Source organism: Ischnura elegans, chromosome 7 (genome assembly GCF_921293095.1).
Source record: "Ischnura elegans chromosome 7, ioIscEleg1.1, whole genome shotgun sequence".
Taxonomy (NCBI): domain Eukaryota; kingdom Metazoa; phylum Arthropoda; class Insecta; order Odonata; family Coenagrionidae; genus Ischnura; species Ischnura elegans.
Window position 1 is genome coordinate 56,262,757 of NC_060252.1, and position 144,179 is coordinate 56,406,935.

A 144,179-nucleotide genomic window follows, 5' to 3' on the forward strand; every position below is an offset into this window, starting at 1 on the left:
GCCTGTCTGTTGTTTACATGGTGTTTGCATAGGGCATGTGAATTAATTTAAAAAAATTTTGTGCCGTAGTGTTCCGCATTACTCCAATTCCACGAAAAACGGAGTAAGAATATTTCGTTATCCTTCTGATCGTAAAAGAAGGGCTCTGTGGTCGATAGATTGCAGAAGAAACAAATGGAAATATACAATAACATCGCACATTGTGAGGTAAGCAAGTGACAATATTGTAAGTATTTTTTTGCCTGTAATTGTACTTTGTAAATATTTATATATTCAACGTAAGTGTTAATAATTGTAGTAATAGTGTATGTCAATGAGGGAACGTCACATAGTATAAATATAGGCTTCTCAAAAGTTGTTAACAGCGCTGTTGTCACCAGCATATTTTGATACGGATTCATCACGTTTTGCCTTGAAATAATGTTAAGTAATGCAATAGTGCCAAACTTTTCAATGTTATTTATTACTTCGGGTCATGTTTCATATGGAATAATACGGAAATTGTGCAGTTTCATTGTAAATTAGTAGAGTAATCGGATCGTATGTAAGTTCGCTTGCGCCAGTATTCATTTCTTCAATTTAGGTCTATACGTGCAATGGGTAATACCTTCGCTGTTCAGAAATATCCCCATTTTTACGAATATTATTATTTAGGTTTGTTTCACTGCGGAGACGTTTGAGTGTCGTCAACCGTCGGCTTTTACCGACCTTGCGAGATTCCGTTGCCTAGTGGCGCCGCCAATTAAAATGCACGCGAAACGGCAACATATATAACGCTAAACCGCTTTGGTCCTCATTGTCAGTGGCGAATACATATAGAGGGCGCGCGCTCCACCCCCCTTGCGGGGCCGCCCGCATTGCCTAATGTTGCAGAACCAAAACTTGTAACTCTTTTACATCATTAGATGGAATTGTCTTGTATATGCCGGTAATAATAATCATTTTAAATTAAACTTTGTTAAACTTTGCATGCGACTTATTTTTCATTACGATAAAAGTACAGGTAGCTCAAGATATATTTTTCGCCCTCCCATTGAGTTTTTTCCGTATCCACTGCTGGTGGGCCTCCTATAATGGAGTCCCCTTGGGAGGAACCTACGATGTGGGACGGGGAGAGGTGGATAGATTAGAGAGAGCCACCATCGCTCCACTCATTTCCCTTGGCGTGAGGGAGGCAAAAGATAGGACATGAAGAGAACAGATGGCGTAAGTGTAGGGGCGTCGCCATAACGAGATGCTTTCGAAGAGAATGCTTTCGGTAGGAACAAAGAGGATCCAGTGGTATAATGGGAAGTACATCAAATTTGGATTTTACGTGAACCGTATTTTTTGTTTATGTTTGGATTTTATGCACAGTTTTTTTTTGGCTGATCCAATCGTTTAAAATATTTGTTACTGGGTTGGAGTGGAACGGTTAGGTCATGGCAAAAATTTGGGATGCCGGAACGAAGTTTCCTTAATTTTTTCTTTCAATCGAAATATTACTCTGTGTTTTTTATAACAAGTTATTATTTAAACTTTATCATAAAATGTTTTGGTTACGAATCTTTATATTAGAAATCTAGAGGCAACAATATTGATAACAGTGTTATTTGACTATCATGCCTAATGTTAACCACTGCCGGAACGGTGTTCCGGCACCATGACACCACAGGTTTCTACCATCTTCAACCTAAACACCACCGCGTACTTTTTCTGTTATGTGGTACAATTCCTTTCTTCCCCCTTAGTGAAATATTGTTTTTTTATTGTAAGTTATAATTAACATTTTACTGCAAACAATTTTGTTTACAAATGCATATTTGCATGTATTAGAGATTTAGAGGAACCAAAATTGATAGAAGTGTTATTTGACTATTATGTCTTTTGATAACCAGTGCCGGAACGGCGTTGTGGCGCGTTACGGCGCCATGACACCACCAGTGTGGAACTAACATCGTCAACAGGGGCGGATTTAGGTGGGGGGACAAAGGGGTCATGAACCCCTCCAAATTTTATCAAAAATATAAAGTTTTTATTGGTTTAATAGTTTCTGTATTCTTGCATAGGAGTAAAGGGAATGTATACGCAGCATGTAAAGGGAATGTATATGTATGGCTAAAAGTCCCAGACGTGAGAGAAGTCTCTTGTTATATTCATCGTCAAGCTTAGCACTCCATACTGTAAAAACGACCCTCCCTCCCGGGGGTGTATTTCATTATCCTGGGATCCAGGTCGTGACCCCGCTCCAAAGTTGATGCTGAAACCACCCCATGCCGTACCACGGTAATCAGACTGGAACTTCCTACCTTTTGAACGCCTACTTTTCAGAAAATTTTCGCCAAATTTGATACTGAATACGCCTGTGATCGTTAAGCGTATTATGGGAAGATTTCCGGACGAGAAAGTAAAATAAAGGTGCTGTTTCGCTCTCGTCCGACCACACCTTGAATATGCCGTGAGCATATGGGATCCCGTGCAGATAGACTTAATCCGTGAACTGAATAAAATACAAAGGAAAGGATTCGTTACAGGAAGGAACAGTTACGGGCGTTGAATAAGCATTACCAAGACGTTAACTCTTTGTGTGCCATAGACGTAATGTTACGTCCTGGAAATCTTTCTGGAGATTGCCAAGGACTTAATATTACACGTAGAAAACATTTTTTTAATGAATTCCTTTAATCAAGCAGTTCAAATTGAACATAAAAAAAGATAATGCATTTGATGGTTGTAGATGAATTGTTTAAACTGTTTATTATTCAAAAATAGTAGGTATTCATTGTTAGATGAAACACATAAAAGTCCGCAAATTTTTTTAGTCGACTCATTTATAAAATGAAGTCCATTTTAATTAAAATGCTCTTCGTAATAAATATAGTTTTGCTGCTAATGTCTTAAAAAATGCACGAATTAGGTAAAAATGGTCGGATGTTACAGAAGGGATTTTAAGTTAATGACCGGCACTCAAAGTATAAGGTATGTTTGTGTGCTTCGTGGTGTTTGGCGCGCTGAAATTGACTGTGCCACACCAAACAGTTGGGGGAGGAAGTAGCAGAAGGAAGAGAGAAACCGCTCTCATGAGAGGAGAGATGAAGGGAAACCAGCAATGTGGGACGGAGAAGAAGAAGAAGAAGAGAGGGGTAGATAGATAAGAGAGACAACCACCGCTCCACGTATTTCCCTTGGCGGGAGAAAGGTAGAAAGGTGGGAGGTGAAGGGAACAGGTGGCTCGAGGGATGGGGACCCCCAGATGAATGCTTCAACGCACAAAACCGAGCCGACGGATGTGAATGAAGCGGAGACGCCGCGGCGCGGCAGGAGCAGTTTTTATACAAGTCTGTACGTGAAAAAGAGGAATGGGAAGGAATTTAAGGAAAAGAAGAAAACTTTACATTTTTTAAAATGAATTTTTTGAGGCGTTGTTAGATGGGTCGGCATTTAACTCATCAGCACTGGTCTGTGAATGTTGTGGTGAGCATCCAACTATTTTTACGTGACGAATGACTGAAAACCTATGTTGAAAATGATCGTAAAACCGTAGCAGAGTTTACGTAATGCTGCAGGATGTTTTTTAACGTAATTTCATGTCAATTACCTATTCACAAAAATAGTAAGAACAAAGGATTGTATTAGCTTAGTTATCAACAATAAACAAATTGAAAATTAAATCCATTGCAAAATAGGGATTTCGATATCGTAGCCTCTTATTTTTAATTAATTATTAACTAATTATTTTTTATTTTATTATTGTAGAGAAAATTGCATCTTTTTGCATCAAAAATATGTATTCATAATCATTCATAGCCGTATTGAAGGCATGTAAATATACCAAATTTGGCAAAAATTTGCATTTTAAATTCTTCATGTCCGACCCTCGAAGACACTAAATCAACATGAAACAAAGAGGTCAAGAGAAAGAAAAACCTCAATTAATAGTAAGTTTTTGTGAGGATATGGATGAATGGTGGGTGGCACATCACATGCCAGTGTCTATGCATGGGAGGAAAGAAACAGGACATTAAAACCTCACTCTTATACATTTTTCGTATTTTTTCCAGCAAATCTGTTTTGAGGAACGTAATTGTATCACACATTGAGCCACAAGTTGGTTTGCGTAGCAAAGAAAAATTGTGACCACCCTTATAAATGTAATATGTGGCTATATAATTGCTGGAAAATAAGTAGCTATGCGAAGGAATTCGATATTTTTAATTTTCACTGGATGATTGTAACAGAATTTTGTGAAAAACGAGTGCACATATTTAAGTGTGCACTCGTTTTGCAAAAAAAAATAATTCTGGTAACACCGTCCAAAAATTCGTATGCACTCATTTTCGTTGTTTAAGGCCCTAAAATTGTTGCCACTAATGCATTTGTATTTATTCAAAGTCTTAAAATTCTTTTATGTCAGAAGTGGCAATATGCCGAGTGTATCTGATATATGTTAACGTAATTTAAGTTGTGAGTAATTCGTTGTTACAAACAGACCAACGTATACATAATACAATAGTTTTTTTCTCGTTATAGGGCAAAATATATTTGATTTTCTGCCCGCTTAAATTCAAAAAATAAATTCTTAAATAAAATGTTTAGATTTCCCAAAGACTGGCTTTTTCCTCACGAAGTGATTGAACATTTATTTTGGCGTTATTTCTTTAGAACACTTTTGTGATATTTAATGCAATTTTTTTGGCATACATTTTTGTTGTTCGATGGTGGCTCAATTCTGGTCTTATGACTTTGGAAACCAGCTATAGCTCCTTCTCTTTGTTATGATCAGTTGTAAAATCGAAATGTAGGAGTAAATAAATCATTATTATTAAATGGCTCGAGGCTAATTTTAGAAATGGCTTATTCAGGTTACAACCTCCGGGTTTGGTTGACGGGCTTGTCCCACGATGCCATTTTGGTATGTGCTCCGGTATTTTCCATGACCCGTGCATATATGTTAAGCGTGGTATTTTTATTTCTCATGAGCACTACCACTGGCATGGGGAATGTCCGAAGTCCGCGTCTCAGATTACAATCAAACTTTGCCGTGTTATCGGGGGCTGTCCTCGAATGACCCGTATCCTCAAGTTGTATTTTTTAAGGATCGGGCGATGCATTGTCCAGAAAAAAATTCAGATAAATACTAGAATGTCTCTACAAGGTCACATTTCCAGTTTTTTGAATTAAAGTAACATTTTTTCCAGCATCCTACAATGCAATCCGCTTTGCCTTTTCTCTCCCTACTACACATAAGGCGACAGTCCAAGGTGGGTTACGTCTCGCAAATAATACATGGCTGGTGTGACGTTTGATATTTAAATACTGTTGATGTTTAATGAGTACTGATATTTAATGTTGTTAGGTACTTTTTGATGGAAGGAAAGTGGGATTGATGGGGAGAGGAAAGTAGGGGAGAGTTGGTCTAAGTATGGGGAAAATAAAAAGAACTGAATCGTTAAGAAAATAAAGAGGAATTGAAAATACATTTTGACGTTAAACTGAATACGTATTCATGGATTTTGTACTGAAACTCGAGTGAATACCTTGTATTTTCTTAAGTAATCACAGAGTATGTATATAATGTGACTATTGTTTGGTACTGGTTGTTCCAGATGAGATTCGGTGGAACCGTTCCAGTTCATACACGAAAAAGATTTTGCAGGTTTCACGAATGAAAAACGTGAACATTATGTGAAAGCATCGAATCGCGGCGCTCAGTGCAGTGAATAAAGTTTTAAAATGGAACCTGTAACACCTCTTTCATTTCTATTTTGAAGGTTTGAACATTTTTGACAATAACAAATGAATTGAGTATTATTATTGCTACTTTCAAACAATTTTTATTCAAACACTAATGCATAACATTAAACACTTACATAAATAATCTTGAATTCATTCACATTGTTTTTTTTACCACATTTATAAGGGCGGTGAATTTGAATCAAACATTCAATATACCCTGAAATTAGTTTGTTGAGTTGTTGGCAGGGAACTTCCCTTTTAGCCAAAATGAGATCATGAGTTATTAGTGGAATGTCTTTCGAAGGTATGGCGCTTGCTTCACGCGTGAGTCTTGAGTGATTTGCCGAAGCGTTGTAGGATTTGGTCTCTCTCTAAGTTATTGCTCATTACCGAATAACATCTACCAAAGGTTGAAATTATTACAGAAGGATTATTGAGGCATTTATATATAAACTCAGCGCCATAAATTTTTGCAGTGCTAGCATCACTCTTTCCAGCTTGAAAGGGATCTACTCCACACATTTTAGCGGTACCTACCAGTGTCATTATTTCCATCTTGAAGAGGAATCGTATGAAATTTCACCTTTCTCAATGCACAGATCGAGTCTCAGCAGGAACTCAAAAAGTCATTATTCATTACTAAGTTGTACATTGGAGCGGGCTATGCAATTCATTACTTTGTAGGTGTATGTAGATTGCTGATCGTTTCCTGGAATTTCAATAAGTGCTGTCATTCCCTGTTCCTTGGTTATATCTTTCTCGATTGTTGATAGCGGGCCTCCGGTTTATTTTATATTTAACCATATCTGTTGTCTACGGAATGCCTGAATTATCAGTAAAGGTGGGAAAATGTCATAAAAAGGTGTCGAAATTATCTTTTAGCCATCACAACAGTGTAGACTTACCAAATACTGCATTATGAATGTAAAAATTCATGTTCACCGTTCGCGTGTTTACTTGCTCAGAAAAAATATCATATAACTAGAAAATACTTCCATTCGTTATTATTTTAAAGCACACGTTTATTACCCTATAACAGTTATTACTGGAAGTGATTGCGCCAGCCATAATGGTTCAGATGTGTCAAATTGTGGCTTTGCTATTCTTCTGATCGACTCAAAGGCCCGGTATGAAAGCATTTATTTTTTAGAGCAGTTTAAGGAAAATCCACAGTTATTCGATGATTTTATTATTTTACGAGTTTTTGGAATTTCGTAATTTTATTAAGAGACGCTATGTTTTTGAGCGATAAATTTTTGAGACCCTGGTGTTATGCTATTAGGTACCGAATTGTTTAAACATTTTTTATTGATAAGTTTTTTTTACTAATCTCATAGCTCTAAATTTAAGACCATTTGAGTTTTTTTGGCAATATTATTCGTCTTTATGATTTAAACAGTTAGATATCTGCTTTGAATGATTGTTGTACATTTTAAGTGATTTTATAATTATGTTCGGTAATTTTTGGCCTGTTCGTACCATTCCATTGCGATGTGTTCAAATTTATCTGACTCATGTTTTAGTTTGTCTGTAGTTACATTTCTTCTTGTTTTCAGAAGTTCTTTTCATTCAACTCCCTCTTCCGTGATCTTCGCTCCTCTTATGGGGACGGCTATCTCCGCCGGGTACTGTTTACTGTTCTTTTCTCGTGAGGAACCACATCTCCATTGGTTCTGCTTTCCCTTTCATTACGACGCTACCTCGTTTTTCCAGTTGGAATTGTGGGTCCGAGTTGTCCTCTTCCACCAGCAACCTGTTGAATATGTAAAAAAATACTATGTAATTACGTTCGTTAAAATGAATCATCGTAGAAATAAAATCTGAATATGCAAGCGCGATGCTGTGGAATTTTTCCCCATTGAAATAAACACTTATATGTGTGGTATACGTCTTCTTTACTTGTACATGAGAAGAAGAAGATGTTCACTTTGAACAGATATATAATAAGAAGAATAAGTTCACCTTGAAAATGATGTAGCTTAATAGGTTAGTTTCCTTCATCAAAGAAAACGAAAGGCAAAAAAACCAAGGTCGTTATACCTTTTATCCCTTTTACTTGCTGCTCATTTCGGGTGGGATGTGCGTAGACTGCAAAGGCTATTTTCCGGGATTTTCAAGATTTAAGATTTTAAATCATTTCGGCTACTTAATTTTATTTAATACATCTAGATTTTTTCCCAATACTAAAGATAGATTTATAGCTTAGAACAATTGATAGATAATGGGGCATTATGGCAGCAGTTAAAAAGGCCATAATCACGGAATAAAATAAAGTCAAATAAGTCGGGCCTGTGGCAGTTTTCGCACAACCGGCGAGGACCGATATATCGGCCCGGCGCGGCGGCTCTAAAAGGGTTATGACCGTGGAAAATTGCAAGTGTTTATTTCAATATAGAATTGAATTACGCACAATTCTCTAATTCCGAAGTTTTATTTTGTGAAAATGATATTTTTGTGAATTCCCTTTCAAAAAATGAGTTCAAACAGTCATACTTTAAGGTATTCCCACTATTCCATCTCATCATTGTACTTTATTTTAAAATATTATTACATTGAACTCTCGATTATCCGATAGATATCGGACCGTAGCATTGCCAGATTACGGAAAACCCCGGATTGCTGGAAATAAATAATAATGACGCGATTAAACGGGAAAAGCTATGTTTCATGGTATACTTACATGTATATAGTCTGTTTTATTATAAATTACATTAGCACATACACACAATATTCATTTGAATTTAACGTAAGTTAGCTAAGAAAAATTAAACGTACATTACAGTACTGTATTGTTTTGTAAGGGAGGTACAATTCTTCGTGTATATCTCCCCTCTCAGTAAGGACCACTTCCCCTTTTCCTAATTTGAAATATGTTCACCTACGAAGTAGACTACTCGATATTACCGAGCCACACGCTTGGTATTGCCTGTATGAAACGCTGGATTACTGACACGGCCGAAGAATGAAGTACTGAATTAAAGAGGGTGTATTGTACTATAAAATTTAAAATAAATTTTGAAAGATATCATTTGCGTGGAGAAAAAAGTAAATGACAGGTTTTTGCCAGGTATTGAGACATCGTAGTCATATTAGACATTTTATAATCTCTTTTTTCGTAGTTATCCCTACTTGTTTCCAATATCCATATCCGTCGTGGATATGATGGGATTGATGAAGGCTTAGCTGAACGTAGTCTGCTTCATTAAACGGTTATAATGTTGTTGATTTTTCTCGAGCCAAGCCGTTTTACTGCTTATTTAATCTTCGCGAAAAATTAATGGCTCTCAGGAGAAGGAAATTGACTAAAACGTAAGGTTAAAATTAGAAATTAATATTATATAAAGTTAATTCTTCATCGTCCTAATCGTTTAAATTTTTTATTTTTATTTTGTCCGATTTTTAATAAAAATAAACATTCCGACGTTGCGTCGGTGATTATTTCCCGACTGGATTTTATGATTTTTTTTGTTTAAAAAAATATTATTTTTAAGTGCCTAAAATACCTATGAGATGCCATGTTTGTGAAAAAATACCGAATTCACCATATTGAAGCACGAAAATTTCTTCACTCAATTTATGGATGGGTGTTTACCTGAGAATTGAATAAATAGTTTTCCTCTCGGGGAAGACCTTAAATTCCAAAATAAAGCATTGACATTATTAATTATTTTCTTTAAATTTTGCGAAAATAATATTTTTGACATTAATTATGAAGAAATAGTTTTTATTGGTTGGTCTTGGGAGGAAGAATGTTCAATGCGATTGTGATGGCAGCCAGGTTTTATATTTATACAAGCAATGTTGAGAAAGGCTACTTCGTTTTGCAATTTTTTCGGTAAAGTTCAATGGCAACACAGTGATATTGCTATACCTTTCTGCCTTGTAAGAGTTAATGGGATTATGAATATCTGAGTGCTCGATAAAGCCTCTCAGTTTCAATTAAAACCGTGACGGTGGCGCGACTGATAGCCGATCTTCTTGAAGGGTTCTCTGGAGATATGACCTCCAATTAAGACGATGCAGTTTTCACACCAAAGTGTCACGAGCTGCTTCATTAAGCGGTTGTAAAGTTGATGAGTTTCCTCGATCCTAACCATTTTACTGCTTATTTAATCTTCGCATAAAAAGTTATATCTTTCACGAAGATTTTAATCTAAGCGAGTCTTGATGTTCTGGTGGCACCCTAAGGATCTAGTGTAGCTAACAAAGAGGAGTGCTATTGCAAAGGGTGGGCGAAATTTATACTTTTCACGGATCAGAAAATAGCAGCGTGGTGTGTTTATGGCAATAGATGGAATTTTTATGTGCGTTGGTGCATTTACAATGCATATTTTTATGTACTTGGGGACATTTTATGAATTTGGTAATTGTCAGAAACACTTTTCTTTGGAAAGGGAGTGTTCATTTGAAGGTGATATACAAGAGTTTTTATATATTCAAAACATTTTGATTGAGATTTAATCCTCTTTACACTTCTTCTACTTTCAACGGCCTTTTTTTCACTGCTACGAAATGGAAGTCAGTCATCTGATCGTTTAAAATTATTTTGTGTACCAACAGAACTCATGGTTGGTAGCATACACCATGATGGCTTGGTGGCATAATTGACCAGGACACCTTAACGGAAGTTTGGAGATCCGGGCTCGAATCCCGGCTTGGCCAAATATTTTTTCTTGGCGAAGTTCAACATTGGTGTAAATAAATTTGCACCCGCACGCTTGACTACGTGCAAAGAGTGCTTACGCATATAATTTAAAAACGTAATTTTCATATCAGCTGACCCTTCTCCAGATATAGCATATAGCTTTAATCATCCTTCCACATCCATATTTTTATCATCATGCTTGGTGATAGAAGTTATTTTTATCCGGCACGTTTTCTCGCATGCCACCTCTGATCCTCACCTCACGCCCATTTTTTTATGTCTTCTTCTTCTCTTGCGACTCTTGGCGCGTTACATTTGTGCGGCTTCCCGTCCCCGCCATGATTTATCCTCTCATACATTCTCCCTTGCTCCCCCACTCTTTTGAGCTCCCACCCTTCTCCTTCGGGCAAGGGTAATCCTCATATCCGCCCCCCCCAGTCCCTCCCACTCTCACCTTGCATGGCACGCGATAGAATATTTTGGGGAGTTGCAGGGAAGAAGAAATACTTTGTTCACCAACTTTTGCATTAGCCGAATTTTTGCTAAGTATCCGTAAAAAAACACAAATATTTTTTGAGAGTGAAAATACTAATGAGTTTATCTTTACCGCGCAAGTTATCTCGTTCTCAAATTGAAAGTTTTAATTTTAATCTCGATTTAACATAAGTGTCATGAGTACTTTTCTAAATCGACTGTAAGTACTAGGGAAAAATTATCGGACAATGACTGTGATTAATTTTTCAAAGGTCAAACTAAATCACCAACAGAATTTTATTATTTTTTTGCATGCTCTATTTATTTTACAGCTAATTAAGAGATATTATGAAAGAAAAAAGCCGAAATTTTTTAAAAATGCGTTTTCAAGCATATTACCAAATGGGAACACGCCACAAGATTTTATTATTAATTGAAAAATAAATGTACACTTGACCATTAAGCTTAATTTAACAATGTAATGTATATTAATATTTTGAATAAATGTGCATTTGTAACTGGAGAGCGAGTGTAGAGAAAAATATCGAATAAACCGCATACTCACTACAGAGGCGATGAAAATAACCAATTCTGAAAATGTAAACCTAATTCACGACCAATGTACACACAATTCATGCGATTCACTTAAAAAAATACTTCCATACTTTATTTATGTATAAATGTTATAAAAGTAATCACAGATACGAATATGATTTTCTTTAATTTTTATAAATCTGTTCCCAAACGTGAACAGTGGACTATAAACGGTTAATATAAGTATTGTGAGAAATTCTTGTCCTAATCGTCGTGTAAATAAAGGTGGTAAGAACCATGAAATTTGAGAAATTCGGTAAACCTTATTTGGGATTTTGAGAAATTTGGTAAATTTTGTAGTGTGTCGGAAAAATATTGTGGATCTAGACTTTATCATTGCCAAACAGTATTTTAAACTTAGAAGAAGAACTTGTAAAAATATTTTTGAAGCATTTTATTTCTCAAGTGAACACACGGACGGTTATTTGCATTATTGTTTTACTCTCCGGTATTGGTATCTAACTGTATTGTATCACTTTGAATGAGCGTGCCCCATTTCAAAAAGTTTTATGAAATAAATATAGCAGAGAGTAAATTATACAAAAATATCGTTGGTAAAAATGTGGTAAAATTAAAAAAAATGATAGGAATAAAAATAATGCAAGTAAATAAAATAATCATGCCAAAAATTAAAAGAAGCAATTATTTTCTTTGTTTTTCTCTTACTGGCTCAAATAATATATATTTCTGTTTGGAATAAAATGTTCGTGAACACTACCCACGGTGCTGCATCAATTGTCGGTGTACCTCCCCTCCAAGGCTTCGGGCTCATTGTTTGGTTAATTGTCTTGTTGCCATGTCAACGTTCGGTTCGTCGTCATTCTTGACATTATCACCCAGGAGCCGACTGTAGGCAACGCCGGAATGGGATCAATGTAGGACATTGCAGTGCGCTGGGGGAAAAACTTAGCTCCCCTCAGGTGTAGGCTGGTGGTGCAAGCTTAGTAAAGTCGGTGGTAGCGATGATATTACGTTTCCACTCGTCTTACTGTCTCTCTAGTCTCTCCCCCCATCCACCGTTGAAGCCCCCCGCGTCCTTCTGAACTTGTGGGCTTCCCACACATTGCCGCTCGAACACCGGCCCTCCAGTTCACCCTCGTCTCTCGTTCAATATTATTCCTCCGCCGAACCTCCGCGATGGAGGTCGTTCTCGATTGTTTTTTCGACGATGTACTCTCCGCGATGGACAGGAGCTGTCTCTCCGTCAGGCACAAGCGCCGCGAGATGGTCGACTATCTCGGAACCCTGATAATGAGCTGTGAAGACGAGAAGGAGGGCTGTAGACTCGCCGTGTTGGCGGCTTTGCGCTACCACGACGTCCACCGTAAGGACAACGGCTCCGTTTGCCGTATGGGCAAATTCCACGACGTCCTCTACGTGGCCGCCAAGATATGCTTCGACCGCTGCCTGGAAGACTGCACCATCGTGGCGGGCCTACTCGATAGCATATTCAGCTGCGAGAAGACCTTCGAGAGGTTGTTCATCGGATCGATATTTGGCACCAAGGTCACGCACTTGATCTGCGGGTGGAAGACGGACTTTGCGGACGGAGACGAGAGCCTGCGGGCCCTGGCGTACTTCTTGTCCCACGCCGCCAAGATGAAGCTCTCGTACGAAGTCCCCGGACCCTCTGGCAGGGTCGAGAACAGGCGATGCGCCGGCGCCTCTGAAAGGAGACGATGGGGGAAGGAAGACGCGGCCGCCCAGTCTTCGAATAAACCTAAATATTTGACGAGGTTGGTGGACGTGCCGATGCAGGCTTACGAGGGTTCCCCGCCGTTGTACGTCGCGTCGCTGATGGAGCGCCCCAAAGTTTTACTGTTGCTACTCCGCTTCGGGGCTGAAAGCGAAGGCGGAAGGGGCTTGATCGTTGACGGTGAAGACAGGAGGGCACACTCGCCCCTCGAGAGCCACGTCCGGAAGCTTAGCGCGGCCGCTTCCGCCGGAGTCCGGACGTTACCGAAGGAATCGGCCAGTTGCCTGCGGGTGCTGATGAGGGCCAGCCCTAGGGTCGCGGTCCCTGCCGAAGAGGTCGAGTGGGAAGGACAAGACCCTTTCCCGCCCAGGTGGAAGAGGGCGTACGGTACCCCGGTGCACCCGAGGCTCTTCCGGGACGGTGTCATCTTGCCAAGCCGATGGAACAGGCCCCCGGAGCTGAGGCACTTGTGTCGTTGTACGATCCGAAATGCTTTGTGGAATAATTGGGAACTTCCTTACGGGATACGAAAGCTACCGTTGCCGAACAGGTTGATGAATTACGTGGACTTGCTGGACGACTGAGATTCGTGCCTTTTGCCCATCTCGATATGCAATACTCCGTTCGTGTATGACAATAGTGACTTGTTTGGGGTTTGTGAACTTTACATATCCGTCCAATTTTTTACTTGTGGATTTTCGGTTCAAGTAGGATATTACGGAACCAAATATTTTTCGAGGATGAAAATTTTAACGTGTTAATCTTTACTGTAAAAAATTATCTCGTGCTCAGATCGTAAGTTTTATTTTGTTTCACTTAAGATGAGTGTATGAATACTTCTCGAAATCGACTCTGCATCGGATAGACCATGACTGTGATGAATGAATACCTGAAATATTGTGAGAAATTCTAGTCCTGAACGTATGAATAAAGGTGTTGTGAAGCATTAAGTATATTTTTTTATGCCTTTCAGAATATTTATCCTATAAAGTGCCTCGTTTTTAGATTGTTTTTTGAATTGCTTTTCGTTCAAGACCATAAAGGAATGGGAAAACGTATGAATAAATGTGTTGTGAAGCATGAAATTCAAGAAATTCGATGGTTTCGTTTATTTTAGGAACTGCGATTTATCGTGTAGTAATAAAAGGTGCAGATCAATTCTTTTGTATTACAGTATTTTTTACGTAGGAAAATAATAATTGTAGTTGAATAGATTCAAGACCAAAAGGAATGATTAAATGGAGTGAAATGATTTATGTACCTACTTTCGTTAGTTTTGTGCATCTAACGAGATACCTATCAAGAAAACAATATATTATTTGAGGACAGCAAATGATTGCTTATTTGAGGAAAGCAAATTAAAACAATGATAATAATATTGTTGGTTTTTCTGCTCAAAAGAGTATTCATTATCACTTAGTTCGTTTGTTAACCGTATACAGTCAAATGTTCCCATATGGGAACAGATTTATAATATTCATGAAAATTATATTTAGTATATGTAATTACTTTCATAGCTTTTGTTATGTAAATAAAGAATGGTAGCATTTTTTAAAGTTACTCGCATGATTTGTGAATACATTGGTCGTTAAGTATGCCTTTTCAAAATTGGTTATTTTCATCACCTCTGTATTCAGTATGCAGTTTATTCGATATTTTTCCCCACACTCGCTCTCCAGCAACAATTGCTCATTTATTGATCAATATAGTACATTGTTGAAGATAGCCTTTTCGTATCAAGTGTGTTTATTATTCAAGCAATAGTAAAATTATTTGTCGTGTTCCCATCTGGGAACATGCTTGAAAAAACATTCAAAATTTTTTCTCCGGGTTTTCTCACATAATATATCTTATTAAGTTGTAAAATAAATTGTATACGTAAAAATAATTAAATTCAGTTAGTAATTTAGTTCGGTATTTAAAGGGTCAAAGACTTAACGGGATAACTTGTATGCCGATGTTCGTACCTGTATGCATCCTGGGTCACGTTTATCCTTCCTGGGACTCCTGTTGTCTCTGCTCTGCTAGTCAGGTTGACAGTGTTTCCGAAAAGGCAATAACGTGGCATTCTGTGTCCAATCACTCCCGTGACGACTTCTCCGCAGTGAATTCCAATCGTTACTTTCTGTGGGAAACAAATACGATTATAAATTTCTTTATGCAATATCTCAGGAAGGTATTTCAGGAGTAGATAGAATTACTCTAGTTACTTTACTATACTTAATGTAGATTTTGCTCCTTAGCATAACACTCAGTTCATGAGAGCTAATTTTTTTGTTACGTGGAATGTTTTTCTTATAATAATCAGGTAAATCAGGTCTACTCTTGAGATGATTAAAATATCCAGTGGAATTTTGTTACATTTGGCATACCGGAGCCAGTGAAATGTTTGGAACATGTTTTAGGATTAGCCTTCGCAATATTTTGTTTGCTGATATATTTTTTTTAACGATTCAAGAGTATATTATTCTTAAAACGGTTAAAAAATATTAAAAATGTTAGACTAAATTATACTCCTCCCTTCAAAAGGGTACTCTTAAATTCAGAATACAGGACATTCTTAAAGGAAAATTATCAACTACGGAATATTTTCTTGGGGTTATAATTCCAAGTGGCTCCTCTCTAAAAGTAAGAAAATATTTTGGGCAGCTATTTAAGAGGACCTCGTTTTTCAAATCAAGTGAGCACCTTTCAATTCAAGTACATTCTTATTTCGGTACGTACATTTTCGCCTTAATATCAGAGGATTATTTGGAAAATTTGTTGGATCAAAAAGAAAACAGAAAATTTTACAAAAGTTACAAGAAAAATGTAAAAAAACAAAGGAATAACCTAGATAAATGAAGAATTTTTGAAGGGAAGATAGAAAATACAACAAAATTTGCGAAAAAATCTAAAAATAAACGAATCAATGTAGAAAATAAATCATTGAACAAAAGAGGGCGAGATCAAGGTAGCTGAGCAGACCAGAAGTAAAAAAAAATAGAAATCTGGAAATGTGAAAAATTACTTAATGAATATAATGTGAGATCAAAGATTATCCCAGTATATCAGCTGCTAAGAGGATCGTCGGGTTTTCCACTGGATTATTGGCTTTGTCTTCCGTCGTTTATGAGAACCGGTGAGGAAGTCGAGAATCTTTTTGGCGCGCGATGAATATGATACTTTTACGTCATCACGCCTTATACAGTTGAATGTATTAGTATGTATTGTTTTTAATACACCTATTTATGAGTTTTTTCATTAAAATGAATCTTACCACCGGTTTTCCATCCACCTTTATATCTTGTCCCAGATCCATCATATCCAGAGCTAGACGTGCTATACACCTTACGTGAGAGCGACAGGGTTCGGGTAAACCGCTAACGGCCATGTATTTGTCTCCGACTGTTTCCACCTATTGAAGAAAGGAATGCTATTTATTGGAATTATATTGAAAACGTATACCCGACTACATTTTAACTCGTGGAATCTCATTCTGAAAGGAATTTTCCGAATCTGAAAAATTCCGTCTTCATACTTGAGTGAAACGTGATTTTGTGGTGAAGTATTGGCTTCATTTGTGGGCCGTGGAAATGACATTGTCACCGCAAATACGTAAATTTAGATTAGTTTTTAGCTTTCAGTGATTTTAATTAATTTTCAAACCCTATACAATGTAAAAATCGCTTATTTAAATAATTTTTTGATTTTTTTGTCGTGCATTTATTGTTTTATCCACTGCTGAGCTCCTTCGAAGCATGAATGTATAAAGATTGTGACCTCTTAATTACTTTTAGATTCTCATATTTTTACAGTGCAGACATTTCCAGTTAATATTATAATTGTTTCTGCGCTCAAGCTAATTAAATGTAATGAAAGTAAGCTGAGAAGTGTTTCCTTTATAGCTTTGAAATTAAGGGTTAATGCTTTACAAGAAGCAATCGTTGATACTTAATATTGCATTAAATCACAAGTTTGAAGTTGACTGATTTGGATGTATAGTAATTGCGATGGGGCAATGGGACACCCAATAGTTCAAGATATTGAAAATAGTTGTTCCTTATTTTAATCAGCACTTTACACTATTGAAACACATTAATGCAGTAAAGTTTTTGATCCATTATTCCTTTTTCTTTCATTCGCTTCTTATGCATCTTGACTATTTCAATTTAATGGGATTGAGTCAAATTCTTTCTACTACCACGATCATTTTCCATGCTCCTGCGAATTTTAATTATTATTGTAATATAGTGGACAGCATACCTTGTACACATTTGGATTCTTCTTCGGGTCCGTGAGTACATCGAATGTAGTGTATAGTTCGTTCAACATCCGCACTATCTTCATGGCACCACTTCCGTGACTCGCATCCGACTCTGCGCAGAGCTTTCCGAAGCCGACAATACCAGAGAACAGGAGTGTTACGCAGTCATAACGTCTCGCAGGAACTGGTCGTCCGTGTCTAAGCTCAGTGGCCACGGAAACAGGCAGGACAGAGTAGAGCAGACTAGGGAATTAAAGATAAAAATACAATTTAGTGTAGTCATATTAGAACATCACTCACCTACTCAATTTTTACTTGAAAATAGAATTGGTAAACTTTTTCTACATCTGATAATTTTATCACATCCTTTAACGTTAAAGTGAATACTCGTTCGGCGTCTTTAACCCATTTCAGCCCAGAAAAGTTAGTACTTGCGACTGTGACGATATTTAGGCACGTCGCGTCGTGACGTGCGTCGCTCATAAGGTCGCGTTTAGTAATAGTTGTGGAATATTTTGGATGTGAGCTATGTACTCTTTGGCAAAAAAATTCTCGTTTCGTTAACTTCGTCCATAATCGTTTATCGAGCGTTTGTTTTCAATACGGTGCAGAAACTAATTTATTTTTTTGTTTCACAGCTTAAAATACCACCATTAAAATATGTTATTGTTTCGTTAAAGCATAGGCTTTCATAAAATTACACATAACATTATATAGTATGAAAGGGAATATGTCTTCGGAAAATCCCACTCTACCTCAACCGAATATGCACGTGAACCAGCGTCTCCCAAGGTCGTAAGTTTAAATGCCTAAGACCTGAAATCAAAGTCTTTAGGACTAGTGTCGCTCTTTCCTCTATCTTACGTAACAAATAAACATGATTGTTTTAAGAACATATATTTCCGACTAAAAGTAAATTTTGTTACGAAAAGGCGAGAGTAAAACACATTATGAAATGGGTAGTGATGGAGATTCTTCATTTTGAAAAGCTTATTTTTCTCTGAAGGCTACTTGTAGAAATTCATCGTGGTTTATTTGTAAAATTTCATCTAAGTCGACATCAATAACCTTACATGAAAGCATCGTCTCCATACGACTATTGTACCATGATAATAATGATGAAATTGTGAAAACTTTCGCGGTCCATATGATGTAAATTGATAAAACTTTTGGGTTAATCCGCGTCTTGTCTCTTAAAGTCGTCAAAACTTCTGAGATAAATGGTTCAAAATGGAGAGTTTTACGGCTGTGTAAATACTTAGATGTTTTGTTAGTGAGTCATCTGTCCCCTTAATATTAGTTGCAAAATTTATCACATTAAATTATTTTAATAAAATAATTTCCCTGCACTCTAGGGGGGGTTGTCCCCCCATAAACCCCCCTCGCTACGCCACTGCGCTGGTTTACCCCAAAGTTTTATCAATTGACATAATCATTATCTGTATTCTGTATGTGCATAAGCCATATTTCAATAAGGCGATCGAATAATATTAACAGATCTTATGACTCACTTGTCCGTCTTCATCTTTTCTCGCTCCAATTCCCTGTAGGTCTGCTGCAGTTTGTCTGTTAGTACTTCGAGATCCGTTGTCAGCTTATATTCCGCTTCAAACTGCTCGGAGAGAAGCACCAGGTCTCTTGTGGCATCGTGGAGTGGAACGTCGCTGATGTAGAGCCCTCTCCTGTAAATTTTAATGGAGTTTGTGGTATTGTTTGTTTCCTCTTTTGTCCTCAAGTTGTGATCGGCAAATTTGAATCAACATATCGCCTATTTACAAGGGTAGCTTACTAGCTTAATTTATAGAGCTCTCTCAGTGGTTATGGTCATTTGAAAATCATTATTAAATGGGAAGATAGACATAGTGGTATCATTTTGTGTTATTTTAATGTTTATCATGTATCAATTACGGAAACTAAATAGTTATCACAGTAGAAAATTCAAGGAGAAGGTCAAGGAAGAATAATAAGTTGATGCTGTAGTTTATACAAAAATTCAGTATTCCTGAATTTTTGGATATTACCGTGATTTATACTTTACATTGGTTCAAATTACGGAAGATCATTAAGGGAAAAAGGAAGTTGAATTGAGATCAACTGAAATTGAAGCATTTTTAATTAATTTTCACATAAAGTTTAATTTTTAATGATGCGTTCATGTTATGTTTGCCATTTCCAACGGCCATGAAGTACCAGTCTAAACATTCATTTTTTTCTCAATACCATGAATTCAAATATGTGGCCCGAGAGTCTTTGATATACCGATAGCAATTAGCGGAGGGAATAACTATTCCTTTACCGTTTGTCTTACCTGACAAGGTCGTCCAGGTTCATTACACTTGGGTAGCAAAGGAATGCAATGAGGTCGCTCTCTGGAATGAACAACATTTGACCCTGGGGAAAGAAAAATAATCATTGCTGTAAAAGTTATTTTTCGCCAACGTTAATTCATGGTAAATACGTAATAATATTTCTGTAGGCCCTTCAAAATTATCACTCCTATTAAATAGCAATTGCCATTGGTTTTTTTGTTACTGTGAAAAAAGTTTAGTCAGAACTATTAAATGCTGTTGAAATCTATCAAACTTTTCACTTCATATGGATCATTTAAATATACGGTAACAATTTCCAAACCAGTTTGAAAAACTCTATCAATCTAGTTTGGTAATTTTTACCGAACTGGACAAGGCAGTTTGGTAAAAACTACTAAAATCAAAAGGATAATAAAACTGACGTAGTGTGCACACATGAAAGATTTTCCGCCCAGAAAAACATTGATTGATTAAAAATTATAAAATTGGGAGTTTAGCGTACGTTTCTGCAAAACAAATACGAAAACATATGCCTGAAGGAAGCATTGAACGTGAGCCACCCGCGTGGTAGCAATGGACTCTAATAACTGGTCTAAATCGGTTGCCTTTCTGAATAGAAGTTAGCCACCTGAGAGTGGAACCATTTGACAAAGCCGTTGAGTTCCTCTTCGGTTTCGAAATGTTGTCCACCAAGCCATATTTCAAGCGCAAAAGGAGGAAGTAGTCTCTAGGTGGAAGTCGAAGAGGAAGTAGTCGCTTGGTGCAAGGTGAGGACTGTACGGTGGGTGGTCAGTTGCCAACGAAAATCTGGAATTGGTTTTGACAGCAGTGTGAGCCTGTGGCCTAGTCCAATTGGATCAACTCTCAGGCGGCGAAATTCTATGCAGAGTGGTTAAAGAAGCTGGTGCAGTTGCACGAAAAATGCTTAGAAGTGAACGTCGGTTATGCAGAGAAGTGCAGTAGGTTTCTAGCTAACTAAAAGTGCCAATAAAATGTGATTTCGAATGAGTATATTTTTTCCTGTAACCAAATGGCCCTTAGTTTATGAATGTTTCGTATTATTAATTATAGCACTTATCGAAATGCGGTTGCATTGTTGTCGCACCACCCTTATTGCCGCGATGAACGTGCGCTTACCTTGAGTCTGATGGAAGGGGGCTGCTGTGCCTCGCATCCCACCACTTCCCCGTTCGGCCCCTGGCCCTCCTCGCTCGCATCCGTCCTCCCCTCGCCTCCCCCATTCGCCGCCCTCCGCCTCCGGCCGATCGCGCCCTCGCGGGTCCTCAGGACGAACACCGTATCGATGTGCGACAGCACGTGCTCAAAGGTCAGGTCGAGGTGTGGCCGCACCTTGATTGGATCGGAACGAGGAAGTGAAAACGAGAGAGTTGGAGAGAGAGGGAGAAAGCGGAAACGAATTCGGTCCGTTTCGTCCCTTCTATAACTAATCAGTAACATAAACATCAGCTGAAACCAATGGTTGTGGCCGATGCTTGTGGAATGCAATTTTAATAACAGAAAATAACTTGTCAAATATCTCCAATGCGCACTTCCCTTAAAACATGGCATTGTTATGGCAAAAATGGCATGACGTTTTTAAGCTAGTGTTTCTAAACGGGGATAAGGTTGGTGTGGTGGGCGAATTAAGGGGGCTCACGTCCACAACCCGTCGGAGTATTTTTTTTCTGGCTCCGTGGCGAGGTTTTTCCTCTCTTTAGATTCATATTTGGACTCTATGTATATCTTACTTATACGTGGCTCCAAAGAAGATTAGGTATAATCTGTGCGCGGTAGATGCGCTGGGGTTCTATGAGTCAGAAATAATCGTAATTTATTCATTTTTTAAAGATGAATTCTGAACATCAACATACTCTCTGTTGATAACTCAAGTAAAATTTAACATCTAATTTTTTTAAACGACTTAATTATCAAAATGATGACTCTATCTATGCTAACGTATTCATTTCTAAACAGATCTATTCACGGAGTGGAAGCAAGCAGAAATAAATTGGTAAGTGAATTCTTATCACAACTTTATCCGACGACTATTAATAATTATACATTTATGACCGAAATAATGGTCACCCATGTCTTAAAACTTTTCATTCAAGCTCATCCTTGATTTTACTGTGATGTATTTTTCGGGGTAGAAAGGTAAAATTTCCACCTGGTCCTTATAGCTAATGGTGTTCGCACACTTACTGTTGGGAAAGCGTTTGTGCTTTCACTCACGTAAATTCCCACATTTTTTCGTAATAAAGTAATAGCAACTTGAAAACTATGATAATCGCTCGCTATTTTCTTACCTTATGGCTATAAAAAATTTTAACTATGAATTTACCAGTTATTTACTAATAATTCTAGTTCATATGAATAGGAATTTTTCTAAACTAAGATTGGACTGCAATTTGTCGAAGGACATGAAGATACCACTTCCAACGCTTATTTTCTTTCGGTACAAAATCTGCTTAGAAATAAATGTGATAACGCATATAGTCACTATTTTAATATATTTAGTCATTTAAAAAAATCGGCATTATTTACTTATTGATTCAACTGTGTCTACTGTGTTGATGTTAAGAATGATTCTTTCACAAAATGAAAGAAAAATATCATTGCATCGGATTCGAACCCACTCAAAACTTTAGCGCGAGAAATGCGCGTGTAACTAGCACACTCAGCTACGGAGCCACATGTAAACGTTTAGTCTAAATATGAATCTAAAGAGAGAAACAACCTCGCCAAGGAGCCCGAATGAAAACACTACCTTATGTGCCAACCTTCCAGGTTTTTACCGGACCGACCACATCAGTTATGCGGGGCTCGTGGGTGGAAACGATAGTGCGTTTCAAATATTACTGTAACCTTTTATGCTAACTGGGAATCACAAAACATTTTTTGTTAAGATATTGCCATATTGGATTAATAATAGCTCCTATTTCTGCAACGTACAGTTTTATTTTAGAGATATTCCTAATGTGGTGTACATACGAATGATGAGGATCAAATGGAGGAAAAAAAGGAGAGAAGAGAGGCGTCATGAAAACTTTGATAAGGACACGGAGCAACCTTAATGGCCATAATTGAGGAATAATTGCCTGATGAAGATAATCGTAAGGGGAAAAGTAGATGCCAAAAACTGAAAGAAAGACCTCGTACGAAATATGTGGAACAGGTAAAGAAGGATGTTAAAGAGAAGAAATACTAAAGGGTAAAAAGATTAGTTGATCGGAGAATTGAGTGGAGAGCTGCGTCAAATCAATTTTAGGACTGTTGACCAGTGATGATGACACTTCTACCATTAACCGATAAGACTATTGCTTCCAAGTGGTCACCACAATATCCAATGGTAATTTTAAGAAGCTGCCCAGCTTTTTATGTCGTGACGCTAAAAAAAGCACAGCTATTTAAAACCATTGCATTCTTTTATTTGTGAGCCACTCCTATCGTTTCTTTTATCCTATTAGAAACTCATCCGAGAACTTTAAGCCCCATGTTAACCCTAGGCTAGAGGGAATAACAATCCAGCTGTGTGAACAAAGTTTTCAAATGACTAAGGATTAGCTATTTGCCGTGGAGAAGAAGGCTATTGGGGTGAACGATATACTTTGTTGTGGCATTCTACACTCCATGTCCACCAGCATTAGTCACGCAGTTAAGATTTTCGTTACCGTATTTGGCTATTTTTAGATATTTAACTATGGATCAGTGTTCTACATGGGACTCAGCGTAATTAATGTTTTTAGCCTCGTATATATTTCTTGGCAGGGAATGATATGCAATGGCGACTCTCTTGAATTTACATGCGATTTTTTGCCTTGGACTAGTGCTATTCATTCCCTAAATTTAATTACTCTCTCTCTCTCTTGAAAACATATTTTTTATGTCCTTTTCTCGTGTTTTTGAGACTGCTACGCTGCTCGCGACAGTTGTGGAAAAATTACGCGAAATAACGATCTTGAAAAAAAAATATTCTGTTTGAAATGTTTTGTCTTACCCTCCAGCATTTACGACATGCAACCCATGCGCAGGTAACGAGGTAGAAACTCTGTTTTAATCGTTCCTCTCTAAAACTTGCTTCCGTTATGCTCTAGTATTTCCCGTAAAATTATATTTTCTTTTCCTGCGACGCTGCCATGTTCGACTCAGCGGGCGAGAGCACACACTGCCATGAAACACCAGCAGAGCTAACTTGTTATTTATTTGATATGGAAACGAACTCTCCATTCGGTTGAGCTAGAAAATAAAACTCAAAAGTAGTCTTACGGTTGAAAAAAAATCTTTTTTATTTTCAATTTGGCATAAGATGGCAATTAAAATAGCTAATTCTCCAAACTCAGGCTCCTTGGTGCAAATTAAAAAATATAATGTTTAAATTTGAGAAAAATATAGATATTTTGCTAACTAGCAATATTTGAGTAAATGGTAAATTTTTGGCAGTTGAAGAATAACGAAAACCTCAGTCTCCAGGCGTCACGGCCAACCCTAAAGGTCACTGTTTTATGTTTTCCATGAATAAATATAAGCCATGACTTTTACGGAAAAAGTCTAAGACTGCGAAAATAAAATGGAATAAATTTTAATAAGCATCGATCTTACTCAAATAGCTTTAAATTTAATATGCATATCTTATATAGTGGCGAGCGACTAAACCGTTGAAACAGCGAAATGTTCCGTATCGCTCGATTTTCTTAAAAAAAGATGCCTTCCGAGCACAAGTACAACTTTTATTCCAATTTTATCTCGTTCGTGAACACAAAACCACTTGTTGCTCCATCACTGGGAGAAAAAATCGGCAATTCAGCTCGTGTCGGAAAATACGTATTGCATAAGTACGTATGTCTAATGTCCTAAGCGGATCGGTTTAATTTTTTCTATTCAATCTTCGAGTCAAATGTTATTATTGCTAGTTACACAACCTCGCCTATCTCCATAACTAAGAACGATTTTCGTGTTCTTCGAGTTTCTCATTCGATAGTACCAAAATTCACGAGAAACTTTACGATCTACTGACTTTAATTCCTAGATCATGCGATCGTTTATCCGAACCGGCTGTGTGAAATATTTACCAGAACTTTTAGGAAGTGTGGACCATCAAATATTTTACTTGCATCATTCCGGGTATTCGCAGATTATTATTTCATCTACTCTGCTGCACTATCGATGAAGAGAATAAGAAGTGGTGTTCAGTCTTAATAATTTGTCAAGGCTTAACAGTTTAAGAGAGGGTCTCCAATGGTCGGAAAATTATCACAAACACATAATACAAAAGAACGAAGGTGATCGTTGGATACGCTTACGTCGACCACAATGTGGCCCTTTTCAGCGAGCTTAACGGAAGAAATTCATATGTAATAGGAGGTTGTAAGTGAATTTAGTGGAGTACAACCTGGAATAAATAGGAAAGGGACAATTGAGGGCGGTAGGAGGGGAACCACAATTGCTCCATCCAGGTAACTTCTTTAGCCGAAGGTTCAGCTATCAGAAGAGGACCACATTTTGGTCGAAATAGGCGTATCCGAAGCTCACCCTCGTTCTTTTGTGTGGTGTATTTGCCAAATTTAACGGCCATTGGAAACCCTTCATTTAACTGTTACTCTATAGAGGTCGTAGAGCTCATGTCCATTTATTTTACTTGCCGTGGTGAATAAATTATTGTTCTCCAAGAAGAGTCGGCTAAACGTCTATTCGTTTTGTGGAAGAAGAGGTTTTAGCAATGTAAAGAAAGGATAGGAACTGTATCAAGTTCAGGTTGAAGCGGTAGTCTGTCCCATTCTACTGCAACTGAAACATTTACCGGAAGCATTAGCTGAGGTCATCCTGGAACAAGGGCCAAGCTCTTCCGATATAAATTCTTCATGAAGGTTCTCGTGTAGCCAGGCAATTAGCCGCCCAATGGATTCTCACGCCGTGTTGCAGGGTTCAACCTGTTCAGCCATGAAAATTAAGGGCACTTGAATAATTCTGCTGATGTCCAATCAGGAATAACAGAGGTGCTTATCGAGGAAGTAATTAAGCCTGCATTGAATTACGTTGACCGGATGGTGGTTGAGTTAGTGTAGCAATGCCCGAATTTCTGATTCACAGTTGCCTAAATGGATCAATAAACCTTAATGAAGTATTGATCCTTGACGGTTTCCGATTGTGAAAAATTGTGAATAGAATCATTATCATATAAAACTTGAAGATCGTTTTTCAAAAAATAATATTTATGAAATTTAGACAAATATTAATTAGCTTATTTTTTCCGAAATATATAAAAAATCAACTTTTTATCGTACATCCGCTCGTAGTAGTCCTGAAGCTATAACATCAACTCTTTTTTTGGTAAAAAAAATGAATAGATGAGTAATGATGTATAAATTTAAGATAGTTTAAAAAATAATGCTTTATGAAATTTAGACGAATTTTAATTTTCTCATATCTTTGCCAAAAATATCAAAAATCATATTTTTATTTCATGTTCGTATCTACTTGTAATAGCCCTGAAGCTATGATATCAACTCTTGTTTTCAATTCGGTGAATATCAAATAAGTATATGTAATACATAGTATTGTATTTGTTTTTATTTTTTATGTTAAAGATATTTGGAATGAGTTTCCTCAAATACGTCGTCATTAAATCAGTTGGAAACGATATTTTAAATAGTCTATGCATATTAGTGCTTAGTATGAAAAACGAGAAATAAGTTCACCGACAGCTGATATGTTGAAAAATTTCCAAGGAAATAATTACCTTAGCATTTAGTGATTGTTACTAGAAGTTCCTCTCTAAAAATCGCTCTAAAAATCACAAATTTTTACTGGAATGATTATAAGCATTGAAAAACTCTACGAGAGTCAGATCTCGATGGAAACATGTGCTACGATGCTATTTTATTGAAATATTATATGTTATCATAATAAATGGTTAGTTATAAATTTAAGCATCGCACAGCGTTATTTGTAAATCTGTTTCATTAATTCGTTGGTGAATAGAAGCATTGTAGACTCTGAGGTAGAATACAATGTAGAGGGCTTGCCAGAGAAGCCCTAAAAAAGAAATTTTGCGGCTAAATTATAACTATTTTGTACCAAAATATGTGTTTCGAAATTGGAAGGATTTTCGAGAACATCAAGTGAATTGTGTTTATGCAAAATATTTAAACCGAGTTCTAGGCAATGCTCTGCCACCGCGGGAAAAAAGAAAATCAACAGAGACTAAGGCTTCCAGTAATACGTGGAAGGGTGTTATCAAGCACTATATAAATCACACCGATCGAGAACGGACCAATCACGGCACACTTAAACGGGTATAAAAACCGGAAAGAACTTGGCTCGACCTGAAGACGATGGCGGACTTAGTCATCGAAACTTTGGGACCTGTGACCCAAATCTACACCCGGTGGGAAACCCGAGAACTATTCCTGCAGAGCATACGCCGGGGAAAAACTCAAATTCTACATATTTAAAGCATGGTGGTTGCTTCGTTGTCAGTCATGCTACATCATGTAAAAAAATCATGGTCATATTTAAAATTACGAATATGGATTGTTAATTATCTTTTATATTATTTCTTCAATGCTATGTGGTGAGTACTCAATTTATCCTATTTTGTACCATCTCATTTTCTTGAAACGATGCGACGACGCGAAAATGAGACTTGTCTTCTGTAATGCCTTATTATATTCCTATTATTTTAGGAGATATTGCTTGATTTTTAAAGGAATAAATTATTATTATATTCTATATATTTATTATAATAAATATTATGTACATTATAATACACGGAGGAGATAATTGTTTTAAATGGGGTGAATACGTAAGCAGTTGGTGTTAAAAACAGTGTTTTAGGGTAGAAGGCAACGAGTTAGTGGAAGGAAGAGAATAGGATTATTAGATAGAATGAAAAGAGGTAGGCCTTATTATGAATTGGTGAGAGAAGTATATGAGGGGAGTGGGTACTGCCGATATGCTTCATGAAGCTCCATGCAAACCTATCTTGATCGGTAGGGTACTCTAATAATTATATTATAATAATGTGCTAGAATTTTTCATGTCATTCATCATGCAGAACGGCCAAGTATAGTATATCATGAAAAAATTTCAGTTTTTTTTAAAGACACTATTTGAACTAGGTTTGATTTATTTTTGCATAGGTATTGGCAGATGGATGGTACACACCATTTCGAGGACGTCGGTGACTTTGCAGTCCGGCTCGGTGACATCTGGAAGGATGCGAGCGACGGTGGCGCCAGCTTGCACCACCCTCAGGTCTCTATCGAAGAGGAGGTGGAAGGGGAAGACCCGACAGAATGTGGCCGGGCTCACCCTTGGCTCTGAAATGCGAGCGGGAGAAGAGAAATCAGTTATGAGGAGTATATGGTGAGAATGAATCAATGAATCTTCTTTGCACCATTTCCGACCAATCGTTGGATGCTCTTTGATGATAGTTTGTGACTGATGAATGTAAAAACTGCGATTATGCGAAAAAAGCGCACAGCTGATGAAGCGCAAATGTAGATATGTGCGAAGAAAGCGCACTAGGGCCAATGTGGCAGTTTGGGGTAAGGGTTACGTTACCAGGAAATGAATACTTGGATGTGTTATAATTTTTGTTTTTTTTCCCCGGCGAACAATTGCAGTGAAGTTTTCTCGGGTTTCGCACCGGGTCAGGTCCTCCATTTCTCCTTCCAACGTTTCGATGGACAACTCGCCCATCTTCTTCAGGGATTCAGGAATCCAATACCAATTCCTCAAAGCCTCGGGGTATACATACAGAATTCTGTAGGTGAGGGCGGTTCAGCGCCTCCTGATTGGCTGCCAGTCCCCTCTTATTTTTTAAGACTTGGATGTGCTTGGAGGTGAGTCATAACACATCATAGCTACATCAATGCGTGCTTAAACGCAGTTCTTTATCTACAAAAGCTTGGCTAGATCTTCTGTCAAGAAGAAAAGTAGAACGAGAAAAGAATGTAAGTATCATATTGATACTTACATTGTACACATACTGATACGTACATACACTCATGCTGATTTAAAAAAAAGCTACAGTGTACTGTAAAACTTTAAATTAATTGTTGAAATATCCAATGGTGTTCCCACAAATTATACGCACCTTATATTATTCGTGTGCGTAGAATTCCTTATTTCTAAGAACACAGGGGCTGAATTTCATTTGTTACTCAAAAAGAATTAACTTTGAACTTTCTTCTCAGTGCTCTTTGTTCTCAGAGCGCTTTTTTCACGGCTCTGAAAACGTTAGGGCTGGGCCTCTCCATGGACATTAAAATTCACTTACACCTTTCGGGTTGTATTGTTGAATTTGTAAGGCCACGTGTGCTGTATATTGATAAGTACTTTTCCCGAATAATTTTTTATATTATTATAGATATTTGATGATCTTCACTTCACTAGTAGTTTCTCTGTACGTTGTCACAATCTCATAATTTTATACTTAATGTTGAGTGTAAGTTGCAGAAGTAAGTGTAAAAAAAATTAAGCGTAAAATACATTGATGAACAAATTCCCTAGGTTAGACTAATTCTAAAACTTAATTGGTAGTCGGCAGTTCATGGCGCCGTCCATGTGGTCCACTGCAGTAAATAATACGTATTGACGTTATTAGCTTACTTCGCAATTATAATTAAACTGTGCAAAATCTATTTTATTTTTTTAATAGGATTTTTTTCCAATCATGACACAGGCTACGCTTTAAGTGCCGCCTGGAACCCAGGCCTACGAAAAATCAAGGAGGGAATGAAAAAAGTAGCGTGAGCCAATCAGGAGTAACCTGACGAATTTTGGCGCGAAACTGACCTTCGTATAGGAAGACTTCATCTTGAATGGTCATGCCGTGAAGACGATGGCAGAGGCATCAATCGAAACGTCGGCCTACAATCATCTCACCCGGTGGATAACCCGAGAATACTTCGCCAGCATGTATAGAGCAACTTTTCGTAACTTAGCGTTGGAATGGAGTTCTATACTCTAAACGGATCGGTTCACACAAATTTTAAATCGCGTTACTCGACTTCTAATAGGCATTAGATAAGCCCAAATTTCTCTCTACGCAGCAAGGCAGATAGATGGTTTCGCCTAATCGTCAATTCTCTAAAATCTGTTTCACGGTCAATACATAGTTCGTGGTTTCGTTGGAGGTGTTTGTTGTTCATAATAAATAAAGTTACGCCAAGTTAAGTAGTAGCGAACGAGACCGAAGCTCTATAACGTTTCTTGGATGGATAACAATTACTTATACTTCAATTACTACTTAGAGTTCAGGATACCGCCCACATTTCTATGGTGTACTGGTATCAGTATGTTGGCGATATAATTGTGCTTTGGAATGGAACTGGTCAGCAACTGGGTATGTTCTTGTTATCTCAACGATATCCATCATACAATTTCATTTACTTATGAAATAGACACCTACCACTGCTTAAATTATCTGGATACTATTGCACTCGATATATTCCGGAATTCTTTCTCCATTTTTCAGAAGCCCCGTTATACCGATCATGTCATCCCAGCAAGTTCAAGAAACCATTACTCAAACAAGCGTATGAGTTTTCGTTCCATGATTCATCGCCTTTTAACCATACCACTGTCGAAAGAAGACTGTATAATTAATGTTTATCCATTCGAGAAACCTAAAAATGGAATACCAGATAGTTAATAATGAATTAGTAAAGCTTTTAAATTTATGCTAACTTGAGTAACCGAGAAGTGATGCCATTCATCGTGACGAAGGGGAACCTTGCAACATTTCCAGGTCCGTCAGACATTTCAAATGAATTACACAGTTAGAGGTACGGGAAAATCGAATGGTAGTTTTTTTCTGGGAGACGATTGTCATAAAATTTCGTTCTGATCAAAACACTCTAGAATCATGAAATTCTAATCATAATCTTTCCTTGGATAGTGCCCATTCCTCACTTTTTCTTCAACCTACCCACAGGAGTTCACGCTGCCCATTTTTCACTCGGGTTGGTCATCAATCAAAAATTGGCCGCTTGCGAATCCTCCTTTGTCGCAACTCCCATTATATATATCCATAAATCTTTTCCGTCATCTCAAGCCCGCTCCACCCAAAAATTGCTTGAAGATTACGTCGTTTTTTGCCGCTGAAAATTGTTCTCTCTTGCAGTTTTTTTGCTGGATGTCTCTATTAGTGTCCCTACATGGACTCGTTTAATTTTTTTTGATGTTTCATGTCATCTTCGAAGTCATTACCTGTCATTCTTGTAAATGAAGGATGGGTTCTTTATTTCATTGTAAAATATTCTGAACCAGATGATATGTCATCTAGTCTGATGGTTTCAGTGCCAAAGTAGCCTTAGTTTACTTGTGCTTTCTGTCTCAAGTGGTCAAATTATAAAAATATATTCTATATCTTCTCGCCTGCCAAATCGGAGGTCGCGGGTTCGAGTCTCGCCTGGGTAAGTTTCCCTCATCCTGGGAATGGGCGTTTGTGAATGTCCTTCTTTGTTAATTGTTGATTAAAACCGTTGTGAAGGCCTCAAATGTGCTGTTTACGGAGTAATAAAAAAAATAGAGCGCCATCATTGGGCGTTTTGGACGTTGACAAAACCTCAACTTTCATTCTCCACCCCTCCATTCATACTATTGAAAACGCATTTATATCATGGTAAATGTGAAATAATATTGGTACTTAATTTTTTGGCACTTATCTATCCATATCTACATACTGTCCATAAAAAGTTTATTTACTATTATGGCAAAATGATATCAATATACATTAGAGTAGCCTTATGGTACTTATGGAAGAACCATCTCTATCATTTGGACCCCTTGCATGGTCATGGCCAAGGTACAAGGGCCTTGCACATAGGAGAAAGTTATTGATTATATGCTATTTGACGGAAATAAGTAGCAATGGTCATGCTTATATCCATCGGCTAACCTCAGTCTGCTGTGATATGAGGATACATAAAGGAAGGATTCAGTAATCACGACTGCTTCACCCAGAAATAGTTACAGAAGGTTATCGATACGGTGTAATTTTTTCTGAATTCCTGAGCAAATGATGTCGCAAATAACTGGATTATATATATACCTTTACACCTATTTGAATGAGTACCATTTGTGAATACCTTAGGGGTTATGAGGTTGGTATGAGGGGTTATGACCTTGGCAGTGACATTTTGGATAAATGAAGGAAGAATTCAGTAATCCGGGATGTTTTTCTCAGAAATAGTTAGAGAAGGTTATCGATGAGGTGTAATTTTTTCATATACTTTAGCAAATGAAATCGCAAATAACTAGGAAAATAAATACCTTTACACCTATTTGAATGAGTAACATGAGTAGGAGTTTGGTCAGACCCTGGCAGTGATATTTTGGTGAACATAGCAATTTTGTAGCACCGTAAATCAGCAAACCATACCATAGGATTTGAGAGTTACTGGAACACCCTCTGGGCACGAAAATCCTTTCCGAACGGGACACCGCATTCCATTCGCTCCCGGTGGGCGCCCCTCATTAAGAGCGCTATGTTTTGTCCTTTCCCATTCCCCCCAGGGCCTTGTGTAATACCGTGCTTTACGCCAGGAGCCTCGGCGTGGGTGAGAGATTCGGCGAAGTTGTACACCCACGAATAAATGCACAGATAGCTACGGTGAAAGTTCATCCTCGGAATGTATGTGGAGGCACTGTTACTGCCACATCTGTGGTTAATTCCAAGAGTGCAAATCGTGAAACGTCGTGCTAATGGAATCGGTCTGTTAAATGAAGCAGAATGAGCTATTTCAAATTTTGTTTAGCTCGATGCCCGTTTACGTGCAGTTCGTCGCATTCAGCGCAGTCCTGAAAAATGTATTCAGTGATACTTTGACCGTTTAATTCCGGTTCGGTGAATCTGTGAATCGTATCAATACTTTTTTCCCTTTCTGTGTCGTAAAAAAAAGATATAAAAATTTCGAAAAGAGTGCTTCGCAGAGGCATTGTTTGGTGGAGGATAGAGGGGCAGCCCTCTTCGCTTTATTTGTTTCCTATCTTGGTGATTCAAATTGAGTTGGTTGTAATTTAATCAAGTGTAAGAAATTTATAACAATTGTGTAATTTTAATTTGTAGAGCTGGTTATATTCCCCTTCGTTCGGTTCGCGTTAGAAGGAGATAATTGAAGATATGAAAGAGGTAATGTTGTTGACAATTATGGAGCACCATTCATCTGCGGTAATGAATTCGGTATCATGATGGAATATGATATGGAAACATCTTGATACGGGAACTACCCACTGTTAGAGTATTCATCAAACACTGAGTCACAGTTAGGGGTCTAATTCATAAAAGTATAAGTAACAAATTATCATAAATAGCAAAAAATAATATCCTTCTAAATGTTAATCAGTTATAGAACGAGTGTGGTACTGGGTTTCCGTTGAAATTTTCACTTATAGTAATCAGTATACTCTAGTGTGAACTGACGCGTAAGAATTATGGGGGGTGTATCATAAAAGTTTTTAAAATTTAATTTATGGTCATTTCATGATAGTTAATATGGTTTGAATTCGTCGTTATTTTATTCGGTTGAAATTGAATCGAATGAGACCATAATCATTCCATTCTTGCGTATCTTGCATTTCCATTCCAGAAAATCGTATTTGTAAAATTTGAGCTCCATGGTCTTAAATGACATTTCGTTCAAGAAATCATATGCGAAATTTAATATCAGTAAACTGATACAATATTAAGATAAACCGGGGAAATGTTTTTTCATAATTTTTTATATTTAAAAAATAAATAAAAATCGAGTTTGCACTACGAAAATTGAATTATTGGCCAAGATACGGCTTTGTGAAATGGCATTGTGATGTACCACTTTATGCAAAAATTTCACACCATTACATGGCTCAGGTTTTACACGTACGATTTTTTGGACTAGGAATTCAAGTTACGACGGTATGGAATGATTTTTGAGATAATACTTCGCGGCTACGAGCGGTCACTTTGTCTCTGGGGTATTCCAGGGGACTGTTTTTACCAAATACACAAAGTTTTTCATTGCTTTAAGTTTGCTGCAATACAAGAATAATGCTTCCGAATGCAAAGAGGAAGGCTAGAAATTTAGTAACTCTAAATCCTAGAGACGATTCGTCAGTGTGTGGGCGATGCCTAGTTCAAACGCACAAAATACACTTGGAAGGTGTCCAACTGTTGCTGTTTTGATACCATTTTATCTTCACTCGTTTCATGACTCGACCTGAATTCATTGAGTGGAAAGATCTTTACGTTTGTACCGTTTGCGAACTTATCAGAGGCTTGTTTATTTCCTTATTTTGTGGGCATTTTTAAGGCTCTCTGGGAGAAAATGCGGAAACCATTTTACCAATTATCTAAAGCTGTTGACACCCTTATTCCGGAGATTAATTAGGAGCTGATCCACATGTTAATCTAAAGAGATCAAAGATATTATTGTTATGCTACACCTTTTTCTTATTTATTGTAAGTGAATTCAACTGAAAATATGTGTAAGCCTAAGTTTAATTGCTATAGTGCAATGGAATGAAAATAACTAAAATATGATGCATGTAGGTAAATTACTTTTTTCATCCACAGTAAAATTTTTATGTGATACTATTAAGATTTTAATCCCAAATATTCTGACTTCGCTTTCATTTATCTTTAAATCACATGATTCATCAGGTTTTCTCACAATTTGGAAAAATATTATTCTGAAAGAATAAGAGAAATTCTCGGAGATTAAATTTTACGGAGCCGAAAATTGTAGAACGTTGAATTGTGAAAACATGTTTATAGTGAAAATTTATGTATTCTTTTTGTAATGAATGATTTCATACTAATTTTTGAACGTATTTTCATTTTTTTAGACCATACAAAAGTAGTTCATTCTCCTCTAGGACGCTTCTTCTTGCTTCACCTTTGACAGGTGACAGTAAGCATTACACACGGATCTCCACTCAATTTTAAGAAGTTGTACCATTATTCTGTTTTATGTTCACAATCACCTGGGCCATATCGGATGTTTTATTTCGCTGTCCCTCCCCGTTTTTTGTTTTGCCTGCGACAAGAATATCACTTGTTATCGTGTAATTTCGTTCCGTTGCATGCGCGCGCTAAGTGACCCTAAAAAGGCAGTGATGAACGATCAAACTGAAGGAAGAGCGAATAGCAAATACGAGCATGCTTGATTGCTTTCGAAACCAAAACAAACTCGCTATTGCGGTCCAAGGATCGCTTTCAATTTGTCGAGTCGAGAACGCGGGGAAAAAAGGGAAATGAAAAAAACTCTGATGGTTGAGGATCTATAATTGGAATTTTAAGAGCGCCTATAGTTCGGGATTCATTTATGTATTCGCTCGACGCGAATTTGCCGACAGATGAGGATGTAAAGGAGGGCGAGGGAGGTAGAAATCCACCGCTCGATAAGATAAACAAGTGAGAGTGGAAAAGAGCCAAAATGGCCTGTACGGAGAAATGTCTTTTCTGAGGGATGGGCAGAATGGATTTTCGATCAGGGCATGGAGGAGTTACAAAGGTCGGAGGGACCCGTTCTGAAATTACTAGGAAGCGTTTATTGGGGATTCGTGAGAGAACGACGGGGCTGTGAGCCGTAATTGAAGTTCAGTTTTTCTTTCTGCCTCTCCACAACCTTTTCTCATGTCCTTCAATTTATTTCGTGTGTTCGCTTCTCTTGTAGATTTAGGTGATTCTTTTTTTTTTCATCTTTATTTCCTTGTTCGCGCGGAATGAGGGAGGGATCTGGATGAATGGTTGTCGCTTTCCTCTAAATGCCCTCACGGGTAGCGTCATGAGTTTCCTTTTTGTGGCCACCTTGGGGGTTTGAAGAATGCGTTTCACGGTGTTAACTTAATGGCTTGACCCTACCATTGAGCTAGAACATACTTGGTTGTTGATGGTGATGAACGGGGATTAGATACCTTTAGAGGTTTTATAAATGGTAATATTTGGAATGATTTTTTGGTCGTAAAATATCTCCGATATTGTTGCTCTTTAGATATTTTATGTTTGAGTGATATTTTTGGAGAACTGGCTGATGTGACAGAAACTGAATTTATTATTACTTATTTCTGTCCTAATTTTTCACCCTGTTTCTTGTCTTACATGTTCTGGCATTGGATTTAATGTAAGGACTTTATTTTTAGTCACTCCGAGTGAAATTTTAAGATTCTTATCATTCGCCTCTTGTGGACAGAAGTAATTTTTTTCATTCTTATTTCCTTGTTCGTCCGAATAAGGAAGGAACCTGGATGAATGGTTGTGGCTTTCCTCTAAATGCCCCCACGAGTGATATCATCGGTTTCCTTTTTGCGGTCACGTGGGGGGTGAAGCATGCGTTTCACGGTATTTCCTTAATGGATTGACCCCGCCATTGAAATAAAACTTAGTGGTTGATGATGGTGAAAGGAAATGGAATCTGCCAACCATCATTATATATCTATCTAACCATGTGCTTGCTTTTATTTCATTTTTATAATTAAAAATTAATTGCCAGAATACATGGATGGCTTACAAGACGGTAATTGTAGGAAAAAAAGAACAAAATAATATTCCCTAACGGGCCTGAAAATATGTAACTACGTATACTTAGGGGAGACGATTGTTCCTTTTGCTCTGAATTTTTATGTGGTTAAAAGCACCATACTCGTATCGACCAATTGCAGATATTTGTATTGAATTTTTGGAATAATTTTTCTCCATAATTGAAATTAGATTTAATGCTTTCTCAGGGCGAACTATGTGGATAAACTAAACCCCGAATTAGAAATGTCAGCCAAAATGGAGTTTTTAACCCGGTGGGAATCCCGAGAAAAGTTCAACCATCTACATTATTGTTGATCCTCAGATATTTTAACGCTTAAGTGATATTTTCGGAGAAATTCCTACATGCTCCTGTGACAGTTGCGTAAGAAACTGAATTTATACCCCTATGAGAAAATTGTATAAACCTGTTTCATATGCTATACCTAATTTTTGCCCTTATTTCTCACTCTCTTTCATAATCATAACTTTGGATTTATTTGACGTAAGAATTTAATTTACGTCAGTGGGTGTATATTTTGGAAGTTTTACTAAAAATTTTACTAAAAAATGTTAAACAAAGCTCAACAATGAAATGATTTTATACTGGTATACTACTTTGTAGACGCACCAGGTGTGGTAACTTGTCTTACTAAATTTCCGTTAATCATATCATTATCATATGTTGATTGGTAAAAATTTAAAATCAACGAAGAAATGGATGAAATCTGTCCACCTTTGAGGATATTCTCCATATGTTTACACTGCTCCATCGCATTACATTTGAAATAATTATATAGTAGTTAAATATCCTGCGTTTTATAAAAAAATGTCTTTTTCCTATCTTCATCTCTCTCTCGACTTGTTAATCTGATAACAAATATACTCGTTTTATAGCAAAAAAATCTTTTTCGATATTCGTAATCATAATTCTGCTCGACCTGCAGATTTACGATAAAAATCTTGTGATTATAAACTTTATCAAGCTGCCATTGATCGATACGTGTATCTTGCTTTTGACCATAAAAATTTTTGAGCCAATGAGGTCGTCGTCATCTTTTTGCGTAGATGTATTTTTTTACTTATACATTTTCACGTAATTATTATGTCCCGAAGTTTTGAATATTATCAGAGGAATTTGAAGGAAAAACATGCCTTTTGTTACCCGAGTACCGCATTCGGCTCTTATTCCGTTGAACAATTAGCCTCATTCCGTGCCAAGGAGCATTGACGTAACCGTAATTTTGCATAAACAGCCTCCTAGTCCTGAGGGCAAGGTTGACTCAAAAGCCTAACATATATCATTCTTACTTTCATATCGATAGTATAACTATTAATTTGTCAAGTTTTGAGATTATTGCTGTTCTATACGGAGTATTTTTGATTGCGTATTTATTTCCATACATTATGCAATTATGAGTTTTAGTGTGTGTCGACAACTTAGGGTCATTAGGTAGTAATGCGTGGCTTGGTGAAAATCTTTTAGCGTAGGAGTAGAAGGAAAAAAAAATTGCTTTTCCAAATGGTGATTTACTTTGTCCGAAGATGATTTCGTTACTGCGTAATATTTTCAAGGTTCTTTGGAAATGATACGTAGTGACAAAACCATGATCGAATAAAATTACAGTGTTTGAAAAGCAAAGTTTTTATTCTTTCAACTACTACTTTAGGACATTAGGATATTTAGGATTTTGCCTTAAGCTCCTCGATACTTCAGCTTTCTCGCTAACCGAGAGAGGTCAAACAGAAAATGTCGTAGAATGCCGTTGTACAATGACCAATATTCCTTACCAAGTAGCAATGACGTTGCTCTATTGTTGCATAAACATCCTCCTGGTCCTTAACTGAGGGTGAGGTTGAATCAATAGTCTAATATATGTCATTCTTACTTGCATATCGATATTGCAACGATTATTTTGTCAAATACTGAGATTAAGAATAGAGAAATGTTTTGATTTTTTTGCACCTAATTGTTAAGTGCGAATGTATTTCCTTATATTATGCACGTGAGTCATGAATTTTAGGGTGTGTCGACAACTATGGTCATTGGGGCATAGGTATTATCGGGCGTGAAATTCCTTTATCGCAGGATTTGAAGGAATAAAAACTTAGCTTTTTCCAAATCACGACTTACTTTTTCCGACCGTGGTTTCGTTACGGCGTAATATTTTCAAGGTCATTTGGAAATTATGCGCTATGATGAAACCATTGTTGGATTAAATAAATCACCTCGTGGAAAAAGCAAAGATTTTATTCCCACAACTCCTACCTTGGGTCATTAGGATATTTTAGCTCGTAATCAATATGTCATTATCATGAAGGTGGCTCCACTTTGTATACCTGCCTCAAGCTCCTCGACTTTTCAGCTTCACCGCTAACCGAGAGAAGTTAAACAGAAAATGTCGTCCAACTCCGTTAAACAATGGACAATATTAATTCTTGCATGAAGATTTTCACAGCTTCTTTTATCAATCCTGGTGTTTGCTTTCGGGATATGCTGCATAGGTAACATTATCTGCTCGACGTTTCACTCCTCCTACTGGGAGCGTTTTCAAGAAAATGGGATGGAAACCGTTCTCGTCCCGATCTTATATAGCTTTCGTTAACCCATTGTTGACCCGATTTGAATATTCACGGAACGCGATAGCCGTTGGTCATTAGATACGGCCAGGAACCCTCTCCATATGCGGCTGAGGTTATGGAGAGGGTTCCTGGTTCATATGGAAATTTTACGGTGTAACGAAACAGTGGCTGAATAAATCACCTTGTGGAAAAAACAAAGATTTTATACCTACAACTCTTAACTAAGGTCATTAGGATATTTTTGTTCGTAATCAAGATGTCATTATCAGAGGTGGCTTCACCTTACACACCTGCCTCAAGCTCCCCGATAGTTAAGCTTCACCTCTAACCGAGAGAGGTCAAACAGAAAATGTCATCTCTCACCTTATGGCGCTCGGAGGATCACTCCAAACTTTCCTCGGTGGAGCAACCCATGTGTGGGTGTAGCAGTATACGTGACGGCGATGGGTTTAAAGTGGGGACGTGGACTCACCGAGGGACGGCGCCTGCTCCTGCGCGGCGTCCCGGCCCTCCCTCCTCCGCCGCTCCTTGTCCCCCCGCTCCCCCTGCTCCTCGATGATGAATTCCACGTGGTCTCCACACTCCTCACGGGTGCGCAGGATCTCCACCGTCACTTCGGTGCCGTGCAGCTGCCTCGCAACAGCCTGAGCGAGTGTGAGAGGAGCAGAGTTCATGCAAAGGGTTATCATGAAAGGTTTTGAACGTGGTTTAGAAAAAAACGGAATTAATTTCACAAATTAATTCCGTAACTTCATTCTCACTAATTTCTTACGCCTGACTACGATGATTATTTATCGAAAACCGGGTCGATTTATAAAAAAAACAAGTGGTGTAAGAAACAGTTATCCAACCGAGAAACCATAAAACAGAATTTCTTACGGAATTTTTCTACGAATACAAGGGTTGGAATACTAAGTTGGTATTTCGTATTTACATTCTTTATTCCGTATAGGCCTTGTAGACATTGGACTATGTCCATGCAAAGATGAAATAAATATGAAAAAATACAAATGGAAAAAAGTGCATGTTGCAAAAGTGAAACACATATTGTATTTTTTTAAATAAATGTGAAATTGGTCCCCCCTGTATAAAATTTCTGATCGAGTAGGAAAGCCTTGACTAGTATCTTTAATGTAAAAAACTTTTACTCAAGCAAAGTGTGAGCCTTTTTTTGTGACACTTGAACATTTTTATGCGGACATTATTGTTTAAACGCGTAGCATGTGAGTGGAGGAGACTATTCAAGCCGATACATCTGGAGTTTATCTATCAAGTTAGGTACGATCTCAAAATATTTTAAGAGTGAATTCACAGTGATTTGATTTATCAAATAATTAATTACCTCTGTAAGTTAGAATGAAGATTTCTTGGACAATGAATTTCTACATAAGTATTTATGTAAATATTAATTTGTGTGAGTACGTCAAAATGGTTTCGTATTCAATTTTCTCACAAACACTATAGCTACCATGATTCACGTTTACGTTACGTTACGTTATTATAACAATAAATTCATTCCTCCTTACATAAATAAAAAAAAATATTTCTATAATCTCCACCTATAAGCAACTGAAAAAATAATTTATTCTCTAGAAAGGTTGAGTGCATCAAATGGGTACTAGCGTATAGTACCATGATTAAATCATACTTTGATGGGATATTTCATGCTCAACGTCATACCTAACATTCTGCCTTGACTCAGATCAAAAAGATTCCGAAATGTTATTGTAATAAATTTATTTACCTTCTCTCCATGTTCTTCTTCAAAATGTTTTGAATACAGGTACAAGAAGAATTTCAACATCGCTCATTGTTTTTAATTCGTTTTTCATTAATGTATTTGAACTGAGCAAACATTGTTTTTATCTAAGTCTTCCGCCCTTTTTCTTCCATAATAAAATTCATGAAAACGCGGAAAAAAATGTTTGTACTGCTTCATATGTACAAAATTCGTATTGTCCGTTTAAGAATTAAAAATTCCTTCCACTATCTATTGCATCTATTAAAGAGATTCCGTCAAAAATACAGATTTATCTTAAAGTAGAAAAAGCTGCGGTTTTGAACATGGTTTTAATGAAAATAGTATTACTTACGGATTATTATTTTTATTTTTCGAATTTGTTGTCTAAAACTTTTTTTCTATAATTAATAAATTTCAGCGCAATTAGTCGGTCTAAAAGAGAGAAGCCCTTTGCCGACATTAGCACATTCCTAACGTGAGGCGCCAAGGGGACCACGGCTTAACGTCACACCCGACGGACGGAGTACCGTGCTCGAAGTGTCCTCCTCAATAAACTCAAGCAGAGATTGAGCAACCTTTGTGAAATCTCTTCCGAGATATGAACCTGGAGCCAATGGGTGGGAAGTCGGAATCAGTCGTAGTTTCAGGAATTGGCTAATTTCGACACCGGGTTTCTCTCTAGTCGAGCGATAAAGTGACGAGGGATTAATTATTTTATTTTGCAATACATTCTCTGATATTTTTACTGGATATTTTCCATCCTTTCTCTATGGTTCTCAATTTTTAAAAAGTAATTTCAATCCGCGAAACTTTTTACTACACCTCTTTCTTTGAAATGCATTAAAATAAAGTTAAATCCCTATTTAATCTTATCTCTGTAATAAAAAAAGATGTGGGTCTTCTATCGCGCTCAATGGATGCAACTCTCGTTTATCCCCAACGTCCCCCTTGAATTCTACATTTCCATCCTTGTTAAATCACAATCTTCATCCGCCACCTCTAGCGCCGCCCATAAATGCTCCTGAATATATCTTTCTCGTTGACTCACCTGGGATGCGTGTTATGTGCTACATCAAGCATTCTCTCCCTTCCCATTTCCCTTTATTCGTTCCACGCTCTTCTGCTCAACTTCAGCGGTCGCACCTGCTGGTAATTCGTTTCACCAAGGACGGGGATTTGACGATTTTTTTTCCCACCGGCGGAGGTTTGAAAAATCTAGGTTTTTGTGACAAGCGCTGCGACTTTTCATTTGATGTAAAGCTTTTTCTCGTGAACCGCTTACTCACAGACCATTGCCATTTTATCATTTTTAGAGTTCTTAACTCAGTGAAATATCAGGATAGTGGCCTCTCGAAGCTCAGTTTAAGATAAAAAAATCTCATCAACTGAATACTTCAACAAGCCTGTACCATCTCCACAAAAGGCATACTTTGCAATGGTAAAATTTACAGGAAATAATTACAGGTAATGATAAAATAAGTATCAGGGGGGAATAATTTGTTGAAATTAGTGAATAAACATTTACGTTCCATTTTTCCCTGGAAGTTAGTAAGGTCAGTTAATGATAAATAATTATCCTTGGCATTTTATTATATATTTCATTTCCATAATATATCGGTGGCTTGATAAAACAAAGAAAAATATTTGGTGCTGGAATTTCGTTTTAATAATCGTAAGCAAACAACAATCAGACTCAAATTATAACATTTCTATTTTAAAATAGACTTTTTATTTTATCCTTGCTTTTAAAAATTTAGGAAAATAATTTGTTCTTCTTGCAGTTTTTTGTGTTAAAAATTAGCATGTGTTTTGCGATTCCTGTCATTAAAATTTTAGGATAAGGTGGCGGCATGTACGGATGGTATTTGCAATCACAAGAAGTACTAATAAATAAGTCAAGAAAGTGATAGCGTGTTCGGCGAACAAATTGTACGTTTAGGTTTGACGTGTGGTTTGATTAAGCCATTAGAACGGAATGTTGGTTCTAAGTAACATAAAAATTGTATGCATTTTCAGCTCTCTTCAGGAAAAAATTAAACTACTTGCTCATTTGTACTGTAAAGTTTAATGGCAAAATTTGTTGCATCCACAATAATTATGATTGAGTAGAATTGAAGGGTAGATTCAAAATGAGGTGATTTAATAATCAGATGGTACACATTTTGACGCCCACCAAATTCCTTGAGCTAGAAGATAGTGCATCCTGAGAAAGTCGGCGCACAAATGAATGAATGCTGGTTTGCTTTCGGGGGATCTCACCTTGACAATCCCGATAACGATGTGCTCGAGGCCGGGTCGATCGGAATAATAGTGGAGGAGCAGGGCGCCATCCTCTGGTCTCTCCGAGCAGCGGAACGAAGGGGCCCTCATTCCGGGATATAGGGTGCCCAAGTGGTCGTGCAAGGCATCCAGGTTCTAAATGCATGCATGGGAGGAAGCAGAAGTCGCAGAATTAGAGCGATTGAGGTGAGATTAGCGCTTGAAATGAACACTAACCCACTTCAGCCCACCGTGGCTGCATATATATCTTTATAAAATTTACCTTAAAATGAATTACATACATTTACCTTAAAGTACATTTATGAAATGAAGTAGACCTCTCACGGTCGCAATTTTTAGAGCAAGTAATTTTTAGCAGGTCAAAAAATAGAAAAAAAGACGACATCCAAGGGAGCAATGTTTGAATCTATCTAGATAATCCAGGTGAACAGAAAAATCAGTCTAAGAGGACTATAATATGACGTAAGTAATTTGTGGCGCAATGCTCTACGTAATTGAGCCCTCACAGACTTATTTTTATCTCTGGGAATCATATCTAGTGATTAAAACACAAACCTCTGTTACCATAACTTATTTTCAATAGCTGTAATTAAAGCACTGATGGAAATACAAAGAAACTCTATTAAAAAAAGAGCTTAACTGATTTCCGCCCACCGTAGTCATATGGCTACATCCAATCATTCTGAGCATGCAAGGCTCTTGAACAAACCCCGCACTCCTTTTTTGCTGTCAAATAGTCACATGAAAAATAAAAATACTGGTTGTAATAAAAATGTGGTGTACTCTTCCAATAAGAGTAGGTGTATTGTAGGTTAAGTTCAGCTTTATCCCTTCCCTTTACCGCATTGAATAATATAAACTTTTCAGCTCTCTGAGAGTGAATATAGTGATATTTTTACGTTCTTAGTTAACCCATTTCCGCCCACCGTATCCATATGGCTACATCCTAACATTCAGACTGTATGAGGGTCTCGAAGAAAATCCGAACTCCTTTTTGCTGTCAAATTGTTACAAAAATGTTTTTCAGCTTGCGATAATTCAATGCACTTATTAATTTATTTTTGAATACGCTCGAAATAAGCCCGCTGACTGAATCAGAGAGGTGGAGGAAATGGAAATATAATATGGACGCTTTGTGCCTGTAAGTAACATGCAAGTATCATAAGAGTAAACAGCAAATGACATTGCGTACATCATCTTAAATTTCCTTCATCCAAATATATGATTTTATGTTTCGTCGCATTTCTGGAATTAATACAATTATTTTGTTGCTTTTGGCGTCTGGTAGACACCGCGTGAAAACTTTGAGTTACAATGCGATATATGCTAATTCCTTCGGGATATTAATTGCAAAGTTTTCAAATGCGTTTAATAATTTAAACAAACATTATTAACAACTATTTAAATCATTAAATTTGTGGTACGCGACTTTTAGCTCCACAATTATAATTGTAATCAATATATCAAATGAATGAAACTATTATTGCTGTAAAAAACGTGTATTAAGTATTTTATTAATATGAATATCTCCGTCATTATTATGCATATATTAGATGCCCATGTATGAAATTAAATATTATATGAATGATTTTTTGTGGTTAAAAAAGTTACTCTGCTGGCATACATGTTGTTTAACCATTCCAAAATGGCTTCCATTAGATGCCGCGCGAGAAATTGCGTTCCAAAATGTGACGCGACTGACGGAGGGTTCAAAATTATATTCTGACCTCGTTTCCACGCGGTGAAGCTAAGTTTCTGAAGGTCATTCCTAAAAAAATCAATTATATATCAACCAAAATATTTTTCATGGACAATAAAGATGGCCATAGGAGAATACGTAAATATTTTCACAATGGCAAGAAGAAATGTTTTTGGCCGGAATTGTGTTAAAGCGGGAACTTAAAAATCAATAATTAAGGGTACTCCAATGAACCTGAAATACATTTACTATACATTATTTATCATGGTAGTAATCAAAACTTTCTATTGGTATTAGGATACATTAAATGGAAAAATAGTCTTTGCAGTAATTAAAATTATGGTTAATATATTGAATAAGTGTGAGCAAGTGAGTTTTTGGTTTTTAGGATTTAGAATCTGTGGAAAAATGGATGAATTGAGATAAGAATGGCGGTTACTATGAGCGGGAAAAATTATCCCTTCAACTGAGTACTTCTATAAACCTAAACTGTCTCTACTAAAAACATACTTCCCAACAGTAAAACTTATAGGAAATTATGGTAAAATAGGTGTTATGCGGAAAATAATTACCTGAAATTGTGGCTTGCACTACCGAATACCAAAGCAGTGTCACGCACGCTAATATCTGTGGATGTTTTTCTATACCGACCTTGGCTTTGGAAACCGAATACCTAATTCAAGATATATAGGTATGTTATCACGGTATATAACTGATAATAAGGGTAAGGGCACTCATTTTCTGAAACCCAGGTCAGTATAGTGGAAAAAAGTTGGACATTTAAAAATATTTTTTGGTCATTTACTTTTCGGTAATGTGCTAGAAATAAACTGAAGATGACAGAAACACAAATGAATTCTGATATGCAATGTTTCGCATTGGATTGATATTTAATCTCCGTAGTCATGGCGATAAAGTTGTTTGTTTGTTTTCTTATTTTCCCATGTCTAATGTAAGTTTGTTTACGAGCATACATTTCTATTTTTAATAGGCGAGATGTAAGGTTATTTTGGTCGTCGACGCGAAGACGAAAAACTTGGTTCTGGTACATGAGGGCTCTAAAAATGGTGTGTATCTGATTTAGAAAATGTCTTACGAAATGGTAACGTTTTGATTGAACCATTCAGACGTGACTTCCCTCGAATTATGACTGAGATTAAATCTGTCACGCCTGACGCCATCCAAAGCGCGGCACAAAACTGCCATCCAAATTTACGAAGCGGATTGATTTTATTTCCCCCTTCGTTAGGTTCGATTTTCCAGTGGCTGCAACATGGCGTCGACTCAAGCAGGTGGGCGAGGATGCAGACACAACACGGCTTTGATGAGGGCTCTAGCTCTTTATCTTTCCACTGCGGTGGGATATACCGAAAACGGTGGAAATTCTACTCGATTAACTTTGATGAGATGAGTTGATCTCCATTTAACCGTGAAAATCCCTGTCGCGTGTTCAATTTTGAATATCATCCCTCAAAGTTTTATATTTATTGCTGTACTTAGTGATACCTCTTACACTCGCTCTTTTCAAATACCTACAGAAAGTAATATTTCCTCACTTCGAATGAGTGTATGTATGCGCAGACCTCATTGATTCACGGAGCACTCAAAAATAGAAATTGAATAATGAGTATACTGAACTTGGAAGCACTGCCCTGACTATCCTAACATGGCGTTTTTTTATGGTAAGCATAGTTTTCTCGAATGTTGTAAAAATATCCTACGCTTAATATATGCTGAAAATATCCCAAGTGTCGCATAGTGGTAGAAGGAATAAATGGAGGAAGGTAATGGAAAAAGGCCTCTAAACAGCTTTAATTAAGATGAAACTCTTTACTTTTAACTAACAGGAATACTGTAGTACAATTCATGAAATTAATTTCTGCTCAATTACATTGTACGGCAGATGTTATGCTTGTTTTTTTCTATTGTATATTTTTCGTTCTTTCTACATCTACACCGCTTTTTTCTCGTATCATTTTTGAGTGTTTTGACCTATATTTCCTTAAATCATTTACCCACACTTAAGTGTTCACAAATGTTTGCTTTCTTTGTAAGGGTACTTCCGTTATTTTCCGGTGTCGCATGGAGCAATGCTTTTTTTGATAGCTCAAACCACTTGCTCACGTGTGTATGCTTTACTTTTTATCATTTTAATTGTTATATAACCATGATGTGCGCTTGTGGCGTATTGAATGCCGTACTCTGGTCATTAGTCACTCCATGCCAATCACCCTAGAGGTGACTCGTACGATATTATATGCATCTATAGGCATAATTTCAGTTTTCGAATACAATAAAATACACAGACACTGAACCATGATATCATCTTGATATCTTCCCTCAGTTTGTAGCTGGAGCGTTTTCTTATCGACGTATAGGCTTTTTTTTTGAGACGGAAACAGCTCAGGAAATTTTCCATTTATTTTATTTCGATGAATTAATTGTATTAGTTGCCGAAATGTTTGATGCTTGGTTGACATTTATGAATGCTGTTGCTTCTGAGAGGAAATACAGGACAAGCGGTTGGAGGAATTTCAACAAATATTTACCCTGAGAAGTTGGCGATGGACATTTTGATTGATGTTACCCGTCGTTCGGAGGTCCAAGTTTGTGGGATTCAATTCCGAGAATGCTTCTTGTAGATCTTTGTTTTTCGCGATGAGTGCGTGTACCAACTTGAAAGCTGGTTCTTGGCGGTTCTAATTCTTTTCCCAACTTTTGTTTTCCGTCAACACTTTGCTTGGCGGACAATATTTTGAGTAGTTCTTTTACGACGAGCGAAATCTCTCAGTTTCCTCCTCTGTGACATTTCATGCCACGATGGATAGGAGAAGGACATTAGACTGGCAAACTGGACGCATGAGAAGTGTGAGTGGGGAGAAAAGATAACGTTATTCGTTTATTCTCGGTTTGACACCAGAAAATTGTGACTCCACCATGAGTGCGGAAGAAAAAATCTCAAGAATTTAATCCTGTTGTAATCTTTTAAAATAGGTAATAAATTTATCTAGTGAAACCAAATTTTAGTGCATTTTATTTTATTTTGACGAATTCTATTTTTCCGTTTGTTATGTTATGATGTAATATAAAAAATGAAAACATTTTTTTATTGTTTAATTTATTTTTCTATTTTTTTCCTCCCTGGCATTTCTCTTAAACATCTGGAGAATGTCTGTGGACAAAAAATGTAGTCCGAGAAATTTTTGTCGTTTGCTGATTGTTTTGTCTAGATTGATGTGGCTCCAAACTTTTATACTATGAATTATATTAGCGTCATCTTATAAAGTGATTGGTATTGGAATCACAGATGTCAGAGAAAAAAATATCATCATGCTTTCGCTCAGATGAGGAGCAAGTGAGTTGTTGCCTTCATGACATGGTTTTTCATAACTTTCTTCGTCTATTTCATCGATGGAATCTTGTAATTGATTTTATTTTTTTCCGGAAACATCTTTGATAGCTCTGGCTTAACGTATTACATGATTCACCTCTAAAAAGTAAAAAATATCATTGAAATAAAATAAGATATGAAAGAGAAGAAATACTGAGGTATGATAAGATTAGCCGATAGGAGAAATGAGTGGAGAGCTGCGTCAAACCAATCTTAGGATTGTTGACCAGTGATGAAAATAGAATAAAAACTATGCCTTTTCCAAAAACAACACCAAATTATAACAGAAAAAAATGAGCTTTTCATTCCTGTGAAGGCCTGGTTACACGGTAAATTAACTCATACAAGTTAACTTAACGTTTGCGTGAATGATTTTGGTGGACCGGAACGGAACAAGTGCGAATGCATGAACCAAATTAGAACACGTTATATTTTATGTGCATGCATTCGCACAGGTTGGGTGGTTACACGGTGCATTTTGGCGTTCTTTCTCGGGTTCATACATTTTATGAAATTAACACACAGAAATTAACCCGTATCGTGTAATCAGGCCTTGAGGAGAGAGCGCGGGTTCTGAATTGGTTTAGCTATTGGTATTTCCAGCCAAACCTTTATCATCTATTATGTTCTTATCGCCCAATTTTAGTAAATCAAGTCAGCATCCACATGTTATTGTCTGCGTTATGAAAAGCTTATTATTTACTTTTTAGAGCATTTTTATTGTTCTTGGAGAAAGTTTGGTTTTTAATGAACTTTTTCAAATTCTCTCTGGCATTTCTCTTAAATCTGTCAAGTATGTTTGTGGACCAAAATGAAATCCGAGAAATTTTAGAAATCAGCTAATATTTTGGTTATATTGAAGTGGCTCCAAAGTGTTGTACTGCGAATAATGATAGCAATACCTTTTAAGTGACTTCTAAGAGCCTTCGTTCTCAGAGCACTGCTTATTGTGTGAAGTATTTCTTTTTATGCTTTGCTTTAGGGATTCTGGATGCGGAAATGGTCTAGAAACAAGTCTAGAAATAATTCCCCGGCTGTGGCGTTGCTTAGAGTTTGCGTTTGAATTTCGTTCCATCGTGAAGGATCTTCTGCTTTTCTTGCACAAGGCGACTCTCAAGTACGCTCAAAGAAATTGTTGCCATAGAAAACCTTAATGATGTTCATTGTAAATGGTAAAAATGAGATTAAAATATTTTATATCACATTGTAAGAGAGGAAATATGAGTAAAGTATCCTGTCGATGTGTCGGTGCCGGTGTCGTGCCATAATTCAGAGATACCAATACTATAAAATGTGTCAACAAGGTTTCCTACTTCATGCGCTTTAGTCATTACTTACTCATATTTTTACAGTAGAATATTAAATTTACTTCTTACGGCTGTATGAATAGGGTGGTTTCCTATTATTTTTTTATTGCCTAAATCGAAAGATTATTACACCTGGAGTACGTATTTCAGGCATTGAGATTTTTAAATGACGATATCTATTTTTCGCGATTAAATGAAAAGTGAAAATTTTCAAGCGCGCGAAAACGCGACGCGTAAGTATGAATGCCGGGAAATCTCTCCGTGAAACTTATTTCTGGTTCCCGCTGCCCCCCCGTGAGGTGACCTTGAGGCGAGGCTTAGCGCTGATACGACGCAGGCTGCTAGCAGGTAGCTGAGTACCCTGCTGGGTGGTAGCGCTTGTCTTAAATAAGGATTATTAATACCTTATCAAATGAAGAAAACTTTCCAACCTTAGCCAGTTTTAATAAGTGATTATTAAGACATGTTTCCCTGAGCTCTACGCCTCATGCATGCATTGGTAACATCAGACGATGTATAACTCCTATCTTCTCGTATAGAAACTAGGTCCCTGTGACGTCGTGTGGAGTGGCTTCGCATGGGCGCCAATCTGGCCCTTTTCAAATGAGGATAAAAATGGACCATTGCCATTTGTCTAAACCGCTATTTCTAAAACGAATTAATTTGTATATTTTGAATACACTAATGGTGGGTAACGAATCGCAATCAATGCTTTTCGTTTTCTTTGATGAAGGAAACTACCCTATTGTCATTTAAGGTTAAAAATTACTATGGTGGCTCTCTATAATGTAGATTGGCTCTCACTGCGTCTAATAATTATGTGCCAGTTTAGAGCGTTTTCTCGTGTCTTAGCTATAAATAGCCCCGTAAACCCTCACTAATGATCTGAAACTCATGACAGGAGTTCATAAATGGCGGACAGTTGGAAAGAACGAAGAGAAAGCATTCTGACGTTGGGATAATTAGTTTTTCTTCGAAGAGAGTTTTCCTTGTGAAAGAGAGCGATGCCAGAAAGGAAGTATGTGCCTTATAGAGTATGGAAGTGTAGAAACTGAAATCAAATCAAATAACATTAGTAAAATGAAAATTTCAATACGGTTTAGTCAAATAGCAGGTAAAATATTTACGTTCAAGCGGATAGAATTATCCACTCACTGTGTATTGAGGTACCTTAATATTTTACCCCCAATGGATGTTATTTATCGTGGTTAAGCTTTCTTTTTTAAAATAGAATTCGCCAAAAGTATTTGCTTTGAATTTTGGATCAAAGATCTACTATACCTCCTTAATCTTCAGTAATAATCCAAAACTCGTCATGGGAATTCGAATAACTCGAATGGATGTTGTTTAACGTGGCAAAACTTCATTTTGTATTATAATTCGCTAAAAGCATTTGTTTCTACTTTTGGATAGAGGATCTGTTTTGCCTCCTTAATCTTCAGTAATAATCCAAAACCCATAATGAGAGTTTAAATAACTCGAATGGATGTTGTTTATCGTGGCAAAACTTTCTTTTGTGATATAATTTACTGAAGGTATTTGTTTCTACTTTTGGATAGAGGATCTATTTTACCTCCTTAATCTTCAGTAATAATCCAAAAATTCGTCACGAGAGTTTAACTCTGGAGAATGACAGACAGGCTGAAGGGATGAAGGGAAGGATTCCAGGCGTTGATGGGCGCCCCATTCGGATGATACTGTTTTGTTGCGACTCTCGGAATGTTTTCCACGTTGAGAGAAAGACGAGGAGATATAGGAGGGGGGATTGAGGGAGATTGGAACGGAGCCCCTACCCTCCTTCCCTTCCCTCCTACCCCCTCGAAAAAGGGTCGAGAGAATCCGGAACGGGTAATGGATTTCACGCCGTGAAATTAGGCGCTGAAGGATCCGTGGAGATGAGTCTGCGGATGAGGAAACCGAGGAAGGGAAAGCGATGGGGTTGGGACATGCTTGGGTTGAGGCAATGCGCTTATCTGTTTTTGGTTAGACGAGCACGGGTTTTATGATGGACCGGCCAGTCCGAGAGCCCAAGCCCAAACGATTTCGCGATAAAGTTGGTGAGAAGGATTGCCCTGTGCTGCGTAATGGATGGCAGCATCTTCTGGGGTTTCCAACCGCGTTCTTCGTTTAAAGTGACCGTTTTCCAACCGTGTTTGTTGTCGCTTGGTCATGCTTTTCTTAAGGCCTCATACATTTTAAAGTATTCCTCTCACAAATTAACTACCCAGTGGATCGCCAGTCTCCCGAAAGGACGTTTTTCACGGGGCACGGAATGGCGCAGGTTAGAACGGTATTAATTTTTAAAATGGCGTGGAATTGCGCGAATGCATGGACGGAATTAGAATAGGGGCTATTTTGCCTTCTCACGTTCACGCATTCTCGCATGTGTTCTAGCAATTCACCGCTTTACACGACGCAATTTTGACTGCGTCTTCGTACACACGTCTGATTGTGCAAGTGCGTGCCCCGTGTAAAACCGCCTTAATAGACGCAGCCATACGTTTTATTATACCACTAAACAAAGTGCCATGAACCCTAATGTAGGTACTCATTTGCCACAAAGCTTCAAAGTCGTCTTCTATTGAGGATTTCTTCATTAGTTCGCTTCAATTAGCCTTCAAGTGCATCTTCTGTAGCTTCCAACAGTGTTCGTTGTTTATAGTGACAGCAGCTCAGTAGGCGTCTTCTGGTCGAAGTGGTGTCGCCGTGGTCGGGGTTTGATCGAGTCTGAAGTTTTTCTGACTTATTTTGCTCCCTGACTTAGCCTTATGCCCTTGCGATCGTCATATTTTAAAAACTTATTTCCTTCTTAAATTTAAATACCCTCCGACTCACAGAATATGTTCTTGCGTGCATCCTCAAATCTAGTCAAAGCTATAATGTCTTCGTTGCCATTGGCTACCAGTCCTTCGAATTACTTTGTTGGTTGAGTTTTTATTTAGATTAGGACCTTAGTAACTGTCGAAGTGGTGATTATCCGAATGATCCGCCTCATATTGGCCCATCGTCTTGGTCCCGTAATTCCACCTCACAGCCAACTTGGAGAAGACAAGTGTACTTGCAGGGAAATCTGGATATTTTCCGAGAGTTATTCGAGAAGCCATCGAAATATCCAAGCATCCACGTAACTTCAACCGAGAAAACGGATTTAAACTCCACAGTGCGTGGAGGATGCTGTTTAAACCCGCCAGCCAATCAGAATGACGGAAGATATTTGCAGCCAAACGGGAGGGAAGCAAATGACTGGATTTATTGGTTAGATTCTCTTAGTTTAGTTAGTGAGTATAATCTTTTGCCGTAATTATCAAGAAAACAAAATGGAAATTTTGGGTATTGCATGATTATCCTATTTAGACTGATTTACTTTCATAGTGAACCGAAACCATCTTTACACTACAAAAATTATGGCATTATTTAGCTGACTTAAATCTCCCTTCCTTTTCGTTTTAACAATATAATCGTAATTTTTCATTTTAAGCTCCACTAATCAAATGGAAAGCTTCCCTCACCGTGCTTGATGGGAAATGCGAATTAACGTTTCTCTGGGTAGAGTAAGGTATGATTATGGAGCTACAGGTCCCTTTAGCTCGCGTTACCTCGGCAACGAACGGGGACCCTTTTATGCGGCTAATGGAATGAGGCGTCGACAGATCTCTCACCCATCCGTTTGCAGCCAGTCGGCGAGGGAGTGAAGTGTAAGGATGAAGGTTGTGCTGCGTGATTAGCGTGGGGCGTGCCTGATTGACGCTTGACTGACGCAGATGAGAGATTGGATTTTTCTCTTTCAGGCGCATATCCAGATTTTATGCGCTAAATTTTTTTCCACGATATTTTTTCTTTCATACAATATCACCCATAGTCGCTAGTTGTGGTCTTGCTGAAGGAAAAGTGTGCCCTTTTCAGAAAAATTTCGCAGGCGATATTATTATGAAAGTTGTAATTCCGCCGATTAAGTTAGATTTATATGGATTATTCAATTAGTACTCTGGTAATCTCCCCTCCCTTCCTTAACTTTCCTCTTCCATTCATAATAAGGGCTACTACCTTTCATTCTATTAAAAAAAACCTTTTCATAACTCACAAGATTCATTTTCACCGCCTTAAAAGTGATCTCATTCAATGCTTTCTTATTTTCCGTCTCTTCTTACTTCTTAATTCCTTTCCTCCAATCGTTTATCCCTTTTCTCTATCCCTGAACGTCTTTAGAAACTTGGCTCTCTGATCCTTCTCGTTGTATTTTATGTATTTGCTGTTGCTGGGCCATTGTAAATTGGCAATACTACTTTGCGTGGACATTTTCTTTGAAATAACAAAGTAACTTATCTTTCCCATCCATTTCTTAAATTGAATTTCGATTATGGGTCTTGATTTTAAGTAGGCAACACAATTCTGATCATTTAAATTAGCCTGTCTTGCCAAATTTTCATTTTATATTGAGGAAGTTCTTCTGACTCTTGTAAAACAATTACCTCTCACAGATGAAATAGTATATTGGTGAATGTGTTTCGCTCTTCAATTGTTTCCTGTATATGCCGCTATAATTCCCCTAGCCTTTGCGAAAAAAAAATAGAGTTAGCGTATTCTGTTGAGAAAAGAAATTTTTTGCTCAAATAATTTTTGGAATTATTCTGAATTTTTAGCAAAATTGTGAAACAATCTTTATCCATTACTTTTCGCGAGAATTGTTTTCATCGGTAATATGGCATGGCAGAGCTTTATGTATTTTAACCGGTACGATGGTTAACATTTTCTTAGACCCAGTTATCGATTTATTTAAAGGGATATATTTTATAGATAGGAAATATTCAGATTGACGTCACTGCTTTCAGACTGCTAAGCGCAGTTATTTTATGCAGCAGGTATGTTGGGACATACCGCGACCACATCAAGTTACAAAGATTATTAATTGAGAAGGTGATTAAGGCCTACTTTAATGGTGATGAAAACATACCTGTTAGCAGCACGCAATTAACTATTCACTTCTCTTAATAAATTTTTATTTGATGAATTAAAATTTTGCGTAACTTACTCTGATGTCTTTTCATCTTCTGCTTTATGCGTTTTTGATCTGAAGAGGGAACTAAATATGCCGTGGGGGAGGAATGGGTAAAGGCCTCCTTGGTGTTCACAGGAGTTTAGAGAGTTCAGCATCGTACTGACGTAAATCTCAGTAGATTAGGAGACTCCTCTCGCTTTTTATTAAGGCATATTGAGAGTCTTTGTACTTGGAACGAATTACTAAGAGTAAAGGCTAGAATTAGATGATTAGGCATGAAAGAGGGAATTTAATTACTGATAGTGCATAGAAATATTCTATTGCACTTCTAAGCCGTGAGTTACTCATGTCAAGGTAACTCATTATACTTATATGGCATGTTAAGTTTATTTAAGGGAAAGTTGATGGGAAGGCAAACTTGCTTTTAATTCACTTATTTTATGTGTTTATTTCTATTAACGGAATGAAAGAATGACATTCAAAATGGGGTTTTGAGTACTTAATCATTATATACATTTCTTTTTAAACGTGGTGCACCGTATAATATAATTTTGCGGCCGGAGAATTTGATGCGTGGATCTTTTTGATCGATGGGCCATTATTTTATGAATATATAATTAAATTTTCCCTGTTAAATATAAAAATTTTTTCAATGGACTCTTCAGGAGTAAATTGTATTTTCACTATGAAGGAGCTCTTTAGTTGAATTTTCGGTGAAACGAAGACAAAAAGCTTATCCCCGATGAGTAATTTTAGTTTTCCTCCAAACCATGTATGTTTTTTGTTATTTGCGACTGAATTATTTAAAAAAAATGTCATCTACTTCTCACCATTGAAGAGTAACTGAATAATATTACCTTCATAATTACTAATTGAAACACCATTTCAAAGGCATCAAGGTCTCTATATGCGAAGCGAAATTGAATTCTCTCGGTAATTGCTTTGTTATAACGATTAGTTTCTCTATCAAAAGCCGTTTATGGTATGTGCACGGCTCCATTAAAATCATGTAACAAAGTGGCTCTAGTCGGGCGAATTGTAATTTAATTGCTCATTTACCTGATCAAATGCCATATCATACCATTACGATATTGCTTATAAAGTGGCCTAAATTAAGAGGTTAAAAACTGGTTGCTGCGGAAAATGAATGTCATATTTGCTACGAAGGCAGTAATCAGTCAATATCCGTTTAATCACGTTTGCGTAATTGAAAATGAGATCGTATTAGAATATAGTAAAAACTTATTACAAGAATTCATCGCTTTGATGTGAAAGTCTATTGTACGTTTTCGAATCCATAAAGTAATATTCCGTTAGTGTTCGAAGGATAAAATACAGTTTGTTATTGTTACCCCACGGTTTTGTTTGTTCTCCTCTCTCTCTGTCGTTAATCGTTAATCGTATGTCGTTAATTAAACGTGTCTTTATGAAACCTACCAGTGTCATCAACGGTGTCAAACTAAATTAAATATACCTATTTGCTGACTTGGTGATGCTGAATACTGTAAAACTAGCCTTTGGCAGTAAAAGGGAGAAATCCATGGGTAACCTTGCATTTTAATGCGTACATCATTGGCTCGAATGGATAAAAGTGGGCAAATGCTTGTACTCATTGGATTTGGAGCATTTGCTTCATTTTGTATGAATGTAAATGTCGGCGGCGCGTGATTAAATACTCAATATTATTGCGGAGCATAGGCAAATGCTCTATTTTAAAGAATTTAGTATGAATGAAATGGAGAATTTGCTTCAGAGAGTGAGAAAATGCTCTGGAATGAATGAATCTCTTCCGGACCGGATGCATTAGGGAAGTTTTTCATGTTTTAGGGGATTATTCGTCGTGTAAGTTTATAAAACGGTTTAAGATTTGTTTTTATCAATCACTGAATGATTTTAAATCGTGAAATGGAGAAATCTACGAAAACGCAAAAGGTTTTCTTTTGTCCTAGAAACACATCAAAACTTTCTTAAATGTTTATAATGCCAAGATTTCCACTAAGAGATAGGGAACAAGTTGAAAAACACCATGTAACCTTTTTAAGTGCTACAGGAAATACAGGGTTACAATAAAAGGATGGTGCAGTTCTAATAATTTATTGAAAACAGTAGGGATTGGGTGGCAGAGATATTTTAGAGGTTGCCCGATCCCTGCCTGAGTGCCTTAAGGAGGGAACTTCATGTGCAGCAATCCGTCCGTCAGATGGGACGTTAAACCTTGGCCCCCATGGCACCTTTTGTTACTAGAATGCTTCTCGACGCCATGTTTCTCTCTCGCCGAGTTACTATGGGTGCACATTTAGTAATTTATTAACTGTGTAAAAAAAATGTTTGACGCGGCAAAGTCGAAAAAAAAACTGTTGCTGTAAGTAATTACGTTTTCATTGCAACATACTTTTATGATAGCCCTTTATTATGGAGGATATTATTATTGAGCCCATATATATCTGCCTTCTGTCCATTCTCCCATAATAATTCCCAGAAAATAGACCAGAACAAGATCCGTAAATAAACTAATTACGGGAAATAGATACTCGTGTATTAGCGTCACAAACATTCGTAAAATCAGGACTAAAATTCATATGAATGGGTACATAGAAAGCTTTACGTGATTTAATAGTCGGATGCTACTTTCGGTGGAAAATTTTTCTCAGCATTGTGGACGTCAATGGCCTGGTTAGTGACAGATAGGTGTATGAATGAGCTTTGCCACATTTCGCGAGCCACAATTCCATTAGTCGACGTTCATTTCTTTCAGCAGTTGGTCCTCAAATTCATTTTTACGAAATTTCTTAGTATGAAAAAATTGTGAACAAAGTCCACAATGGTCTTTGTGTTCCCCAAAATTTAGAATTTGTCGAAATTTTCATTACTTCTGTATTTTTGAGATATAATTATGCGTAGTTTTCTACCGCATGTACATAATTAATGGGACTAACGCCCATGCCTTACGATTTCGAATTACTAATAGATGATCTATTACGAAGGACTCATTTTAAAAATTCTTCACTGAATATTTTAGAAAAAGAGTGGAAGTTGGAAGTGTTAAATTGCGTCGCGAATGGCTCAAAAGGTAGGCTATCGATCGATAAAGGAAAAACTGAGTTTTTTTATTTTTAAAAGTCTATCATAATCAACATTGTTGAACGAGTTCAATGAGAAAAATGAATTTATGCACTTTTTAAGTGCGTAGTGAAGACGGCAAAAGTGCCTATTTATCCAATTTTATGTTAATCAGCAATGTTTTACCTGGAATATACATCGGATTGAAACTGTGATTGGTAACTCTTGTCGAGCACGTAATCATGGCCATAAACTTCCCGATACTTGCGCTGGATCTAAGTTGCTGAATATTGCTTGAATTTTTGGTGATACTTAAGGCGTATGTCAATTCCATGCCTTTGTATGTGAAATGATATGTCTGCTGCCAGCAAAGCAAATGTGGGTTTACCATTTCATCTTTTGTCTTAATACCAGTACGAACATAATTTTGTTTGTTTTCTCGGAATGTTTTATGGGGTGAGCATTTAAAAGTATTTATTATTTGTTCATGTTGAATGAAACTGAACGACCTACCAGCAAAAAAATATCACATGGAGTGGCGATTTCATTAACAGAAAGTCCTCATTTTCACATGGTTTCTAAGAAGTAGCTGCCGCATTGGTCAAATTAAGTTGAAAGTTAGCATCGAATCCGTCAAAATTGAATCGCGAGTCGTTTATAGACGTTAAAGGGCTTAACTTATCGACTTGATGATCAAGTTTTGTTAGCCCTACATGCATACTATTTTTCCCGCTCTTTTGTAGATTTGTCACTTACTGAATTGTCTACCTCTGTGTTTTAAATAGGATTTCTTATTGAGTATTACATTCCTTCAATTATTTTTCTACTGCCTAATATATATATTCAATAGACAGTAGGTTATTAGATAGCAGGTATTGGCCTGGTGAGAAGAACCTACGCGTATAATACTAACAAAGAGAAACTTACCTGAAGGAAATCCCGTGGTGTTGCTCCGAGAACTTGCAAAATGCGGTCGTAACCAGATTCTTGGCAGAATTCAAAAAACATTTTGCCGAAGAGCTGCAGGATGACATCAGCTGGTGTGTCTGTCAAAGGAAATTTACATTTATATTCGAAGTCTTGGAAAGCAGTTGCTAATGTGCAAAATTTGCAATGCTGTGCTAACTACAGAATACGATTTCTAATTATAGTCGTTACCTGCGAAGCGATACTGCTTTTCCATTCTTATTGTCAAATAGGAGCATGCATGATGGAAAATGCTAAACATGGAATCAAGGTTTGGTAGTCAAAAGGCTATAGCACCTGATCACAATGAGTTTTTTGGACATTGTTATCGGATTCAGCTTTGGAATTACAAATTTTCATGGAAGCATTAGATCTTTGACGGAAGTGAATATCTCTTGCTTGGGATATCAATTTGTTTTGAGGGGAGTGTTAATTGATCATGAACAGGTCCATGTGGTCGAAATTGATATATTTTTTTAATTATTGTGTAGTGCAATCATTAAAAAGGATATAATTCTTGGTTATGACTTTACGTGTAATCCAATTATGCGCAAATGTATTTGTGTCATCGGCTTTAGAATTTTTCAGGAAATAACGAAAGCTTTCTCTGATAGAATTTTCAATTTTCCCCCTTTGACTATTGAGCTGATGCTGTTTGTGAAGTTATTACCTCTATTGTCTGTGATATGAATAATGGTCGTTTTATGGGCGCGGATTAAATGACGTGACGTGACATTTATAGATACTAGAAACATTAGGTTAATTTGTTCTGTCGTGGATGAATGCTAAAGCATCTATGGAGTCGAATTAAATGACATGAACTCAGTTTCCATGCCAAAATATTTTTATCAGTAAATAAATCTTTGAAATTTTGAGGAGGGTAATAGTTTTAATGTAAGTGGTAACAACTAAATGTCAGTTTCCTCTTAAAATGATATATTGACTGTCGGTAAGTCTACGTAAACGTTTTAGCGGTCAAAACAGAATTCTCTGTTGTCGCAAGAATATTAACACGTCGAATTTGGACTGCTTTAATGATTATTATTTGCAAATATGTCCTTACTTTATGTTTAAAATTGAGTAGTTTATTTTGTAATTGACAAAATGCTTGATTGGCATCTCGGTATGCCATCTTTGAGGTAGGTAGGAACACTAGTTTTGTTATTTCCGTGTGAAATGGGAAGTAAATATTAGGGTCACTCTCCCATAATCGTGCAAAATTATGTACATGAACTTCCATAAAAAACCAAAACATTTTAATCAAAACTAAACTGGCTTAATATTTTATGTACCCTTTTACTAATTTCAGTAACAAATTAGTAAAGAAAAAAATTATATTCCCCAAATTTAATGTCCACAGACTATGATTCGTCATGTCCATGGAGAGTCCCACAAAGATTTTCAAAGAGGTGTTTTCTGAATTAGCAACCTTTACGAAATAATTTATTGTAAAATCTATCTTAAACAAGTTACTACATTATAAAAATTCCATAATAGTCTTTTTGGGTTGCTTTTTATTCATAATATTTATTATAATCATTTGTCCTATCCAAAAAAGTAATGTCCGCGGTCACACAGGGAAATGTAATCTTATGAAGTAAGACAGTTAGTTTTTGCTGAATTGACAGTGATGTTGGAAGTCTCTCTTCTTTATAGTTTTATTTTCCACCATTGTTGTCGTTGACGAGTTATTCAATCTGCATTACGTATTACCTAGGAATTAATGCGGAATCTTGGTCATTGTACCCGCAAAGGATTTTGTCTGATATCCATTTATATCTATGTACGCACGCATAATTATCATAGTAGTTACACTGCTCGTTTTTGCTGTTTATGGCAGGTAAGCAATTTGGGGACTCACTAAGCACATCTGCTTTAAATAAGAAATATATAGCGTCTGCTAACTTAGATGTTTACTTTAGCTCTCCTCTGGAATTTTTATCCCTTACTGAAGAGGGATACTCCCGTACTAATGTAAAAATGAAGGAAAGCAGCGAACTTGTTTTCTGACTTTCTTTTACATTTTTTTCGCTAAGTATATATCGAGTTAATTTTCTGTCAACTTTATTTAACTAACAAATTTATTTATCTGGAGTAATAGGCTATATTTGAAAAGGAATAGTGTAGAGTTACGATGTAAAAATTACTCATTGCAACTTTTTGCCATATCACACAATAGTACCCAATCTATCACGTTTAAAATGTTCTATTTTAAGAAAAATGCAAGTACCAATAACTGGCTTCATAAAACTCCGTAAATCTAGGGACTCAATTAATTTTCATAGCATACCGCTATGGGTTCCATTACGTACCACGAATCTCACCACATTTTGGTAAAATGTCGCATAGATACTTACTTAAAACTTGCACCGCGGCGGATACCAAATTGTACGTAACTTCATCATCATAGATTTGCCGCACGAGGAACTGTCCCTCCATGTTCACGTCAGCTACTTTCCTGCGTTGAATTGAAAGAGAAAGAAAGCCTATTTTAAAATGGTTGAGATTGAAGGACATTAAGACGTTTAATAGACCATAAGAGAGATAGGATTGGGAAATGACATCATACCGTTTGAATAGAAAAGGTAACGGGTGCCATGAAGATTAAGGGTAAAAGTTGGAACCCTATTAGTTGATGTTATATTACCCTTAAAGTCAAATTGCATCCATTTTGTGACTAAGGTCATCATTCGGAAAGCATTTTCTCGATAATATGCGTTTACCATTTAAGGAAACTGTGAAAAATAAGTTTATCGTCAGCAGATTTTTATAGTAAATATGTCTAGAAAACTCTAGTTGCCAACAAGAATCTTTTGTGATCATTAACTAGTTAGAGGCTGAAATGCTAGTTTTTGTATGGATTTGGTTATTTTAGCCAGCGGGTATAAAATATGCACAGCAGGTTGCTGTACATAGAATTCTTCCTTTTGATATAGCCCTAGTGGTGACTGTTGCCGTATCTAGGAGCCGCATGGAAAAATGAGGAACCAATGTTGGATCAATGTGGGTGGTGGATAAAGAATGCTTTTTATTACACGCTTTTATTTAACTCACTGTCTGTTTGTTTGTATGTTTAGTTCAAATCTTGCAATCGAAAATTCGACCACTTTCCGACTTCCAATCGATATGAAACTTTACAGGAAGTCGTATTCCCGGTGACAATACGATATTTTACCACTTTCGAACATCTAAAGTGTGTATTTTGATCATTATAAACATATTAATTTTAAATATGGAATTTTCAACATGGCGGATTTTTTCGAAAAAAATACGTTAACCAATGTCAATCATGTATTTTGGTAAATCTTTAGAAATCATTCCAAAAATATGTTTAGTTGCTTTATTTCAGTAAAAATACAATTATGAAAGTTAATTACTGATGATTATAAATGATTTTAACACATGTTAAAAGTGCATAACAAGGTAGTTTTCTCAGGAATATTCTTTATTGAACTAGAAAATTCCGTTATTTTGAAAAAGTAATCAAAGCGTGAAAGCGCAATAATTTCTAATAATTTTAGATTCATAGTGAAAATAAACTAATGGCTGACGTTTTGGATATTTATAATGCTGAAGACTTTGTAGAAGATGATAACGATGGTGAGGAACAATAATTTACAATACTACTTTCATATTTAATGTTTGCAAAAATTTTTTACAGACGGTATTTCGAGATAGAAAGAAAAAACCAATTACAGTTAAACAAAACTTACGAAAGTGGTCAAGAATACGATTGCAAGATGTGAAGACTAAAAAGTAGAAAATAAATACTTCTTTAAAAAAAACTTAAAAAAACGCGCTTTTATTTCGCTTGGAACAAGTAATAAATAAATATTTCAAAAAATGGACTAAAAAGTAAAAAAAAAATTTTTATATGAATAGTTCAAAGAACCTGGGTAATCCATAATATTTTCACTAATAGATTTTTGAAATGATAATTCAAAGAACCTGGGTAATCTATAATGTTTTCACTAAAAATAAAAGCGTGGGGGTCTCACCATAACATATTACTCCATTACATAAAAATACTACTCCACTAAATTTTTATTACATTTTATATCTAGAACACACCTGATGACACCATATGGTGAGGCCCCCACGCTTTTATTTTTAGTGAAAACATTATAGATTACCCAGGTTCTTTGATTTATCATTTCAAAAATTTATTAGTGAAAATATTAAGGATTACCCAGGTTCTTTGAACTATTCATATAAAAATTTATTTTTTACTTTTTAGTCCATTTTTTAAAATATTTTTTTATTACTTGTTCCAAGCGAAATAAAAACGTGCTTTTAAAAAAGTTTTTTTTAAAAGAAGTATTTATTAATACATTCTTGTTCTATTACCGCATATTGACTTTAAGAAACTAATTTTCCGACTTCATATTTCCTTCAATCGGCTCACTTTAAAGTGCTCACCGAGACTGAAGGTTATCTAGAAGTGTTGTACAACCTCTTCAATTTTAAACTAGGTCATTCGTTTTTTAGCACTCATTTTATAATAAAACCAGTGCAATTTGCTTAAGATGGCATTTAAACATAAAGAGCAGTAGAGAAATGGTGTTCATGTATATGGCATGCACTTTTGTTGTAATGTTGAAGATCCATCAATATCATTGGTACTTGAAATAATTTTTAAGCGGAATTCACCAAATTTGTTTCACCGCCGTCACACCTCCCGTGAAAGACTCGTGTATCATTTTGCCCAGTAGCGGGTTCAGCAAAATATTTAGGGGGGGGGGGGGGGGTCATGACCTGGGTTCGGGGAATTCCCCGCAGAAGAGAGGGGCGTTTTTATGTACGATAAATGCAACTCCAACTTATCACACGTTTGGGACTTGTAGCCTTACATTTACATATAGTACACTGGCTTTAATCCTTAATAAGGATACTAAAATATTAAACTAATATAAATGTAAAGTTTTTGATAATTTTTTTGGGGGGGAGGAGGTCATGACCCCTTTGACCCCCATCGAAATATACTCCTAACTTCCCCATATTATATTTTAAGATTATCAATGCTATATTTATGCTGACGATGCTGAAATGCCGGAAAATATGATGGCCGTACTCATTTACAACGTTATTCATTGTTCAAATGCTGTGTTCATGAGATATATTTTCTTGGTAGTGATCAGGATCAGTGGCGTAGCTGGGGGTGGATCCGGGGGGTCCGGACCTCTCCCCCGAAATATGAAAACACAATTATTTTTCTTCATAAAAGAAAATAATATATTGAAAAATCATAAATTTACAAAATATTTTTTTAACAAACAAAGTTTTTTCGATTATGAAAATCGTTAAAATTAGTTTAAAACTCATTTCTTAGTACCCTGTTTTTCAAAAATTTTCCTCCCTGCTTTTGGACCCCCTCTCCCGAACGAAATTCCTGGCTACGTCACTGGTAAGGATAACTTCTAATAAGTTTTTCGGTCGGAGATATAATGTTAAAGTATTGCCTCTTCCTTTCTTTCCAATAAATTTGATAGTGAAATATCGTGAATTTCTTTTTACGTGCCTATCCCTACGTGTTCTAGCCTCGGGAAGATTATCCTCGTAAGTATTTGGCAATTTTTGCCTTTCCATGAATGTAGAAGTATAATTTGTCAGCATGAGTATCATTTATATAACCTTGTGGTCTGCATGTTGGAATCCTCTTGCATGATGCTTACTGGTGATTGATCACCCTCTGCCAAACTCCTTAGAGGTTTCTTGCAGGGTATTCTGTAGATTAAGAAGTATTCCTATCCCGGCTCAATATTTGCTTTAAATAACGTGAAAGCTCTCTGTGGCATAAGGTTCACCTGAGGTAGGTTCTTGGTCATTCTTAAAATCTAAAATAGAGATGGTGGCTGTATTTGTACATATTTATTATCGCCATTTACTGTCAGGATATTTTGGGATGGAACGTCCAAATGCTTTTTGCGGATTACCCGAGCCACTAAAAACCTTTGTCCAGAGATTTTTAGAATAGGAACCCATAGTTAGCTTGCTTATCATGTTTCGAATTTACTTATCCACTATTCCATTCTCAATAATGCCGTGGGAATGAGACATCCTCTGCAGTGTCACAGATTTGGGAATCCTGCTCTTCCAGCAATGGGATTATTTCGCTCTCTCATTGGGTGCTTTCCATTCATTGACACACGTCGACACAGGTCGACTTGCGTCGCGGTTTTCGTGTTCCATTCTGTGTGTGTCGCCGACTGTTGTGACCCAAGTCAACAAACGGTAACGCACAGGAACGGGAGAGTTATAAACAGTCACCGCGAGTCGACACAAGTCGACGCGTGAGTCGCATGAATGGAAAGCACCCATTATGTCGCTCGCTGCTCGCTTTGGGACCTGCTTTCCTCAATCTGTTACATGCCTTTAATGAGGCAGGTACATTCGATATTGAGCTCGAAAAAACACTTACATTGTAGAGATTCAATGCCAATTTTGGTTTCAGCTCTCTCCGGACTTTGCGAACCTTGCTCATTATCCATTTTTAAGCTTCCCATTATGTGATATCCTAATTTGGAATTGGTGATGGATTGATCTGCTCCACCTTGAAAAGTAAATCCTAAAAGTTGAATTTTGAAGTTTAAAGCTCTTTCAAGACGATATGTATATTGCATTTTTGAAGGCATTCAAAGGATTTTTAGTAACGAAAATGAAGAAAATTGGTACAAGTAAAGATAGGGTCAATGGAAGGCCAAATTTTCTTTTTTTGCATTTAAATATCGCAGCGTTATTGCAGAAGTATTCCACAAGTAGTAGATTCGGGAAATTCCTCCTTACACTTTGAAGATTTATGTAAATTGCCATATCTATGTTTTGGGGACGGTGTATTTTTATAGATGAAAATGGGATTGAATAATGTCGCCCACATTGGAGATTTAATACATTTTGCCATCTACACGTTTTCTTCTGGGGAAAATGTATCAGTTATAGTTATTGGTAGCGTGCATTACTGAGATGTTAAATTCCCCTTTACTCCAGGAGGCTGACCAATTTTAAGGCGATGATGTATTGGGAAAAAATACTCGTGATCAACCCTCAGAAAGACGTAAATTTTGTTAAGTTTTCCAATATATACTGGAGAAGAGCTAAAACTGATATAAACTTTCTGTTTTGGATCTCTTATAATAAGGAATAAAAACGTAATGCACTATAGAAACTTAAAATGAGGTAAAATGATTCAAAATGTACATAAATTTTTGTTTTAAAACTTGAGTCATTGTGAAATTTTTAATGAGGCAACCTTTAAGTGTTTTTACCATTCTTAAAAGTCTCAAAATTTATGTAACCTCCCGAACCCTCGTTACGGAGGTTAACTTCAGACCCCTCTTGTCCCTATCATGGATCCACCTCAGTCCATAAATCCATATTATCATGTATTTTGTAGCTTGAGTGTACGTCAGAGATATTGTTGCTCCAAGGCATTATGATAGTGGATCTCTTTATCGCTCAGCTGGTGTTTTCAAGGCCAATCTATGCACCACTCTATGCTGTGAGTGACTGAATTTTTGTAGCCAGGAAAATTATCAGGAGCATTGCGGAAACGGATTGCTATCCTTAAGGGCTGTCTAGAGGCGACTCGACATTGTTTAGAGACACTCAACGTCCCATAACACTGCACTGATTTAGCAATAACATGCTCTGCATTGCTTTCACTATCTGCTCATTTATCAAGCGTGAAATTGCGGGTAAAGTAATAGAGTCCAAGCATAACTCTGTACTCTGCTAAATACTTAATTTTATGGAAGCAATGGCATACTAATATTTTTCATGTAAAAAATCAGTATTATAATTTTTATTTTCACCAGAGTTTAAATTCATAGAGAGGGAAGTATGGGATTGGAACAAAAAACAGAAAAAGAACGAAGATAATGGTGCCGAAATCATAAAAAATATGAGCGTTCTGGTAGAGCAACTTTTAGAGCACTTGTCCGGTTATTGAGAGGTTTCGGATTCGAGTCCTGGTCAGAGTGTATTTTAACCCTCTGATTCCTGGCTTTTTCCAGTAACCTTAGTACCATTGTCCTCGTAATTTTTCTGTTGTACGTGCCTTTCCCTTTCTCTCCCACTGTGTGAATTTGTATCAATTTATTTTTTTTAAATAATTTTTTTCTTTTTATTCTCAAACCACCGAATAAAGTCATATTGGCCATTTAACGACGGGGCGATCAACACATTTAACAAGTAAACGTACATGAACAACCATGCCCTAGACAGGGAAAATCTGCCCAGGCGGGACTCGAACCCGCGACCTCTTGTTTGGCAGGCGAGGGCGTCACCCCGCCGCCACCGAGGTTGGCTATGATTGCGTTTATCACATTGGATGGATGAACGAAGAAGTTTTTATTGCGAAACATTTCCCACTTGTTCTGCAATATCGGTTTAAAAATCCTATAGCAGATCTTGCGCTGAATTGGTTTCCATCTTCCTCATTTAGGGACACAAGAAAATTATGGCGGCACTCACACCTATATGCTACAAATTTTGCTTGCATTCACTTTGTCTGTTATTTGCGGCATTTACTGGCTTAAACGCTAATATAAAAAGTTGAAATCGTGTTAAACTACAGTGTAGGAGGCGCTAAAATCTTAAAATGCATTATTAATTCGACACGATAAATAAGTTTTTTTTTGAATAAGTTATGTTACTTGTAGACTGTGGACTCCTAGGCGGATTATAAGTTACGATGCTCGTAGATTGTGGCTGGCCAATGAGGGTGTATTTTTTGCTTACATAATTAATGCGATTTAAATCCATCTGTTTACAGTGGATTTGACTTAAATTTTGGGTAAATACAATAAAAAATAGTACACTAATTGGGTCTATTTTACCGTGATGTTTCTCTAAAAAATCTGGGAGTAAAAAGATTAAAGTTTTTGAGAAAACATTGCCAGAAAGATGCTGGCATATATTACAGAAAAAATCCGGATGGAAATCATTGCCTTAGTTGGATTTTACAGGGCAATCATCTTGGGCTATGGTATCGAAGCTTTTGTTTGACAAATTTTTATTTTGTTCACTCTATTTTGAAGTTTTAATCTTTAGAGTGGCGAAATTAACTCTCCGCAGTTTAACAACGCGAAACCTCCTTGTTGTCGCTCACATTGCCCGCCTAAGCCGGATGTATTCACAGCACGTTCTGTCCGCCCTTTGCTCTGCCATGTGTCGTCCCATTTACACCCTTGGCCCTGGCTTCGCATGCGACCACCCGTGAACATAAAAGCAAGTGTATACCTCTTTGCGTCGGAGTAGCGATGTTGCACGCCGTAATTGCTGAGCGTGGGCCACCTGTTAGTTTTTTTATGCGAGTTGGGTCCTTCGTAAAGTGAGGAAAAAGAGGTCACTAGGAACAGAGATATCGTTCCTTGAAGCTCATCGAATGCTAGTTTTAGAAATTTTATGGGAAGCCCTTTTTGGAGGAGGTAGAACACAGTAAACACTATTGTTAACATGATTTTCTAAAATTTACGGAGGAATTTATAGAAAGATTTTAAGTTACGTTGCTCTTAGACTGTGGCTGGCCAATGTGGGATATTTTTTGTTTACATAATTAATACGATTTGAAATACATCCATTGCATTTTTTCTACAGTGGACTTGACCTAAAATTTGGGTCTATATAATGAAAAATAGTGCACTAATTGCGTCTGTTTTACCAGATATTTATATGTAAGTTTCCCTTGAAATTAATTCCGGTACTTAAATATTCTATTAGCTTGATATTTTAAGGGTGCATTCTACTTGTAAAACCTAAGTATCAAATATAATTTAAACAATTCTCTATGCCAATCTAGTTTTCAGATAAACTATATGGTCCACTAGATTAATATTAAAATAAGATGAAAACTTACATCATAGTGCAACATGAAAAATTCAACTTGTTTCATTCTTTAAAAAATTTACCCGTTTTTTTGTTCCCATCAAAATATTTATTTACCGCTGAGCGTGAACATTTCTTTATTCATTTTTTCACTTAAGAGAAACACACAAGTTAAACTTTTTGAGGCCAAAAATATCTCTAATGGCATCATGCTGTTTTCCTCAACTATTTATGGCCCTTTTAACGTATTCCGACGGAGATAGGCTTTTCTGTGAATATTTTTCACGCCATCGGCTTGAGGAGATGAAATTATTAGCGTATCTACTTAGCCAGAAATGTATGTGTAATTTCCCCTTAATAACTGTTGGTACATAAATCTTATATCGAGATGTTTCTTTTAAGGGCACATTCTACTGGACAACCCTACATATTTAAGTATAATTAAGAACTCTTACCGCCGATCTACTTTACTAATAAATTATATGATCAACTTACTGTTTTACTTATGAGGAAAATTCAGCGATTTTCTTATTTCCCTTAAAAAAGTTTATTGCTGCTGAGCGTGAAAATTTCTTCCATCGTTTTTTAACTTAAATACCATTTAGAAGTTAATCTTTTAAGAATGAAAATTTAAATTTTCTAGTGTAGTGCTGTTTTCCCTCAACTATTTAAGATACTTAAAGTATTCCAAAGGATACAGGCTAATTACTGATGAGCGTGGACATTTATGTATTCGCTTTTTTAGCTTAAACACCATTCAGAAGTTAATTTTTTAAGGAAGAAAATAAAAATGTTAGGCGTGATTATGTTTTCCCCCAAGTCTTTAAGACTTTTAAAACATTCTAAAGGATACAGGCTAATTACTGCTGAGCGAGGACATTTATTTCATCGTTTTTCAACTTAACATCACTTAGGAGTTAATTTTCAAGGATGATAAATACATTTTTATGGTAGCAACGATAAAAATGACTTCCAGCATTGATGCAAAAATTTTAACAAATAAATTTTGGAAGTCACTAGGTGTAATAATTACTAATATCGACCCCTACTATTGCCCTTCCACCGCGTTCAAGCTTCTAGTTAAGATTTAATTGCATTTTTATGGCGTAATTCTGTTTTCCCTCAACTATTTAAGGCACTTAAAACAACCCAAAGGAGACAGGCTGTTCGGTTAACATTTTTTATGCCAACTTTCCGGCTTGAGGAGGTAAAAATGATTCGCTGATAATGCATGTTTCCAGGAATCGCGGGATCTGTTGTTCTTTTATTATTGCTGGGATTGTAACTCCGCAACCCTGCCAGCGCATCAATTAATCACGTAGCAACGGAAGCGCGGAAGGCCTCCAGGTTGAATTAACGGCGCTCAGCTACGCAGATTGCATTGCCTCGAAAATATAGAAACCGCTAAATCCTCTTTTCCGTTGGCACAGGACTTCCCAATGCGCTGCCCCGCGCCAGCTGTGTGAATCGGCCAGTGGTTGAGGAGGAGCTCTCTGAGTCGGGTGTTTTTTTATTATTCCATCCAGAGCTTAAGGTTTTGACGACGGGGTGCCTGTTGCGATTCTTGATTTATGTATCCCCACGCGGAAAGCCAGTAAATCTGCGGAGCAAGGTTATTCACGGGAATTCGTCATAGTACGTTGAGACAATGTATGGTGCTGAGGAGGTAAAACTTACTGCATGTCGTATTTAGCCAGCAATTTTTAATGTTCCCTTTCATGAATTCAAATAATTTTCGCTCGTTACAAAACTTAATGCAATGAACACATAAGTTGTGACACTTTAATCAATTATCTTACGTTAATCAAAAATTCAAAACGCTACGTTTTCTTACGCAGTTTTGGTTGTCACGAAATTGTAGTCATTTATTTAGATGCTTGATTTATTTATCTCCACGTGGGAAGCCTAAGGTGCAAGGTTATTCACGGGAATTCATCATAATACGTTGAGGCAATCGATTCTGCTGAGGAGATAAAACTTACTGTTTGTAGCATTCCTCCAGTAACTATGTTTTTATGTTCGCCTTCTTTGACTTCAAATAATTTTCGCCCGATACAAAACTTACTGTAAAAAATATAAATTATGCTAGATAGATTCAAAAAACAACTTTCTTATATTCCAAACAGTATTAAAATAAACTTTACCGGTTTCAACATTTTCTGGTCATTATCAATAACAGAAGAAAGGGGTTCCATTACCTCTTGATAAAGACCTGAAAATGTTTTTTTTTTTAATAAGTACCGTGCTGAATATTACAAAGTTATTTTTTGAATTTATCGTTTTACCATTCCACGAAGTAAACTAACAAACCATTAATTTCATAATTAATTTTTTTGTGCAATAGGGTGGTTTCCTATTATTTTTTTATTGCCTAAATTGAAAGATTATTACTCCTGGAGTACGTATTTCACGCTTTTAGAGTTTTAAATGACGATATCTATTTTTCGCGACTAAATGAAAAGTGAAAATTTTCAAGCGCGCGAAAACGCAACGGGTAAGTATGAATGCCGGGAAAACTCAGTATGACGTCGTTCTGGTTCCCGCTGCCGCAAGTGAGGTGACTTTGGGGCGAGGCTCTGAGCGCTGATACGACGCAGGATGCTAGCAGGTAGCAGAGTACCCAGCTAACAGGTAGCGCTTGGCTTAAATAAGGATTCTTAATACCTTATCAAAGGAAGAGAACTTTCCGACCTTAGCCAGTTTTAATAGGTGATTTAAAAGGTGTCATGTTTCCCTGAGGTCTGTGCCTCATGCATGCATTGGTAACTTCAGACGATGTAAACCTTCTATCTTATGCCGGTTTGTTGTGCAGTAATTTGAGCTTCCGGTAAATACATACGTTTTCGTGGCGTAAAGAATAAGCTTTCATTTGTTTCACTAAATACTACTTCATTTTAATGTTTATGTTTTAAAATTTGAATAGCCCTTATGTCCATTACTACTGTCTCTTTAGGAGAGCATTGTATAAGATATTTTCGACTCCCTGTACTCATACAAATAAGCATTGAAAAGAGAGATATGCCGTCACGAATTTATGGTGAGCAATGACTGAATATTAATATCATCTCGTGTATTATTTATCAGCCACCCCTGCTGAGGGTCGGACTTTCTCGCTCCTAAGCGTAATAAATTTATATTTTATCGATTATGTGTAACTGAAAAAATATAAATTTGAATTTATTTACATAAAGAACGCATCCTTGTTGAGTATTCTGAGAACTATTTGTTTTGAATGAAAGACTTTAAAAAAGTTGTTTTTAAAATGATATGTTCTTGCTTAGTAAATGATTGGCCGTCATATCATCTGTGAAAACTTCATAATAAATATTTTTTGTACCTCTGTGGAAAATATTATTTGAAGATAACATAAAAAAGAATCGTATTCTGTAAATGTTGACATGTTTTTCTTTCAATCCAGAGAGATTATCGAGGTAGTCTCATAGTCAACGAATACGTTTGTTCCTCTGTGAAAAATATTACGTTTTTCTATCAATCCAGAATAATTATCGTGTTAGTCTTATTTCTAAAGTCTTGAGCACTGAAATGCGATGATACTGCGTCAAGATTCAAATGCGGTTTTTTTGTAATATTTTTTATAGCTCGGGGACAAAAGGAGAAAATCTTCCCTTGCATTCTTTCAAATGGGCGTTTAAAAATACGAAACCGTATCGACCTCATGGACTCAGAGTTTGCGTATCTCTCTTCGTGTTTCGGGCCTCTTTTTAATCCTTCTTATTGTTAGCAATTTGACAGACACTCTTCCCCAACCTTCGGCTGCAGTTTCTGTTTAATTTTTTTTTTGAAATCGCTTTCTCATTTTTGTCGACCGAAAAGACGGCCTTCTTGGTCGTCCACGCGGTTTCAAGGGTTAAATCTTATGGGAGGAGCTTGGCTTTCGGGCTTTCCTCCGCGTTGATTCATCTTCCTACTACAGTTTTGCCGGCATTGTAGCCTTGTATCGTCTTCAGGCTTTATGCGGAACCTGTGAATCGACGCGGAGGAAAGCCCGAAAGCCAAGCTGCGCCTACTAAAGTACTCCGCGAATGGCCTCCATAAACGGTTAAATCTTGTATTTCATCTTATGAAGATGCATTCCTCTCTCTCTCTCGATACGAAGTAATACAAGTCTTACTTGTTGACTAATTATTTATTGAAAACTTACGGTATCATGTTATAATTTTTACGGTGCCCAGAGTAGGCCTTTATCAGCGTTTTCCTTTATCTCAACAATATATACAAATTGATTTTAGGTTACTGGCGTATCGACTGCTCCTAGCCCCTAAATAATATCCCAAAAATGATTCAATCTTGAATATTTAGTCCAGAAATCGTGTGTGTAAAATTTGAACCATATAATCGTATCTGAAATTTCGCCTATGAAAATGGATTTTAGTACCTTTTCACAAGAAAGAGTCTAATTTTATTCGCTAATTTATCTTCGGTAAACTGTTAGAACATTGATATTAAACACGAAATGTTTTTCATAAAATATTTACGATTAAAAAATGAATGAAAATTGAGTTTTCAACTCGGGACCTTTTTATCGGAAGCCAGGAACTGTACCCACTTGAATAAAGCGCTACACTTATTAGAATATATGAGATCAACAAAAAAGTGCAATAATAGATAATTTCAAATGTAGGAGGTATGTACGTGTTACTTCTAGCTTCCAGATAAAATCCTTTGCTAATCGATGAATAAAAATGGGGAACAAATAGATATTATGCATTACACTTTGGTGAAAACTTTGTAAGTCAGCGTTTTCAATTTTGATTCTACAATTGTGATACCCTTGATTAAGATAGCATATAAAGCCATCCAAACGTGGAAATTCAAAATCATTACCCGGCAGTTATTCCAAGGAATTAACCTTTCAATTCACCAGGAATACAACTAAGTTCGCCGGCATGCAAAACAACTTGTTAAATCGTCAAAATTTTCCACAACATCTAATTTTTTAGCCGTGTAGCGGTGATGCGAAACGTGGGAGTTGAAGATGATAAGGATGAAGTTTTTTGTTGGTCTTTTCATCCTCACATTCTGTAACCTTCCGTCGGATTTCATTGATGGCCGCGCCTCTTGGTAGCGAGAAGATGAGGAAGAATATCTTCCCTCCATTCAACACATCAATGTAGCGTATTCGGGCCTCCAGAGAAATATATTTATTTCCCCGCCGTGCACTCAAAGGAATGGGAGTCTAGATGGTGTCGTTACTTCTCTTCCTTGTAGCCTATTTACCCCTTATGGAAACTAATTTATGAATGAGATGGAAGTATGAAATGAGGTGAAAGGTGAAGTACCTACTGGTTAGTTTTTGCGAGAGATTGTGAGATTGTTGCTGCCATATCGCAGGTATTTTAGGCGAGTCACAGCTATGGATGTCTTTTTCGTTCTTGATGTAGCGATAGAGCTGAAATGATCTTGAAAAATAGCGTGAATCCTTTATTATGAGAACGAGATAAGAAGAGGCCTCGTCTTGCTTATTCAGGAGAGCGAATTGCTTTGGCCGTCGCGATGATTAAATAGTGAAGTTTTTGTATATAAATTTTATAAATCATTAATTAAATAAACCGCTGCTTCGAAATGAGGTTTAATTTGAAAATTGTAGTGCACACAGCTTCAAAATATAAAAAATGTCAAACTTTTAATAACGAGCTTATTCGTGATGATATTTTAGTGCATGAAGTCTAATGTCTACCAGAAAAGTGTTTGCCAGTCAATAAGAAAAAATAATCCCTAGAGTACTTTTCGACAATTTAATTTTGTTTTCACGACTCGTTTCATATTCTTCCTACAGCATACATATGCAAATGTGTACAAAAAAGGGAAAAGACGGGCGAAGTCAAAATTAAAACCAAGTAGGTAAGCTGATTGCTTTTGATGTATTTGATGAAAATTTTGATGACTACAACACATGGTAAAGCGCTATAAGTTGCTATGCTTAGTTCATTCAAACTTTCTCAAATTAATTTGGAAGGAGCTTGTGAAATAAGGGATGTTAAAGTTTCACATATTGTACAGTATTTATAAATTTCTATTATGGAAAGTTAAAGATTTCTTGTGAATTTATAAAATCTCCGTCAAATTATAGTTAAATCTATTCATTTCAATTTATACTTAGCTAATTCATATGTTACTTTTTTGGTAGAAGGTATGGGTTGAGCGAGCGATGAATGGGGAGGGAATGTTGAAAACATTATTAGTGGGTTGTAGAGTGCAGAAAAATGTATAAACGAGGAAGAGGAAGAAAGAAAATAAGAATAGTATTTTTAGATAGGGTGAAAGGGAATAGGCCCTACAGAGAATCAAACGGCAGTGCTTGAAGACAAGGGAGGCTCCCAGAACACTTCTTCAGTGCTGCACGAAAACCTACCTTAATCGGTAGGGTACTATAATAATTATTATTATTATAAAACAATAAAATGTATATTTCACATTAGAGAATGGTAAATATTATCCTTGAGGAATTTGAAGATGTAGAGGCAAGGAATTTTTGAATAAGTACGAATTCATGCATGGTTTTTCTATTTGATCAATTTTGAGAAGGATGATCCCATCAATTTGTTTTGTTTCAGTAAGGATCCTTCTCTCTAATATTTTGTGAGAATAGTTAAACGTATTATCCGTGTTTAAAATCGCGTTATTTCAAGTTCATAGCATTATCACGCGTATCTATACGTTGGCAATGAGAGCGCCAGTGTAGGTTATGATTGCAGTTATGGAGATTTAATGTCATGCCCCAATTTGAATCATAGTGAAATAGGTATCCGTATCATCAAAGTTAGTTTCGAAACAGAGTGGAACTTTCTGATAGAATCTGGCAGTAATACGATAATATTTTCCCATATGCTGTACCGTTAGCAATTCAGTTAATCACCTTTGACTATTTCAATCGCATGCAGCTCATGTTTAGCACACCGATGCAAATCAAAAGAATAGGCAATGAGCAGTAGACACTGCTCGTACTTTAATGAGGCCCCAGCATATACGTAGAAGGAAATTATCGTCATCGGGCCAAAAGTGGAGATTGGGTTGGGCTGCAGGGCAAGATTATTAACGGTGAAAACTTATTTTTTGGAAATTATTAAAATTTCCTCAATTTTCATTTCCTAAAAGCCATATTATTACTAACTATTACTTACTGATAGACAATAAAAGTCATTGGTTGGTACGGGTTATTCATAACGTAACGGTTGCAACCTAACTAAGGTGCCAAGAGACAACTTCGAACATATCACTAGACTCATCAGATTTTTACGATCAACTGACTTCTTAAATAGAAAATTATTGGAATCATTTTTTTACATTATTTTAAGTGCTGTCAAATTATTTTCATATTTTTATTTTATTATTGTAAAATAACATCGTAAAAATCTTTCAAGCCTTCATGTATTTATTTATTGTAGCCATTATGATTCATAGCCCGGAAGAAGGTATAAAAATCATTTCGAGCCGTTGGCAAACTGTTTTTAATTTCCTTCTCAGACCTTATTCCAAGACGATATCTATATATCATAAAGCCCCTTAACGACCACTCATTCATTCATTCACTCACTCATACAAATGTTTGGGGTGAACGAGACGAGATGCGGCAAAAAGCCTAATGAAGACCCCCTCTAAATATGTCTGAAACCCCAGGAAAAATTATGAAAGCACTAAATTTACAATTATTTATCTGTCTATTCATATAAAATTGAGTATGGGGATTAGTTCAAAAAATGGCCACCAAATTCCAATGGCGGCGCGGTAGTCATACAAACGATCAATCATAGCATCATATTTGTTTAAATGCAAACAAGAGGAGCTAAATTGGGAAAGAAGATAAAGGAATTAAAACGAAAAACTGATATATACATAAGGAAGAAATTAAGAAAGTAACATTTGAAGTGTCTATTTCTTTGCGTCTTCTTTCCGCAAGAAGAAACATCTGTTTAAATCAAAGCGCATTCAAATGGAAAGCGGAGAAATATAAGGTAGGAAATTAGTTGTTGTTTTTGATATATTACATCGAAAGTGTGGTGGTTATTAATTTCAAAGTTAGCAAGTGCACTAAATGCCATTTTAGAAATATGATTCGTGCTGTTGACTATAGTTCGTATCTTGTTGGCGATACACGATTGTAGTAGAAAGACTTTTAAAGAAGTCTTACATAATATAGGTAGGTAAAAATGATTATATTTTCATTTTTCGTGATGGTGATAACTTTTTATTTTTATTTACGTTCTTTTTTCCGTTAATGTCCTTTTTAATGTACAATGTTATCCGTGAGCTGCAGGAGTGAATAGTCAGTGAATAATACAATATGGAAGATAAGTGCAAATAAAGGTATTTCTTATTCAATTATTTGTCTTGCGAAAATCACGTTTCCTTGAGTGACTAAGAGTGATTAAGTCATTCAACTGTGAAAATTATCGAAATATTGACATTCACAATGTCTTGTACACCAAAGGCTGTGATCCGTTACTCACCAGATTCATTGCGCATTGCGTTGGATGTTAAAGCTGAGATATTTGTGTATCCCGATTCATTAAAACTTTAAATAGAGGTATATCTGAAGTGAAATCATTCGCGATCACGATAAATTATATTTCGATAAAATTCGTCATACTAGCCCCAATTCATGCTAAGGCGCATTTGTTCTAGATATTGATATTCAGTCCCTACGTAATTCGCTTACGAAGGGGAACAGCTGCTACATCTTATTCGTATACCAAGAATTTGGTTGAGTTTTGTGGAAAATAATTAATAAACGTGTTTTTCATTGTAATTCGTATTGTCGTTATGTTATGATATTACGTATGCATTGGGTGTTACAGTGGAACGTGGTCTCAACGTTTTTGCATTTGAATGGAATAAGTTAGAGAAACTCGTAGAAATTTATTTTACTTTTTTAGCTCCTCAGAAAAACGTTTCTCTTTATAAATATTTACATACATATTGTAGCCTACGTACCATGCGCTCGTTTTACGTGAAAGTGGAAATATTGCTTATACCTAAGCTAGCCAGCTTAAAAGTAAACGATCCTTAAGTAACAAGTATCAAACAAAAAGTGTAAGACCTCCCACAGTGAGCATAACAGGCCGCAGGACTTTTTCGGGGGGCCTAGGGGGGGCAGAGCCCCCCCAGCGAGCAAAACGAGTTCATTTATATATAATTGAGGTCAAGAAAAATAAATCGATTTATGACTAATTTGGTTTTTATAAGCATTACTTTTAAGCAGGGCAACCTACCCAGGTGGGACACGAACCCGCCACCTATAGTGTGTCAAGCAAGGAATATTATATAGATGTTTTCGTTTCGTCATCTTTCATTAGATGTAGAAGTTTGCGTTTAATCATCATTTATTGGGCATCTGGTGACTCAAAATTACATCAGGTGAGAAGCCGTCCTTGTGGTACCAGCTTTCGACTTTTTGTTTACGTGACCAAGAGTTTTGAAGTAATCTTATGGTAGTTGGCAGGAGAATTACTTTCAGTGTGCATTGGACGCGAAGTCTGCTCGTTATCTACTCTAAGAAAGTCTTAAAATGAGCAAAGTTGCGAAGAATTTCGTTCACACAAAAAAATATCGTTAATCGCAAAAACACGTTGGAGTGAAATATCACTCTTTTTTGCCTGGACGAGAGTTTGGAAGCGGAATATCAGGCATATTTCTTTGACACATTCAGAACTTCGGCCCACCCACTTCTCAAATTCCTGAAACCCCCACCATTATATAGGTTTGAGGAAAAATATGTCGCAAAATTTTAACCCCGGATAGCTGATGCAAGTACAAACCAAAATTGCTAGAGATGATTATGTCGAAAACGCACCATATTTAAACTACATAAACTTTGAGGCAAGCGCTCCAATTCGCCGCGAGTTTTCCTTGCTGCCGGATGCTCTGGACATCTTTTGACCTCGAATGGTTTCTCTGCCGTGGGTATCGAAGACAGAATGCGTGATATTGTAAGATTTCTGCTACCATATCGGAGGTATTATGGGGGAGTCTCGTTCTTGATATGGCAATAGAGCTGAAATGGTCTTGAAAATTGCGTGAAATCTGTATTGGAAGCTTTGTGATAACGAGAAAAAATGAGGCATCATCTTAGTGTCTATCGAAGCTATAGGGGTTAGCCAGCCTTCCAATCTGGCGGCCTGGGTTTACAGATTCTGTTTTTATTTTTACGTATTGTAATGAAAGTAAAATTTAATTTTCGAGACCCCGTCCAATTCGAACTCAGGTCCCCAGAATGGAAGGCTGGCGCGCTACTACTGAGTTAACGAGCTGCCTTGGATACATCACGATCGCTGGCAGGTAAAGCATTCTAAGTCACGAGTTTTCTAACAGGGCTACAGGGCAAACTCGCGTCCAATCGGGGCGCTTGACTAAATATTTCTGTGCTTTAAACATATAGCGATTTCGATCTAAACATCATTAGTGAGTGTGGTTGCGTCGTGCATCAGCTATCCAGGGTTAAAATTGTTCTCCACCCTGTATATGTCAAGTCTTTTAAACTTACCACTTCCAGATTCTAAAATTACCAACCGATGAACATCAGATCACCACAATTCCTTCAATCCTTTAAATAACGATTACTCTGTTATTTGAAGACCCGCTTTTAAGTTTCTTTACCATTTTTCTTTTTTGGCGTTATCGAAACTTTGTATTTATATTAGTGTTCGTTACGATTTCTCTAAACTTTAGGGGAGGTTTCAACAATTTTTCAAAGGAATTTTCAACAAAAATACTTTAATTATGTAAATGAATACACATTCATATTATTTCAAATATGTAAAATCGATTAAATATAAATTTATCACGCTAAGGTGCGAGAAAAGCTGGCCCTTTGTATGGGTGGCTGGTGAATGAGACGTAACATCAAATTGAGGATAGGTCATTGCTCAAAATATTTTTATCTATGCTCTAAAGGGATATCCTAGAGAACATTCATTCATTCATTTGCCTCTGGAGTGTTTCGTCTCCGCACTTTTCATTTTCTTGCCTCGCCCTCCACATCTTATAAAAAATGGAAAAATTGTCTCGCTTTCTTTTCCTCTCCGCTTCCTCCTTTCTCTTGCGCCCATTTCTCCTCGAATCTTTCTCCTCCTCTTTCCACAGTCTCCCTCTCAGCACCACGACCTTCATATTCCCGTCACCCCTCCATGCCTTGGCGTTGGACAAACACTTCAAGCAGAACACTGCAAATTCGTTTACTCTGGGAATTTCATCTTTTTAATTAAATGATAGCGTTTTTAATAGTTTCTTTTAATATATGCGGTATTTCGAAGCCTGCCGCATGAACGGCGGTGGAATATATAAAAATATTGTCACTAGAAAAAATTCCACTGGTCCGGGAATCGGGCAACAAACCTTTGGCTTTCCGTGCCACTTCGCAAACCACTGCGATACCCAGTTTCCTGAATTCCCAAGGCAATCTGCAATTTCTACAAAAAATCGAAATTTAAACAAAGAAATCAATGAATAGAAGAAATTGAATCCTATTGAAAATAAACGGTTTGTGTTAAATGTTTACTAAGTATTCGAAAAACACTCAAAATACACGTTTAAGTCGTAGAAAAATCTACTAAGAATACATGATTGAGTTATCAGTAGTAAATATTTACAAATATCAGCACACACATTAAATTTTTGGGATCATCGCTTTGAAACATCATCTGATTAAGATGATTTCTTGTTGATCGAGGGCGTACCTTTAAAATTCTTCCGACCTGAGAGAAAATTGAAATAAAATCGGGTGTTTTCCCGGCGTAGGTGTTGGATGAAAAGCCCGAGAACTTTTCATCCTGAGAGAAAATTATTTCACCTGGGACGTTTGATGTTATCATAGGCCGATGGTGATGCTGGGATGAAACGACTTACTCAAGTTCGAAACTGAAAAATAGAATGTGGATCGATACTCGATGATGATGGCTTGATCTCGATTTCCTCGATCTTTGAATATTAAAAATTATTATTATTTTAATTCGATTTTGAAATCGATTTTTCCAACACTACTCCCGTTCTTTTACCCTTCCTCCCGTTAGCGTTCAGCGGATGGAATCCAATACGGTTTGGCGCCCTAGCTCTCGGGTACCTGCCGGTTGGGCAATCGAATGTTGATGGGTGGTAGAATGCTCATGTCTGTTTTAGAAAAGACAAGGACCTTAATAACTCTGGATTCTCGAAGGAACTCAAGAAAGAATTCATTATCATCATCATTGGTCAACAATCCTAGGATTGGTTTGACGCAGCTCTCCACTCAGTTCTCCTATCAGCTAATCTTTTCACTCCTACGTATTTCTTCTCTTTCACATCTCTCTTTACTTGTTCCATGTATTTTGTTCGAGGTCTTCCTTTTCCATTCTTGCCTTCCACCTGTCCTTCGACGATTGTCTTCATCAGGCCATCATGTCTCAAGATGTGGCCTATAAGGTTGTTCCGTCTTCTTATTAAGGTTTTCATGAGGCTTCTCTTCTCTCCTACCCTTCTGAGGACTTCCTCGTTACTAACTCGGTCGATCCATTTGATTTTCATCATTCTTCTGTAGCACCACATTTCAAAGGCCTCTATCCTTGCTTTCTCCGCTGCGGTCATTGTCCATGCCTCACTTCCGTATAGGAGCATACTCCAGATGTAGGTTCTTAGGTAAGGAAGAATTATTCCTGAAATATTTGCCAGGTTTTCTTTTATATCGCATCGAAGAATGCTATAAGAAATACCATTTCTCTCTCTTTTGTTCCAAGCACTGTCCGCAATGACACACATGTCTCTTATTCCGTGTCAAAACAGGCAATGGCGTTACTTGTTTGCTAAAACCTTTCTTTCAAAGTTTTAGCGGACCAAGGTACTGGGCTGATTTAGTAACCATAATTGCCAAAATTTCTGGTCCAAAATATAATAAAAATGGCATCTTGATAGCCAATCCCGTTGGCGACGCGGTAAAGCCCTTGCCTGTCATACAAGATGTCGCGGGTGCTAGTCATGCGTGGTCAAGTTGATCCTATTCAGGGCATATTTTTTTCTATGTATCTATATGTTTGTGTATATTTCATCATTGAGTTAGAAACCTCGATGTTAAAGGCCAATGGCGCTGTTCCGGGGGTACAAGAATAAAAGAAATATATAAATGCAATGACACCACATACAGACCAAATAAATTTTGTCGACTTTTTTATAGACTTTAATGCTATCTAGTCCGGGTCAAATCACGCAACTCAATTTCAACCCGCTTTCCGATTTGCTGTCTAGCTAAAATTTCTGGATGACTCAGAACGAGAGTTCAAAATCTTACACTTTTATCTCGATTGGAGTTTTTCTCGATTTTTATTCAGAATTAATATTTAAATATGGAGGTTAGTTCAAATAATGGCCACCAAAATCCGTTCATGGCGCTGTGATCATTAAAAGGCAAACGAATGATAGAAAATTATAGCAACGAATTTTTTTGATATAAAAGTTTATTGAAAAATCGTCGCGAGATAATGTTTTAAAAAAGTGTTGTTTTATTGAATTACAAAGAGTAAAAAAAAATTTACTGAGGGCCAATGCGATTTTTATCCTGAGCATTCGTGTGAAGTTGCATGCTTGTCTTGAAATTATAAGTACCTACTTTGACAAATTTTCGTTTTCGCACGATCGACTTTATCAACTTGACCCCACTAAAGCAACCTTTATGGAGGAAGCACCACCACGATCCACCCCCCCCTAGTTTGCCAAACACCTCTTCTCCCGTTTTCGCTGGGAGAGGTCGCGGAAAACAAAACCTCACACTTACTTGATCTCGGCCCATAGCTCCTCCCCGAAGTTCCTGAGCACCAGCAGCTCCAGGGCGTAGTTGACGAAGCCGTACTGCAAATGGAGAGAGAACGGAATTATTAATGAAGGGGTGTGTGTGAGAGAAAGAGCTAAGTGGGCAGGGGAGGAGAGAGGGTTCCGGGAGAAAACGGAAGGAAACGAAGGCTTGAGAGAGGGTGAGTGAGGAAAGGAATGAGATCTGGAAGCTGTTTGTTTGTGTGTGGGTGGGGAAAGGGGCTGCCAAGGACGCGAAGGAGAGCGGAGGAATTATGAGATGGTGCGACCCCTCCCCTTAAAGGGGAAACAGGGGGAAAATGTATATGTGCCCTTTGGTGTAGAGTCAACCTTCATTTTTTCGTCAAATAATATTATGCCTGATTACTTTTAATTTGTATATTATTTGACGTTTTTTTTGGAACTTAATATTTAAGGCTAATTTTTTTACATGTATTTCAAAACTGCAATTTTTTTATTAAACCTGAATAAAAATGAGAAAAAATAGGTAAAATTACATGATGAATCCCCTTTAATGGCGAGGTTGAGGGAAAAATATATTTGCACTTTATTTCATTTTTTTAGTAAAATAACATGGCTGCTGGCCGTGATGATTTCTAGCTTCGAGTATTTGATTTTAATTCAGAACTATTTGTTTAAGGCTTATTTTTGTATCAACGAGCATTAATACGTCGCTATTGGAACTATAAAAAGGCTAGCGAGTTGGAGAGAGGAATGGAGAGCTGCGTCAAATGAATCTTAGGGTTGTTGACTAATAGTGATGAAGAATCATTTCAGGACGAGTGGAGAGTGGAGGAATAGGGTAGTTTCCTTCATCGAAGAAAACGAAAGGCATTGATTGCGATTCGTTACCCACCATTAGTGTATTCACAATACACAAATTATTTGGTTTTAGAAATACCGGTTTAGACGAATGGCAAGGGCCAAATTTTATCTTCATTTGAAAAAGGCCAGATTGGCGCCCATGCGATGCCACTCCACGTGACGTCACAGGGACCTAGTTTCTACACGAGAGGATAGGAGTTATACATCGTCTGATGTTACCAATGCATGCAAGAGGCACAGAGCTCAGGGAAACATGTCTTAATAATAACCTATTAAAACTGGCTAAGGTCGGAAAGTTTTCTTCGTTTGATAAGGTATTAATAAACCTTTTTTAAGCCAAGCGCTACCAGATAGCATGGTACTGAGCTACCCGCTAGCATCCTGCGTCGTATCAGCGCTCAGAGCCTCTCCCAAGGTCACCTCACAAGGCGGGAGGGGGAACCAGAAATGCGTCACACGGACTTTTTCCCATCATTCCTCTTACGCGTCGCGTTTTCGCGCGCTTGAAAATTTTCACTTTTCATTTAATCGCGAAAAATAGATATCGTCATTTAAAAATCTAAAAGCGTGAAATACGTACTCCAGGAGTAATAATCTTTCGATTTAGGCAATAAAAAAATAATAGGAAACCACCCTATTATAAGAGGCTGCAACTTCTCTCTTTAACGGAGTGGGAAAAATGTATATACCCTTTGTTTTAGAGTTCACCCTTCATTTTTTCGTTACGTAAAATTAAAGCTGATAGCCGTGATTACTTCGAGTTTCTATTGAATTTTAACTTTTATGTGGAATTAAATGCTGAGGGTTTATTAGCTTCCAAACCAAGGACGCCAGGAGAGTGGAAGTATCTTGAGAAGGTTGCAACACCTCTCTTTAATGTAGACATCGAGTGAAATATATAATAAGTGTTCTCTTTTAATTACGTGGAGCATCATATTTGAGAGCCTAAGCAGAGCCTAAGAGCCTTATATTTTTATCTCCCATGTGTGATAGTGAATTTTGAAAATTTTACGCACAGTTTTTTTGGAGTAGTGAAAAATTAATGGTTGATGAAATGACCGATTTACCGATGACCGAATGGTTTCATACAGTGACTACTTCAAAGTGGAAATATATGTATGGAATACAATGCTGGCTTTTATGGACATGCAGGTATTTGGTCTAAGTGCTGTTGGTGTGTACTGATTTATTTAGGATGTTTTATGCTAAACGAGGTTTATATAATCAACTTAACGATTAAGTAATAACGTATTATATACGTGCAAGTATTTTAACTCGAGTAAAATATATTTCTATCTATCGCTTAAGATTGCTATTTTACTGCGTTACTTGTTAAAATCTAAATTTTCGATGGGTTTTGAAAATTTGACTTTCTTCCAGTCTCAATTTTGTTTTTCTTTCGTAACTTATAAAATATGGCTTCAGAGCTTTATGTGATGCAAGTAATAATAGCGATCGACCAATAGAATAGAAATTTCAGAAACGTATCAGGAAGCCACTTTACTTCGTTGTTATCAGTGATCATTGCTATTGCATGATCGGACGGTATTGATAAGATATATTATTGGCGTGCTTCATGCGCTCCTTCATTACATAAATGTATGAATTTAATTCTCTTTTGATTTACCGGTCACAATGATCATTCCCATATTTGTTAATTTCAGTTAAGTTTGCGGTGTTTTTGGCTAGTAAATTCAGCGGAATTCTGCATTTGACTTGTTTTTCAGTCCAACGGATTTATGAAATATAACCATTGGTCATTGAGGTATACCCTTGAAATTCTGTGCATTTCCCCGCTCTGATTTGTTGGGTTTTTAGAAGTCATTAAAAATAGTAGACATGGGACTTGGAATCGATCCCTCGTTAGGTTAGTGCCTATTTAAAGAATATTAGAACTCAACTAAAAGAGAGCTTTGAGCAAATGTCAATAATACGATTGGGTAATCTCACTCACACTCACATAATCGCCTCAGCGATTCAGGAATTGGTCGTGCCTGTGTAAAAGGTTAACTATACCTTCTTCGTATGATGTTGCCGCCAATGATTTCCAATGACTTTTACCTCTGTCCAAAAACTCATCGCCCGATTGAAAACGCTTCCCTCCTTGCCACATATTTATTTTAGCGTAAAGATGGGAGTCACTAGGCTGGCATTGAAGTGTGGGTGATGGAAAATGTCTGATTGAAATTGCTCAAGGAGCAGTTGGGCTGCATCAGCGCTGAGATGACGGGCGTTGTTATGGATCAGTTCGCTTAAAGAATTCAACATGTCTCTTGTTTTTTTTTAATGGGAATGGACGTAAATTTTCACACTGAGAAGCTACATTAACGTCTTTAAGTAGATGTTTTTCCATCTAGGGAATGTGAGATTGATGTAGAATGCCGCAATAATTTTTTTAAGATGTATTCATGTTTTTTTTCTCTTAATAGATTGAGCTAATTGAGGAAGGAGGGGGGAGATGTATTTTTCTTGTAAGGTATCGAACTTCTATATATATAATAAAAACAGTACTCAAGTGTAATGGGAAATGTATCGGGTGACGATCAGTGAATTGCGAATTGCAAAAAATTTACTTTCAGTGGATTATATACTGTTTTTGTTACAGCCGATTAAAAAAAAATATTTTCTTTTCTACTTTTCAGTGGCGAATCATGCTATTGATAAAATCGGACACGTTAAAGAAATTTTTTTCAAATTTGTACCTAACGCTATCTAATGAGAACATTAGAACTGTCTCAAAACAGTTTTGGCGGCGAGGCTTGCATGCGCCATCACGAATGATACGGCGCCGTCCGAACTAATTATTTGAATGTGAGAACCAAAGGAAAAGAGTGTCTCGCCAAACACGTCTAGTCAACGTCTTTTGGGTGGGAGAACCAAAGTTATAGTTGGTGCACTGCTGGTTTAGGGGCGAAATCTAAATTAATCTATTGTTGCGTGCTCTGGTGGCACTCTCAGGAAGCTATGTTGCACCCACAATTCTGTGTTCCGCCGTGGAAGCCGTCGACACGTGCGGACTTTTTGTGGGCAAAACGGGAGAACTTTGTAGGAACCTGCTGCCACGTGTGCTTCACTGTTCCTGTTGCTCGAGATTATGGTCGAGGGACGAAGAATTTCTTATTGAAGACTGGAATGGGAGCCTACATCCTGGTGTTCGATGATAAGATGCACTGAAATTGCAATTTTTCGTTAATTCTCACGGCAATTTTGTGTTAAATTTCACGACAATATTGTGTGAATTCTCACGACCGTAATACATTAATTCTCATCCCCTTGATTCTTGTAAAATTGCATCGATGAAACAGATTAAGAAACAGCAACAGACAAAAAAATCGTGGAAAAAGGAGATCATCTTTCAGCTACACATCATTATTATCAGGCCTGATGCTGAGGATTCTCTTCGAAACCCATGTCGCCGTGAACGTTTGTAATAAATATACTTAGAAAAAAATAAGTTATTCTTTCAAATTGATAAGTAATTTCCACGAAGTCACTTACGAAAAAAAACAGAACAATGGCACACGTGGCTTTCACGTTACCAAAATAATAAGAGTAAGATTATGAGATAGAGACCGATTTAGATTTAGTGAGGGGAACACAATGGAAGAAATAAATGAGATAAATTCAAAAATATTGCCGGAAAACTAAATTATTTTTTTTGAACTAATTAGGTTTTGAAATGGGCATAAAATATGGCCGTATACATGAATGCACTGCGCAGACCACCACGCTATCTAGGTTCCTTAATTCCCAATACATTTGTACTGAGGCTCTTGGTAATAGATGTTAGGCCCAGTGGCCCGGAAAGCCAGGTCATCGGTTCGATTCCAGGTAAAGGGGAATTTTTTCTCATGGCAATTTATGTATATTTCTCCGCCGTTCACGCGGCAAGATTTGAAATATTACAACACGTATTACCACGTTGTGTCTATTTCCAAAGCAACTTTATTGTGGTAACTAGAAAATAATCCCTCGAACTCGTTATGTCGGAGTATAAACAGGTTGATGGGGTGCAAAAAGAAAAGTAAGTTCAGCTTGTGTTTTCACTAAAATAACATTGCCCATATCATCAGGCTACTGACCTTATAGTTATCATACTTGAAAAAAAGTGCAGTTATCTCACGCAAATAATGGCAGTCTTGAAAATGTTTGGAGAGTGAGGGGTTTAAAAAAGTTAGAAGGAAAAATAAAACAAAAAAAATAATCCCTTTGTTTTGCCCACAAAAATGGTACCCATCTGCCTCGTTTATTTTAGCAATGACCTTATCATCGTACTATCCGGATGTAGTGGCATAATCTGTGTAGGAAGTGCTTGCGGTGGAAAACAGCAGGAGAACTGGATAAGAGATCGCGCGTTCTTCCATGGAACTTGGAACACATCCTGCCCAAAAAAGGATTTCGGAAAGCTGTGTCCATTTACTAGTGGATTGTTTGAAGGTGCCGGTCCTCATTAACTGAGTGAAACTAGGCTACTGTGTGAAACTTCTGTGGTTACCTCCTTTTTCAGTGAAGTATGAAGATGGTAGACGAGGTGTTCCTCCTGTTATAATGAAAATTTTCACTCCCACGTGATTTAAGGTTAGTGTCTATTAGAATTTCTTCATTGCCTTATACTGAGGCTGCGGTTTTCACTGTTGATAAAGGTTTTATTTTTAAAGGCTTACACGATTGGGAAGTTACTCAAATGGGCTCGTGTGGTTCCAATGAGTGGTATTTTCCGTGTGAAACCAGCCCATTGTTTGTTAACCATACTCATTGAGGTAGATTTTTTTAAAAGATATGTTAATTTCTTCTATTATTGCGGATTTGGTTAAAACTTTTGAATGGCAGTTCCTGCAAAAACATGCTATCAATTAGGAGCAGGCGGAAAACGGGATTTACACCTGCAGTATTTTGATACTTTTTTGGAAAATTGTGGTTAATTGGTTTGTAATTCGGGGGATGAAGTTTAATATTATTAAGTTATAGATACTATACATTGTTTTATGTTGCATACAATTTTTCATCCTAATTATCTTTTCAGACAATTTTAAACATAGCATAGCAGTTTTTAAACAATGATTCCATAGAACGGAACCTTTGTGCTTTATTAACTTTGTTTCTAATAGGCACTTCGCATTGTTATCGATGTATTGCAAATAAAACTTTGGCAGCATGAAGTAGAATGACATGATGTTATTTAGCTGTTCAGGATTAAGAACTATTATAATATTTTTGAAAACACCTCATAGAAACTTTACTCTCTTATACATGGGCATTCCATTTTCTCTCGCTATAAGAGAATACTCTTGCTCTGTTTCATTGAAAGCATTTTTATACACTCCGTTATTGGGCGTTCACTGTCACTAACATTGGCATTTTTAATGTTTTATCGTTGGGCAGATCAACATCGAAACATGGCTCTTAGGAAAATCATCATCTCGAATTAAACACTCGTCTCTTCAATTTGATGTTCTCCACAAAATAATCCGTTATATTTTTGGCGTGAAAATCTGCAATGTAACCATTGGAATAACTGATCTATCTCAATTCTGTGCTTAACTCAGAAGAAATAGCCAGCGTAACGCATTGTCTTTATGGATTCGACGCTGCGTCGACCGTTCGCACTTAAAAATCGATTTTCAGAGCAATTGATTTTTAACCGAATTAAAAAGCTCGAAATTTCAACAAAAATCGAAATTTGTACCAAAATATCGATGGATTAAAAAAAACGACGGTTCTTTTTTTTAAAAAAATACTGTTTGTACAGAAAAATGTAAATTATTCATTCGAAAAACACTCAAAATACACATTTTATGTGTAGAGAAACATCTCAAAATATCTACTAAAAATAAAAGCGTGAATTACTAGCAGTAAAATGTACAAATGCACAAATTTTTTTTTTACGGACTTCCACAAATTTTGGCATCGCCATTGGAACCATTCGGCTTCACTAAAACTTTTTTAATAAAGATCTGCTGATACCGATGTTTTCTTAATTATGTACTGATAGCGATCTTTTATAAATTAGATACTCACACAATCATTCGCGTAAGTCTTCTAGGCACAGCCACGGAAGGGTTAAACCTAATTGAATTTAATATTCGCAATTTTTCACGATTTTATAATTTATTATGACCTAGATCTGAATTATAATGTATTATCTAACACCAAAAAACCCTTAATTTTTAGTGCTTCATTCCCACCACCTCTCTCTCTGTTTTTTCCGTAGGCATCATCTTCCCCTCTTTTACTCCTCTCTCTATTCCGTTCACTCTCTCACTCTCTTCTTCAGGTTTTACCATCTCCTCCCCCTCCTCTTTCCCCTTACTTTCCTCACTCCTGTTAAAAAGTTGTATAAAATGGATGCACTAACCCACAATTTTTTTGGGATGTGCGAGTAGTACTTTTTGACCTTGAGTCGAGTTGAGTAGAGTAGAGTAACTCTTGAACTACGCAACACAACAATGCATCCTTCAAGATATTCTCATTTCTGTCAATATCCTTGCGAATTTTCTATTTCAAATGCTTAGCTTGATGTGAAAAGGATAAGATAACGAGGAACGTTGATGTTAATTGAGCCAAAATCCTTGCTGAAAAAAAAAAAAAAAAATGGTGAATGATAGTTAATGTGTCTTAAACAGTTTCATAAGCACAATTGAAATGAATTATTCTCTGGTAATATGCCGGCAGTGTATAAATCCAAACTGCTCAGAAGAACCCTCTATAAAAATATTTTTTTTTAAATTCGATCCTTCCAATTTCTCATGTAGAAAAACCAATTGTTCTACATGCTTAGGTAGCAGGTTTTGGCGTCTCCATTTTACAATATTACTGCCTGCAAAAAAATGTCTTTCGTAACACACTTGTATAGTTGGAAAAGTACATTCTTTCCAAATTTGCAAGGTTTTGGAACCTTGGGAAGTTTTATTAAAAATTATATCAACGATTTATCTTGAATATTCACGGAATTTTAATGAACGAAGAGAACGAACTATAGACCTCAGCCTCAGATTTGTAGATCAAAACAGATTTTTTCTTTATCTTACTTAGCTTAATCAACTATAGACTCTATTTTCTGTTAGTTCAAGAGGGAAACTAAGCGCAACATTGGAATAAACAGAAATTAACATTGGACGTACTTAGTGCTCAAAAAAGCTAAAAGATAGCACTACTTGTGACGCCAAACACCTGTAAATACCGGCATTGCCCGCTGAAACGTAAAAGTTGCATTCTTTCTATAAAAACCTAACAATTTTGACGTATTACCTCGGCGAAAGAAAGTATGATAGGGTATAAAAGTATTCCATGAGAAAGTATGAACGATGCTGTGGTCCACTCTGATTACCCTGAATACGCCGCCGGGGCGGAGGACAGTCGAACGCCGCGGCTGACAAAAAGGTGTTCGGCTCACGCATCGACTACTATAGTGGTTGACTGTTACGTAAACAGCAAACTCCCAGGCCAAGGCATTAGAGCGACGCACAGTGGGCGGAAATCGGAAAAAGCCGGACAAAATTACAAAATGGCTTTTTTTGAGTTATAAACTTGAAACTTCGCAGGTATACTCAGAAATGATTGAAATTTATGGATATGTACTTCATTTGACATAGATCCTACCCGTTACTGAGATAAAGAGGCTCAAACGTGAGCAAATTTCCATAAAAACGCCCGTCTTCAATTTTCTCTGAAAATCTTCCAAAGTAAGTGGATGGTGAAGTTATGGGTGGATTCTTGCGAAATAAAAAACCACATAATCTGTTGGAATGGTGTTTTTTCTTTAATTTTCCGTAATCTTAAAGAATACCGTCCATAAATTCTTACCTTGCAGTAACAAAATGGCGGATACTGTTTTTCGACAAAGTTTTACATTTAGGTAGAGTTTCAAATAGGTTTTCGGCAAGGTCGCGCGGAGTAACTTATATGAGAGCATTTGTTGAAGATTTCTTAAGGTTTCTATCCAGTTTTCTTTGAAATAAGTTTGCGTCGCCGGAAATGACATTGATTTTTCGACCGCGCGGCAGGGTTCGTCTCCGCGCGTCGGGAGTTGGATTAGCCGCGACGCGGTAAGGTTATTGAAGCTGTATGGGTTTTAACGCTCACCATTCACCGTTTTTATGTTTTTCTTCAAGACACCGATTCTCAAATGATCTATGGTGAAGACAGTGGAGGTTTTTCATGTGATGTAATTGCACGTTTCATCGAAGTTGATTTCGTTTTCTTTGGATACGATCGAAGACCATACTTCTATTAAAAGCGTTCAAACCTCGAAAAAGTGAGTTGTTTTCCTGGGACTCATACAAAAAGACCTACCAGAAAGATACCAGCTGAGACCCTTATACCTTCTTCACTCTCCGATCCCTGACCCTCAGGATTCTACTTCGAAAACGGTCGTTTTATGACACCGCGGAGTGGAGCCTTTGACCGTCTTAACGGGGGTATTTCCACGGGAACATCTAGCTTTTTTAAAATGTGTATCATACCCTCAGTTACACTTTATATCCATAATATGTTTCCTTCTTGAGAAGAAGAGAATAATGTTCATAAATATGGCTAATAATACATTGTTCAGTGACTTAACATAGCTACTAATCATGAAGCTAGGGCATAACATCTGATGGCAACTAAATAATCTAAATTTTATGGACGAAAATTATGGATCGCGTGACAATCTCATGTTCGGCACCTACAGTAAGTACTAGAAAGTTGTTGAAGCAGATACGATGAAGATAGGGTAGTTTAGGTAGACAATTCATCGGAACTTCTAGCTTTTTTAAAACGTGTGTCATACCCTCAGTTCTACTTTGACTGTGGTGTAGGAAAGTTAAGTTCTCTTGAGTGCGCAGAATTTGTGAAAGTGACTTGAATTTGTTTGTGGAGCCTAGAGATTTCAAACTTCCACTTGCCTGTAAGTACGTTTTTGAATAAATCCCCGAACATCTTTTTCAAAATAGTTATTTTAATTTATATTACTAATTTTTGCTGAAAAATTTCTTAGCATTTCTTTCCTAACTAAAATAAATTAAAGCTTAAATTATCAAATGACACTGTTTAAATTCCAATCGATACGACATATACAATATGTTGGAAGTAAGGAAATAAAACTTTGTAGGGCTCACTGTTATTTAATTATGGGCACGACCCGGGTTTCGTAACTTGGTTACATCGTCAGGTTGACGATGACCTGACGATGTAACCAAGTTACGAAACCCGGGTCGTGCCCATAATTAAATAACATTGAACCTTACAAAGTTTTATTTCCTTACTTCCAATGTGGAGAGGTTTCACAAAGTAAAGCCTGAAGTTATTAGTTATATACAATATGCATTCAGAAAATCGTATGTGGCAGTGCAGCGTACACAAACCAACAGAATATTTATCGATATCAGGTGTACGATATTTTATATCTCCTAAGTTATTCATACCCGACGCTCTTGCTCCGCAGATTTAGAACCTCATGATTCAGCTGTCCGTCAGTGTGTTGCAAACTATAAACTATCGCTTTTCTTAATTTCGAAATGACTATACTTTCCTGTAGGATAATAAATTATATGGGTTTTAAGATTAAGAAAAAATTAGGAAAATAAGGTGAGCAATATAAGCATTACTTTTCCGTTGATCATGGTCAGTAGTAAACAGAACTTGACCGTGTAAAATCCAGAGTTGAAATCATTAAGGCCATCCACCTGCCTTTCGATGTAGGTAATGCCTTTCTGATTGTGTAACTTCTTTCGTCTCTTTTTTTCACCTAAAGCGGATGGGATGACAAAATCGTGTCGACGTCGGCCGTGGATTTTCCCAGATAGTGTCACCTAAAATTGTAGAGCCCAGATGTGAGAAGTGCCTCTGGTGGAAGTTAAATTTTTTATCAAAAGTTTAGAGATAAATGTAATTAACCAAGAGAAAGTGGAAATAAGACTTGAGTCGTTACCTGTAGCGTCGTTAATCAAACTAAGAGATACAAGGGAACTCATGAATAGGAATTCGTCTACAGCATCCACTTGTTGCCACATTTGTTTATATTGAGAGTGGCCCAAACTTCCATAAAATCCGTACTTAGAGATTAATGTGTGGTTCACCACACATTTTAATTCTTGAGAGGTGGAAGTGGTGGCTAAGCAGGCTATTGTTCCCGATATGGTGTGGGTCAGTGGTGCTTGAAGGTTTACTTCGCACATGGTCTCGGTTATTTTAATTCTTTCGTTATAAAAGTCATTTTTTTGTTAGCGCTATTCTGTCGTATCCGGGATACAAATCGTGTCAATGGCTCACAGCTGTCCTACGGAAAGACCGATATTGACTCTTGGTCAACTCAGACGCAATCATCAATGACAGTGCCTCTTCCACTGTCATCTCAGTGTGGACCTTTTCACTCGTCCTCCACTTTGAAAGAACTCTCATGGCCCGAGTGGGGGTCGTAGTTGTTATTTCTGCAATTAGGTGAGCTGCCGCAGTGTCTCCCCTCTCTCTCAAACTCACAGATGCCGCGAGAGCAAGCCCAACAGTAGTAGCAGTAGTTTTTAAAGTTTGAATTTTCTCCTGCGTGATATTATACATGAGATGCGACATTTTTTTGGCCGCCCGGGAATGCATAGCAAATATAATATGAATTTTGTAACATGAAGGTATATTTAATTCAATCAATTTGAGAGGAATATATTTTTAGAAAAAAACAATACCAACCGGCTGTCGTTGAAGTATCGGGAAAGTGATGCATAACAAATTCTGGAAATGTTATGGATTCAGCGAGCCAACTTTTGTATGTCAGGAAGTTATTGAGAAATTTCAGAGCATCAGGGTCTTGTCTTAAATTCAGCCTGCGCGAAAAATAATGCAGCAAATATTTTTTTTCCGAGTGAATAATTTTTTTCCCAATTCCAATATTATTTCATTACTTCATTGGCATTTTCTATTGAGTGGCGGATGGAGCCTATGTAAAATTTAGAAATAATAAATTTTTCGAACCTATGGTTATCCAATGTCCTAATGAGTACACGGGGAAGAACGTATGGTAAATGTGTAAAAGACATGGTAATCTATAAGTCAAAGTAAAACTGAGGGTATGATACACATTTTTAAAAAGCTAGATGTTCCCGTGGAAATACCCCCGTTAAGACGGTCAAAGGCTCCACTCCGCGGTGTCATAAAACGACCGTTTTCGAAGTAGAATCCTGAGGGTCAGGGATCGGAGAGTGAAGAAGGTATAAGGGTCTCAGCTGGTATCTTTCTGGTAGGTCTTTTTGTATGAGTCCCAGGAAAACAACTCACTTTTTCGAGGTTTGAACGCTTTTAATAGAAGTATGGTCTTCGATCGTATCCAAAGAAAACGAAATCAACTTCGATGAAACGTGCAATTACATCACATGAAAAACCTCCACTGTCTTCACCATAGATCATTTGAGAATCGGTGTCTTGAAGAAAAACATAAAAACGGTGAATGGTGAGCGTTAAAACCCATACAGCTTCAATAACCTTACCGCGTCGCGGCTAATCCAACTCCCGACGCGCGGAGACGAACCCTGCCGCGCGGTCGAAAAATCAATGTCATTTCCGGCGACGCAAACTTATTTCAAAGAAAACTGGATAGAAACCTTAAGAAATCTTCAACAAATGCTCTCATATAAGTTACTCCGCGCGACCTTGCCGAAAACCTATTTGAAACTCTACCTAAATGTAAAACTTTGTCGAAAAACAGTATCCGCCATTTTGTTACTGCAAGGTAAGAATTTATGGACGGTATTCTTTAAGATTACGGAAAATTAAAGAAAAAACACCATTCCAACAGATTATGTGGTTTTTTATTTCGCAAGAATCCACCCATAACTTCACCATCCACTTACTTTGGAAGATTTTCAGAGAAAATTGAAGACGGGCGTTTTTATGGAAATTTGCTCACGTTTGAGCCTCTTTATCTCAGTAACGGGTAGGATCTATGTCAAATGAAGTACATATCCATAAATGTCAATCATTTCTGAGTATACCTGCGAAGTTTCAAGTTTATAACTCAAAAAAAGCCATTTTGTAATTTTGTCCGGCTTTTTCCGATTTCCGCCCACTGTGCGACGTATCAACTTAAAGAACGATATTATTGCATGAATTTCATGATAGCGTCTCTTGTCGGCAGTTTTCTGAAGTTACTGGTTTTGATAGCTCTGTAACGGAAACTACTCGACTCGGCATTCGTAATGCTGCTCGAATCACTCGAGTCGACTACCACCTAAGCGACTCGACTCGAATTTTCGAGTACTCGTACATCCCTACAATTGTTCCTTAAAGATGATTCTGTGACATTGAAACCGAGGTAGTAATAAATTTAATAATCGCGGAAAATTGCAATTACTCAATTCAGTTAGGTTGTAATATGCTCCAGTCTCAATATCAATGATTTCTGCAAAGTTGTGCTACCGTCATTCGGCAATTTTAACCCGTAATCCGTCAGCAGATTAAATAAAAACAAAGCGCTGATGGAACCTGCCTCACTTTCCCACTCCAGTTTAAAAAAATGTAGAAATCGAAGGCAGTGCAAACATTTTCAATGATGTGACAACATTGAAATTTGGGTTTTAATACATTTTGTAATCGTGGAAAATTGTAAGTACTATATTATTATTCAATTTGGAAAAGTTCCACTCCATCACGCTCGAATATTCCGACTTTATTTCACCTTTTTGGTAGATGACAAAGAGAGCGACGATCTTCAACATTTCGTGAGGCAAAGAATCCCGAAAGAGCCGAGAGCGACCTTGCCCATGCGTGTCACGAGAGCGTAAAACGCAAGGAAGTATCCATGGGAGACCCGGCCTCGCTGAATTATTCCTCGCTTCGTAAACATCCCGTCCGACCTGGCGCGTCGACACTTGTTATTTCTTCGCATCCCTCCATCCAATTCTTTCAGCCTCCCTAATGCGAAGGGAAGGGCGGGTCTCTCCATCGCTAGGCTCCTTTCTTTTTAAAGGTCTCCGGAATCCGATTGAACTAATGCGAGTGGTGGCGTAGCCGGAGAGGGAAGAGGGTATATATAAATTTTTACGGCAAAGAACGTTTTATGGCAACCTAAAAAGAACACAGGTAAATTTTTCAATGAACATTGATGTAAACAAATATGTTGTTATGACTCTTATCGTTTTCGTTCCTTTAAATGATCGCAGCGCCGCGAACGAAGTTTGGTGGCCATTTTTGAACTAATATCTACATTTAATTTTAAATTCTCAATAACAATCGAGATACAGTTAAAATCATAATATAATTGTTATAATGCTATATTGTCATCTGATTTTAAGTTATCCTAAAATTTTCATCTTGATAACTCATCGGAAAGTGGATGGAAATCGAGTTGCAAGATTTGACTCGTATTAAGCTTGCGAACACCAAAGCGAGTTCATAGAAAATAATGTTAAATTGTAAAAATTAATTTTTATTTAGAGCAACGTTTTTTTCGCGAAAAATTCACTATAAACTTTGATATCAACAAATTTTGTTATTTTTTATGTCATTCTCGCTCCGCCAAAGGATTTTGGTGGCCGTTTTTGGAACTAACTTCATAATTTATTTTTAATTCTGAATAAAATTGAGATTTAGTCCCAATCACAAATGAATATTAGAATGTTAGAATATTATATTGAAATCTGGTTCTGAGTTACCTTCACCGAGTTTATAAAAACGCTATCTTATAAAATGTTGTCTGAATTGGAGTTTTCTGCCCGTTTGCGAAAGTGTTTGTGGGGAGTGCTGATGGGTCTTAAGTGCGGGGAAGGCATGCGGAACTGATGCCTTAGGAGTGAGTTCCTCCCACGGCGATGATAAATGATGAGCATCACGCACTTTCTTGACGTTTTGCGGTGCTTAATTCTCGGAAGCATCTTAGAGCCCTAGCGTTGAGATGGTCAGGATAAGTCATCACTTCGGAGGGACTGTGAAATGGTGCTTAGACTCTCTCAACGATCATGTTGAGATACGCTCCATTATTCGGTTTTTGGCTCGCATCTGATTATTTTAAAGGTTGTATATATACTCTAATCAAAAAAGCTCTTTAAAGTGCGCATTATTAAGGAAAAGTTAATAAAAATCTTACCTAAATGACCTCAAGGTTTAATATAAAATTATGAATTATTCACATTTTTGGGTGGTTAGCTTTGACTTTTTAAAAATGTGATGCAAAGATTAAATTTTTTTAAAGGGTCTTAAGATCAATTATCCAAATGTTAAAGTGTATTTGACGGCATTTTAAATTTTATTTTTCGTAGAAAATATGGGTTGTAAGTTGCTAAGCATATAATATAGAAAGCAGTGTTACTGGAAGATAGAAACCACTTTAATATCCGATATATATGGGTGCCATTGGCATCATGATATTTTATATTTATAGTAAACTTAAATTTCCTAGCAGCAGGAATAGATTCAAAATAGCTGGCCATTTCCAATCCTAAGTCTCCTCGTTGGAACCGTTATACATTAGCATACGGACTTTCTTTCATTTTTGTCCGGGCTTGTATTTTATTCCGTATTTAACACTCCTATCATAGTAGGTACTCCTCAAAATTCGCGCGATTTTTTAAATTGTTTTTTTCTTCTCTTAATGAGTTTTTATTTGGTGAAATTATCAATGGGTCATTCATTTTTAGTTTAATTTTATTGCTTTGTTTATTACCCTGGCAACAGTCGTGGAATAGAGCCTAATGCCAGATTTTAGTTGGTTAAATGGAATGGAAATTTACTAGGATGTTATATGTGCTTTACTTAACCCTGTCTTTTTTATATTCTACTATAGAATCCTCTCTAATTCTCATAATAATGGAAGATAATTCACCTATGAGTCTTAAAAAATAACTTAATCAGTTATTAATTTAACTAAATGAACTTATAAGCAGCGGTTTTGAAAGAAATCGTTGTTTATCATCATCAGATTACAAAATAATAGTTATTTCAAGTGCTAGAAGACGGAAGAAAGAGGAAAATTTACATTTAGATTAAAAGGCCACTGCTCATTGAACTCCAATATCAGGACCGTGTTAACGTCCCAAATGGAATTCATTATAGCAGGCAGCAGATGTTGTGGTTACCGGCGCACCATGACGCAGCGTCCGAGTTGCATTGGTACATTGCCTAAAAATAGATATGTAGCCCTGAAAAAAAATATTGCGAATGGAACCGCGGTTGGGACATTCTTTCCCCATATGTGTCTCATTAATTTTTTTAACACATTGGTATATTTGCTGATTTATCACCGTGTTATTGTCGCATCTTGGTTTTTTAGGCCTTATACAAAGGATATTCATAAAGTAAGGGCTGTTTGAGCACAGGAAAAAATGTACTTTTATGAAAAAAATAAATTGGCACATTCAGTTGGCTGCAAAGCTACTTCAGTTCTTTCAACAGCACTTCGAAAGCGAGGAGGAACTCAACGGTGTTGTCAATTCGTTCAATTTTCAGGCGGCGAGCTTCTACGCAGAGGGGATGAAGAAGCTGGTGCAGTGGTACTTAGAAGCTTACATAGAAGTGAACGACGATTATGTAGAGAAGTGAATTAGGTTTGTAGTCAACTAAAAGAGCCAATGTTATGTATTTCATAGGATTATATATTTTCTGTGACCAAACGGCCCTTATTTTATGAATATGCCTCGTAATTAAATTAGAATATAGTATGTTGCCACTTCAATAATTTATTAGTCCAATAAAGTGAAAAGTAAAAAACTTTATAATTCCACATAAGTTCATTTAAGTACGACCTATTTTTCGACATGGCACGTCATTATTTGATACATTTGAATGGAATACAGAGAATATTTATTCATACACACATTGATTTCAAAATACAAAAATACAAAAAAAAACTCAGGGATCTGAGATGTGGGCTAATTGGTGGAGGAAGAGAAACCCTCAGGGGCGGGATTTGGCCAAAGAGTGGGGAATGAGTGCATTCATATGAGCATAGAGTATATATCCTCTGTCTTACATTCAAATGTACCACATGATGACGTGCTACGTCGAAATCTAGGTCGTACTTGGTGAAGTGCTTCCACGCCCGAGACAACGAATTTTATAAGTTCAAGTTCTCAATTCTTGTAGCACCGTACTTGTATACATTAAACTGCCAGCGATAACCTTACAAGACGACATCTGTGCGCGAGGCTACGTCTAGGCGACGAATAGGTCAGATGAGAAAGCTTAAGGGCGCTTCTGCGTGAAATATTTATGGGAGCTCGTTATTTCTCTGGTACAACAATCCTGCGATGTCTGAATAAGGTGGGAGACGTATACGCCTTCATTGCTGCTGGAAATGCTTCTGGAGGGTGCCCACGCGCTTCAAGTTGTGTGGCCAAGAAAATTATCTCCGTTCTTGGCCTTTCCAACTCGGGCTAACTTTCTTTACACGCCGCTGGATGAGAGTTTTGCGATAATATATTTTAGCGGTTACCCCCGACTCGTAAAACAAACTTTTCTCGTGCCATTGCGCAGGCCGCAGTACAATGCCATGCTGAGCAAAGTTTTCTGACTTGATGCGGCCAACTTTAGTGAAATCATGTGGTTGTATTGCTTTCCAAGAGGAAGCAGTAAAATCCACGATTATCTTAGATGCGTTGCGGGTAGGAGTATTCAGCTCTTTGTAAAATTTGCAAGGAACGGCAATTATTTTCTTTGCTGGCAACTGCAAAGACGTAGGAACTTACTTGGACTAAGATTAAGATAAATAGTTTTAATTCCTTAATGGGAGCTTTTTGTGGCAGTAGCTACAGTGTTTGCGTCTTGTACATCTTTCTCCTGTTGCAATTATGCGTCATATCTTAGGTGGATTAGAGTGAAAAATTTTATTTTTCAACGGTGCCAAAAGTAGATATCATGCAGGTTAACTTTTTAAGTAATCCTAACGGGGATAATTTATTAAAAATTTCCAAATGATAATCCATCAAACTGGAAATTTGTTAGCAGCCAGTTGCTACCATTCTTGAGGAAGAAATAGAACTGGTAATTGAGCAATTGCGCACTAGTATGTCGTTTGAATGTTTTTTTACAACTGAATGCTTTTCAGGATTACTTTACCAATTATATCCTTTGCCTCTTGATCCGTTAAAGTAGGAATCCAATATTTGCAAGCAGAAGTGACAATAATTTAGACTAGTGAGTTACCACATTTAAGTTTTATCTCAATTCTATCTACATGGAGCAGTTTTAATGCAGGTAAATAATATTATTATAAGTCGTTAATTTTTCATCCGTCGTTTTGGTGCATAAGTTCATATATATTATACCATTGATTAACATATGTTTACATAATTTTGAGGTGCATTTTATGACTCAAATCAGTGGTAAGACAAAAATTTGCATTATGCATCTGAAATTTCAGTGGAAAAAACTACATTTTGGGGTTAAACGGAATTGGTGTCAAATCCGGCAAATTTACAATATAAAGTTCCTCAAAGTATAGTCGAAAAGGCATTTAAAAGTTCTATTTTCCATGAAATATAGATAAGGTTAGCTGTTCCACGGTGTAAAAAAGTATTTGGCGCAATAAAACAGAAAAACGTTATTTCATTCACTTTTCAACTATTTTTGAAAGCACGTCAACTCCCTTCACTCATTGTTCTGAAGAAATCTAGGCCACGCCATTTTTTGGAATTTGAACGCTTTACTGATACGATTTTAATATTTTGCATTGTTATAGGTAAGTTCATTTTTTAATATTTAATACCCTACATTGCAACTTTGTTCCGTCATAACTTTTCTAAAAAACTAGTAATTTGGGGTAACGCGTCCATGAGTGCTCTTGTTATTTTTTTTCCCGCTATGCTTTATGTGGCCAATATTTTCCGTCACAGCTTCGACGAAACATTCTCGATGCAAATAACGTACACTGCATGCTATCCGAAATTTTTAATCACCACGATAAAGTATAAAAAATTAGATTTTATACCATCTGAATGTTTTCAATTATAAGATTTATATAAAAGTGTGTAAGTTTTCATACCCTTGTTATTTTTACGTTACTCAGCCGGACTGACTCTGCCTATATGTCATGAAGATTTTGATATTTTTGGAATAAAAATAGATAACTAAAGTCCCATGTATCTTGATTTTTGGTGTGATTCACGTGGTATTCATATTTAAAAACTCGCACGAGATCCGGCTCGGAGAAATTCGCCAGTATTTCTTCATATATAATGATTTAAGTATGGTACTTTTTTGTTTCCTTTGAGATGGAGTACATGTGTAACGTTATGTGTACTCCATTCGTTACCAGGTACATTGATACGAATTTGTTCTCAATGCAAAAAGTCCTACTAAGCATCTTAGAGCACTTCACAACGCCAAATTTGTAAATAATTGATATCATCTCAAAATAATATTGTGAAAGCAATGTGACAATTATGTTTAAAAGACCTGAATATTATTGTTAAACAAGTGTGAATCATAGTGAATGGTTAGAATTTTAAGAATAAATGTCAAATTGGATATCCTGCCAAAGTATCAAACCGATTCTTGCTATTGTATATCGCATTGGAATATGTGGGCACTTATAAATGAGTGTAAACGAAATGTTCCAAGATACTGTTAACACCACGGTAGTTTTTTGAAAATTTTAATATAATAAATAGGTATATATTTCTAAATTTTCCGCAAAATTCACGCTTAATTTATTTTTTTGATATAACCTAATCAATAAAATCGCAATACCTTGAAAATAATGCTATCGTGTGCGGTATCTCGTGTTTGTGCTGGACTGTTCAAAATTTACTTTTTTTGGCTCCGTCTCTTGACCCGCCGGATAACCCTGTGACCTTTTTCCAACATCTCTATTCTGCCAACTGGCCCACATAATATCTGGGACCAAAATCAAGAAATTTGTCGGATGCTTCCCTAAATTACCAGCCTTTGCGTGGACGGGATAGTAATCGTGAGTAATCGAGTGCACTCACATGTAAAAAGCAATTTGTATTGCGAAAAATTCATTTTAGAACTCGTTCAATTTACGCAAAGGTTTTGCTCGATTCAACTCATGCAATTTGCCATGATAAACGTAAGATCAGATATGCATTGCATATTCTCTCTCAGAAGCAATATTAAATGAGTTTTAAAAAAGCATTCTTTGAAGTTACGAGATTATATAGTACAAAATGGTTTTCTTCAAACAACTTTCGAGTAGAAAGTTAATTTCAATGGTTATTTATAGCTACGAAATTTATTTGCCACTAATTTTCCGCGCAAAATTCAATGAATTTATGGTTCGTATTTGTGACTCGTTATTTGCGGAAAATGACTTGATTTCAGCATTTGAAATTTAATATCACTGCTTATGAAGAAACTCATCACTTAATTAGAGTCGAATTAATACGAAATGCATTCCATGTTCACATGAGGGTGAGTGCAACCTGTGAATTGAATATTCATGTAAAAAGGAGCATTTAGCTTTTTACGCGGCATTTAGTGAACCATCGATCTTTCTGTACTGAGCGTAAATTCTAATGACATATCACTTAATATTGAAAAAATTTAATGAACTTGATTTTAAACATAACGTATTAATTATACTCATATTTTATTTTGATTTTTAGTTTTTTTTAACTTTTAGGCATGTGTTTTTTGCCTATTTAACTTCGTCGTGGCAGAAAAAAACTTATGATATTAATAGATTATTAGCACTGCATAAGCTCTTCCCAAAACAATAAGGGCTCAAAAAATAGGACAAAAACATATTCTGGATAAATTAACTTCGTTCATCAAAATGAACCGTACTTGTGCTCGCCCCTACCACTGATTTTCGTTTAGATGATGATATCATTTCTGTTTATTTGATTTTGAATGAATATTCTATTCACGGATTAATTTCCATTGATTCTATTTATGCCTTTCATTGAATTGTTTTTGTATACTTGATGTGAGATGAGATTGATGAAAAGGAGTCTATTGAAAGGCCAAAGCCGTGTGAGAAAAGATTTATTAATTAGTATCAGGATTAAAGTGCTTTTGAACGTATACCTTCTGAGTAGGAATGTGCGAGTACCCGTAAATTTGAGTCGAGTCAAGTCAAGTAGTTGGTAGTCGAGTTGTCAAGTGTTTCGAATTGCATTACGGATGTCGAGTCGATTCAAGTAGTTTCAGTTACAGAGCTGTCGAGGCCGGCAAGTTCCAAAATTTGGGGACAGGAAGCTCTAGCATAAAATTCATGCAATCATATCGTTTTGAAAGTCGATACGTGGTCATAATGCCTTGGCCTGGGAATTTCAGCTTGCCGTAAACGTAGCTGTCAACCACTATAGTTGTCGATTAGGGCGCCTTTCGTCAGCCGTTGTGGCCTACCCTCTTCCGGCCCGGCGGCATACTATAAATATATGAAAAATTATCAGTCACGAAAATCCTTTAGCTCCGAAAGCAGCGGAAGTCTCAGAGGTAGTTGAAAGTTTTATAATGGTCGCACAGTATAAGCATGTATAGGCATGTAATAGGAAATGTTAAACCGTAAGTAGTTTTTGTCCAACAGTACTATAAGTACATATATATATCGGAGTAATCCGATTGGACCGCTGCATCGTTCATGCATTCTTATCCGATACTTTTGTGCCCTACACTACTTTCTTTATTCGAACGCCGGGAGAATAGGCAATTTGTTAATATTTCTGAAAGAAACAAGAATATTCTTTCTTCAACATAAAGTTATGACTTGTAACTTTAAAGTTTTGGCGTACAACGTCGGTTTTTCCCGATTTTGACACAGTTATCATCAACGTTCCTCATTTTCATTTCCTTTTTATGTTAGACTAAGGATTGAGAATATGAAATTAAAAAGGGTATTGGAAAAATGAGAATATGTTGGAGAATCCATTGTTGTATTGCCTGGTCCAAAAATTACCATACTCGACTCGACTAGATACTCGCGAGTAGTTTTCAACTCGATTCGGTACTCGAATCGAGATCAAAAATTGCTACCCGCACATCCCCAATTCCGAGGCAGAAGTCGTACCTACGTCTAATTGGTTTCCCCGCTAGCCATGGAATTCGGGTCAGTCATAGACCTTGTTTTGGGGTTGTAATTTCTCCATTGCGTGCATGTCAAAAGGTTTCCATCACCTCTGACAAAAGAGTAGTTGCTCAGACCATGGGCACAAAGCCAGTGTCTTTGAATTAGGAAAGGGTTGAATAGTGTGGACGTGAGATAATGAACACGGAGTTCGATTCTCCATTGTTATCCAAGAACGATGCCATTGCAGTCATGGCAACGAGTTCAAGTTCAAAGGAATTCTCTCTCTACAGGGCCATATAGAAGGAAGATGCTGTGGGAAGCGAGAACTTTTTTTAAATTATCGGAATGTCACTGGTTTTGAACGGACTTAAAAAAGAGCTTTTTGTCTCAGCCTCCTTATGGTTTTGTAGGATAGCGGTAAGTGTCGTCTTATGACTGCGATGAATACGGTTTGAGGAATTTTTGTTTTGGAATTGTAAATATTATGTATCGCAAAAATGCTTCTTTGAACCCACGGATATCCTTAAAAAGCCTTATTTCAATACGCCTTTGTTTTTTTAATGAATATAAAAAAATGTGAGCGTAGAATGAATAGCGACGAAAACCACTTACGGTTTAAGTCATTTCCTATTACATGGCTATACTATCGAATATACTGCGACCATTATAAAACTTTCAACTACCTCTGAGAATTCCGCTGCTTTCGGAGCTAAAGGATTTTCGTGATTGATAATTTTTCATAAAAATATTAATATTCATCCCTTGCAAAATAAAATTGACGCAGAAGTGCAGATTTATTAAGTTTCTGAAAATAATTGAGAATCAATTGGATTGCAGCAGTTCTACTTCAAATTACTCGCCTTCATGAAGGAAGTTTTCCCTATTATGACAGTACAGTTCATGTCATGTTTTTTTGCTCTCCTGAAAAGTTGCTATTTTTGAGATACGTGTTGTTAGAAGTTAGCCATAGATATGCAATATTGTCCGAAACCATTAGCGATGAAAAATCATTTGTTAATTCTACGTAGGAGGATGTAAATTATGCTGTGAGTGAATTTACGCGAGCAACATCGTACAATTCCTTTGAAGACCCATTTGAATGAAAAATTAAAAGAGTTTTGACGGCAGAAAAAACAAAGTTGCGAATGGACTTAGTAAGTAACCTGAGTTCGTAAATGAGAGACTCATTATAGACTTCTTCTTTCTTACTATTAATTTTTCTAATTTCTAAAAACTAATAATTTTTCGTCGCTAATGGTTTCGGACAACATTGTATAAATCTGAATGCAATAAACAAATAATTGCCAATTTACTTCGCGTGGTTGTGATACTAATTCAACGACATGAATTGCATTACTGTAAGAAGGAAAAATTGCTTTGCGAAGGCAAGTTATTTGAAAATAAAACTACTAAAACACGATTGATTCTTATTAATTTTCAGAAAATCATTAATTTGGCCGAACTCAAGGTTAAGCATGTAGGCCAATGTCATCCTGTGTTTTCGTTCCTCTTAGCTGAAGCCATGTATGGTTGTCAAAAATGCCATTACCATAACTTATTTAATTCCGTGCGCTATTTTCATGTAGCTTCTTTCATACGATACTAGCTGATGCATACCTACACGGCACTGTTGGCACATAGCACAAGTATTAACACAGAAACAACCTCAGTGAATGGATGTGACAAGGCTGAGTAGAGCCATACTCTCTCCTGATGATGAATCCATCATAAAAGGAACTCAATATTTTGCCATTTCAGCACATTTGCATATTTAATTATCGAAGTTAAACGGTTTAAAAAAATGAAGCACCACAAAATAATCCAAGAAACCTAGAGAAAATTGGAGTATGATATTCGGCTGCTCCTGGAACAATCTCGCGCATACTTAGTTCAACAATTGTTTCCAGAGAGTCCGGACCTTCTCTAATAGTTTCCTTTATTTTCGTAAATGTAAATATTTTCCTTTCTAGGTACTTTTTCAGTCTAATGTGATACAAAAAGGATTGAAAACATTACAAAATCTAGTTCGAATATTTTGTAACATCATTGGAATTATTTAAGAACTGTACGTGTCCCGTTAATGATGCGTATATCGTTAAGGCTACAAAACATTAAGTTAATTTGTATTCACGAATATCCATTTACCTAATCTACCGAACATACAATGGCAACCATTTGCTATATTAAATATGGCCTACCTAGATATACGAGCGTACGTAATCATTTCAGGCTATATGTGATGGAAATGCGATATGTCCCTGATAAATATAAAAAACTAATGGTAATTTTCGCACGTGAATCTATAGCTTCACTAACGACCACACTTCCACACTTCGTCATTTTCAAGGACATAAGAGTTTGTTTATCACTGGCGTATCTACTGCTACAGACAGTTAATTGGTATTATATTTATTTATTCCCATATTACCGAAAACAGCATATTTTGGCCTTTTACATCGGTATTTAACAAGATAGCAATTCTACTTGCTCGAGCAACCTTTCTCTGGATCAATCTGGGGCAATCAATCCAGGCGGGACTCGAACCCGCGATTTTTGTTCCGCAGGCGAGGATTTCACCTCACTGAGGCCTGCCTTTATTCTAGGAAAAATCTTGTCAATGGATACCTTGCACCCGATAGGATTGTACGATTTGACTACCGTCTCTCGTTGATGATGATGATGTCACCGTAATGGGAGGATGAAGTTCAGGAGAAAGGAGGGAACGTAATTCCGAAACTGGGGTGTGTTTACTTTTCCGTGCGCGCATCCGGCGAGAAGTTCGCCGGCATGTCCCGGAAGGAACCAGCGGGGAACGGGAAGCGGCGAAGTCCCCTCTTCTGCTCCTCGCGCGTACTACGTGCTGCTCGGCGAGAGTGGAGCTCATCGCGGCCGGATGCCTTCGCTCGCTCTCCGTCTTCGCTTTCGGAGTTCACTTGTTTTCATCCCTCTTCTCACTCGATCACGCCTTTCACCCCCTCTCTACTACCCTCCACCTCTACACCTCCCCTCTCACGAACACTCGCGAAATTGTAAGGTTGATAGGGTTGAAAAGGAGAGTTTCATTGAAACGAGAATAAAATTGGGGAGTAGATATGTAATTTTCTAGTTCTTAATACCTCACTATCTTAGGCTCTTGGTTGATTTATTATGATTTCATCGACGTTTAAGTGTTCTCATCGCCATTATCTGCATCACGTCTCTCGTAGATACACCCTCTCCGCATTTATGAGCAGGAGTTAAAAGTTGGGTTGGCCGGGTGGCTGCTGAGAGTTTTGTGGGGAATAGAACATTAGCCAACTATCAGTTTCTTTTAGATACACGCAGACTTTTAGAAGACTCAGATAAAAGTTAAATTGCTGGCTCTCTCTTATTTCACGCTTTTATGCGCGGTGCACGAAAATTGATAGCTCTAACTTGTTCAATTGTGGGGCTTATCAATTCACCGAGCAAGTGTCAACATCAATTGGCTTTTAAGCGTTTTGTGGAAGTATGGCCTGCTGTATTGAAATTGGTCGATTTATAAATGTGTTCACTTAGAGAACTGGTGCATTATGAGGTCACAACGGTTTTATTCTTGCCGTGAAATTATAATTTTCAACGCGGGAATAACATCTAATTACGCCTTTTTTCAGTAAGGATTGTGGTGGCAAGTTTCCAAAACGTTCAACTGCCATTATTATTTCGGGAAATAATATATAAATTGGGATATATCCAAGGAAATGGTGAAAAAACATCAATGCACAGGCGTTAGAGTAATAATCGCTCGTCTGCTCTTTAGAAGGGAATATTAATAACCATATTTTGTTCTTCATGAATATTATAAACGATAGAAGGACATATTGAAATACAAAAGCTGATTTGGGCTGAATGTCAATCTCTCTCTCTCATTGCCAATTAATCCTACTTACGAGTTTTAAACTTGTCTAGAATAGTTATATAGAAGTACAGATTTGAAACTCACATAAAACCCAACGAAATTCATATTGAGAAATGTCGTGAAATCAACTATAATACCCCATTCAGCACTTGAAAAATACCTGTCATTCAGACAATATGATAAGATTGCAATAATAAATAATTGGTAATTAAACCATCAGCTTTAGGGAATAAAATTCACTTCAGAATTCATTTTTTTGAAGTTGCTATTATGCCAAAACATTTTGTGCTCCAGGTAAATTAAAAAAAAACCCTATATTACTTAGCAGTTGGCTGAAGCCATGAAATTATTTTCAATTTTATTGTTCGCAAGTTTTAATTACTTGATCATCATTTCCAATGAGACCTACAGAAACTTTCTGAGCTTATGAATACAAAGCAGACCGAAATATGAATATATTTAGCTAGCTGGTCTTCGGCACATTCTCTATCTACTAGATAAAACGAAAAAAAAAAACAATTGCATTAGAGCGTTTCCTCATAAGACTTATGCTTCCTAGTCGGCATCCTGTTCAAAACAGCTATTAATAAATATCGTGCGCGTGGATGTGACGGGACGGTTGTACCGCAGCGCCACCAAGCTGGAACTTATTTTCGCGACCATAAGTATGTAGATTCAGTTTAAACCAACAGCGCCGCGTACCAACTAAGGGCCTCCCTATTTAAAGCCCTCATATGCATTCACATCCCCCCCCCTTTAACGGCTAATTACTTACCATGGCGGCGGCGGCGGTGGCGACGGCTGCTGAGTCGTCTTTTGTTTCTGGTCGTCTTCCCTCCTCTTCTCTGAAGCCCGCGGTGGCGGCGATCCAGCACGAGCGCCCCCCTGCGGAACACTGCCTATCGCCGCGCGCCGCTCCTGGCCTCCTCGGCAACCCAACTCACTCGCTGTCTCCTTCACTCCCCTCCAGCGCTACCATCGCCCCATCCTCCTCCTCTCTCTCCTCTTCCCCTCCCTTCCCTCTCCACAAACCCTTTCTCATTCCTTCCTCCCTTCTCCTCTCCACCTCCTCCTTCAATCGTTTTACCACGTGTGGCCGAGCCTGCGCAATGTTACGATGCATCGACTTCGATGTTCGATATGTCGGTCGTTTATAGATATTTGATGTGCTGCGCGATAATGTGATTTTTCGACTTCGATATCATGTGTCGCGCAGAATCGAAAACTCAACATTCAAACCGACATTTCAGTTTGACCGCTTGATAAAAAATTTCACTTTCAAATCGACATGTCATGTCGGTCGGATCGCAGGATAAAAAAAAATTCACATTTAAACCAACATGTCGGTCGGACCGCAGAATCGAAAATTCCAAATTCAAAACGACATGTCGTTTACAAAGAGGAATTGTTGATCCTGCGCGATACTACGATTTTTCTTCTCCGATATTTTAACGTGTCGATGAAATATCGACACGTTAAAATATCGGAGATTAGTTCAGAGTTAAAATATTTTATTGCGCAACGGATACGTATGTGTTAGGTCTCTCCCAAAATTAATTACATTTCCTCGTTCCATGTCCTGTTTCCTCAAAGCTGTACCGCGTTCGTTTTCTCGGTAATCGAGTGTCGAGCATCGTGACACATCCGATGAATGTGCTACCAGATTATTTCTCATTTCTTGCTTCCATTCCCTTTCCTCGTTCAGCCATTCTGGTGGAAGCCTTTACGATGTTACGATATCTCGACATCGATATTAGTCGAGTCAGTCGATCTCGAATATTGTAACCGACTCAAACGGCCCCACAAAATCCCATTCCTTGGTTCCATTCACTTTTTCCTCGTTCAACCATATTAAGTCGAGTCTTCATGATGTTACGATATATCTATTATAGTCGTGTCGGTTGATTTTCGGACATTGTAGCTGACTCGAAAGGCCGAATAAACCTCATTCCTTCTTTCCGTTCCTTCTTTTCTCGTTCAACCATATTAAGTCGAGTCTTCACGGTTTTATGATATATCAACTTCGATATTAGACCGGTCGGTCGTTTTTTGAATATTGTGACGGACTCAAACTACACAAAAATATCATTCCATCGTTTCGTTCTCTCTTTCCTTGCTTTTCAATTCCCTTTGCATTTCTTCATTTTCTTCTTGCTCTCCCCTGTTTCCGCCATGTGACCTCGAGGCTTTGCGTTTCAACGATATTTCGAATTTTCCGTTGGAACCGTTCGATATATCCCCTCCGGCTCCCCTCCCTTTCCCATAGTTCACTAACAAGTAGCCGAGCTCGCGATGCCACTATATATCGACTTAGATATCCGATGAGTATCGAATCGAATTTTCAAACACATTCGATATATCAAGTCCAAAATCTCTTAAAATTTGCATGGTCGGCAGTTATTTTTCTATACGTTAAATTCACGATTTTGACCTAATGATAGGTTAATTAGGGTGCAGCAGAACCGACATAATTCGATATGATCACAGTCTTATGCTATAAGTCATGCTATTCATCCGCCAGCGTGTCTAAAGAAGAATATGACTTTTCCTCTTTAAAACAGATTATCCTTTCACTTTCTAGCTTGTGTCTCCTTAAACCGGCCCCGTGCAATAGTTGCTCACCGATCTCACTGATTTTTCATAGGGAAAAAATGGCTATTGGTAATACTTTATGACTATGTTCTTCCTCCGACTGTGGGTCTAAGGAAGAACATGATTTATCACAATGGTTGGCGATTAAAATCGCAACGGTATTAGATATTTTTTCAGGCTGAGTAGGATAATTTTTTCTGGAAAAATCTGACTCCGTTGTGGTCGCTTAGAGGAGCTTTTAATCAATGTTATATTACGGGACAATGAGCCGTGCCAGCTTTCGTTGAGAGAAGCTTAATGTAGCTTGGCGGACACCGATGTTCTCTTTTCTTCTTTGAGTGCCTAAATTCCTGGACTGAAGTATCAATTTCGGCGGAGAAAGGGTCGAAATGAGTGGCAAATTAAATGGTGGAATAAGAGCATCGCGTTGGTGGAATGAGAGCTGTGCGAAGTTACCTCGTGGATAAGTTTCTTGGAATAAAGATGTAGTGGTTTAGGTAATAATGTATAGATACACCGACGAATCTTCATGGTCGGCATATTTGCTAAAAGTTAGAGCACTAATAATCCCGTGACATTTTTCAAGTAGCAAATTGTATCAAAGCTTATGAATCGTCGATTATCTGGTCCCTGAAAGACTTTGTATTGAGAAAAGACTTGCTTCATGAGGAGCTTTTTCATGAAGTTGATAGTCTGAGGCGCTACTTTATGGATGTTGCTCATTGTGAATGAAAACTTTTTACTTTGTTTTTCCACATATACTTTATTAAGCTTTTTCATATTTTATCACTTGCGCTCAAACCTAAATTCCCACTTTAGTGAAACATCATGTTTCCACAATGCAAGAATCAGGTCGTGCAGTTGAGGTAGAACTAAATGAGTGGTTGAAAGTAGTAAGTATTGTATAAATCATGTACATTATTCTAACTGAATTAAGCCTAATCATTGACTGTCTCCCTAAACATGGATATTTCAAAACTAATGGTGACGTGAGTGTTAACTTATAATGATTTTTAATCATATTGAGATGACTATCGAGCTCCAGAGGGCTACTATATACTGAAAGTTCCTTTAGTCTGCATTATAGGATATTACACAGATAACGCCATTATTTAAGATCGCCATACTAAACCGTCTCGGGAAAACCATTCTGCCGTTCCATCGCTTCGTCACCTCGGCTCCCCCAAACTCCACAGTGACCTGCTCCAGATTTTCCGCGCTTAAAAAACAATTCTATCCCAACGATCGGGGTTCCTCCGATAATATATATGGGAGTGCTTGGTTGATTGCCACATCTGTCGATGACAGTGTCGCGGTGTTCCTGATCCCCTTCGTTTTTCAAGGAGTACGAGGAGTGCCGAATTATTTTTTTGGGTCGTTGATTACGAAATTCGTGTTCGAACGAATAAATTCTCAAGCGAGTTTGGTACCTAACAATCCACTCTTTTTGAGGTCGTATTCTCGGAGTCGCCGTCTGGGATGCACTTAAAAATGGAAAATTCCGAACCGGAAGATAAGGATGCCGAGGCAGGCCCATTTCTGGAATCAATTCTTTTTCTCCCTTCATGGAGGGCAGAAGGACGCGGGGCATATTTTCGCCATAAAATTCGCGAACTGCTCTTATGCGGTGAAGAGATTGGCGGGACAATTTAAAACGGTGCTTGAAGCCGTCATGCGTTCTGGTTTTTATGGGTCGCATTAAATTTTTGGTGACATACATGTCGCTAAGATGGCCCAAACAAACGTGAGAAAAGTCTTGCCTTGACGATAGGCGTTGTAACCAAGCTAAGGTAGTTTAAGTTGCCGGAGTAATCTAATGTATCGTCCAGATATATAAGGTATATACATCCTTTCAAAAATCTTTACTTAAATCTATTTCACCCTCAGCAATGTTATGAATTCCAATAGCTTAGCAAAATCTATGCCTATCCTCCATGCCATATGTCGGTGTGATGTGTATAAATTATTTCCCGTCAATTCTATGAATGATTTAGGCAACGTAAAAACGGCATCAGCGTTACTTACAGCATGTTGTGAAATCGTATTATTCTGCATTTTGGCGCGAAAAGTATATTTTTTATTATTCACAGATAAGCCATTAAAAATTGAATGAGTGGTATTTTATGAAATTGGTGATAATGGTTTACTTATGTTTCATCTCAAGTACTATCAATGAAGTAAGGTGTAGGTACAATGAATGAATTTTTCCTCGTTATTAATGCGATGAAATATTAGGTTGACGAAGATACAACTTAAGGTGCAACGTGAGTGCAATATTAGGAATCCACTTGGTAGTGCGCATAGTATAGTTTTGACTGTTTATTGATTTGTCAATCTCAAAATGTATGAGATTGCACAATCGTTTTTCTGATCCTCGCTTAAAGCTCTCCTTAAATTAAGTTATTAGATTAATTGAGTCAAATAATTTTGATCGCAGCTTTTGCACAATGCATGCTCGCGCACCCGAATTACATATTATTGAAATCTTTTCAATGCTCAAAAAATTTTTACCTCGAACTCTTGGGCCCTTATTATTACTCGGATCCGTTTGCATAAAACAATACCATCAGAAAATTAACGCAAAATATAACAATTTGTCTGTTGGTTTAAAAAGTGATCTTCCAGTCTAGATGGAAAGATTGTTGTCCTTGAGACCACATTCAGAGCCCGCTCCTTCAGTTTTCTTGACACAACAAATTTCTAATTATGCACGAAAGAACTAACAAAGAACTATCTTCTTGAAATTTTTAGGATATTTAGAACAGAACCGTGCTAACATTTGCTTTTAACTTGCTATGAAACTTATTCGTTTGATGTCTACGATTATTATGTATGAGGTACAGGAAAATGCGGATAAAGGTCAGTTCAGTAAGCTATAGCACTTTTTGATAACAGATTAAGTTCTAATCATGTCATTTGTCGTAAAAAAATATACGATACGAAAAATTAGATTCGTCCTCGTAATAGCTAGATAGCATATAATCGAGTGATCTCAAAACTCCTGGCTCGTTGATGCTGATAGTAAACGTCGAGCATAAGATAATACTTATCAATTCCGTTATGGAAATGCTAGTGTTATCTCAAGTTTCGACGTCATTTGGTTGGCTAAATATGTTGTTGTTAATCTCAAACCAGTCAGTTCTTTTTGAAATGTTTCACGACGTAGTATTTATATGGACACGTATTAACAACGTTTCTTTCTCGACACGAGGAACGTAGCACGTAGTTACTCCTCTAGATAAAAAGGGTAATTTTTCCATGGGCACTCTCAAGGTCGCTGGAAGAAGCAGTGGTAATCGCTCCTCTTCGTGGTACTCAAGTCTCCAACGGAGTCATATGATAGCCCCAGCATCTGACCCTAATGCTGCTGTGATTAAGGTGTTGCTATCATTGGAAAAACTCAACCGAGGAAGAAACGGGACACCACTTAATTATTGTCTCGTGGAGAAATAGGGGACAGAAATAGTAGTATAAAAAATCTCTGAAATATTTTTATCTGCCCTTATGAAGGAGGGCAGTGATCATTATATTATCATGATGGATAAACAGAACGTATAAAACTACCATTCATTAGAAACATTTCCTATAAACTCCAGAATGTCTTCCCTAAAAATAATTGCAATGTATCATTTTATAACCCTATGACACTTGACAAGATTTTATTTAATTCTAAGGACAAATATAATCGAATGGACAAAAGTGGAGTATATAAATTAAAATGTGACGATTGTGGAATATGTTATGTTGGTCAGACGGGAAGATGGGTCAAAGACAGAGTGAAGGAACATAGAAGAAGTTTTATATACAATGACGGGAAATCTTGTTTCGCTAATCATTTATGCCTCTGTAACCATTTTAGCAATTTTGACATACATATTTTACATTGTACTGACTAAGGGCTTAAACTAGATTTCATGGAAAAAATTCGAAATTGCCAATAGCCCAGATGGACTTTTGTTAAAATGTATCCCCATGACGTCAAAACCCTGACCTTCACTCCGATCCACTCGATATGTTTTCGTCCTTCACTCCCTTGTTCACCAAAACAGTTTCCCTTCCCACCCCCCCACACCTAATTCCATATGCCCCCACCTCCTACCTTGGCCTGGGTATATATACCGAGAGAGCACTGGATTTTTCACCTTGAAAATGACACTTACGTGTTGAAACCATGGTCGGTTGCTGAGTTGTGACATTAAAAGTGTGGAAATTGCCATTGTGTTCTTCTTTTTATCATGGATAAACTGAACTTCCCGTCGTACTTAAAATAACTACATGCTGAATAAATTGGTCGTAATTTATTGCACAGGGGAAGAATATCATGCTTGATAGCTGGTATGTTACATGAATATCGCATGAGGAGAGTAGCTCTTTGCTGTGAAGATCGCGATTAAATATTGTAACATAATTTTTTCAAAAATTTCTTTATTTTTTGTCGAGTTTGTATGAAGCCCTAATGAAGAAACTGATTGGCTGTAGACAAAGTTTCGATAACTGTCTCAGCCATTGAGGGATATAAAGTGGGGTTTTGAAATAATTCTGAATAGCTATTACAGTCATTTTTAAGCCGAATATTTATATTACTGAATTTGCGATTGTGATTTAATTATTTTTCATAGAAGGGGTTACATTAGTAATATGGATCGATACATATGATGAAATATTACAATATGCTAATTTTAATAATTAAGTGATATTATTTTGCATATATTTTGCTAATAGTGGTTGTTTGCATATTTAATAATAGTATTTGGCGCAGTTCTTCAATATTTAACTCTTTTAAAAGTACAGATGAATTTTGATGAATGACTTATAAAATTCTTTGCATTCAGCGTTTTCATTGCGAGAATTTTATTGATTCTATTGATTCACAGTTAATTTTTTAAATATATATGTTCGAAATTGTTGATTTTTCTATTCATATGGCATAAAAATGTATATTTTTCTCTTCTCAAGGGTTATAGCCTTGGGAAATTAATAAATTATCCATTCACAAGTGAAAATATGCAGTAAAACTGCATGAAAAACTCATGTTTGTGAATGTAAGGATAGAGGATAGATAAGGGTTGCTATGACCATTTAAGAAGAATACGTACTTCTGCTTAAAAAGCATGTAAATTTTTTCCCTGGAATTAGGGTCCAAACTTTTGTTACGCTCCTACGGTTTACAATATAATATAATAAAATAATCTAGAGATAACAAACTAGTCAAAGTTAAAGAACTGTACAGTAAAACGCCAATAGTTATCATCCCATAGCCCAGGCAATAAAGTGGGGCAGAAGTTTTATTTTGGTAATTCAGTGTGAAAATTGAAGATGAGCGTTTTTTTACGAAAATCGTTTAACGTCGACTCCACCGATATACTTTATTTATTTATATTTCATAGTGTTAATATACATTTGCTTTAAAAATCCAAACTTGAGAAAAAATGCTTTAAGTTTGCTTGACATATTATCTAAAATCAATTTGAGACATTTTGAACCCAGTAGGCGTCCTATAGATTTATAGAAACGATTTAGAAAAGCAATAGTAAAATACTTTTAAGAAGGAAGATTGTATTACCCAAAGGTTTTTCATTCTATCGATGAAATGTAATGTTTCAAAGCGATTAAACTACAAGGTCAAATTGAAAAATGGTGTTCTCTATCGATTTGTTTGAAATTACCAATTTTTTTCGGTTTGAAGACGGCTGTACTGAAATGAATAGCCAACTGCAGAAAGGCATCATGTGCAAGTTGGAAAAATTTTCCTTTTGTTCTTTAAGTTGTTGCTTGGTAAAGACTCAACGTTTGCTAAAAAAAAGGAATCATGTCAGTACTTGACAGTAGTATGCATGACAACGCCTTCAATAAAGTCTGGTCCAGGACTGGCTCCCTTTCTGCGGTAAACTGCTGCCCGCAAGCCGTGGCAGACGGGTGAACTAACATCCAGTTCACCTGGTTTGTATCCCTTGTAATCCTGTCCAAGGCACCTATTATCTCAGTGAGCTCACTATTAATGCCTTTGGTGTGCATAATGTTTCGAAGAAGGAATGCACACATTTATCTATCATGAAGGTAATGTAGGTAAGGGGGCTTACAACGTGTCGACCTTGTTGTCGAAAGTTGAATTGGTGGATAAAAAACCAAAATGACAAAGATAAAAAACTCTTTCCATATTAAAATACAGAGAAATGACTTTTGAGAAGCGCAACATGAACATCGCTGCCTTAATAATGGATTATTTTAGACCAAGGAACGAAGAGGAGTCGATCCGGGCTCCTACCAAAAAAGCCTATTCAACGGTACTTCCAATTAACATAAAAAATGGAATATCTCAATAAAACAAAGGTACACACACCAGAATAAAAATTGTACTTTTTGAATCTGATTTTGTCATGGCAAACAACAACAGCATCCAAACAATATCGGAAATGAAATAATGTGGCAAAACAATTTTTCCTTCCTTCAAATAAAGTTTTACAAAACAGTTTGTTTGTATACTGATTGTTCTCCATGAAATTCCGTAAAATATTCTTGTTTACTGCAAAAAAGAAACAAGTCCACAATACAAAAAAAATCTCTAGATAACTCTCTTAAAATATTTTACTTACTGTATTAGTGTACAAGTTCCAAATGCCTAGTCATAAAAAGCAAAACATTTAAAAAATTATATATTTGGTGTATATGGGTTTTCTAGTTTTTGTATCTCTCCTGAAAAGTTAGAAAATTGGACATGATGACTATCTGTAGTTAGCGGTTCAAATACGAAACGAATCGTTTATTCAATAACTGGCCGAGAAGTTTGCATGTCGAATTAGCATTTTTTAATGCTAGTTTTTGGGAATCATCGTGTCATTAATGGGTCTTTGATTTCAACGTTAGCTATTTGTCTTTATGTTTATAATAGATAATGTACCTATGAGAACCTACCGTTTGATGAAGGTACTCTCTTAATTTTGCCAATCTTAAAATTAGCTTAGCTATTCATGGTGGAAACTTTGCTGCAGTTTTATTCCCTAAGGAGTGAGAATTGTAAAAATCTCTGCATCATTTTAATATTATTTGCGACATGCCACTTAACCTTAAAAAGTAAAGTGAGAATACCCATAAAGTTAATTATAAATACCGTCATTTAAAAGAGAGCAGAGTATTTTCTTTATTCTAGCCAACAATGTTCAAGCTTGATGCTTTGTTAACATTGTGATGTCTTTCAATGCACGAACATTTTCTCGCAACGTTTATTTCAGCCCTTTTTTCTTTTACCATCTCCTTAATTTTTATAGTTATTCTTAAAGAAGTGTAGACCTAAATTTCCCTGTTTTAATTAGTTGCAAATCGGTGTTTCACTTAAAGTGAGCTGTGGTATTTAATCACTTTGGTTGCGAAAGCTGCACCGTGACAGTTATTGAAAAAAGCGAATTTAAATTGTGAATTGGAAAGAGAAGTACGCGACGAAAGATGATACTGCCAGAATGCTTCGTAATAACCCCATGCAAACCTACTTTAAATGGTCGAATACTTTATTGATGATAATAATAATACTTCCTCAGATACTTCTTCATTAATTGCTACAATCCCACACTGCAGGCAATGAAATTTGACTTATTGGGCAAAGCACTGGCAATGACTTTGAATTATTTTCTTTAAGCCAATGCTAATAATATAACTAGACACTTATTCCGGGTAAAAGGCATAAAAAGTTTTTTCTCATATATTTGTACAGTCTGAAGGCTACAGTGATTAGGGTACGTTTGAAGGATTCATGCTCATTGGAAAGAGGAAGTGCGAGAGTGTCAGAGGAAGAGGACTCGATATTTTTTTTAACACGCATGACCAATCGAGCGACATCCGTGCCCCCAAGCGTATCTCCGAGGTGGCAAAATTTTCGAAAAAGAATTGGTTTGGAGGAAAAAGCGAATATTTTTCCGGTGTCCTTGGAGGTAGATGCAGCACGAGGGGTGAGTTTTGAGGAGGGCGAAAGTGAATTTTTATGCGAATGATATGATAACAGATAGTTTGTAATTTTTTTTATAATAATCATACCAATCAATTTGTTTGCTTTGTCACTTGTTAAGTTAATTTATTTCGATCGGCTCATGACATATTTGTTGATTCCTTAAATATGTCATTGCTCTTGGTGTAGGCTTTCGGTAATTATTGAGGAAGCTTAAGGCATTTTTACTGTCGTGTCCTCCCGTGGACAGCTCGACAAGGGGCGACTCAGAATTGGGATCTTGGACTAACGCTGAGGGATTGCGGACAGCGAAGGTGGACCCCTCGGAGGGACGGTATCGGGTAGAAATGAAAGATCCCGGGTTAGCCGCAAGAAGTGTATTTGATTCCGTTGATTCTTGCGCGAGAGTGATCTCCTCCCTCGGCTTCTCCGGGTCAATCGTTGAACTTCCCCTCCACGGGCCTTCGGGCGCCCGACACGCGCACTACAACTCTTGACGAAACGAATGACCGCGAGTCAATGATGCGTACAGTTTTTAAGGCATCCCTACATCCGACCCCCCCCCCCCTCCGTGAGTTCTAGAACCTTCCAACGGTACGCCATTCCTTGCTGAAAAGTGCAAACGCATCGGCAATCAAAAATGCGGTTCCCACTGTCAGCAAAATCAGCGCAGTACGGACATCGTGGATATCCTTTTATGAAAGTGCACACGCACTGTCTATCCAAAAATGCATTCCTCCCCATCAGCACAATCCGCAAATCGGAAGTATTAGTTTTATTGGATATTTCTATTGAAAACTCATCATGGAATACCACAAAGTCAACAATGAGTTTGTGAATATTATTATTAATATAATTATTATTATAATTAAGTATTCTAACGATTAAGGTAGGTTTGCATGGGGTTCTTAAGAAACATACTGGCAGTATGCTTTTCCTTGGTGTACCTCCCTCTTCAATCCACAATTAGGCCTACCCCTTTTCATTCTATTAAGAAGTCCTTTTCTCTCTATCCCTCTCCCTCGTTTGCACAACATTCTACCCTCTAGCACTGTGTTCAATATCCCTTCTCCGCGAAGTACTCTCGCCATCCATTTCTCATAATGCATTCCAGTCTTTTACCTGAAAAATCTAATTGTATATTAATTCTTATCAAAATAATTTAATCAAGGTGGAATAATCGATATATCAGGTCGAATAAATATAAAAATGTGTATTTGCTCTATGTTAAGGAGAATAATGAATAATGAGACTACTTACCTGAATGTAATTGAGTGAAGGATTTACTGGTCCTTAAGTAATATTTTATATCGCTTATAAAAGGAAAAAAATGTTGCTAAATGGTCAGTCATAATGGCGCGTTAATTCTGTAATATGTTTTATTTAATAAAATTTAAAATCTTTATAATTCCGCATAAACTTCATAATACGTTGAGCCGATTCAATGAAACCACGCCAGAAACAACGAATTATATGTTTAATTTATATAAAAACTGTTCAGCCAATAAATGCAGTATGGTAGAATTGTTTTTGGTGCTTTAAGAATCAGCAGAATTGGGTGTGATCAATTGTTACAGATTTTATGCGTCGTAAAGAGCTATTTTTCAATAGCCAAATATTAAGGAGAATGATTTTTTGTGGGTTTCTACGACATAGATTTCCAGAAACTTATTCTCTTACACAGAGGTCCTTTTGCGATTCAAGTAAGAGAAAGTAGAATTCCTAATCGAGAGGTCTTTTTAAAAGATAATGATTCATCAAGATGCAGAGACTTTATTACCATTATGGGGCAATGAAAAGGCAGCTGCTGGTTTATGTGGGTTGAGTCTGTCAAAAAATTTATATGCATTGAATATACTTTTAAGATAAGTGGGAAAAGAAGTCAGCGGTGCGGCTAAGTGATATTTAAAAAGCATGCGCCTTTCGTAGGTACCTTAAAAGGAAGGATTTATCTCGTAGTACGGTAGAAAATATTACCGCGTATTTTTCACGATTAAAATCCATTGTGGGGATTCAACTAGGCTGCCATTGACTCGGGCAACTTTTCGTGCGTTATAGCAGCTAGAGATGATGAGAGAAAAAGAAAAAGGTTTTCTGTATGGTGCATTATGAGGCAGGTATAAAAGATGTAGGGATAATTAAGGGATATACATAGTGGTGCTAAACATTCCTCGGTTAAATAATCCTAATACTGCGATATTCCTGAGCGAACCTGCCTTTTCCTCATGAATTTGATATGCAGTATATTTACAGTGTTTAAATCTTTCAAAAGGATTACGCAATTATACTCACAATTAAATCGCTTACTATCCATAAAAAAGGACGATAATATTTTTAAACAAAGAAATTACGGAATCCCATTAGAATTACTGACACGTCATCTTGTATGCTTATTTGCTTTAAAGTTATGGGTTCCTGTTGTTTTGATGCATGGACAATTGTTTTGGATATTTGATTCCAATTTAATAATATACCTTTCAGAAAACGTACCATTCTTGGGGTTCCAATTAACTTTTATAAGTAAGTGCAATGAAGGTCAAGTTATTTTTAGATTTTACTCTGTTGTTAATTTTCGGTGGTAGGCCACATGGTATTTGGTGATTGATATTAATACTCACTCAATGTTACAACCCTATTGTAGGTGTGGATGGATGATGTTAGAGGTCGTCCCACGTGAAGCTTTCGACTACGTCCGTGATAAATCCTTTTTCAAGGCACGGGGGCTATTAGTTCCCTTGGGCCACCTCAAGGAATTTTGCTTGGGGGCTTCTCTCGGCATTTGAACTAAGGACCCTTCTCTCAGAATTTAATTACTGAACCCGTAAGGCTACCACGCTTCTTATCTGATTTTAACCTCATGGTGCTCTTTAAATTCTTTACAATATCCATTACCACTGCTATTTTTCTGGCACTCGGTCATCTCATTGAATTCATCGAAGCACTGAGTTTTTGAGGCTTTAATGTTGAAGAATTCCATTTCATTCCAAAATTCAATTTTTGATATTTTTCCTAACATGAATTCATTGAACTTTGGTTAGGTTAAGCCAATGAAATCGTACGTAGAGCAGGCCTTGACACCTGTGGATACCAGCCGTCATATGTGATGCTGAAATTATGAGAGGGAGTATGTACGCGTATAGAAAATACATAGAATATAGTATTTCTGGTGTCACGATAGTTTTTTTCTTAAATTAACTCACTTATTTTATTCCGTGTTTTTCAGGCTAAGTCATGTTGCTCCGTGCTAATTATACGCAGAATGAGGAACTATTGATACACATAATGGAAGCTCAAAGCATTCGGTTTGAGTGGCGTCTCCTAATATACATGATTGTCTGATGCCGTTCACGGTGTGATCATATATTCAAGAGCAACACTTTCTTTTAAAAAAAGATTTATATTTTTCTATATCACAGAGAAAACTGAAATTTCACAGTAATTTCAATACGCAATTGAATTTACGCTTCAGCTCTAGTTCTTAGCACTGAGACTTTGATATAGCCAGTCATGATAGAAGTTGGATGGGATATGTCCGATTCTCATACCCAAGTGATTTTAAAAATATCTCTTATTGCCAAGCTCATTATCTTTGTAGATACAAATGCAAACGATGAGAAGAGACTTCTCGATTTACAGGTTCTTATATTATTCCTACTGCCGGATTCGACGGCGGCGTGTTAAGTCCTCATCTTCTAATCCAAGCTTCGCGGGTTCGAATCCTTCCTGGGTGGATTTTCTTCCATCCAGGGCATGAATGTATGTGCGTATTCATCAAGTCATTTATCGGTGCGAAGGCTTCCACAGTGTTACGTAGTGAATGGCAGCATCTTCTGGAGTTTCCAACCGTGTTCGTTGCTGAATTAAGGTCTGATGCTTTCCCGGCGGATATAGTCGAAGAAGGCTATTCGGGCTTCCAGCCGGTTGTTCTCTCTCTGTTCTGCCGAAGTTTCGGTACACCGCTCGAGTTTCGGAATGTCGGCAGAAGGGAGAGAGACCACCCGGCTGGAAGCCCGAATAGCCAGAACTACTTCGTTGTGAAGACGCCTGCTGGAACACAGGAGATACAGTTGTGACTATAAACAACGAACACGGCTGGATACCCCAGAAGATGCAGTCATTCGTCAACTTAATTGCAAGAAAGAAGGTCGTATATACGGTTCATTAATAATGACGAAATTATTATAATTTTTCGTTAATGAATTGGAAAATTACCGTATTTTTTTCAGGTACACCTTGTTTCGACGCAGCGGGTGTCATTCTCTTGTACAAAGAGTTAAATCTAAGGCATGATCCTTTTTTATCATCAAGGTTAGGGAGGGAGGGCGGAAGGTAGGTTTCTTCTTGGGTTTCCCACCGTTTTTGTTGTTTATACCAACAGCGGTTTCGCCTGTATTCCAGTGGGTATCTTAAGTACAATTGTCATAACAAATAGCGAACACGAAGATACTGTCATTAATTACGCAACACCGTGGAAGCTTTAGCACCTATCGTGTTGATGAACACGTACAATATATCCATGTCCTGGATAGGAGAAAATCCACCCAAGATAGGTATTAACCTGAAACTTCTACGTTAGCAGGCGAGGACTTTACATCACCGCCGGCATAAATGGGTAATATACGAACCAGTAAATCGAGAAGCCTCTTCTCATGGTTTAAATTAGTATTCATAAAAAAAAACAAATTTGGCAATAAGAGAAATAATAGAAATCTCTTTGATGTAAGAATCGGCCGTAACTTAAGTTTTTAATTTCATTAATGGTAAAAGTAACTTCCAAGAGCCGGACACGATAGAGGTAATTATTATCCCTATGTATAAAAGAGGATGTCTCTTTGTTTGTCCGCTATGCGTTTCCATATGGCTCCACCGATTACAAGCAAAGTTAGTGCATAGGTGCGTTACATGCTCCCGGAGCCCATAATGCTACTTTTGGTTGCGTCCGACGCGTCCTTTGCATCGTTTTCTCATTACCAAACCCTGCAAGTGCACTCAGCGCCACCCAGCACCCATACCACACCGTCTGCTTCTCTCCCACCAACCGATAATATTCCCATTCACTCTGCCATATTTGCATATCTTTGTTCGCGCCGTGTAAGTGGTATAGGTAGATGTGGCAACTTCCAGGGCCAATACTGCCTTTTATTGCAACTTCACAGTTCACAGGTAAATGGAACACGAATAACCTTGCTGTATTTTTATTTATGCATTCCGACAAATCGTACTTCCACTTTCGTTATTTCATATTTTTCCATTAAGAGGACAATGTGACCGTGAATTCCAAGTTCTAAGTTTTCCATTTCTTGGTACCATCCTTCCCGAGCAACGACGGGAATAACGGCGGCCGGCAAGTTATTATTAATTACTGGTTCTAGCTCCTTCCCGATTGCATGTATCCCGATCGGGATGGATCTCGGGTGAGTTGGGCAGTTGTGCGCGCGGTGCATGACGGGACGACGACGTCGTCGTGGGAGTGAAGAGTGGAGAAGGGTTAGACGGTCCACGCGCGGGTGGTGGTGTGGGTGCTCCCAACCCTTTCCGACCCCTCCCCCTCCTCCGGCCATCCCCCCCTTTCCGTTCGATAACGAGAGAGCGGGTCGTGACGACTGCGCGCGGTCGCCGCGAGAGGGCGGGCTTGTAGCGAAGCATATCGAAGGAGGGAGGGAGAGGAAGAAGAGGAGAAGGACAGCATCCTCTCTTCATTATTATTTTCCTCTTTATTTTCTTCTTTATTTATTATATTCTTCTCCGTTTTTCCTGCTGTGGGTTTTTTCGCTGAAGGATACTACACCTTATGCTTATCCTCATGTTTTTTCCCACAAACATAAATCTTTTTTACTCAAAATTTTCATACATATTTGTTATATTTCTTGAAATTTCAAAAATAGTATATATTTTATATATTTTTGTACTTTAAACGTTCATCTACCGTTTTAAAATATGTTTGCATTGTCGCTATCGAGGGGTTAGGTGGAAGAGGGGACTTCTTAGTCTCAACCTCACTTGAATAAACACATCTTATTATTATAATTTTTATTATTATGACTATTATTATTATTTTATTCTCGAGAGAATGAGAAGGGTGTTGGATGGAAGAGAGAGAGAGAGAGTGAAAGACAGAAGAGGGATGAAATCCGAAGTTCTCAGAGGGTTGGAGTGGCATTTGTCCATTTGAAATAATAAGATGTAATTTTTACGTAATGATATATTTTTATTCGATCCGGAATAATAGTTAAAAGTTCCTAGAGTAAGGTCTTCAACCCGCGGCCCCTAGAGGTTGAAAAAAATATGGGATCGTGAAATGCGGTCAAAAACAAATGATGTCAAAAATCGTATTGGTTGATTGGTTTTTTTAACCAATAAAAATTATTTTACTTTGAAATTGTATGTTTTTTTCCAGGGATGGCAAGGGAAACGAAACGGAAAATTTTCGTTTCGACCCGGAGGGAAACGAAATTACGAGGTCTAGGTTTAGTTTCGTTCCTGCACGAAATTAAAATCACCAAGGAGTTTGGTTTCGACACGGGACGAAACGTTACACCCAGGAACGAAACTAAATTAATCGAAACTCCGCTGATAATTGTGAATCCAGAAGTTGATTGGAGGGGGATAAGAGAGAATAGTTTCGACCCATTACGTTTGACATACGTGTTGAAAGGTTATTGAGCTTAAAAATCGAATTGCCAGCTTGCGTTCAACGTTCTCCCGTTACTGGTAAAAATATGAGTGGTCCATGAATCTAAATGAGGTAGGCCGAATCTCTACTTCATTCAACCATACTTCGTACTCGATGTGAGGGTCGCAACTAAACTGTTCGAAGGGAAAGCACGTGGTCCCTCCGGTGCGAAATATTACCTACGTTTCGTTTCTTCCCAGAGTTTTAGTTTAATTTCGACCCGAAGTAGTTTTGACTCCGATTTCGTTTCGACCATGAGTTTAGTTCCCCGGTTTTTAATCCATTTCGTTTATACATTTCACGCCTGGGAACAAAACTATTCAAATTTTTCGTTTAATTTTTTATTGCCAACTCTGGTTTTTCTTATCCTTGATTGATGTGGTGGTAATGTGACGTGGAGCATTGTAGCCCTCCGGACGATGTGAAATCGATATTTGTCCCTTGTTTTAAAAAATTTTGAAGACCCCCGTCCTATAGGGATACAGTAGAATTAGTCCATTTTTGATATAATTAGATGAAATTTTATCCGTAAATAGATGAATTTTTCCGGGCTACCCGGGATACAAGTTGCAACATTATCTTCAATGTTAAAGATTCAGCTGCCAGCGTAATTCGGTGAAATATTTGATATTTAACATAAAAATATATACTAACCCGAATTATGGGTCGATAGAAATAAATCGGTGGCGGCTGGGCAAAGTCCTCGCCAGCCAAACCGAAGGTCGCGGGTTTGAGTCCCGACTGGGTAAGTTACCCATATCCAGGGCATGGGTGTGTGTGAATGTCCTTCATTGTTAATTCCCCATTGTAAAGGCCGAACATGTGCTGTTTATGGGGTCATCATTAGTCAACAATCCTAAGATTGGTTTGACGCAGCTCTCCATTTCTCTCTCCTATCCGCTAATCTCTTCATAGCTACATATTTCTTCTCTTTTACATCCTTTATAACTTGTCCTATATAACTCATTCGGGGCCGTCCCTTGCCTTTTTCCCTTCCACTTGTCCTTCAACGATTGTCTTCATCAGACCATCGTGCCTCAAAATGTGGCCAACTAAGTTGTCCCTTTTAGGTTTTTAGGAGGCTTCTCTTTTCTCCTACTCTCCTTAGCACTTCCTGGCTACTCACACGGTCAGTCCATTTTATCTTCATCATTCTTCGGTAGCACCACATTTCGAATGCTTCCACTCTTGACTTCTCTGCTGCTGTCAACGTCCAAGCCTCGCTTCCATAGAGAAACATACTCCATATGTAGCATCTGATGAATTTAGTGGAAATAAATAAATGTGGGAATAAAAAAATGCTTTCATCATGTTTAGCGTCATCTTCAAGGTATAAAAGGTATTGAGGGTTATTTAGAAAGACGGAGAGGCACGGAGAGGAAAAGGAGAAGGAGGTAGAGGAGCCTTTCTCCACAGTTTCCAGTCTTCATTATTATTTTCCTCTCTTTATTTTCTTCTCGAGAGAATGAGGAGGGTGTTGGTTGGAAGAGGGAGAGTGAGAGACAGAAGAGGAATAATATCCGAATTTCCTATAGGGATGGAGTGGAATTTCTCCCTTCTGAAATAATAAGATGCAATTTAAGATCTTAGATTCTCCCGGCGTATCACGCACGGAAAGGTTTCTCGGGTTTTCCACCGGGTAAATTGCTCACGAGACGACAGACGTAGAAAAATTGCCCAGTAGAAAATCGAGATGCCTTTCTGAATTAGATGCAATTTTTAAATAAATTGTTGGATAAATAAAGTTTGTTATAATTAATTTTTATTCGACCCAGGTTTCGAGATACAGCATCATCTTCAATATGAAAGATACAGCTTCCGGCGTAATTTGGAGGAAATCTTTGCTCCTACCTATCTACTTCTAAAACTATTTGATATTTCACATAAAATATATATCGACCCGAAACTTAGGTCGGTGGAAATAATAAAGCATTATATTTAGTATCATCTTCAAGGTAGAAATAGTCTCGAGGAAGCATGAAGTTATCGAGGAATTGAGGAAGGGAAAGAGGAAGTAGAGCCTAAGCTCGTCCACGGTTTCCTGTCTTCTTTATTTTTTTTTATTTTTTATTTTGATAAAGAGATACACATACAGCAATACTGCCAATTTAAAGTGCACTTATAACAACAAATATCAAATAATTAAAGATTAATTATTTGTTACAAATTTAAATAGAATAAAAAAGAAAAACAAACATTTATCCGGCTAGCTAGTCATTTATGCGATAAATATGTTAATGCCCGATGAGTAAAATTTTTAAGTGTCAGACCAAACGGATCAATATCACCGGGTAGAGTATTTATTAAAAGTGAAAGCCTATGGAAAAGTGAGCGCTTAATTACAGATAGCCTGGGTGTAGGAATGTGGAGTAAAGAAGTAGATCGGGTGTGGCGGGAAGGTACTCTAATGTTGAGGAAGGACACAATGTCAGGACTGTCGAAGTGGAAGTTAAGGGTATTATAAATGAATTTGATGTCTGATTGAAGTCGGAGAAGGGAGAGACTAGGGACGGATAAAGAGGATAAAACTGCACTAGTAGGTGACTCGCGGAGATTTGGGTTTCTAAATTTTACAATTTTTGCAAAAAAATAACCATTTACTTAATCATTTATTGTTATGTTCCTCTTTATTCTATTCTTCCGAGAATATAGAGGGTATCGAAGATATTCGGATGGAAGAGAGAGTGAGAGACAAATAAGTAATTAAACCCGAAGTTCCCAGAGAGAATGAGTGGAATTGAAATATACTAGCCAAGATAATAACTTGACGGAGTCACCCAAAATGCACAAATTGAGCGAAAATACCACAGAGAAAAAAAATCATTCGCCTTGACCGAGATTCGAAGGCGGATTCTTCGATTTCTGGTCGAGTGCTTTAGCCAGTTAAACTAGTGATGCGTCCAAAATCGAATCCTAGTCAATTTGAATGATATTTTTGGAGCAGAATTTGTCCACTTTGAAATAATAAGATGCAATTTATCCTGAAGGAGATAGATTTTAATTATGTTCGGGTTTCAAATTAAAAAATCATCTTCAGGGTAGAAATGGTGGTTTTTGAGGGTATTTTATGTTTACCACGGATGAGAGAAAGATAGAGTGGGGGTTTTCCTCCATTTCCAAAGTGTGAAATTTAACTGCTCTTATCAGAGTGATGATACTTATAATTAAAAATTGGGTCGAGTTTAAGTAGCTATTTATGGAAAATTCCTCTTTATTATTTAATAATAGGAGAGGAATAGGGTTTAGAGGTCGTCATCGAGACTGTGGTATCTATCTCAGAATAATCCCATAAACATATCAAGCGGGATTGAACTTAATAAGAAGCCGATGTTGGTGGAACATCCTATTCCGTTGCAAAGTGAGCATGTTGCGTGGGGTTGTCCAATGAGAGAGTGAATAAGGGAGGAAAACATTTTTATTTTGTAAAAGTCTTCATTTTTTCACAACTTAATGTCGGAAGGTTTTGGATAAGTGACGGGTTATACGAAGAACTCCCGCCCTATAGTTGAATTATCAAATATTTTCTTATTAAGCGACATGTCTTCCAGACTCTACATGTATTGACTCTATGCAGATATTTTGTCAATGAATAAAGGTATTTTCGTGGCGCAATATTATTCAGATTTTGATGTGTACAGTTAGGTACTACACCTGTGACGGAGATGATAACTGGTAGATTTTAAGTTTTATTTTTTATTATCGTTCAAATTCGGTTATTACTTCCCTTAGATAGAATGGAGCTTGAAGAATGAATTCTTAAGGGAAATTAGAGGGTAAGCTTTTAGGTATTAATTGGCATCAATTATCAGAGGTAAACAGTAGTATTACTTCCATACCGTGGCGGATCTATATCTGTAGCCCCCCATTGGGTTGAAACACTCACTGGATAAAATCGAAGTCTTTGGGGGAAACCACTTTGTACAAAAGTATTTAGTTATATTTTCCCATATATTCTCCTACTTTAATGAATTCAAATACAAATATCTCTAAACTTGGGGCCCACTTTAAACGCTTTTGATATGTTACAATCCAGTGGCACATCTAGACAGGAGCTAGGGGGGTCTATAGCCTACTCTCCTTGGACATCCAATTTACACTAGATAGAATCGCAATCTCAGCTCCCCCCCCCCCCCTTATCCCTATCCTGAATCCACCATTGCCTCTATGGCAATAAAATATGCTCAAAATTGTCCAGGTGGTCGGTCCTGGAAACGGAGTAAAAAAATGTCACTTTCATGAAAAGTTTAAAGTATGCTCTTTACTTCATCGTGTTGGGGCTGAAAATGAAGGCTTTTCTCTTTCTGCCGTCTGGAATTTACATTTAGAAATACACGGTACCAAACAGGATTTTATGGAGACACAGGTCTCAGGATGCAAATAAAATTCATAAATGTTAGAATATATTTATTATTTAAAAATTAGTGCATATGTAGTCATAGAGCCGTAAAAAGTCATGATAAAAATTAAAACTAAGACTTTTCGTGCTCAATAAAATCATCTCTTATCTTGATTTACGGACTAGTGAATGCTGTAGCTGGAGTTAACTCGTGTCAGTTGAGGGAAACGGAATTTTAAACAGCTCTCGTACCTAGGGAAAGAGTAAAATTTAAAATGAAAAGATTTTTCTTTTTAACCTGGAATAATACTTTTAATAATGCCTTATACTATTTTTAGTAAAATTGAATACGAGGGAATTTTTGTTTTTGATTTCGTGTGAAGTGTCATCTTCTTAATCATGAGCGGTCTAACTCTGTGAAAGAGGGCTGGCTGGATCGAAGCTGGGGCCTCAAGTCAGAAAGAGAGTAGGAGAAGGCAACCGCTAATTTTTATTTTCACGCTCAAAGAATAGTCTCTTTTCTTGAGTGACGGGCTAGTGCACGCGTGATGTGGCAACGCGTCATATATTATAAACGAACATGGCATTTATAGCGGCTGTATTAGATGAAGAAGGAGTTGAATTTGAAATGAAAGAATTTGACACTACATATTTGGGTAACCTCGAATACTATCTTTTATTATGGCTTAAACTTGTTGCATGTACTTTGAATGAGCGACATAACGTTTATATATGTCTTTATATAGGTACTTTTCCATTATTTTTATGTGTATCATTTGTTATATTGCTTTTTAATTTGATTGTATTTTGTCTTGAGTGGGCGCCATGATTACAGAGAGGAGAACTAGATATTGTTGTGAAGGAAACGACAATAATATGTAAGGAATAATGAAAGATAAAATAGTGTCAAGTGGTATTGAATTTTTTTAATCGAACCACTTAAATACATAAAACTTTTTTTAATGAGTACAAGAAAACTCTATATGTTTAATGTCGTATTAATTAATATATCTCCTTAATCATGAATGGTCAAATATAATTAATGAGGACGAAGGCTAGAAGCGAAGCTGCGGCATCGAGTTAGAGAGAGAAAGAGTTAGAGAAGGCAGTCCGGCTTTTTTTGTTTTCATGCTGATAGAATCTCTCGTTTTGAATAACCGATAGGTGAATGCTATAACTACGGTAAATTCCCGGTAAATAAACAAAAATAGTATTTATAGCGGCTCTAATAGCTTGAGGAGCTAAATTTAAAACGGGAGGATTTTATTTTTTACTTTGGGGTAACTTCGAATGATATTTTTATGATGGCTTAAAGAATTTTTGCATTGAAAAATATTCTGTCAATTTCCACAATTTTAAAAGTTATTTCCTATTCAGGGAATAAATTTTACAGTTGTATTTTATTTTTTATAATTTAAGTTTTATTATATAATTTTTAATTTATTTTTAAATAATATGAAGGAACTTCTTCTTGCCCTAGGGTGGGCTCACAAAAAACTTAAAGATTGATATTAAAACGAAAAATAAAATAAAAGTGAGGGACTTACGGGGAAAGGTTGTTTCTACAAATTTTAGATGGGACGCAGCCCATCTTTCTCAAGTGAGAAGAGGAGGGAAAGTGAGGGAAGGGCATAAGGAAGGGTGCAAAGCAGAGGGAAAAGATGGAGGGAGGAAAAACGGTGGACGGGGATTGGTTGTGTTCTTTCTAATGGGCGCGGTTGATTCCTGGTCCAGAAAACGCACGGAAAGCCCATATGCATGCCTGTTCCAAGTCCTTCAGCTCTAGGGGGGTGGTAGACGGGGGGAGGGAGGCCAATATTCCCACTTTATAGCATTGGTCAAACTGAGCTTTGTGGGAGGAAGCATGAACGGCGACTGGAAGGGAGGCAGAAACAGAAGAAACGCTATTGCACGAAGAGCGATGCCCGTTCATTCGGATGCACAGGGGAGTGGTGGATAATTTATATTTTATACTATAAAATAGAATCTTCGAATTTTATGAAAAATTATAAATAAAATACAAGAAAATTATTTTAAATATCGGTCTAATGGATATATCTCCTTAATAATGAACGGTGTAATACAATTAAAGAGGACGAAGGCTGGCAGTGAAGCTTGAGCATCGAGTCAGGGAGAAAACGTAAGAGAAGGCAGTCTGCCTCTTTTTCTTATAATTTTCTTTTCGTACGGCCTCGAGAGAATGTTCAGAGAGAGCGGAGGAGGAATGTAGAGGGAAGAGGGAGAGAAAAAAAAGAGGAAGGCAGAAGAGGAATAGGTTTAGCAGAAGACGAGAGAGGAAGTGAGAGAGGGGAAAAGTTTTGCGTGGGAAAAGGGAAATGGGGAGGAGAAAGGGATGGGGGAAGAAGGGGAGGGGAAGGGGGGGGGGGAGAGTAGAGGGTGGGAGAGAGGGCGGAGTTGAGTGCCGGAGGAAATGCGAAGAGAATGAGGGTTTATGGGAAGGGTTTCCCAGTTGGGCACTTTAAAGGCGTATAGCTTGGTCTTACGGGGGAGGGAATATAGATTCCACGTTATCGTCGCGAAATTTATGCACGCGAAAACCTTAGAAAAACACCTTTCTGCTCGTATTAGCGTCGTTGAAAAATTTGATGGCTTTCGTATTTATTCTGGTATTAGGGTTATCGGTGATTTTTGAAACAATATTGTTGGCGCTAAGATCAATGCTTCAATAATGTAGGAAAACCTTTCTCGGTATTACCACCGGGTTAAAAACTCCATTTTTGCCGACGTTTCGACGTTGGTTATTTAGATTATATTTTTGATATATTTTGAATATTTGGCATACGATTTGGTTTTTCAGCAGCCCAAAAACAATTTTAACGACATTCTGTAACCCTCAGAGTGAGCTTTTTGTCGGAGCTCAAGCATTAAATCTAATTTCAATGCTTCGATAACTTTATGTTTTCTCTAAAAAATTGAAATCGTCTCTAACAGATTGTTAAGAAAGAGAAAACATACGTACTTAAATTCTGTCAATGAGAATTATGAACCGAGTTTATTCTTATTTGGTTCATGCGTGGAAATTCATAGTTTGGCTTATTAAAAATAGAGGTTGGTGTTGTTGCAATTTGAATGTTAATTGTCCGCCATTGTTGCGATGTTTTGAAAGAAAAACCATTTTCAATGCCTTTTCGGGTGTACACTAAATCCACATATATTCTTGGTAATAGAACCTGTAAATATTAATTAAATATTAAAAATCATCACACGTGATACCACTCCAAAAATACCTCATCTCAAGAACCGATACTGATATTTTTCGGAAAACATGGAGCCAATAACGACTGAAATATTTATCTCCCAAATGTTATTTAATAATGGTATAGAATTTACGGTACATTTTGAGTATAACTGATGACTTCAGGTTTAACTACAGGTTCGATGTAACAATGCTAAGAGACCCGGGTCGCGCTTTTTCAAATATATTAAAGAACCAAACAATGTTTATTATTTCATTGGAAATTAAGGGTGTTTAACTTAATAGCAATATTGTTTGATATCTGCTCTCTTTTTTGCGCTGGTAAAACCTTAATAGTGCGACAGCATGTTAATATCATATATACATATATATATTTTTTTTTTTCATGCGTAAAAAACAAGGGAGTTAGTAGCACCCTCAGAAGGTACGCAAGGTAAGGTGGAAAATTATCTGTTCTGGATTACTAACTGGGGAGATCTCTGTGGAAATGTTATCGGTTCCACCGTATGATACAGTAATTGTTTGGCGAATGGAAGTTAATTAAGGGTAGCAAAAACAACGTTAGTGGTGAAAGTTGTATCTGGCGAGTCGGTGAGTTATTGCGGTGGGAGATATGGATTCTCTTTGATGGATTGCCTGGGACGGTGCCCTTTTCCGGCCTTCAATGATCGCTCCTAATTCAACTGCGTTATTGCATTCGAGAGTTCCATGATGGACTCATCTGTATTGGTTTGGTATGCGTTTGAAAAGAAAAATCAATGAAGCGTGTATCACTCGTGCGCTGCTTGTCCGAGGGATGATGGTGAAACTGTATTCAGTTGGAAAACTCTTCCATCGTTGCAATTGTTCCGATGCAACGTAGCGATTAAGCTGTTGTCTTGATATTGCTATTTATTGATTGAACTCTAAAGCCCTCTCTAACGCGATGTTACTTACATGAAACATAACCGGATGGTCCATCGTGAAAGAAATGGTTGCCTTTTCAACTCTATAAAATATTGGGCTGAATTAAGTTATTTTATGTTGCAAAACTTAGTGTTCAAATATTTAGTTGCTATTATACTCATTATTGAGTCGAAAAAGTACATATTTTTTAACAGTTAAATCTTCAAATTTGTATTTCCTCACTAGATATGCTGGGTTTGGAAGGGTTAAAATAGGAAGTACATCAGTTAATATATCTCAGCTCAGTTCATCAATCAGAAGCTTAAATTGGATAGGTGAGGGTAGAGCTCATTCCAGGCTATGCCAGAGGTATCTAGGTTTCTAACTTTCACGTTTAGGGCCAGTTTCTTTTTTTGGGGCCCCTAGCACTTCGAGGGTATCCTGTCGAGGCTGTCCTAGTTCTTTGCCAAGGACCCAGCGGGAAGTAGCCTGATTATGGATACACGTGGCAAAATTAGACGAGCGCTTTGTACAAGAATCAGCAATAGGAGTGCGCAATCTCACCCAATCTCACCGAGATCAATTATTCCAGACATTTGAAATCGCATATTTTCGTCCAAGCTTGGTTATTAAATGTCCTTAAACATCAGTAATGCCTAAATAAAAAAGGGGCAAGACTGGATACCCTAGAAAAACCGTGTTTTTGGCAACTTTGAAGTATATTAAAAAAAGTTTTTTTGTGAAAAAGATTCTTAAAATTGTACCACCTATTTAAGTATTGCAGATTCCTCAAGAAAATGCCTGGAGTAGTAATTCAATTATGAGTGTTGGAGCGGAAATATTTCATTTTAATATATTTGGTGCATTGAACCCAACAAGCCACGATAAGAGTACATATTAGAGATAATCCAGAGTATTTAATAAAAATGTCGAAGAGGCTAGATGCCCAAGAAAAACAGTTTTCATGGTAAATGCAAAGTGCATCCGGATAAACGTTTGCGTTGACATAACTCAGTAACTAAGGAGTTGAGACCCCAGATTTACAGAAAAGAAATGCATGAAATTGTCTCCCCTATCACCCCCTGAAATATTTCACAGTATTTTTGAAACACACTGGTTTTTAAATATGGAAATCTTCTCCTCAAGGCAAGACGCTTTTGGTTATGGAAATGTGAATGTTTGTGAGTGTTAGAAAGTATAGGAAACTGCATTGAGAAAGCCTGACTTGTTATGAAGTATACTTTAAGATTTCTTAACAGTGACCAGTGTGTAATGGCACTCTTCTCAGCTAACCTACCTGCCTTCAAGTATTCTTTTCACCCTGTTACCTTTAAACTATAAAACCGTGAAAAAAAGGGAGAAAAAAGGGCGATATTCCAAAGACCCCTGGGACAATTGCTTTGAGTGCCCTCAATTACCACGGGACCGGACTAATTGCTCCTTTTTTTCCTCATCCCGCCCATTAAAAATTTGCCCATGGTCATAGGTGACGGCCGATAAATTATCTCGGGCGAAAAACGCGGAGGAGGAGGTCATGGCTTTATCACCTGAAGGCGGGGGAGGGAACGGTAAATGAGTAGCCCCTCGTGGAAGAAAAGAGGGGACGTTAAATGGGATGGTAATTACCGTGAAGGGATTAATTGGGGCGTGAGGAAGATATGAAAACTCAAAAGGGTTCTGCTCACCCCTCCCTCGCCTTCGACTTACGTGGAGGTGAGTGTTATAATGGGAGGAGGAACCCTTGAAGTGATGGGGAAAGGTTGAAATACTCAAAGAATCGAAATGTTGGAAGATTTAAGAGACGGATGGGTTTTAACCGAGAGTTTTTTTTTAAAAGAGGAATCCGAGAAATTGCTCAGAAATAAGAGATATCTAGAGAATTTGACGTATTAAAGCCGTTTGAAGGGGTGTGTGCACAGATAATACGATACCTCCGCTGCACAAACGCTTAACAATCGTCCATTGAATCAAAACTGCTCATCTAGGAGCCCAAAAAAGCGAATTCGCTCAGCTGGCAGTAGCCGGATCACAAACGCTTACCTCCGAAGCTAGAAAAATTGGAGTAATTACTGCCCTGACTGTTAAATCTTTCCTTTTAAATTGTACAAGTGATAAGAAGCTATCTTTTAAGCTTTACTGAAAATTTTAGGCTCATTTACCTAATGATCTCTGCATTTCTCCAGGGTTTTCTTCCGCGTCAGGTTGTTGGTTGATTGACAACAGTTTCGCTGGCTGTCCTGCCAGCGTCTTCAGGTCGAAGGTGTCGGCTGTTGGTTCCTGCCTCGCTTATATACTGTAGGCTGGATGGGAGCTGCACTGTGATTGGCTGTCTGACTGGGTGCTTCTCTTTGATTGGCTCTCTCTTTGATGACTCTTTTCCAGGCGCTGTGAAGGAAGTCAATAGAGAAGATGGATACTTCCTTCACAGCGCCTGGAAAAGAGTCATCAAAGAGAGAGCCAATCAGAGAGAAGCACCCAGTCAGACAGCCAATCACAGTGCAGCTCCCATCCAGCCTACAGTATATAAGCGAGGCAGAAACCAACAGCCGACACCTTCGACCTGAAGACGCTGGCAGGACAGCCAGCGAAACTGTTGTCAATCAACCAACAACCTGACGCGGAAGAAAACCCTGGAGAAATGCAGAGATCAGACCATCGCCGCGGAAACCTACGCTCTAACATCATTTACCTAATATCTTCTTGGTAAAGGCCCTCTAATATTTGTGGCTCAAGGGAGATCCCGAGAAAGTAAGAAATAATTCATCGCCTTTAACAGTTGTTTTTTTCTCCATTTATAAAAGGTGACTAAAAATTCCTTTACTAAATTGGGTAAGATTTTCGTCTTCATTTTGTCGGATAACTCAGTTTTTGTCAGGGAAGGTTGTTGAAATACGATAAGAAGTGGTAAACTAAGAAGGCGTGTAAGTGAAGTGACAATGTTGCATAGGTTACTTTCATGGCGTTTCATCTTGCTGCACTCATTTTTTTTTAAAATTTAATGTAGCAGAAGGTTAGGGAAGAGCCTGATCTGGATCGGAACGCTTCACGGTGCGGAAACGTGGATACTTAGGAATAAGGACCTACCATAGAAGACTGGAGGAGTTAGAGATATGGGTGTGGAGAAGAATGGAGAAGGTGAAGTGGACGGAGAGGAAGTGGAACAACGAAGTGCTGGATATGGTGGGTGAGGAGGGACAGCTTCTAGATGAGATACGGAGGAGACAGAAGTTATGGATGGAGGGAGCACTTATCGGGGAGGTGACATTGAAAACAGTGTTATATGTTAGGTAAACGAGGGAAAGGAAGTAGGAAAATAGTATTTATAGATGAGTTGGTAATTAATAAGTTTATGTGCAACTAAAATGAACGCCCATGAGAAAAAATTACATCAAGAACACCAGTAGGACAGTGAAGGCAATATTATATAGGAGACTCTCAATTCTCTGTCTTCAATGCAAATTTTCCATATGATGACGTGCCACGCCGAAGCCTAGGTCATGTAGTATTAAATGTATGTGGAATCATAAAGTTTTTTACTTTTTATTATGTTCAGTCGATTCCATGAAGTCTCTCACTAGACTATGAATTAAGACGTGTCCTTTTTTACTCCATTTATCTCAGTTTACTTTGTTTTAAAAAGCTGATTTCCAATTTAAAATGCTGTCTTATAAACTGCAATGTATTCCTTGTTTCCTTTTAGGTTTTCTTTTTACAGTTCTCAAGTAATTTATGATATTTCAAAAAACAAAAATCCTCGGTATCCAGTCATCTTTGCCAGTGACTCTATTAAGCGGGACTTTCTATTCAGCCACCGGGAACTCTGATAAGCATCCAATTTTCCCTCATTGCGATATTTGGTGTTCTTTTACCCCATTACATTCTTCCTGCTATCCAACCTGCCAGTGATAAAAAGTTAGGCGAAAATTGACGAAAGATTGGGCCAGAGTCCGCAATATATACCGCTCACTTGTTTTTACGGTGGCGGAATACTTTGGTTTTGTCACTTCTTTAGTTTTATAATTTCATCTGAGACAATTATGTTCCTATGGATGTTTAACGTCATATATTTTTATATAGGGGAACACGGGGTAAAACGTGGGCTGGGGCAGAATGATGTTCGGCTTTTTTTTGTCTAGTACGTGCTGCTTACTATCAGAGAGTATCGGAAATAGATAAACCTTTTATTGGTCATTTTGTACCCCCATGTTGTTTAAGTTAATGGAATGTTAACACGTGAACTCTGAGTTGAGTGAAGTTTAGCTGTTGTTTTCTGACTTGAGATGATTTTGTATCCATGGCAAGTCATATTTAAGTGTTTAAATTACAGAAATTCTTGGTATGTGTTTGAAGTGCATCTTACTATCGTTATATTCGTTTAGTTGAACGTCTGACTAACCATTATTTTCTGCCGTCAGTTCTTAGGTAAGAAACTTGTTGTTGGGGCAGAATGGGTGGGAAGTAAAAAAAAAATGGAAGAAAGAATGACTGGATGAAGAGACAATTCAATGTTTATACCGCGGCGATGTCCATTCTAAATCAGTTAAAGGGTGAGTCGCTTGCTCCATTTGTAAGAAATGGGCTCACAACTTGTGTGCATGGTTGCAGAGCAAAGCAGGTGATTATGTACTTGTGTGTGAATGTTGTGATTAGGCTTCAAAAAAGACTATGTAAAAGTGTGATGCACCGAAAAAATCATTCAAATCAAAAGACAAGAACTTACAAACTGAGGTTTCCTTTTTTCATATACATAATTTGTTTTTGTAATTTATGTTCACACTACCCCATTCCGCCCCATACCAGGGGTAGAACGGCGCAAATGACGAAATGTTTTAGTTTCGGGAAAAATATGAAATAAAGATTTTTTCCACTATATTATTGTATTTTTGTGTTCAATACATTTCAAAAGGCCTATTACAAATGTGAGGTCGTTTAATTAAACAGTAGTTTTCTTGTTTATTAATGTTTTGAACTTGATACCAAATTCTGCCCCACGTTCCCCAACATTGTTTGCTATGGGATAACGGAATTTTAAAATTCTTTATACAGACTTGTAAAATTCATGATTCGCGGAATTTATAACTATCTTTTTAAATTTCCAGTGCTCAGTTAATTTTAAATATATTTCACGTAATTATCTTGCATGTTTAAAAGCAGTTATGAGTATGAAGTTATGAAAGAGTCGTGAAGATGAAAATTTTATGGAGAAAAAGCGTAACAAGTCTACATGAACATCTCCGTAGCTTTGTTCAAAATTTATAAATGAGTTTTTCTTCTTTCTTGACCTCAATTCTCAATGTTGATTAGTGTATTGGAGTGTAGATTTTAAAGAATTAAATGAAACGTTTTTGACCAGCGGATCGATAACTTTTTTGCCTTCATCAAGGATTTCTTTTGCAATGAATATGATTTGTTTATTGATGACACGATTACTAATATCGAATTAATTGCAAAAATCCGTAATGAATGTATAAAAATATTGGTCGGCCAAAAATTTTATAATAATTTGTAATTTTCTTCAATCTCGTTACAATATTAATATATTTTGAAGTGTTTTTTAAGTTTTTGCGTTATATTTATTTGAAATGACAAAAAATCTGTTGCTGTTGCTTATTACTTCATATGCAAATGCTAGAATGTACGCTACTTTGCACTCGACTCCTTTCTTGCTTTTAGCTGCATTTTCTTTCCTATAAACTTCATATGCAACCTAGCTGACGGTAGTGAGCTCATCTCTGACTTTACTTACCTGTATTCTCATCTGCCGAGTGATGTGGTTCGGAAAGTTTACAATAAAACATTGCTGTTGGACTTTGAGTGCATTTGCTGGTAATAGCAGCGTTAAAACTTCATTTTAAGCCTTTTCATTGCACGTCAATTCCATTTGACCCTGCCTGCGAGACCTACTTTCACCCTTTGGTGAGAGAGGTAGGACCTAATTCATGTTGTTACGGCTGACCCAAGCGGCGGAACTACCTCTTATCGACTTTGACTCAATATTATACCTCTCTACCATGCGTACCAGCTGCTTCGGAGAAACAGGTGTCAATTCGTGTATATTAGGCTGGCCCTTTTTTCAGAATTGAGTAAAGCTATGTTTTCCTTGTCTGAAAATGATCCAAATGAGGTTTATATTCACGTATTAATATTTGGTTACTTTAAAATTACGGCAACGCGGGTCCCAATGATGCTAGGTGCTGAGTACACTCCATTGAAGGTCCTCAGTACTTAGTGTCCCTTGGTGTCCAGGTTGCGGTAATTTTAACATAATAAAGTAAACGAATTTTAACTCGTGAATGTGAACCTCATTTGGATCGTTTGAGGCTAGGAAAGCATAAATTTTTCTCAATTCAGAAAATAAGGGCCGGTCTAATATACATTCGTAATAAAACGTGGCCTTTCAGTGTGATTTAAGCTATAAAATTGTGAATTAGGAGCAGGTATTTACAATGAAGCCTTTTACGTGAGACTAGTCACTAGCTTCAGTTAGAAATAATTTATAAGTACCTTATGTACCTGTTATCATGGTATTTCGTTCTCTTTTCTAATTTTTATGAGCCAGCTTCTTGGCCACTCGGATATTTTTGCGGCAAAGTGAGAGAAGGATATTTTTCTTTGATATTAAATGCATCTAGTACATTTTTGAGTCATGATTTTTCATTCTTCATTATATTTAGTATGAAATTCACTTTTTAGGCAATTGATTATAATTTAATTGCATATTGGAAAAATATGAAGTGGAAAGTAAACTCGGGTCTCAGTGTTTTCCTATCAAATGTCCTCCTCGAGATTTTTCTATGGAATGAAATAAAGAATATAGAGTCTGAGTCCTTTGCCCTAAGTTTTAGGAAGATACTCTTGATTTCTAAGCTGTTGTATATATATCAATGCGCCACTTTAGTTGAGAAGCATACTCCAAATGTAAGTTCTTATAAATTGTTTGCTTATTTCTATACTCAAATTTCCCGCTGTAAGCCGATCTTTCTCTTGCCTTGGCTATTCTACAGATAATTTTTTTCTTTTTTCTCCTATCTCTATTTATCCTGCTTTCTAAATAGCAGGATTCTTTCACATCTAACAGTTTTGTCTTCCAATTTTAATTCTAGTCTTTCAATCAACGTATCTATTCTCCATTACATGCAAAAATCTGGACGAGGTCATCTGATACTGGAAAAATATTGAGACAAGCATTTAATTTCCGCTTACATGGGCTATTTTTCCAGTCAATACAAAAACTATAATTAATAAAAACTCAAAAATTTACCAAATGTGTGAAAGGTCAAAGAAAAACATTTTTCCTTCACATTTCTACTAAAATATCTGAGTGGCCAAGGCATATAAAATTAGAAAAGAGAATAATAAAATGATGGTAAGAGCATAAGGTACTTATTAATTATTTCTAAATGAAGTTAGTACCTAGTCTCTCGGTTACGTTAAAGGCCCGATGAATATCTGCCCCTAATTCGTAATTCTACCGTTCAAACGTCATGCTTTCCAATAAATGATCACTAACCGACTCATGTTATTTTACCTGTTTTTTGTTTCCAATTTTTAAAATTATTCTTAAATTCTTCTCCTCTACTGTATGCTTATATCATGGTTTTATTTTCGATTATTTTCAGCTGACGTTTTTAAAAATGCGTCACGAAAATGAAGAACGGCAGAGGGGAAGTTTTTCTCCCTCTTCGCCTGTTTTCGGGACGTGTAGCGTGGGGAACTAAAGTTTTGCGGAGGGGGAGAGAGTAGGAAATTTGCAGTTGGAAGTACGTGGAGGGGAAGATGAAAGAGGCAGGCCCCTTTAGGTGGAGCGATGTCGATTTTGTTGTCAAGAGGGTGGATTGGGTCTGCGGAGATACGATATGAGGCGAAGCAGAGGGCGTCCGTCCCTGGTCGGGAGAGGAAGAATGAGCTGGAGCCGAGGGCGATGTTCAGGTGCCTCTTGCGAGACAGTTTCACCGTGAGGGAAGTGGAAGAGGAGGTGCTTGGGCAAGATGACCGACCCCTTATTGGCCGTTGGTTTAAACGAAGTGGAGGAGAGGCTTTGGGATACAGTGTGTTGTCTAGTGTAGGTGGTCGAGGTGGTTGCCGTGCAGGGCCTGCATTGACCTACATAAGCCTCGAGAAACTGCCTTAATAAATTTCATATTCTTCGAAACAAATGTACACTATCTCTCAAAATAGTTACCTTCTATGCTCTAGTACAGTCGAAGTTGAATTATTAATTAAATTTTTGGGGTGGCGTATAAAAAAAAACAAATTAAATACTATAATCGTACAAATAGGGAATTATAAGAAGTATGAAATTACAAACAGGTTTGAAAATTCAGCCCTTGTTTTCAAATTCTTAGGTTTATTCCGTTACTGCATTTTCATGTATCTGAGGTTTTGAATTTATTTTATGTTATGAGTGGTATTATTCCAATATTCCAACTATATCAGGTAGTATGTACAAGTTTAATTTGAGAAAGGAAAGCGTCCCATTAGTAATATCATATTTAAATATAGGAAAGCGGAATAGAGAGCCGCGTCAGACCAATCATAGGATTTTTGACTTATGATGATGAGATCAAGGGTATGCCAAAAATTGATTGAATTACCTTAAAAAGAAGAGGAAATTAGATCTTCTTGGCAACCGCCGCTCATATGTTTTTCCGCGCATGCCATCACGAGGAGCGTTGGCACTCTTGTGTTGATACTGGTAGTGAGATATTCTTGAGCCGCAGCTGTTGCAGTCTGTCTACTGCGGCGTTTAAGCCTTACTGTAGTCTGCAAGGAGGATCGATAACCAAAAGGTCACCTAGTAAAGGTGAGAAATCTTTGTCCCTTCATTGACCGTCGGTTTTTTAGGCAAAGAGGAGGATAAGGAAAGGCTTTGAGAAGCAGAGGGTTGTCGAGTGGATATGGTCGTTGGAGTTGGTATTCTTAGAGACGGGTCTCTTCCGAGATAATGCCGTGAACTCGGCCCAATATTGTCCTCGTATAAAGCCACCGCGGGGTGTCTATACCGTCCGTCTCCCTCGCTCCCTCATGGAAGCTATTGTAGCATTAGTCTGACCCGCCATTCATGGCAAACAAAGTGGTGGCATTGTGCTCAATATTAGGTGTTAATTATTTTTTTGCTCATTGCGTGCCACCAATGGGATTGGGGCTTCATCCGTATCGGGGCTAGGTTGGCTCAATGTACCTAATTTTATAAAATGAAATATTTCCACTCTAAGAATCGTAATTTTATTAAAAATAAAGGGTGTTTGAGGAGGAATATGAAATACTTCAGGAGATGATAGGGGATAAAATTTTACGCATTTTTCTCCATAAAAATGGGGCGACAACTTTTTTGTTACTGAGCTATAGCAACGCAAACATTTTGTTGGATTCTTTTTGCAGCTAATATGAAAATCTTTCAATTGTATCCAACCTTTTCGGCAACTTTTTTAATACTCTGCATATGAAGGACATTAAATAATTAAGGCTGGACGAAAATGTGTGATTATAATTGTCCGAAACAATTGATCTGAATATGGGTGAGATTGCGTAATCGTGTTTTTGGTACTCACTCAAAGCTCTTGTTTAATTAAGCTCCAATATGAATTGCGTCAGACAATTACAGTCACAAATTTTCGTCCATCTTTTATTTTAATGTTCTTTCAAAAATCCTCGGTGTTAACTCAAATTCCGGAAAGGCAGGATAGCCAGCAAAAACAGTTTTCATCGTAACTGCGAAGTTCATGCAGAGAATAGCTTGTCTAGGGAGAGAAATTTTTAAGCATGTTTATGCACAAAAAATGCTTAAAATTGTCTCCCCCACCACCTCCTGAGGTTCTATGTCCGGGCCTACTCTCCGGCTGTGGCGCTGTGCGCACGATTCGGACTGCTTCACAGTGGTCCCAATTGCGAATCTAGCGGGAAAAAATTATTTTTCCCAAAAAACTTAGAGATTTTGTCGTGAAAAAATTCAGAATTGCCAAATTTTAGACAAAAACACAAAATAACACTATCATAGGTCTTTTCAAAGTGGTTTTTTTTATGAAAAAAATGAAAATTTTATTTATAAAATAATTTCGTGTTACTCAACACTTAGAAAAATATGCAGAAAATCGTTTAAAAATCTATAGTAATGCGATTTTCTTAATTTAATGAACTAATTACATTAAAAATATACTCCTAAACACTGGAGATACACATAAAATCGTTTTTCACCGAATGTGAACTGCGGAATATTAGTCACCTTCATCATTATTACTCTCCCAACTCCCTTCATCTCCGAAATTTACCGACTCCACATCCTCCATATCTTCAACATTACTCATTTCATTAGGCACAGGTAATATTGGTTCCCTGAGAAGCTGTCTGACGTTCATCGAGAGGGAATAACAATGCCTTGGGTGCAACGAACTAATACTGGAAACATAAGGATCAGATGTGACTAATAGTAGGTTAAAAACATCTCTAATTGTGTCCTTTCTTGAGTATTTTAGCGAGTGATTTTCTTTGAATTTACGAATATGCTTGCTTTCATGTACCGTGAAAGGCATATAATACCATGAGTATGACGCATGTATATTTTTTCTGTTTTTTGAGCATACTTCTCAAATACACTTGTACTTATGGAGAAACCACAGGAAAGTGCGGTAAGAATTGCTCCAAACCATTGAAATAATTCCATCTCTACTCCAGTAATGCCTGATGAAATATCAGGATTCTTTTAACGTCAAAAGTCTGATACTATGTACAATTTCTTCCCGTTTATTTCGATGACCAAGGGCATCAGTAGAGAGATCTGCGCCTCTATCTTTTGCACTTCTTTCACAGTTATCTCCTAACTTTCATCTTCCAGAAATATTTGAATGGGTCTACAATACCTGATCGAAGAATGCCTGGTATTCTGCCATAAGATTTTGTTTTTATCATTTGATTTTAGCTGAAGAGGCAACATAGAAATGGAAAACATATAGGAATCGTCCCCTGGACCTAATTCCTTCCGAAATAAAAATCTTTGCTTATATTGCTTGTGCCCACTACTCCCATTTGAACCCCAATTAAATATCACCGTTAGTTTGAATTCATTACCAGACCGAAGGAAAGCGGCGACG

The 144,179-nt window shown here is 37.2% G+C and overlaps 2 protein-coding genes across 2 annotated transcripts; one reads left to right on the forward strand and one right to left on the reverse strand.

Moving 5' to 3' along the window:
* Positions 1 to 5,797: 5,797 nt before the first annotated feature.
* On the reverse strand, positions 5,798 to 108,368 carry LOC124162183 (guanylate cyclase soluble subunit beta-1). The gene is made up of 14 exons (XM_046538616.1): positions 108,229 to 108,368; positions 81,785 to 81,858; positions 60,564 to 60,664; positions 58,168 to 58,286; positions 42,767 to 42,922; positions 39,239 to 39,410; positions 27,843 to 27,997; positions 20,817 to 21,029; positions 19,679 to 19,761; positions 18,882 to 19,052; positions 17,370 to 17,613; positions 16,384 to 16,521; positions 15,092 to 15,249; positions 5,798 to 7,468 (listed from the first exon to the last, which is right to left on the reverse strand). The coding sequence occupies exons 1-14, from the start codon at positions 108,229 to 108,231 to the stop codon at positions 7,348 to 7,350; spliced, it is 1,908 nt and encodes a 635-aa protein (XP_046394572.1). The 5' UTR covers positions 108,232 to 108,368; the 3' UTR covers positions 5,798 to 7,347.
* LOC124162184 lies at positions 12,179 to 14,074 on the forward strand. Its single transcript, XM_046538617.1, has one exon. The coding sequence runs from the start codon at positions 12,566 to 12,568 to the stop codon at positions 13,706 to 13,708; it is 1,143 nt and encodes a 380-aa protein (XP_046394573.1). The 5' UTR covers positions 12,179 to 12,565; the 3' UTR covers positions 13,709 to 14,074.
* Positions 108,369 to 144,179: the final 35,811 nt, after the last annotated feature.

Bases quoted from the DNA above. Each gene is read 5' to 3' on its own strand.
- LOC124162184 (XM_046538617.1), top strand. From the start codon at position 12,566: ATGGAGGTCGTTCTCGATTGTTTTTTCGACGATGTACTCTCCGCGATG.
- LOC124162183 (XM_046538616.1), bottom strand. The intron at 17,614-18,881 runs GTGAGTCATAAG...TTAATTCCCTAG, and splicing joins GAAAAGATGAAGACGGACAA to TCTGCTCTACTCTGTCCTGC. The intron at 16,522-17,369 runs GTATGCTGTCCA...TTTCTTCAATAG, and splicing joins AGAATCCAAATGTGTACAAG to GTGGAAACAGTCGGAGACAA.